This window comes from Poecilia mexicana, unplaced genomic scaffold (genome assembly GCF_051168715.1).
Source record: "Poecilia mexicana isolate PSO_F unplaced genomic scaffold, ASM5116871v1 scaffold_4, whole genome shotgun sequence".
Lineage (NCBI taxonomy): Eukaryota > Metazoa > Chordata > Actinopteri > Cyprinodontiformes > Poeciliidae > Poecilia > Poecilia mexicana.
In genome coordinates this window covers 31,973,227-32,117,405 of record NW_028263373.1, presented here as the reverse complement: position 1 = coordinate 32,117,405, position 144,179 = coordinate 31,973,227, and the positions used below count along the sequence as shown (strand labels likewise).

The 144,179-nt window shown below is 39.4% G+C and overlaps 1 protein-coding gene and 1 long non-coding RNA gene across 4 annotated transcripts; both read right to left on the bottom strand.

Annotated features, from left to right (window-relative positions):
- Positions 1–30,530: 30,530 nt before the first annotated feature.
- LOC148160054 (uncharacterized) lies at positions 30,531–42,211 on the bottom strand. The gene is made up of 2 exons (XR_015762748.1): positions 41,512–42,211; positions 30,531–33,336 (listed from the first exon to the last, which is right to left on the bottom strand). It is a non-coding gene; the product is annotated as an uncharacterized LOC148160054 (long non-coding RNA).
- Positions 42,212–95,049: 52,838 nt separating this feature from the next.
- cherp (calcium homeostasis endoplasmic reticulum protein) lies at positions 95,050–143,604 on the bottom strand. 3 transcript variants are annotated; one of them, XM_088005223.1, is made up of 20 exons: positions 143,031–143,604; positions 142,114–142,300; positions 141,312–141,485; positions 135,252–135,421; positions 125,462–125,599; positions 125,229–125,380; positions 124,958–125,069; positions 121,875–121,964; positions 121,402–121,591; positions 119,948–120,117; positions 109,472–109,726; positions 106,191–106,389; positions 105,867–106,108; positions 100,691–100,824; positions 99,879–99,965; positions 99,491–99,637; positions 96,221–96,334; positions 96,043–96,137; positions 95,709–95,894; positions 95,050–95,571 (listed from the first exon to the last, which is right to left on the bottom strand). In XM_088005223.1, exons 3-20 carry the CDS (start codon positions 141,412–141,414, stop codon positions 95,534–95,536), a joined length of 2,622 nt encoding a protein of 873 aa, XP_087861349.1. In that variant the 5' UTR covers positions 141,415–141,485; positions 142,114–142,300; positions 143,031–143,604; the 3' UTR covers positions 95,050–95,533. The 3 variants fall into 3 exon arrangements, with proteins under 3 accessions (XP_087861349.1, XP_087861347.1, XP_087861348.1); XM_088005221.1 differs by lacking the exon at positions 142,114–142,300; XM_088005222.1 differs by lacking the exon at positions 142,114–142,300 and having other exon boundaries at positions 99,491–99,634.
- Positions 143,605–144,179: the final 575 nt, after the last annotated feature.

Here is a 144,179-nt window from a genome sequence, read left to right as displayed (position 1 = left end):
TGTCCAACAACCAAAAAGGCTGAAAATTGAATGTACAGCTGCAAATTCACAGATAGTCCATTTTTGACTTCTTTCGCTGAGATAAAGTGTTTTTGGCTTCTGGCTTTCTGATCATTTGGAACATAAGCAGAGAAACTAATTTCAAATTAATTCAGCCAGATCTAGTGCTGCTCAGCATTTCGGAGCTGTCCAACAACCAACAAGGCTGAAAATTGAATGTACAGCTGCAAATTCACAGATAGTCCATTTTTGACTTCTTTCGCTGAGATAAAGTGTTTTTGGCTTCTGGCTTTCTGATCATTTGGAACATAAGCAGAGAAACTAATTTCAAATTAATTCAGCCAGATCTAGTGCTGCTCAGCATTTCGGAGCTGTCCAACAACCAACAAGGCTGAAAATTGAATGTACAGCTACAAATTCACAGATAGTCCATTTTTGACTTCTTTCGCTGAGATAAATCGTTTTTGGCTTCTGGCTTTCTGATCATTTGTAACTTAAGCAGATCAACTAATTTCAGCTTATTACAGCCAGATCTAGTGCTGCTCAGTATTTCGGAGCTCTCCAACAACTAACAAGACTGAAAATTGAATGTAAAGCTGCAAATTCACAGATAGTCCATTTTTGACTTCTTTCGCTGAGATAAAGCGTTTTTGGCTTCTGGCTTTCTGATCATTTGTAACTTAAGCAGATCAACTAATTTCAGCTTATTACACCCAGATCTAGTGCTGCTCAGCATTTCGGAGCTTTCCAACAACTAACAAGGCTGAAAATTGAATGTAAAGCTGCAAATTCACAGATAGTCCATTTTTGACTTCTTTCGCTGAGATAAAGCGTTTTTGGCTTCTGGCTTTCTGATCATTTGTAACTTAAGCAGATCAACTAATTTCAGCTTATTACAGCTAGATCTAGTGCTGCTCAGCATTTCGGAGCTGTCCAACAACTAACAAGGCTGAAAATTGAGTGTAACGCTGCAAATTCACAGATAGTCCATTTTTGACTTCTTTCGCTGAGATAAAGCGTTTTTGGCTTCTAGCTTTCTGATCATTTGTAACTTAAGCAGATCAACTAATTTCAGCTTATTACAGCCAGATCTAGTGCAGCTCAGCATTTCGGAGCTGTCCAACAACTAACAAGGCTGAAAATTGAATGTAAAGCTGCAAATTCACAGATAGTCCATTTTTGACTTCTTTCGCTGAGATAAAGCGTTTTTGGCTTCTGGCTTTCTGATCATTTGGAACATAAGCAGAGAAACTAATTTCAGGTTAATTCAGCCAGATCTAGTGCTGCTCAGCATTTCGGAGCTGTCCAACAACCAACAAGGCTGAAAATTGAATGTAGTGCTGCAAATTCACAGATAGTCCATTTTTGACTTCTTTCGCTGAGATAAAGCGTTTTTGGCTTCTGGCTTTCTGATCATTTGGAACATAAGCAGATCAACTAATTTCAGGTTAATTCAGCCAGATCTAGTGCTGCTCAGCATTTCGGAGCTGTCCAACAACCAACAAGGCTGAAAATTTAATGTAGTGCTGCAAATTCACAGATAGTCCATTTTTGACTTCTTTCGCTGAGATAAAGCGTTTTTGGCTTCTGGCTTTCTGATCATTTGTAACTTAAGCAGATCAACTAATTTCAGGTTAATTCAGCCAGATCTAGTGCTGCTCAGCATTTCGGAGCTGTCCAACAACCAACAAGGCTGAAAATTTAATGTAGTGCTGCAAATTCACAGATAGTCCATTTTTGACTTCTTTCGCTGAGATAAAGCGTTTTTGGCTTCTGGCTTTCTGATCATTTGTAACTTAAGCAGATCAACTAATTTCAGGTTAATTCAGCCAGATCTAGTGCTGCTCAGCATTTCGGAGCTGTCCAACAACCAACAAGGCTGAAAATTGAATGTACAGCTGCAAATTCACAGATAGTCCATTTTTGACTTCTTTCGCTGAGATAAAGCGTTTTTGGCTTCTGGCTTTCTGATCATTTGGAACATAAGCAGAGAAACTAATTTCAGGTTAATTCAGCCAGATCTAGTGCTGCTCAGCATTTCGGAGCTGTCCAACAACCAACAAGGCTGAAAACTGAATGTACAGCTGCAAATTCACAGATAGTCCATTTTTGACTTCTTTCGCTGAGATAAAGCGTTTTTGGCTTCTGGCTTTCTGATCATTTGTAACTTAAGCAGATCAACTAATTTCAGCTTATTACACCCAGATCTAGTGCTGCTCAGCATTTCGGAGCTGTCCAACAACTAACAAGGCTGAAAATTGAATGTAAAGCTCCAAATTCACAGATAGTCCATTTTTGACTTCTTTCGCTGAGATAAAGCGTTTTTGGCTTCTGGCTTTCTGATCATTTGTAACTTAAGCAGATCAACTAATTTCAGCTTATTACAGCCAGATCTAGTGCTGCTCAGCATTTCGGAGCTGTCCAACAACTAACAAGGCTGAAAATTGAGTGTAACGCTGCAAATTCACAGATAGTCCATTTTTGACTTCTTTCGCTGAGATAAAGCGTTTTTGGCTTCTAGCTTTCTGATCATTTGTAACTTAAGCAGATCAACTAATTTCAGCTTATTACAGCCAGATCTAGTGCAGCTCAGCATTTCGGAGCTGTCCAACAACTAACAAGGCTGAAAATTGAATGTAAAGCTGCAAATTCACAGATAGTCCATTTTTGACTTCTTTCGCTGAGATAAAGCGTTTTTGGCTTCTGGCTTTCTGATCATTTGGAACATAAGCAGAGAAACTAATTTCAGGTTAATTCAGCCAGATCTAGTGCTGCTCAACATTTCGGAGCTGTCCAACAACCAACAAGGCTGAAAATTTAATGTAGTGCTGCAAATTCACAGATAGTCCATTTTTGACTTCTTTCGCTGAGATAAAGCGTTATTGGCTTCTGGCTTTCTGATCATTTGTAACTTAAGCAGATCAACTAATTTCAGGTTAATTCAGCCAGATCTAGTGCTGCTCAGCATTTCGGAGCTGTCCAACAACCAACAAGGCTGAAAATTTAATGTAGTGCTGCAAATTCACAGATAGTCCATTTTTGACTTCTTTCGCTGAGATAAAGCGTTTTTGGCTTCTGGCTTTCTGATCATTTGTAACTTTAGCAGATCAACTAATTTCAGGTTAATTCAGCCAGATCTAGTGCTGCTCAGCATTTCGGAGCTGTCCAACAACCAACAAGGCTGAAAATTGAATGTACAGCTGCAAATTCACAGATAGTCCATTTTTGACTTCTTTCGCTGAGATAAAGCGTTTTTGGCTTCTGGCTTTCTGATCATTTGGAACATAAGCAGAGAAACTAATTTCAGGTTAATTCAGCTAGATCTAGTGCTGCTCAGCATTTCGGAGCTGTCCAACAACTAACAAGACTGAAAATTGAATGTAAAGCTGCAAATTCACAGATAGTCCATTTTTGACTTCTTTCGCTGAGATAAAGCGTTTTTGGCTTCTAGCTTTCTGATCATTTGTAACTTAAGCAGATCAACTAATTTCAGCTTATTACAGCCAGATCTAGTGCAGCTCAGCATTGCGGAGCTGTCCAACAACTAACAAGGCTGAAAATTGAATGTAAAGCTGCAAATTCACAGATAGTCCATTTTTGACTTCTTTCGCTGAGATAAAGCGTTTTTGGCTTCTGGCTTTCTGATCATTTGGAACATAAGCAGAGAAACTAATTTCAGGTTAATTCAGCCAGATCTAGTGCTGCTCAGCATTTCGGAGCTGTCCAACAACCAACAAGGCTGAAAATTGAATGTAGTGCTGCAAATTCACAGATAGTCCATTTTTGACTTCTTTCGCTGAGATAAAGCGTTTTTGGCTTCTGGCTTTCTGATCATTTGGAACATAAGCAGAGAAACTAATTTCAGGTTAATTCAGCCAGATCTAGTGCTGCTCAGCATTTCGGAGCTGTCCAACAACCAACAAGGCTGAAAATTTAATGTAGTGCTGCAAATTCACAGATAGTCCATTTTTGACTTCTTTCGCTGAGATAAAGCGTTTTTGGCTTCTGGCTTTCTGATCATTTGTAACTTAAGCAGATCAACTAATTTCAGGTTAATTCAGCCAGATCTAGTGCTGCTCAGCATTTCGGAGCTGTCCAACAACCAACAAGGCTGAAAATTTAATGTAGTGCTGCAAATTCACAGATAGTCCATTTTTGACTTCTTTCGCTGAGATAAAGCGTTTTTGGCTTCTGGCTTTCTGATCATTTGTAACTTAAGCAGATCAACTAATTTCAGGTTAATTCAGCCAGATCTAGTGCTGCTCAGCATTTCGGAGCTGTCCAACAACCAACAAGGCTGAAAATTGAATGTACAGCTGCAAATTCACAGATAGTCCATTTTTGACTTCTTTCGCTGAGATAAAGCGTTTTTGGCTTCTGGCTTTCTGATCATTTGGAACATAAGCAGAGAAACTAATTTCAGGTTAATTCAGCCAGATCTAGTGCTGCTCAGCATTTCGGAGCTGTCCAACAACCAACAAGGCTGAAAACTGAATGTACAGCTGCAAATTCACAGATAGTCCATTTTTGACTTCTTTCGCTGAGATAAAGCGTTTTTGGCTTCTAGCTTTCTGATCATTTGTAACTTAAGCAGATCAACTAATTTCAGCTTATTACAGCCAGATCTAGTGCAGCTCAGCATTTCGGAGCTGTCCAACAACTAACAAGGCTGAAAATTGAATGTAAAGCTGCAAATTCACAGATAGTCCATTTTTGACTTCTTTCGCTGAGATAAAGCGTTTTTGGCTTCTGGCTTTCTGATCATTTGTAACTTAAGCAGATCAACTAATTTCAGCTTATTACAGCCAGATCTAGTGCAGCTCAGCATTTCGGAGCTGTCCAACAACCAAAAAGGCTGAAAATTGAATGTACAGCTGCAAATTCACAGATAGTCCATTTTTGACTTCTTTCGCTGAGATAAAGTGTTTTTGGCTTCTGGCTTTCTGATCATTTGGAACATAAGCAGAGAAACTAATTTCAAATTAATTCAGCCAGATCTAGTGCTGCTCAGCATTTCGGAGCTGTCCAACAACCAACAAGGCTGAAAATTGAATGTACAGCTGCAAATTCACAGATAGTCCATTTTTGACTTCTTTCGCTGAGATAAAGCGTTTTTGGCTTCTTGCTTTCTGATCATTTGGAACATAAGCAGAGAAACTAATTTCAGGTTAATTCAGCCAGATCTAGTGCTGCTCAGCATTTCGGAGCTGTCCAACAACCAACAAGGCTGAAAATTGAATGTAGTGCTGCAAATTCACAGATAGTCCATTTTTGACTTCTTTCGCTGAGATAAAGCGTTTTTGGCTTCTGGCTTTCTGATCATTTGTAACTTAAGCAGATCAACTATTTTCAGGTTAATTCAGCCAGATCTAGTGCTGCTCAGCATTTCGGAGCTGTCCAACAACCAACAAGGCTGAAAATTGAATGTACAGCTGCAAATTCACAGATAGTCCATTTTTGACTTCTTTCGCTGAGATAAAGCGTTATTGGCTTCTGGCTTTCTGATCATTTGGAACATAAGCAGAGAAACTAATGTCAGGTTAATTCAGCCAGATCTAGTGCTGCTCAGCATTTCGGAGCTGTCCAACAACCAACAAGGCTGAAAACTGAATGTACAGCTGCAAATTCACAGATAGTCCATTTTTGACTTCTTTCGCTGAGATAAAGCGTTTTTGGCTTCTGGCTTTCTGATCATTTGGAACATAAGCAGAGAAACTAATTTCAGGTTAATTCAGCTAGATCTAGTGCTGCTCAGCATTTCGGAGCTGTCCAACAACTAACAAGGCTGAAAATTGAATGTAAAGCTGCAAATTCACAGATAGTCCATTTTTGACTTCTTTCGCTGAGATAAAGCGTTTTTGGCTTCTGGCTTTCTGATCATTTGTAACTTAAGCAGATCAACTAATTTCAGGTTAATTCAGCCAGATCTAGTGCTGCTCAGCATTTCGGAGCTGTCCAACAACCAACAAGGCTGAAAATTGAATGTACAGCTGCAAATTCACAGATAGTCCATTTTTGACTTCTTTCGCTGAGATAAAGCGTTTTTGGCTTCTGGCTTTCTGATCATTTGGAACATAAGCAGAGAAACTAATTTCAGGTTAATTCAGCCAGATCTAGTGCTGCTCAGCATTTCGGAGCTGTCCAACAACCAACAAGGCTGAAAACTGAATGTACAGCTGCAAATTCACAGATAGTCCATTTTTGACTTCTTTCGCTGAGATAAAGCGTTTTTGGCTTCTGGCTTTCTGATCATTTGTAACTTAAGCAGATCAACTAATTTCAGCTTATTACACCCAGATCTAGTGCTGCTCAGCATTTCGGAGCTGTCCAACAACTAACAAGGCTGAAAATTGAATGTAAAGCTGCAAATTCACAGATAGTCCATTTTTGACTTCTTTCGCTGAGATAAAGCGTTTTTGGCTTCTGGCTTTCTGATCATTTGTAACTTAAGCAGATCAACTAATTTCAGCTTATTACAGCCAGATCTAGTGCAGCTCAGCATTTCGGAGCTGTCCAACAACTAACAAGGCTGAAAATTGAATGTAAAGCTGCAAATTCACAGATAGTCCATTTTTGACTTCTTTCGCTGAGATAAAGCGTTTTTGGCTTCTGGCTTTCTGATCATTTGGAACATAAGCAGAGAAACTAATTTCAGGTTAATTCAGCCAGATCTAGTGCTGCTCAACATTTCGGAGCTGTCCAACAACCAACAAGGCTGAAAATTTAATGTAGTGCTGCAAATTCACAGATAGTCCATTTTTGACTTCTTTCGCTGAGATAAAGCGTTATTGGCTTCTGGCTTTCTGATCATTTGTAACTTAAGCAGATCAACTAATTTCAGGTTAATTCAGCCAGATCTAGTGCTGCTCAGCATTTCGGAGCTGTCCAACAACCAACAAGGCTGAAAATTTAATGTAGTGCTGCAAATTCACAGATAGTCCATTTTTGACTTCTTTCGCTGAGATAAAGCGTTTTTGGCTTCTGGCTTTCTGATCATTTGTAACTTTAGCAGATCAACTAATTTCAGGTTAATTCAGCCAGATCTAGTGCTGCTCAGCATTTCGGAGCTGTCCAACAACCAACAAGGCTGAAAATTGAATGTACAGCTGCAAATTCACAGATAGTCCATTTTTGACTTCTTTCGCTGAGATAAAGCGTTTTTGGCTTCTGGCTTTCTGATCATTTGGAACATAAGCAGAGAAACTAATTTCAGGTTAATTCAGCTAGATCTAGTGCTGCTCAGCATTTCGGAGCTGTCCAACAACTAACAAGACTGAAAATTGAATGTAAAGCTGCAAATTCACAGATAGTCCATTTTTGACTTCTTTCGCTGAAATAAAGCGTTTTTGGCTTCTAGCTTTCTGATCATTTGTAACTTAAGCAGATCAACTAATTTCAGCTTATTACAGCCAGATCTAGTGCAGCTCAGCATTGCGGAGCTGTCCAACAACTAACAAGGCTGAAAATTGAATGTAAAGCTGCAAATTCACAGATAGTCCATTTTTGACTTCTTTCGCTGAGATAAAGCGTTTTTGGCTTCTGGCTTTCTGATCATTTGGAACATAAGCAGAGAAACTAATTTCAGGTTAATTCAGCCAGATCTAGTGCTGCTCAGCATTTCGGAGCTGTCCAACAACCAACAAGGCTGAAAATTGAATGTAGTGCTGCAAATTCACAGATAGTCCATTTTTGACTTCTTTCGCTGAGATAAAGCGTTTTTGGCTTCTGGCTTTCTGATCATTTGGAACATAAGCAGAGAAACTAATTTCAGGTTAATTCAGCCAGATCTAGTGCTGCTCAGCATTTCGGAGCTGTCCAACAACCAACAAGGCTGAAAATTTAATGTAGTGCTGCAAATTCACAGATAGTCCATTTTTGACTTCTTTCGCTGAGATAAAGCGTTTTTGGCTTCTGGCTTTCTGATCATTTGTAACTTAAGCAGATCAACTAATTTCAGGTTAATTCAGCCAGATCTAGTGCTGCTCAGCATTTCGGAGCTGTCCAACAACCAACAAGGCTGAAAATTTAATGTAGTGCTGCAAATTCACAGATAGTCCATTTTTGACTTCTTTCGCTGAGATAAAGCGTTTTTGGCTTCTGGCTTTCTGATCATTTGTAACTTAAGCAGATCAACTAATTTCAGGTTAATTCAGCCAGATCTAGTGCTGCTCAGCATTTCGGAGCTGTCCAACAACCAACAAGGCTGAAAATTGAATGTACAGCTGCAAATTCACAGATAGTCCATTTTTGACTTCTTTCGCTGAGATAAAGCGTTTTTGGCTTCTGGCTTTCTGATCATTTGGAACATAAGCAGAGAAACTAATTTCAGGTTAATTCAGCCAGATCTAGTGCTGCTCAGCATTTCGGAGCTGTCCAACAACCAACAAGGCTGAAAACTGAATGTACAGCTGCAAATTCACAGATAGTCCATTTTTGACTTCTTTCGCTGAGATAAAGCGTTTTTGGCTTCTGGCTTTCTGATCATTTGTAACTTAAGCAGATCAACTAATTTCAGCTTATTACAGCTAGATCTAGTGCTGCTCAGCATTTCGGAGCTGTCCAACAACTAACAAGGCTGAAAATTGAGTGTAACGCTGCAAATTCACAGATAGTCCATTTTTGACTTCTTTCGCTGAGATAAAGCGTTTTTGGCTTCTAGCTTTCTGATCATTTGTAACTTAAGCAGATCAACTAATTTCAGCTTATTACAGCCAGATCTAGTGCAGCTCAGCATTTCGGAGCTGTCCAACAACTAACAAGGCTGAAAATTGAATGTAAAGCTGCAAATTCACAGATAGTCCATTTTTGACTTCTTTCGCTGAGATAAATCGTTTTTGGCTTCTGGCTTTCTGATCATTTGGAACATAAGCAGAGAAACTAATTTCAGGTTAATTCAGCCAGATCTAGTGCTGCTCAGCATTTCGGAGCTGTCCAACAACCAACAAGGCTGAAAATTTAATGTAGTGCTGCAAATTCACAGATAGTCCATTTTTGACTTCTTTCGCTGAGATAAAGCGTTTTTGGCTTCTGGCTTTCTGATCATTTGTAACTTAAGCAGATCAACTAATTTCAGGTTAATTCAGCCAGATCTAGTGCTGCTCAGCATTTCGGAGCTGTCCAACAACCAACAAGGCTGAAAATTTAATATAGTGCTGCAAATTCACAGATAGTCCATTTTTGACTTCTTTCGCTGAGATAAAGCGTTTTTGGCTTCTGGCTTTCTGATCATTTGTAACTTAAGCAGATCAACAAATTTCAGGTTAATTCAGCCAGATCTAGTGCTGCTCAGCATTTCGGAGCTGTCCAACAACCAACAAGGCTGAAAATTTAATGTAGTGCTGCAAATTCACAGATAGTCCATTTTTGACTTCTTTCGCTGAGATAAAGCGTTTTTGGCTTCTGGCTTTCTGATCATTTGTAACTTAAGCAGATCAACTAATTTCAGGTTAATTCAGCCAGATCTAGTGCTGCTCAGCATTTCGGAGCTGTCCAACAACCAACAAGGCTGAAAATTGAATGTACAGCTGCAAATTCACAGATAGTCCATTTTTGACTTCTTTCGCTGAGATAAAGCGTTTTTGGCTTCTGGCTTTCTGATCATTTGGAACATAAGCAGAGAAACTAATTTCAGGTTAATTCAGCCAGATCTAGTGCTGCTCAGCATTTCGGAGCTGTCCAACAACCAACAAGGCTGAAAACTGAATGTACAGCTGCAAATTCACAGATAGTCCATTTTTGACTTCTTTCGCTGAGATAAAGCGTTTTTGGCTTCTGGCTTTCTGATCATTTGTAACTTAAGCAGATCAACTAATTTCAGCTTATTACAGCTAGATCTAGTGCTGCTCAGCATTTCGGAGCTGTCCAACAACTAACAAGGCTGAAAATTGAGTGTAACGCTGCAAATTCACAGATAGTCCATTTTTGACTTCTTTCGCTGAGATAAAGCGTTTTTGGCTTCTGGCTTTCTGATCATTTGTAACTTAAGCAGATCAACTAATTTCAGCTTATTACAGCTAGATCTAGTGCTGCTCAGCATTTCGGAGCTGTCCAACAACTAACAAGGCTGAAAATTGAGTGTAACGCTGCAAATTCACAGATAGTCCATTTTTGACTTCTTTCGCTGAGATAAAGCGTTTTTGGCTTCTAGCTTTCTGATCATTTGTAACTTAAGCAGATCAACTAATTTCAGCTTATTACAGCCAGATCTAGTGCAGCTCAGCATTTCGGAGCTGTCCAACAACTAACAAGGCTGAAAATTGAATGTAAAGCTGCAAATTCACAGATAGTCCATTTTTGACTTCTTTCGCTGAGATAAAGCGTTTTTGGCTTCTGGCTTTCTGATCATTTGGAACATAAGCAGAGAAACTAATTTCAGGTTAATTCAGCCAGATCTAGTGCTGCTCAGCATTTCGGAGCTGTCGAACAACCAACAAGGCTGAAAATTTAATGTAGTGCTGCAAATTCACAGATAGTCCATTTTTGACTTCTTTCGCTGAGATAAAGCGTTTTTGGCTTCTGGCTTTCTGATCATTTGTAACTTAAGCAGATCAACTAATTTCAGGTTAATTCAGCCAGATCTAGTGCTGCTCAGCATTTCGGAGCTGTCCAACAACCAACAAGGCTGAAAATTTAATATAGTGCTGCATATTCACAGATAGTCCATTTTTGACTTCTTTCGCTGAGATAAAGCGTTTTTGGCTTCTGGCTTTCTGATCAGTTGTAACTTAAGCAGATCAACTAATTTCAGGTTAATTCAGCCAGATCTAGTGCTGCTCAGCATTTCGGAGCTGTCCAACAACCAACAAGGCTGAAAATTGAATGTACAGCTGCAAATTCACAGATAGTCCATTTTTGACTTCTTTCGCTGAGATAAAGCGTTTTTGGCTTCTGGCTTTCTGATCATTTGGAACATAAGCAGAGAAACTAATTTCAGGTTAATTCAGCTAGATCTAGTGCTGCTCAGCATTTCGGAGCTGTCCAACAACTAACAAGACTGAAAATTGAATGTAAAGCTGCAAATTCACAGATAGTCCATTTTTGACTTCTTTCGCTGAGTTAAAGCGTTTTTGGCTTCTGGCTTTCTGATCATTTGTAACTTAAGCAGATCAACTAATTTCAGCTTATTACAGCTAGATCTAGTGCTGCTCAGCATTTCGGAGCTGTCCAACAACTAACAAGGCTGAAAATTGAGTGTAACGCTGCAAATTCACAGATAGTCCATTTTTGACTTCTTTCGCTGAGATAAAGCGTTTTTGGCTTCTAGCTTTCTGATCATTTGTAACTTAAGCAGATCAACTAATTTCAGCTTATTACAGCCAGATCTAGTGCAGCTCAGCATTTCGGAGCTGTCCAACAACTAACAAGGCTGAAAATTGAATGTAAAGCTGCAAATTCACAGATAGTCCATTTTTGACTTCTTTCGCTGAGATAAAGCGTTTTTGGCTTCTGGCTTTCTGATCATTTGTAACTTAAGCAGATCAACTAATTTCAGCTTATTACAGCCAGATCTAGTGCAGCTCAGCATTTCGGAGCTGTCCAACAACCAAAAAGGCTGAAAATTGAATGTACAGCTGCAAATTCACAGATAGTCCATTTTTGACTTCTTTCGCTGAGATAAAGTGTTTTTGGCTTCTGGCTTTCTGATCATTTGGAACATAAGCAGAGAAACTAATTTCAAATTAATTCAGCCAGATCTAGTGCTGCTCAGCATTTCGGAGCTGTCCAACAACCAACAAGGCTGAAAATTGAATGTACAGCTGCAAATTCACAGATAGTCCATTTTTGACTTCTTTCGCTGAGATAAAGCGTTTTTGGCTTCTGGCTTTCTGATCATTTGGAACATAAGCAGAGAAACTAATTTCAGGTTAATTCAGCCAGATCTAGTGCTGCTCAGCATTTCGGAGCTGTCCAACAACCAACAAGGCTGAAAATTGAATGTAGTGCTGCAAATTCACAGATAGTCCATTTTTGACTTCTTTCGCTGAGATAAAGCGTTTTTGGCTTCTGGCTTTCTGATCATTTGTAACTTAAGCAGATCAACTATTTTCAGGTTAATTCAGCCAGATCTAGTGCTGCTCAGCATTTCGGAGCTGTCCAACAACCAACAAGGCTGAAAATTGAATGTACAGCTGCAAATTCACAGATAGTCCATTTTTGACTTCTTTCGCTGAGATAAAGCGTTATTGGCTTCTGGCTTTCTGATCATTTGGAACATAAGCAGAGAAACTAATGTCAGGTTAATTCAGCCAGATCTAGTGCTGCTCAGCATTTCGGAGCTGTCCAACAACCAACAAGGCTGAAAACTGAATGTACAGCTGCAAATTCACAGATAGTCCATTATTGACTTCTTTCGCTGAGATAAAGCGTTTTTGGCTTCTGGCTTTCTGATCATTTGGAACATAAGCAGAGAAACTAATTTCAGGTTAATTCAGCTAGATCTAGTGCTGCTCAGCATTTCGGAGCTGTCCAACAACTAACAAGGCTGAAAATTGAATGTAAAGCTGCAAATTCACAGATAGTCCATTTTTGACTTCTTTCGCTGAGATAAAGCGTTTTTGGCTTCTGGCTTTCTGATCATTTGGAACATAAGCAGAGAAACTAATTTCAGGTTAATTCAGCCAGATCTAGTGCTGCTCAGCATTTCGGAGCTGTCCAACAACCAACAAGGCTGAAAATTGAATGTACAGCTGCAAATTCACAGATAGTCCATTTTTGACTTCTTTCGCTGAGATAAAGCGTTTTTGGCTTCTGGCTTTCTGATCATTTGTAACTTAAGCAGATCAACTAATTTCAGCTTATTACAGCCAGATCTAGTGCAGCTCAGCATTTCGGAGCTGTCCAACAACCAAAAAGGCTGAAAATTGAATGTACAGCTGCAAATTCACAGATAGTCCATTTTTGACTTCTTTCGCTGAGATAAAGTGTTTTTGGCTTCTGGCTTTCTGATCATTTGGAACATAAGCAGAGAAACTAATTTCAGGTTAATTCAGCCAGATCTAGTGCTGCTCAGCATTTCGGAGCTGTCCAACAACCAAAAAGGCTGAAAATTGAATGTACAGCTGCAAATTCACAGATAGTCCATTTTTGACTTCTTTCGCTGAGATAAAGTGTTTTTGGCTTCTGGCTTTCTGATCATTTGTAACTTAAGCAGATCAACTAATTTCAGGTTAATTCAGCCAGATCTAGTGCTGCTCAGCATTTCGGAGCTGTCCAACAACCAACAAGGCTGAAAATTTAATATAGTGCTGCAAATTCACAGATAGTCCATTTTTGACTTCTTTCGCTGAGATAAAGCGTTTTTGGCTTCTGGCTTTCTGATCATTTGTAACTTAAGCAGATCAACAAATTTCAGGTTAATTCAGCCAGATCTAGTGCTGCTCAGCATTTCGGAGCTGTCCAACAACCAACAAGGCTGAAAATTTAATGTAGTGCTGCAAATTCACAGATAGTCCATTTTTGACTTCTTTCGCTGAGATAAAGCGTTTTTGGCTTCTGGCTTTCTGATCATTTGTAACTTAAGCAGATCAACTAATTTCAGGTTAATTCAGCCAGATCTAGTGCTGCTCAGCATTTCGGAGCTGTCCAACAACCAACAAGGCTGAAAATTTAATATAGTGCTGCAAATTCACAGATAGTCCATTTTTGACTTCTTTCGCTGAGATAAAGCGTTTTTGGCTTCTGGCTTTCTGATCATTTGTAACTTAAGCAGATCAACAAATTTCAGGTTAATTCAGCCAGATCTAGTGCTGCTCAGCATTTCGGAGCTGTCCAACAACCAACAAGGCTGAAAATTTAATGTAGTGCTGCAAATTCACAGATAGTCCATTTTTGACTTCTTTCGCTGAGATAAAGCGTTTTTGGCTTCTGGCTTTCTGATCATTTGTAACTTAAGCAGATCAACTAATTTCAGGTTAATTCAGCCAGATCTAGTGCTGCTCAGCATTTCGGAGCTGTCCAACAACCAACAAGGCTGAAAATTGAATGTACAGCTGCAAATTCACAGATAGTCCATTTTTGACTTCTTTCGCTGAGATAAAGCGTTTTTGGCTTCTGGCTTTCTGATCATTTGGAACATAAGCAGAGAAACTAATTTCAGGTTAATTCAGCCAGATCTAGTGCTGCTCAGCATTTCGGAGCTGTCCAACAACCAACAAGGCTGAAAACTGAATGTACAGCTGCAAATTCACAGATAGTCCATTTTTGACTTCTTTCGCTGAGATAAAGCGTTTTTGGCTTCTGGCTTTCTGATCATTTGTAACTTAAGCAGATCAACTAATTTCAGCTTATTACAGCTAGATCTAGTGCTGCTCAGCATTTCGGAGCTGTCCAACAACTAACAAGGCTGAAAATTGAGTGTAACGCTGCAAATTCACAGATAGTCCATTTTTGACTTCTTTCGCTGAGATAAAGCGTTTTTGGCTTCTGGCTTTCTGATCATTTGTAACTTAAGCAGATCAACTAATTTCAGCTTATTACAGCTAGATCTAGTGCTGCTCAGCATTTCGGAGCTGTCCAACAACTAACAAGGCTGAAAATTGAGTGTAACGCTGCAAATTCACAGATAGTCCATTTTTGACTTCTTTCGCTGAGATAAAGCGTTTTTGGCTTCTAGCTTTCTGATCATTTGTAACTTAAGCAGATCAACTAATTTCAGCTTATTACAGCCAGATCTAGTGCAGCTCAGCATTTCGGAGCTGTCCAACAACTAACAAGGCTGAAAATTGAATGTAAAGCTGCAAATTCACAGATAGTCCATTTTTGACTTCTTTCGCTGAGATAAAGCGTTTTTGGCTTCTGGCTTTCTGATCATTTGGAACATAAGCAGAGAAACTAATTTCAGGTTAATTCAGCCAGATCTAGTGCTGCTCAGCATTTCGGAGCTGTCGAACAACCAACAAGGCTGAAAATTTAATGTAGTGCTGCAAATTCACAGATAGTCCATTTTTGACTTCTTTCGCTGAGATAAAGCGTTTTTGGCTTCTGGCTTTCTGATCATTTGTAACTTAAGCAGATCAACTAATTTCAGGTTAATTCAGCCAGATCTAGTGCTGCTCAGCATTTCGGAGCTGTCCAACAACCAACAAGGCTGAAAATTTAATATAGTGCTGCATATTCACAGATAGTCCATTTTTGACTTCTTTCGCTGAGATAAAGCGTTTTTGGCTTCTGGCTTTCTGATCAGTTGTAACTTAAGCAGATCAACTAATTTCAGGTTAATTCAGCCAGATCTAGTGCTGCTCAGCATTTCGGAGCTGTCCAACAACCAACAAGGCTGAAAATTGAATGTACAGCTGCAAATTCACAGATAGTCCATTTTTGACTTCTTTCGCTGAGATAAAGCGTTTTTGGCTTCTGGCTTTCTGATCATTTGGAACATAAGCAGAGAAACTAATTTCAGGTTAATTCAGCTAGATCTAGTGCTGCTCAGCATTTCGGAGCTGTCCAACAACTAACAAGACTGAAAATTGAATGTAAAGCTGCAAATTCACAGATAGTCCATTTTTGACTTCTTTCGCTGAGTTAAAGCGTTTTTGGCTTCTGGCTTTCTGATCATTTGTAACTTAAGCAGATCAACTAATTTCAGCTTATTACAGCTAGATCTAGTGCTGCTCAGCATTTCGGAGCTGTCCAACAACTAACAAGGCTGAAAATTGAGTGTAACGCTGCAAATTCACAGATAGTCCATTTTTGACTTCTTTCGCTGAGATAAAGCGTTTTTGGCTTCTAGCTTTCTGATCATTTGTAACTTAAGCAGATCAACTAATTTCAGCTTATTACAGCCAGATCTAGTGCAGCTCAGCATTTCGGAGCTGTCCAACAACTAACAAGGCTGAAAATTGAATGTAAAGCTGCAAATTCACAGATAGTCCATTTTTGACTTCTTTCGCTGAGATAAAGCGTTTTTGGCTTCTGGCTTTCTGATCATTTGTAACTTAAGCAGATCAACTAATTTCAGCTTATTACAGCCAGATCTAGTGCAGCTCAGCATTTCGGAGCTGTCCAACAACCAAAAAGGCTGAAAATTGAATGTACAGCTGCAAATTCACAGATAGTCCATTTTTGACTTCTTTCGCTGAGATAAAGTGTTTTTGGCTTCTGGCTTTCTGATCATTTGGAACATAAGCAGAGAAACTAATTTCAAATTAATTCAGCCAGATCTAGTGCTGCTCAGCATTTCGGAGCTGTCCAACAACCAACAAGGCTGAAAATTGAATGTACAGCTGCAAATTCACAGATAGTCCATTTTTGACTTCTTTCGCTGAGATAAAGCGTTTTTGGCTTCTGGCTTTCTGATCATTTGGAACATAAGCAGAGAAACTAATTTCAGGTTAATTCAGCCAGATCTAGTGCTGCTCAGCATTTCGGAGCTGTCCAACAACCAACAAGGCTGAAAATTGAATGTAGTGCTGCAAATTCACAGATAGTCCATTTTTGACTTCTTTCGCTGAGATAAAGCGTTTTTGGCTTCTGGCTTTCTGATCATTTGTAACTTAAGCAGATCAACTATTTTCAGGTTAATTCAGCCAGATCTAGTGCTGCTCAGCATTTCGGAGCTGTCCAACAACCAACAAGGCTGAAAATTGAATGTACAGCTGCAAATTCACAGATAGTCCATTTTTGACTTCTTTCGCTGAGATAAAGCGTTATTGGCTTCTGGCTTTCTGATCATTTGGAACATAAGCAGAGAAACTAATGTCAGGTTAATTCAGCCAGATCTAGTGCTGCTCAGCATTTCGGAGCTGTCCAACAACCAACAAGGCTGAAAACTGAATGTACAGCTGCAAATTCACAGATAGTCCATTATTGACTTCTTTCGCTGAGATAAAGCGTTTTTGGCTTCTGGCTTTCTGATCATTTGGAACATAAGCAGAGAAACTAATTTCAGGTTAATTCAGCTAGATCTAGTGCTGCTCAGCATTTCGGAGCTGTCCAACAACTAACAAGGCTGAAAATTGAATGTAAAGCTGCAAATTCACAGATAGTCCATTTTTGACTTCTTTCGCTGAGATAAAGCGTTTTTGGCTTCTGGCTTTCTGATCATTTGGAACATAAGCAGAGAAACTAATTTCAGGTTAATTCAGCCAGATCTAGTGCTGCTCAGCATTTCGGAGCTGTCCAACAACCAACAAGGCTGAAAATTGAATGTACAGCTGCAAATTCACAGATAGTCCATTTTTGACTTCTTTCGCTGAGATAAAGCGTTTTTGGCTTCTGGCTTTCTGATCATTTGTAACTTAAGCAGATCAACTAATTTCAGGTTAATTCAGCCAGATCTAGTGCTGCTCAGCATTTCGGAGCTGTCCAACAACTAACAAGGCTGAAAATTGAATGTAAAGCTGCAAATTCACAGATAGTCCATTTTTGACTTCTTTCGCTGAGATAAAGCGTTTTTGGCTTCTGGCTTTCTGATCATTTGTAACTTAAGCAGATCAACTAATTTCAGCTTATTACAGCCAGATCTAGTGCTGCTCAGCATTTCGGAGCTGTCCAACAACTAACAAGGCTGAAAATTGAATGTAAAGCTGCAAATTCACAGATAGTCCATTTTTGACTTCTTTCGCTGAGATAAAGCGTTTTTGGCTTCTGGCTTTCTGATCATTTGTAACTTAAGCAGATCAACTAATTTCAGCTTATTACAGCCAGATCTAGTGCAGCTCAGCATTTCGGAGCTGTCCAACAACCAAAAAGGCTGAAAATTGAATGTACAGCTGCAAATTCACAGATAGTCCATTTTTGACTTCTTTCGCTGAGATAAAGCGTTTTTGGCTTCTGGCTTTCTGATCATTTGGAACATAAGCAGAGAAACTAATTTCAAATTAATTCAGCCAGATCTAGTGCTGCTCAGCATTTCGGAGCTGTCCAACAACCAACAAGGCTGAAAATTGAATGTACAACTGCAAATTCACAGATAGTCCATTTTTGACTTCTTTCGCTGAGATAAAGCGTTTTTGGCTTCTGGCTTTCTGATCATTTGGAACATAAGCAGAGAAACTAATTTCAGGTTAATTCAGCCAGATCTAGTGCTGCTCAGCATTTCGGAGCTGTCCAACAACCAACAAGGCTGAAAATTGAATGTACAGCTGCAAATTCACAGATAGTCCATTTTTGACTTCTTTCGCTGAGATAAAGCGTTTTTGGCTTCTAGCTTTCTGATCATTTGTAACTTAAGCAGATCAACTAATTTCAGCTTATTACAGCCAGATCTAGTGCAGCTCAGCATTTCGGAGCTGTCCAACAACTAACAAGGCTGAAAATTGAATGTAAAGCTGCAAATTCACAGATAGTCCATTTTTGACTTCTTTCGCTGAGATAAAGCGTTTTTGGCTACTGGCTTTCTGATCATTTGTAACTTAAGCAGATCAACTAATTTCAGCTTATTACAGCTAGATCTAGTGCTGCTCAGCATTTCGGAGCTGTCCAACAACTAACAAGGCTGAAAATTGAGTGTAACGCTGCAAATTCACAGATAGTCCATTGTTGACTTCTTTCGCTGAGATAAAGCGTTTTTGGCTTCTAGCTTTCTGATCATTTGTAACTTAAGCAGATCAACTAATTTCAGCTTATTACAGCCAGATCTAGTGCAGCTCAGCATTTCGGAGCTGTCCAACAACTAACAAGGCTGAAAATTGAATGTAAAGCTGCAAATTCACAGATAGTCCATTTTTGACTTCTTTCGCTGAGATAAAGCGTTTTTGGCTTCTGGCTTTCTGATCATTTGTAACTTAAGCAGATCAACTAATTTCAGGTTAATTCAGCCAGATCTAGTGCTGCTCAGCATGTCGGAGCTGTCCAACAACCAACAAGGCTGAAAATTGAATGTACAGCTGCAAATTCACAGATAGTCCATTTTTGACTTCTTTCGCTGAGATAAAGCGTTTTTGGCTTCTGGCTTTCTGATCATTTGGAACATAAGCAGAGAAACTAATTTCAGGTTAATTCAGCCAGATCTAGTGCTGCTCAGCATTTCGGAGCTGTCCAACAACCAACAAGGCTGAAAACTGAATGTACAGCTGCAAATTCACAGATAGTCCATTTTTGACTTCTTTCGCTGAGATAAAGCGTTTTTGGCTTCTGGCTTTCTGATCATTTGGAACATAAGCAGAGAAACTAATTTCAGGTTAATTCAGCTAGATCTAGTGCTGCTCAGCATTTCGGAGCTGTCCAACAACTAACAAGGCTGAAAATTGAATGTAAAGCTGCAAATTCACAGATAGTCCATTTTTGACTTCTTTCGCTGAGATAAAGCGTTTTTGGCTTCTGGCTTTCTGATCATTTGTAACTTAAGCAGATCAACTAATTTCAGCTTATTACAGCTAGATCTAGTGCTGCTCAGCATTTCGGAGCTGTCCAACAACTAACAAGGCTGAAAATTGAGTGTAACGCTGCAAATTCACAGATAGTCCATTTCTGACTTCTTTCGCTGAGATAAAGCGTTTTTGGCTTCTAGCTTTCTGATCATTTGTAACTTAAGCAGATCAACTAATTTCAGCTTATTACAGCCAGATCTAGTGCAGCTCAGCATTTCGGAGCTGTCCAACAACTAACAAGGCAGAAAATTGAATGTAAAGCTGCAAATTCACAGATAGTCCATTTTTGACTTCTTTCGCTGAGATAAAGCGTTTTTGGCTTCTGGCTTTCTGATCATTTGTAACTTAAGCAGATCAACTAATTTCAGCTTATTACAGCCAGATCTAGTGCAGCTCAGCATTTCGGAGCTGTCCAACAACCAAAAAGGCTGAAAATTGAATGTACAGCTGCAAATTCACAGATAGTCCATTTTTGACTTCTTTCGCTGAGATAAAGTGTTTTTGGCTTCTGGCTTTCTGATCATTTGGAACATAAGCAGAGAAACTAATTTCAAATTAATTCAGCCAGATCTAGTGCTGCTCAGCATTTCGGAGCTGTCCAACAACCAACAAGGCTGAAAATTGAATGTACAGCTGCAAATTCACAGATAGTCCATTTTTGACTTCTTTCGCTGAGATAAAGCGTTTTTGGCTTCTGGCTTTCTGATCATTTGTAACTTAAGCAGATCAACTAATTTCAGGTTAATTCAGCCAGATCTAGTGCTGCTCAGCATTTCGGAGCTGTCCAACAACCAACAAGGCTGAAAATTGAATGTACAGCTGCAAATTCACAGATAGTCCATTTTTGACTTCTTTCGCTGAGATAAAGCGTTTTTGGCTTCTGGCTTTCTGATCATTTGTAACATAAGCAGATCAACTAATTTCAGCTTATTACAGCCAGATCTAGTGCTGCTCAGCATTTCGGAGCTGTCCAACAACTAACAAGGCTGAAAATTGAATGTAAAGCTGCAAATTCACAGATAGTCCATTTTTGACTTCTTTCGCTGAGATAAAGCGTTTTTGGCTTCTGGCTTTCTGATCATTTGGAACATAAGCAGAGAAACTAATTTCAGGTTAATTCAGCCAGATCTAGTGCTGCTCAGCATTTCGGAGCTGTCCAACAACCAACAAGGCTGAAAATTGAATGTACAGCTGCAAATTCACAGATAGTCCATTTTTGACTTCTTTCGCTGAGATAAAGCGTTTTTGGCTTCTGGCTTTCTGATCATTTGTAACTTAAGCAGATCAACTAATTTCAGGTTAATTCAGCCAGATCTAGTGCTGCTCAGCATTTCGGAGCTGTCCAACAACTAACAAGGCTGAAAATTGAATGTAAAGCTGCAAATTCACAGATAGTCCATTTTTGACTTCTTTCGCTGAGATAAAGCGTTTTTGGCTTCTGGCTTTCTGATCATTTGTAACTTAAGCAGATCAACTAATTTCAGCTTATTACAGCCAGATCTAGTGCAGCTCAGCATTTCGGAGCTGTCCAACAACCAAAAAGGCTGAAAATTGAATGTACAGCTGCAAATTCACAGATAGTCCATTTTTGACTTCTTTCGCTGAGATAAAGCGTTTTTGGCTTCTGGCTTTCTGATCATTTGGAACATAAGCAGAGAAACTAATTTCAAATTAATTCAGCCAGATCTAGTGCTGCTCAGCATTTCGGAGCTGTCCAACAACCAACAAGGCTGAAAATTGAATGTACAGCTGCAAATTCACAGATAGTCCATTTTTGACTTCTTTCGCTGAGATAAAGCGTTTTTGGCTTCTGGCTTTCTGATCATTTGGAACATAAGCAGAGAAACTAATTTCAGGTTAATTCAGCCAGATCTAGTGCTGCTCAGCATTTCGGAGCTGTCCAACAACCAACAAGGCTGAAAATTGAATGTAGTGCTGCAAATTCACAGATAGTCCATTTTTGACTTCTTTCGCTGAGATAAAGCGTTTTTGGCTTCTGGCTTTCTGATCATTTGTAACTTAAGCAGATCAACTAATTTCAGGTTAATTCAGCCAGATCTAGTGCTGCTCAGCATTTCGGAGCTGTCCAACAACCAACAAGGCTGAAAATTGAATGTACAGCTGCAAATTCACAGATAGTCCATTTTTGACTTCTTTCGCTGAGATAAAGCGTTTTTGGCTTCTGGCTTTCTGATCATTTGGAACATAAGCAGAGAAACTAATTTCAGGTTAATTCAGCTAGATCTAGTGCTGCTCAGCATTTCGGAGCTGTCCAACAACTAACAAGGCTGAAAATTGAATGTAAAGCTGCAAATTCACAGATAGTCCATTTTTGACTTCTTTCGCTGAGATAAAGCGTTTTTGGCTTCTGGCTTTCTGATCATTTGTAACATAAGCAGATCAACTAATTTCAGCTTATTACAGCCAGATCTAGTGCTGCTCAGCATTTCGGAGCTGTCCAACAACTAACAAGGCTGAAAATTGAATGTAAAGCTGCAAATTCACAGATAGTCCATTTTTGACTTCTTTCGCTGAGATAAAGCGTTTTTGGCTTCTGGCTTTCTGATCATTTGGAACATAAGCAGAGAAACTAATTTCAGGTTAATTCAGCCAGATCTAGTGCTGCTCAGCATTTCGGAGCTGTCCAACAACCAACAAGGCTGAAAATTGAATGTACAGCTGCAAATTCACAGATAGTCCATTTTTGACTTCTTTCGCTGAGATAAAGCGTTTTTGGCTTCTGGCTTTCTGATCATTTGTAACTTAAGCAGATCAACTAATTTCAGGTTAATTCAGCCAGATCTAGTGCTGCTCAGCATTTCGGAGCTGTCCAACAACTAACAAGGCTGAAAATTGAATGTAAAGCTGCAAATTCACAGATAGTCCATTTTTGACTTCTTTCGCTGAGATAAAGCGTTTTTGGCTTCTGGCTTTCTGATCATTTGTAACTTAAGCAGATCAACTAATTTCAGCTTATTACAGCCAGATCTAGTGCTGCTCAGCATTTCGGAGTTGTCCAACAACTAACAAGGCTGAAAATTGAATGTAAAGCTGCAAATTCACAGATAGTCCATTTTTGACTTCTTTCGCTGAGATAAAGCGTTTTTGGCTTCTGGCTTTCTGATCATTTGTAACTTAAGCAGATCAACTAATTTCAGCTTATTACAGCCAGATCTAGTGCAGCTCAGCATTTCGGAGCTGTCCAACAACCAAAAAGGCTGAAAATTGAATGTACAGCTGCAAATTCACAGATAGTCCATTTTTGACTTCTTTCGCTGAGATAAAGCGTTTTTGGCTTCTGGCTTTCTGATCATTTGGAACATAAGCAGAGAAACTAATTTCAAATTAATTCAGCCAGATCTAGTGCTGCTCAGCATTTCGGAGCTGTCCAACAACCAACAAGGCTGAAAATTGAATGTAGTGCTGCAAATTCACAGATAGTCCATTTTTGACTTCTTTCGCTGAGATAAAGCGTTTTTGGCTTCTGGCTTTCTGATCATTTGTAACTTAAGCAGATCAACTAATTTCAGGTTAATTCAGCCAGATCTAGTGCTGCTCAGCATTTCGGAGCTGTCCAACAACCAACAAGGCTGAAAATTGAATGTACAGCTGCAAATTCACAGATAGTCCATTTTTGACTTCTTTCGCTGAGATAAAGCGTTTTTGGCTTCTGGCTTTCTGATCATTTGGAACATAAGCAGAGAAACTAATTTCAGGTTAATTCAGCTAGATCTAGTGCTGCTCAGCATTTCGGAGCTGTCCAACAACTAACAAGGCTGAAAATTGAATGTACAGCTGCAAATTCACAGATAGTCCATTTTTGACTTCTTTCGCTGAGATAAAGCGTTTTTGGCTTCTGGCTTTCTGATCATTTGTAACTTAAGCAGATCAACTAATTTCAGCTTATTACAGCCAGATCTAGTGCAGCTCAGCATTTCGGAGCTGTCCAACAACCAAAAAGGCTGAAAATTGAATGTACAGCTGCAAATTCACAGATAGTCCATTTTTGACTTCTTTCGCTGAGATAAAGCGTTTTTGGCTTCTGGCTTTCTGATCATTTGGAACATAAGCAGAGAAACTAATTTCAAATTAATTCAGCCAGATCTAGTGCTGCTCAGCATTTCGGAGCTGTCCAACAACCAACAAGGCTGAAAATTGAATGTACAGCTGCAAATTCACAGATAGTCCATTTTTGACTTCTTTCGCTGAGATAAAGCGTTTTTGGCTTCTGGCTTTCTGATCATTTGTAACTTAAGCAGATCAACTAATTTCAGGTTAATTCAGCCAGATCTAGTGCTGCTCAGCATTTCGGAGCTGTCCAACAACCAACAAGGCTGAAAATTGAATGTACAGCTGCAAATTCACAGATAGTCCATTTTTGACTTCTTTCGCTGAGATAAAGCGTTTTTGGCTTCTGGCTTTCTGATCATTTGGAACATAAGCAGAGAAACTAATTTCAGGTTAATTCAGCTAGATCTAGTGCTGCTCAGCATTTCGGAGCTGTCCAACAACTAACAAGGCTGAAAATTGAATGTAAAGCTGCAAATTCACAGATAGTCCATTTTTGACTTCTTTCGCTGAGATAAAGCGTTTTTGGCTTCTGGCTTTCTGATCATTTGTAACATAAGCAGATCAACTAATTTCAGCTTATTACAGCCAGATCTAGTGCTGCTCAGCATTTCGGAGCTGTCCAACAACTAACAAGGCTGAAAATTGAATGTAAAGCTGCAAATTCACAGATAGTCCATTTTTGACTTCTTTCGCTGAGATAAAGCGTTTTTGGCTTCTGGCTTTCTGATCATTTGGAACATAAGCAGAGAAACTAATTTCAGGTTAATTCAGCCAGATCTAGTGCTGCTCAGCATTTCGGAGCTGTCCAACAACCAACAAGGCTGAAAATTGAATGTACAGCTGCAAATTCACAGATAGTCCATTTTTGACTTCTTTCGCTGAGATAAAGCGTTTTTGGCTTCTGGCTTTCTGATCATTTGTAACTTAAGCAGATCAACTAATTTCAGGTTAATTCAGCCAGATCTAGTGCTGCTCAGCATTTCGGAGCTGTCCAACAACTAACAAGGCTGAAAATTGAATGTAAAGCTGCAAATTCACAGATAGTCCATTTTTGACTTCTTTCGCTGAGATAAAGCGTTTTTGGCTTCTGGCTTTCTGATCATTTGTAACTTAAGCAGATCAACTAATTTCAGCTTATTACAGCCAGATCTAGTGCTGCTCAGCATTTCGGAGTTGTCCAACAACTAACAAGGCTGAAAATTGAATGTAAAGCTGCAAATTCACAGATAGTCCATTTTTGACTTCTTTCGCTGAGATAAAGCGTTTTTGGCTTCTGGCTTTCTGATCATTTGTAACTTAAGCAGATCAACTAATTTCAGCTTATTACAGCCAGATCTAGTGCAGCTCAGCATTTCGGAGCTGTCCAACAACCAAAAAGGCTGAAAATTGAATGTACAGCTGCAAATTCACAGATAGTCCATTTTTGACTTCTTTCGCTGAGATAAAGCGTTTTTGGCTTCTGGCTTTCTGATCATTTGGAACATAAGCAGAGAAACTAATTTCAAATTAATTCAGCCAGATCTAGTGCTGCTCAGCATTTCGGAGCTGTCCAACAACCAACAAGGCTGAAAATTGAATGTAGTGCTGCAAATTCACAGATAGTCCATTTTTGACTTCTTTCGCTGAGATAAAGCGTTTTTGGCTTCTGGCTTTCTGATCATTTGTAACTTAAGCAGATCAACTAATTTCAGGTTAATTCAGCCAGATCTAGTGCTGCTCAGCATTTCGGAGCTGTCCAACAACCAACAAGGCTGAAAATTGAATGTACAGCTGCAAATTCACAGATAGTCCATTTTTGACTTCTTTCGCTGAGATAAAGCGTTTTTGGCTTCTGGCTTTCTGATCATTTGGAACATAAGCAGAGAAACTAATTTCAGGTTAATTCAGCTAGATCTAGTGCTGCTCAGCATTTCGGAGCTGTCCAACAACTAACAAGGCTGAAAATTGAATGTACAGCTGCAAATTCACAGATAGTCCATTTTTGACTTCTTTCGCTGAGATAAAGCGTTTTTGGCTTCTGGCTTTCTGATCATTTGTAACATAAGCAGATCAACTAATTTCAGCTTATTACAGCCAGATCTAGTGCTGCTCAGCATTTCGGAGCTGTCCAACAACTAACAAGGCTGAAAATTGAATGTAAAGCTGCAAATTCACAGATAGTCCATTTTTGACTTCTTTCGCTGAGATAAAGCGTTTTTGGCTTCTGGCTTTCTGATCATTTGTAACTTAAGCAGATCAACTAATTTCAGCTTATTACAGCCAGATCTAGTGCTGCTCAGCATTTCGGAGCTGTCCAACAACTAACAAGGCTGAAAATTGAATGTAAAGCTGCAAATTCACAGATAGTCCATTTTTGACTTCTTTCGCTGAGATAAAGCGTTTTTGGCTTCTGGCTTTCTGATCATTTGTAACTTAAGCAGATCAACTAATTTCAGCTTATTACAGCCAGATCTAGTGCAGCTCAGCATTTCGGAGCTGTCCAACAACCAAAAAGGCTGAAAATTGAATGTACAGCTGCAAATTCACAGATAGTCCATTTTTGACTTCTTTCGCTGAGATAAAGCGTTTTTGGCTTCTGGCTTTCTGATCATTTGGAACATAAGCAGAGAAACTAATTTCAAATTAATTCAGCCAGATCTAGTGCTGCTCAGCATTTCGGAGCTGTCCAACAACCAACAAGGCTGAAAATTGAATGTACAGCTGCAAATTCACAGATAGTCCATTTTTGACTTCTTTCGCTGAGATAAAGCGTTTTTGGCTTCTGGCTTTCTGATCATTTGTAACTTAAGCAGATCAACTAATTTCAGGTTAATTCAGCCAGATCTAGTGCTGCTCAGCATTTCGGAGCTGTCCAACAACCAACAAGGCTGAAAATTGAATGTACAGCTGCAAATTCACAGATAGTCCATTTTTGACTTCTTTCGCTGAGATAAAGCGTTTTTGGCTTCTGGCTTTCTGATCATTTGTAACATAAGCAGATCAACTAATTTCAGCTTATTACAGCCAGATCTAGTGCTGCTCAGCATTTCGGAGCTGTCCAACAACTAACAAGGCTGAAAATTGAATGTAAAGCTGCAAATTCACAGATAGTCCATTTTTGACTTCTTTCGCTGAGATAAAGCGTTTTTGGCTTCTGGCTTTCTGATCATTTGGAACATAAGCAGAGAAACTAATTTCAGGTTAATTCAGCCAGATCTAGTGCAGCTCAGCATTTCGGAGCTGTCCAACAACCAAAAAGGCTGAAAATTGAATGTACAGCTGCAAATTCACAGATAGTCCATTTTTGACTTCTTTCGCTGAGATAAAGCGTTTTTGGCTTCTGGCTTTCTGATCATTTGGAACATAAGCAGAGAAACTAATTTCAAATTAATTCAGCCAGATCTAGTGCTGCTCAGCATTTCGGAGCTGTCCAACAACCAACAAGGCTGAAAATTGAATGTACAGCTGCAAATTCACAGATAGTCCATTTTTGACTTCTTTCGCTGAGATAAAGCGTTTTTGGCTTCTGGCTTTCTGATCATTTGTAACTTAAGCAGATCAACTAATTTCAGGTTAATTCAGCCAGATCTAGTGCTGCTCAGCATTTCGGAGCTGTCCAACAACCAACAAGGCTGAAAATTGAATGTACAGCTGCAAATTCACAGATAGTCCATTTTTGACTTCTTTCGCTGAGATAAAGCGTTTTTGGCTTCTGGCTTTCTGATCATTTGTAACATAAGCAGATCAACTAATTTCAGCTTATTACAGCCAGATCTAGTGCTGCTCAGCATTTCGGAGCTGTCCAACAACTAACAAGGCTGAAAATTGAATGTAAAGCTGCAAATTCACAGATAGTCCATTTTTGACTTCTTTCGCTGAGATAAAGCGTTTTTGGCTTCTGGCTTTCTGATCATTTGGAACATAAGCAGAGAAACTAATTTCAGGTTAATTCAGCCAGATCTAGTGCTGCTCAGCATTTCGGAGCTGTCCAACAACCAACAAGGCTGAAAATTGAAAGTACAGCTGCAAATTCACAGATAGTCCATTTTTGACTTCTTTCGCTGAGATAAAGCGTTTTTGGCTTCTGGCTTTCTGATCATTTGTAACTTAAGCAGATCAACTAATTTCAGGTTAATTCAGTCAGATCTAGTGCTGCTCAGCATTTCGGAGCTGTCCAACAACTAACAAGGCTGAAAATTGAATGTAAAGCTGCAGATTCACAGATAGTCCATTTTTGACTTCTTTCGCTGAGATAAAGCGTTTTTGGCTTCTGGCTTTCTGATCATTTGTAACTTAAGCAGATCAACTAATTTTTGCTTATTACAGCCAGATCTAGTGCAGCTCAGCATTTCGGAGCTCTCCAACAACCAAAAAGGCTGAAAATTGAATGTACAGCTGCAAATTCACAGATAGTCCATTTTTGACTTCTTTCGCTGAGATAAAGCGTTTTTGGCTTCTGGCTTTCTGATCATTTGGAACATAAGCAGAGAAACTAATTTCAAATTAATTCAGCCAGATCTAGTGCTGCTCAGCATTTCGGAGCTGTCCAACAACCAACAAGGCTGAAAATTGAATGTACAGCTGCAAATTCACAGATAGTCCATTTTTGACTTCTTTCGCTGAGATAAAGCGTTTTTGGCTTCTGGCTTTCTGATCATTTGGAACATAAGCAGAGAAACTAATTTCAGGTTAATTCAGCCAGATCTAGTGCTGCTCAGCATTTCGGAGCTGTCCAACAACCAACAAGGCTGAAAATTGAATGTAGTGCTGCAAATTCACAGATAGTCCATTTTTGACTTCTTTCGCTGAGATAAAGCGTTTTTGGCTTCTGGCTTTCTGATCATTTGTAACTTAAGCAGATCAACTAATTTCAGGTTAATTCAGCCAGATCTAGTGCTGCTCAGCATTTCGGAGCTGTCCAACAACCAACAAGGCTGAAAATTGAATGTACAGCTGCAAATTCACAGATAGTCCATTTTTGACTTCTTTCGCTGAGATAAAGCGTTTTTGGCTTCTGGCTTTCTGATCATTTGGAACATAAGCAGAGAAACTAATTTCAGGTTAATTCAGCTAGATCTAGTGCTGCTCAGCATTTCGGAGCTGTCCAACAACTAACAAGGCTGAAAATTGAATGTAAAGCTGCAAATTCACAGATAGTCCATTTTTGACTTCTTTCGCTGAGATAAAGCGTTTTTGGCTTCTGGCTTTCTGATCATTTGTAACATAAGCAGATCAACTAATTTCAGCTTATTACAGCCAGATCTAGTGCTGCTCAGCATTTCGGAGCTGTCCAACAACCAACAAGGCTGAAAATTGAATGTACAGCTGAAAATTCACAGATAGTCCATTTTTGACTTCTTTCGCTGAGATAAAGCGTTTTTGGCTTCTGGCTTTCTGATCATTTGTAACTTAAGCAGATCAACTAATTTCAGGTTAATTCAGCCAGATCTAGTGCTGCTCAGCATTTCGGAGCTGTCCAACAACTAACAAGGCTGAAAATTGAATGTAAAGCTGCAAATTCACAGATAGTCCATTTTTGACTTCTTTCGCTGAGATAAAGCGTTTTTGGCTTCTGGCTTTCTGATCATTTGTAACTTAAGCAGATCAACTAATTTCAGCTTATTACAGCCAGATGTTGTGACTTTTTTACACTTATGTTGTTCAGTATATTTGCATGATAAGTGACTGATTACAATTATATGTTAAGCATAATTTACATGATGATTATTATTAATTGTATTGAACATGATTGTATATAATTACAAAGGCGAAGTGAAATATATTTCAGTGTAAGACATGATTTATTTGAATAGAGGAAGTCTTTTATTTTGAAGAATGCTTAAGGATCTGTTACTGTTTAGTCACTATCTTGCTTTGTTGATTTTATTGCTTGGTTACGAGCAGTTGTTGTTGCTGTTGTTCTGTTTTTATCGGCTGAAGCCCTTTTTTTCCTCTTCAATAAATACTGAACAAAAGGGTTCAGTAAAGGAAATACGAGCCTCCGTCTTGTTTGAGAAGAAGCTTTACTCCGCTACACCAGATCTAGTGCTGCTCAGCATTTCGGAGCTGTCCAACAACTAACAAGGCTGAAAATTGAATGTAAAGCTGCAAATTCACAGATAGTCCATTTTTGACTTCTTTCGCTGAGATAAAGCGTTTTTGGCTTCTGGCTTTCTGATCATTTGTAACTTAAGCAGATCAACTAATTTCAGCTTATTACAGCCAGATCTAGTGCAGCTCAGCATTTCGGAGCTGTCCAACAACCAAAAAGGCTGAAAATTGAATGTACAGCTGCAAATTCACAGATAGTCCATTTTTGACTTCTTTCGCTGAGATAAAGCGTTTTTGGCTTCTGGCTTTCTGATCATTTGGAACATAAGCAGAGAAACTAATTTCAAATTAATTCAGCCAGATCTAGTGCTGCTCAGCATTTCGGAGCTGTCCAACAACCAACAAGGCTGAAAATTGAATGTACAGCTGCAAATTCACAGATAGTCCATTTTTGACTTCTTTCGCTGAGATAAAGCGTTTTTGGCTTCTGGCTTTCTGATCATTTGTAACTTAAGCAGATCAACTAATTTCAGGTTAATTCAGCCAGATCTAGTGCTGCTCAGCATTTCGGAGCTGTCCAACAACCAACAAGGCTGAAAATTGAATGTACAGCTGCAAATTCACAGATAGTCCATTTTTGACTTCTTTCGCTGAGATAAAGCGTTTTTGGCTTCTGGCTTTCTGATCTTTTGGAACATAAGCAGAGAAACTAATTTCAGGTTAATTCAGCCAGATCTAGTGTTGCTCAGCATTTCTTAGCTGTCCAACAACCAACAAGGCTGAAAATTGAATGTACAGCTGCAAATTCACAGATAGTCCATTTTTGACTTCTTTCGCTGAGATAAAGCGTTTTTGGCTTCTGGCTTTCTGATCTTTTGGAACATAAGCAGAGAAACTAATTTCAGGTTAATTCAGCCAGATCTAGTGTTGCTCAGCATTTCTTAGCTGTCCAACAACCAACAAGGCTGAAAATTGAATGTACAGCTGCAAATTCACAGATAGTCCATTTTTGACTTCTTTCGCTGAGATAAAGCGTTTTTGGCTTCTGGCTTTTATTGAGGATTGGAAAGGTGGCTATACTCTGAAATATCTAAGTAAAAGAAATAACGCACAGAGACGTAGTTCTTGCTGCTGGGCCATAGACGAGCCGGAGATTTATTACACTACCACGGATTCCTCGTTACAGTTTCTTCAGTTCAATACAATATCTTCATCATCATCATCTTGTCACAAAAAATCTCCTCGAAGTCTTAATCCCGACCTGTTTTATACTTTTCCATCTTCATCATTGTGTGTTGGAAAGTTTCAACCAATGGCGTGCTACTGTTGTTTTGCAGAAAGATTCTGGCACGCTTTATACTGAGTGTGTATTGGACGACCTTTAAAATATTTTGGACCTCACGAACTCAACATCTGCTCCATTTCAGAATTGCTGAATAGGACAATTTATCTCAAGTTGTTGATTTTATCTTGCACAAACAGACATCCTTTCCAGTAAATTCTGGCTCCATTTGCGCTTTGCACGCAAATGGAAGGAAAGAATTTGGTCAGGTTGACCTAGTGCGAAGCCAAAGTCTTCGCCGAGGCGCCAGTGTCATTTTTCCGCCAAACAACTCCTTAGATAGTATTTCCGCTCTTACATAATCCCCCCTATTCCGCTTTCAAGTGGAATCCTAATTAACCTTAGCAGTTGTTTGGTTAATTGCTATACTAAGTTTACATATCTACCTGTGAGTACCACTCTGTATATAAACCTTAGAAATATATATAGGTCACTTAAAAGTGAAATAAAATGAATAGTGGGGGTAAACTTTGTTTCATGAGTTACTGTAACTAATACAACAATTCCAATACATTGATTTGTTAATCAATGTATTGGAATTGTTGTATTAGCTTGGTCATTGCTTCCATGATTGTTCTTCCATCTGTATAAGGTCGAAAAACCCTGTTGGCCTTTTGTTGCTTTTCAGGGAAAAAATTACCTTATGGCCCCCGCTCGCCATGGGCGACCACCAGTATTCCATAATCTGGCACAAATGTAACACAATCATGGATCCACAGTGACCAAAATCATAGATATACATGGTAACAATAATACTTCAACATTGATACATAATCTTGATGACAATTATGAAGAAGTGTCCATGACGCACATATAATCAGAGTGATTGTGTGAATTAAATGCTAATCATAATGATCAAAGTATTGGTCGCTTAATGCTTGTGCTCATCCACGCTCTCTTACATTATCATTCATACTCACATTCTTGTTCATACTGTCTCACACATTCATTCTCATTCACACGTGTTCCTAGTGTGTTAACTATGTGTGGGCCACCCGTGTTATATTGTATATAAAGTGTATAAACTATGTAATAAGTATGTGTAATGGTGTATGCAACCAGTGTCTTTTCCATGAGTCCGTTTATTCCAACCCAAGTTTGACTTCATTTCCCTTGAACCTTTTAGATCTTTCAACATTCCATAAGCCATTTTAATTCAGGCATCAATTGTCCTTGAGCTCAGCAGTCCTTCGAATCGGTCATAGGTTCACTGGTCCGGGCGGCCTTGTGCTTAGTCCGTCTGATGTTTACCGTCCTTGGTCATCCATCTGTATACAGTCCCCACAATCCATTTCCTCATGATAGGGATCACACAACACACAAGCAGAAAAATAACAATTAGTTTTACTACCAGAGTTATTCCTATTTTAACTACAAAGGCTCCCCATTCACCTAAAATTTCCTCCAGACTTTTCCATGACCAGGTGTTCTTTCCTGCATTTTCTTTGAATTCCGATTTCAGTTTCTTCAACTTAGTCATTACTGCTCTAAATGTACCTTTTGGCGAGGTATTCATAGGGATATAAGTACAGCATTCATTAGCAAACATATGGCAAACTCCTCCCATATTGGCTAAGATCCAATCTAATGCTTGTCTGTTTTGTTTTGCCATTCTACTTGTTTCATGGAGTTGTTCTCCTAGGGCCATAAATCCTTCAACGGTAAAGTTGATCATTCTCTGTTGATTGTAATAAACATAGTTAATCCATTCAACATTTTTGTTAATTGTGATCCAAGGTAAGATAGATTCAAAACCTGCGCGAAGTTCATGTTGCGCTTTGAATTCATCTGGAATTCCTCTTGGTTGACCTATAAGATTCAAATATACTCCTTAATCCCCCAGGCTTCTACGAAGCCTTGTTTTATTGTTGTGCATTCCTACTAAGTCTTTAACTCCTTCATACACTAGGGTTACTGGTAATTTCATTGTCTGAATTAGTTTGAAATTCGGTATCTGTTAAACTTGCTGTCCATTTCCATTGTAAGTGCACATATCTAGTTTTACGAATCAATGTTGTGGGAACATTTAAATTGACATTTGCTGGAAAGAACACTGGTATGTACTTGTCTGGATTTCTATAAGTTGTGTGATACTTATCTTTGTCATTGGAGATGGATCTTGTGTCGTGAACAGTCGTCGTTGAGTCACCGTTTGTCCCCCCTGGAGGCTGTCTTTGAGTCCATTCTCTGTCACTTTGGTTCGTCGTGGTTGGTTTGTCCCTTGGTGTCGGCTGCAGGTTGTGTAAGTTCGTTTCTGCCGTCACTGCTGCTCAGTTCACCACCTCTGTCAACATCCACAGTTGGACAGTTATCAGTATCAGTCTCATCGCTGTGAGGCTTCTGCTCATTTTCTTTGTGAAACTCAAGTCTCAGTTTGTCTTTATTTTGAACTTTAGTGCAATGAGTCAAATGATGCCAAGTGGTACTTCCTTCTACTTGGACAGCCGTTGGGGTTGCTCTCTTGACTTCATAAGGTCCTTCCCATCGGGCCTCATGCCATCTCCGTCTGTACACCTTGATGTACACCAAATCTCCAGGTTTCACCGGTGGTTCCCACACCGTCGACTCTGGACTTCTGGATTTTTCCTGCAAATAGATAGCTCTATGGATAGCAGTTAGTTGTTCAACATAGTCTTTCAACTCAGTTTGCAACTGCTCAAGGGGAGGTCCCTTGAAAGGTAACCTCCATTGTGGCACAGGCATAGGTCTGCCAGTCAACATTTCATGCGGTGTTAAATGCGTGCTTCTGTGCATTTGCATGCGATAGCTCATTAGTGCTAGTGGCAAAGCATCTACCCAGTTTAGTTTAGTTGATGCACAAATTTTCCGAAGCTTTGCTTTCAACGTGGCGTTGATGCGTTCCACTATTCCCTGGCTCTGAGGGTGGTAGACTGCGCCAAAACGTTGTTTGATCTGTAGCTTTTGCAAAATGCCTTTAACAACTTTTTGTACAAAAGCCGAACCATTGTCTGAACTGATTTCAGATGGAATTCCAAATCTTGGAATTACTTCTCTTGTCAAAAATTTGATAACTGTGTCTGCTCCTAAGGTTTTTGATGGTACTGCTTCGACCCATCGACTGAAACGATCAATTATCACCAACATGTACCTTTTACCTTGAACTGGTTTGAGCATGTCTACATAATCTATCACCAGGTGTTTGAAAGGTCCGTCTGGAACTGGAATGTGTCCAATACCTGGCTTTATGCCTTTCCGAGCATTGTTTTCGGCACATATTTCACACTGGCTTAGAATTTCATCCACCATGTCTTGCATGTATGGAGACCAGAAACCTTGTTTTTTCAATTTGTCCATGACTTTTCCCCGGGCACAGTGGTCTAAGCCATGGGCTTCTGAGACCAATAGTGTTAATAATGCTACTGGTGCTATTAGTAGGCCTTGGTGTGACCTCCATAAGCCATTTTCACTCATCGTAGCACCTCTTCGTGCCCAAAGATCACGTTCACTGTTACTTGCTTGTTGTTGCATCAAAATGACATCTTCCGGTGTTACAGCTGGTTCTAAAGCTATCACAGGTGCCAAGATAGCCATTTGGCTCCTGGACGCCATTTTTGCCAATTCATCTGCCATGTTGTTACCTCTCACAACGATGTCATTGCCTTTGCGATGTGCTTGACACTTGATCACTGCCAGCTTCGAAGGAAGCATCATGGCAGCAATTAATTCTTTTAGTTGTGCTTCGTGCTGCACTGGGGTTCCGTCTGCCCTTTTGAAACCTCTTTGTTTCCAAATTGCGGCAAATAAAAAACATACACCGTGGGCATAGGCTGAATCAGTGAACACATTTGCGACTTTTGACCTAGCCATTTTACAGGCTTCAGTTAATGCTTTAAGTTCCGCAAGTTGTGCAGAACATGGTTGGTCACATCTTTCAGCTTTGATGGTTATAAAATTTTCACCTATTTGTTGTACCACTGCAAAACCTGCGTGGTTTCCTAGGTGGTCTCTGAAACATGACCCGTCAACAAAGTATGTGACTTCTGCGTCAGGCAATGGAGTGGATTCCAAATCAGGTCTGAGTCTTGTGTATTTCATTGTTTCTGCTACACACTCATGTGGTTCTCCGTCACAATCCAAAGGAATCACATTTGCTGGATTGTTGGTGATACATCTTTGAATAGTTATGTCAGGGTATGTCAGAAGTAGCATATACTGCAAACTTCTTGCTTGTGTTACGACAAACTTTCCTAGATTTATTAACTCTGCGATTTTGTGGTGAGTTAATATTGTAACTGGATAACCCATTGTTATGGTTGAAGCTTTTTCATAAGCATGGTAGACTGCTGCTAGCCCCTGATAACATGGTGGCCAGCCTTGTGCTACATTGTCCAACTTTGTGCTGTAATAAGCAATTGGTTGTTTTCTTCGACCTGTACATGTTTCTTGCATCAAAACTGCTGTGACATACATGTCTTTTTTGTTCGCAACATATAGGTAGAATGGTTTGTCATAGTTTGGAACTGCTAGTGCAGGTGCACTCTGCATTTCACATTTTAGAGATTCAAATGCTACTTTTGCTTCTAAAGTCCAATTTATCAGATTCTTTTGGTTTTGATGACCTGGTTCTTTCATGAGTTCTCTGAGTGGTGCTGTTTTTTCTGCATAACTTTCTATCCAATCAGCATTGAAACCTGTCATACCGAGAAATGTCATCATTTCTCCAACTGTTCGTGGACATGGAGCTTTGCTGACACCCTCTAGTTGAGAAGGTGATATGCCAATGCTCCCTTCTGAGAGTTGTCTACCCAGGTATTCTACCTGTGTCTGACAATACCGTAATTTGTCATTGGAGGCTTTGTAACCTCCTTCAGCCAGTCTTTCAAGGACTTTTATCGAATCCTGATGGCAATCATCCAATGTAGGTGACGCAATTAGAATGTCATCAACAAATTGTAGCAATGTGCTATTTATTTCCAATCCTTCTAAGTCCTGTCTGAGTGCTTGATTGAACAAATGAGGGCTGTGTTTGAAACCTTGGGGTAATCGGGTGTAGCTGTACTTCTTACCTCTGTAGGTAAATGCGAACAGGTATTGAGATTGTTCCGCTAAGGGAATGGTGAAAAATGCTGAACAAAGATCAATTACTGTGAAAAATTTTGCTTCAGCAGGGATTGCGGTTAAAAGTGTGTGTGGGTTGGGCATTTCTGCCGATGATCTGTCTTCTACTACATCGTTTATTGTGCGAAGGTCATGTACCAGGCGATACTTTGACTTATCTGCTTTCAGAACTGGAAAAATTGGCGTATTGCATGGACTTTCAATTTCCACCAACACTCCTGCTGTTAACAATCCTTCAATGGTTTTGCTGATTCCTTCTTCTGCTTCTGGTTTTAATGGATATTGAGGACGAAATGGAAGTTTAGCATTTGGTTTCAGTTCAACTTTAAATGGGTTAGCTGATTTCACTAATCCCACATCTGTTTCATGTTTTGACCATACTGATTCAGGAACTAGCTTTAACATGTCCTGCATTAATGGGTTTTCAACTGACTCATCTTTTTCTTCTGTTTGTTTTGTGTCATTAATCGGTACTGTTACCACCTGTGGTTTTGCTGTCATAGTAGTTTCACTTATTATTTTAATCATTGTTGCATCTTCTGATTGGAAAATTAATGGGCTTTCTGTCTGTTCCCATTTAATCTGTGTTGCAATTTTCATCATTGGTCCAAGATCTTTGGCATGAAAGTTTTTATTTACAAACAAGGTTATGTGGGGTACAGATTCTGCAACGTTGTACCATTGTGAAATGAAATCATTAATTTCTACATTTAGCGCTGCTCCTTGTTTCCCAACAATGATATATTGGGACTCAAGGTTCACCGCTTCACCTTGTGTTTCTTTGTCCCATTGTTCTTCAAACTCTGTACTTTTTGAAATGTCATAGTACATTGTGCAATGATAGTCTAGAAATGGTTTCTTAGCTTCTGGAATTTGAATTTGAATGTACTGTCCCCATTTGGAAATTACCTCTTCAATAGAGTTATTAATGTCTCCAAGCCAATAAACTTTGGCTTCATGTTGTTGCATGAACATTTGAAGATCCACACCTTCTTTTTCAACATACACACCTTGAGGAGAACACCAGATTTTTATTTTTAATTTACATAGAGCGTCTCTTCCCAACAGGTTTATTGGGGTTTGATCAGATACCAAAATTGGTATTTTTATTTCATTGTCATTTGTTGTAATTCGAACAGGAGCTGTCATTTGGATTAATTGTCTTGTTCCCGAGAACCCTACTGTTGATACAAATTTATCAGACATGGGGAGATGCGTTGCATAGTTTGGACTTACACAAGTGTAAGCTGCTCCTGTATCGACCAACATTGGAGTTTCTCTGTTTTCAATTTGAATTTTCAATATTGGTTCATCGTCAGCACCTGTAGTTAGAATTGGGTACTGACTCTCTCCCCTAGGGTCCTCTGGGCATCCCTAGTATCCAAAATTTGGTGGATTGTATTGAGCTGGTGAATTTTGTTGAACTGGTGAGTCGTATGGGACTCCTTGAGGATCGTATGGAGTTCCCTGTTGATTATATGGAACTGCTTGGTGATTGTATGGGGCTGTCGGTGGACCTGGTCTGGCTCTGCCACGCGGCCGTCTTTGGAATGAATTGTCACCATTTCGGCACTGGTCAGCACGATGTCCGAAACAACCACATGTCCAGCATGCTCCGGGTGCTCTGGGCAGACCACCTCGTCCCCTGTTAGGCCATGAAGGGCTTCTTTGCTGTCTTCCTCGAGGCACAAATGGACGAGAGTGCCATGGTTGTGAATAAATATTCACCACTGGTTGAGAAGGCTGAGTCATTTGCAAAGTTGGAGTATACATCTGTGGCGCTGAATTCACAGAGTTAGGAAGGTTGGCTACATTTGGGGCAGGATGCTGGTCCCCCCTTACCACTGCAGCTTGGGTCTTAGTCTTGTTTTTTTCTTGAAGTTCTCCAAGCTGTAATTGAGCCAATTTCCTTTGAATGTTTTTGTCTTGGTCAGTGCGTTTTTGTTCATCTTTTCGGTATTTTTCTATTGCGTGTACCACATGATCACGAAATTCTTTGTGTGGCATAGACATCAGAGCCACCACCTCTTCGAGTTTGGTGCGCACTGGCTCAGGCATTACATCCACCAATGACTTTCGAAACACACCTGCAATCATTGGGTACTCGTCAACATCAAACTCCATTATTTCGTTCCACCTTCTCAACTGCCTGGCAACGTAGGATGCTGGATTCTCCGAGTCACCAATTGGTTCCGCTTTCATGTTCTTAGGGTCCACTTTGTTTGGAAATTCTGCCCTCAAGGCTGCCCAGATCATTGTCCGGCATGCATTTAGTTCAATCCCGTCTGCTCTTTCTTGTAGCATCCAGGGATGATCCTTCAAAATGTTCTGCATGGTGGGAATTCCAACAACTTTTGCTAGAATGGCTTTGATGTCTCCAAGTGCCAACATTTTGCCAACTGTCTCTTCTTCAAGTGCTCTTATCCATCTTCCTGCACCATTATGAATGTCTGGCAACCGCGAGACTAACCCTACCAGATCCATCGAGGCAAATGGCAAATATTGAGCAATATCTCCTTTTAATATGATTGGTAATTGTTTTGAGGGGTCATAACGATCAGGTTTGCGTATGTCAGGTCTGGATCTCAAATCGTATTCTTTTTGGTTTGGGGCTTTTTGTTCTTTGACCGGAGTGCTTGTACTTGGACCAGCCATTGCTCCGTCTTCACCATTATCACATCTTGACTCTGTTTCAGCTAATCATACAAGGCCAATTTCTTCCTCTATTTCCTGTATCTGTGTTTGGTTTGCTTTATGTTCTATATTAAAGACTTCTGGACCTAACTTTAACCAATAAGCATCTCCGCTTCTGCGTCTTTTCAGATGACCCGCGTAGCCATCAAAAAATTTATTATTATTACTTCCAGCATAGCAGTCAAGAATTTTAATATTTCCAACTGTCCGTGTTGTGGAACATCCGGCACCAGAGGTTTGACTTCTGGTTTGGATTGGCGGTAATGATGTGTCATATCTGCCAGCTGGCTTATAGCCATCTGCATTTGCATATGACGTCGGTAGTTCCATGCTTTTTGAGTGCTTATTATTTGTGCTACTGTCTGAAGCACCTGTGCTCGTCTGTGGTGCACCTCTGGGTGGAGCTGGTGTTTGAACCACTGTTGATCGTGGTGTGTGCCCTGTAGAGAGTCTATCTAATTGAGTTTCCATCTCATTGTTTTTACCTTGTTTAATTTCCCTACTTTGATCATCATTCCTGTATCCAAAATCACCTGTGATATTCAGAACTCCTGTCAGGGCTGGATACAACCCAGCAGGGTTCATTTGATCATCATCTGGTTTTTCATAATTATTTTTCAGCTCAATTACCTGCTGTTTTAAGTTTTTCCGGTATTTTTCACCTTCTTCCTTGAATAGTTGTAAAATGTTTAATTCTAGTTCTCTTTTGGCTTGTCTTTTCTTTCCTTTGTTTTTTGCTTTGTAGTCTGCAATCCGAGTTTCCATTTGTTCACAAAGGGATAAGTCAAAGCTCCCATTTTCTGGCCATGGGCACAGAAGTCCTTGCGTTCTCTTTTGCCACTTCTTAGAAATTTTTGGAATTTGAGAAGCATATTCTGGGTTTTTTGAACCAATAATGACAATAGGTATGTTGCTCATCTTGCTTATTTAGCAGTTGTCTCACTATTAGAATTCTGTCTTTTGCAGTTTTGTTGTCCTTTAACTTTTTAATTTTTCCAATTTAGTAAAAAATAAGTTGATTTTTAGTTAGTTATTCTTATAATATTTGTTCCTTGTAGTCTTATTGCTTATAGTTGCTAAATATTAAGTGTGTTAAGTATTCTTCAATAAGTGTAACTGTTAACCAAGTTTTTTTTTTTTTACAGTTATTCAACTCTATTTACAGTAAAATATACATTTGAAAAATGTTTAACATAGTTCAGTGTCACAGAAACAATGATTATTTGGATAAAAGTCTGTATTATGTGAGTCAACTCAAGGTTTTAGGCTTAGACCTGTTCACCGTTGTAAGCAGAGGAGAGAAAAAAAAGAAAAACTAAACTTCAGTCTGCTTCAGTCCGAAATGAGCAAAGGTGGGGGCCAACCTTGCGTAATAGGAAGTGGGCCGTCTTAAATACTATGGACTACAAATGGGTGTTAACAAAGAATGGTCTCGAATCACGACAGATCTGGGACCGAATGACGTGTTGTGGACAGAAAGAGAGAGAATAAGAGAGAGAGAGAGAGAGAGAGAGAGAGAGAGAGAGAGAGAGGGGCAGGATAGGGGCAGGCAAGAGAGAAAAAGTGAGAGAGGAAAGAGAGTGAGGAGGGAGGAAGGGAGGTCAAGGGATAGGGAGAGAAGGGGTGGGAGGGAAAGTTCATGTGTGTGTATTTCTGGGGATTCAGCCAAGAAACTCTTTTCTTTCTCCCAACTTTTCTGAAATATAGCAGCGAGATATGGATATTTCCTATCTATATTGCACAGCATAAAATTAGACGTTACAACAGCGTTAACAATTGCAGTCAAAATGAAGACCAAATTTCAACTTTAATACAGAGCACGGCGGCTTCTAATGCTCAACATTACTTTGAAAGCAGTCAGTTATTTAATAAGCCAAAAAGCCAAAAACATGCACATTTCAGATTTTTACAATATATACAGGCATGCCAATCAAATACTTACACAATAGACAACATACATTCCCAATTATTCAGCATTCATCTCAGCAACATTCATTCCATTTGCATTTCTACTCCTTATTTTTTCCTTACTCCTTCTCCTCCCCGGGGATTCTAGTTAGTGTAATTATATTTATTAATATATTTATTATAAATATATAAAATTTAGTTGGCTGTTTAGCCGCTGTCCAATTTTAATGTGTGCACACAATTAATTATATTAGGACTTCAGTTATTTTAGCCAAGGCTGACAGAAACACTTAAACTCCTCACCAAAACTCAGACAAAGAAATTAAAGAACATTTACTGCAGTTTAACTCACAAAGTAATCTGTAAAACTCTATTTTCTTCACTTGAACTTCTTTATTCACTTTTTACTCATTTTCAACTCAATTTCAGGCCACACATCATCTCATGGAGGACTTTGGTTTCTCCCACCAGACGACCTTTTTGCTCTCTTCGTGGATGGGATATGCCGTGGTCACTCCTTGGAGAAAAACATGTTCCTCCGCTAAGGAAACTCCGTTGTCTCTCTCATGGAGACATTCGGTGGTCTCACAGAAAAAAGAAGAACTGTCCTCTCCTGGCCTCTTCTTATTCTTATTCTTTATTTTTATAGCGCTTTTCACAGAGATCCCAATCTCTCTTCGTGGCTCAGCTGGTTTGATGTTAAAGTTAAGGTTCTTGGCCTCCTGCCAAATTTAACAAATCGTGATATGTTATTTATTAGTCAGCTCAATGAAAGTGCCTGTTCAGAAGAACTACACCAGATTGGCTGATATATGGTAACTTATAATAGAAGAGAATTCCTTGTTACCGTCACCAAAACGGGTGAGACCAGACTGAAAAAGTGCTTATTTTCCAAGCTGCATGTTTCCAGAATGTATGAGATACCTATGAGTCTCAGATTTTTGGCAGCTCGTTCTTTGCGCAAAGAAATTACTCGCCTATGGTAAGCAGAAAGAACTTAATCACTCTTTTTAGCACTTCAGACCGCCAGCAGACAGGAAACCGTTCTGTTTTTAACAAGTAAAAGAGATAAAAGCTTACCTCTTTCCTGTGATTGGGCCCAGACGGCTCCCGTCCGCAGTCAGGCTGAAGCGAGTCACCTTCCTTCTCCTGGTTGTTCAATTATTCATTCAAACGTCGGGTGTCACCACTTTTATTGAGGATTGGAAAGGTGGCTATACTCTTAAATATCTAAGTAAAAGAAATAACGCACAGAGACGTAGTTCTTGCTGCTGGGCCATAGACGAGCCGGAGATTTATTACACTACCACGGATTCCTCGTTACAGTTTCTTCAGTTCAATACAAAATCTTCATCATCATCATCTTGTCACAAAAAATCTCCTCGAAGTCTTAATCCCGACCTGTTTTATACTTTTCCATCTTCATCAGTGTGTGTTGGAAAGTTTCAACCAATGGCGTGCTACTGTTGTTTTGCAGAAAGATTCTGGCACGCTTTATACTGAGTGTGTATTGGACGACCTTTAAAATATTTTGGACCTCACGAACTCAACATCTGCTCCATTTCAGAATTGCTGAATAGGACAATTTATCTCAAGTTCTTGATTTTATCTTGCACAAACAGACATCCTTTCCAGTAAATTCTGGCTCCATTTGCGCTTTGCACGCAAATGGAAGGAAAGAATTTGGTCAGGTTGACCTAGTGCGAAGCCAAAGTCTTCGCCGAGGCGCCAGTGTCATTTTTCCGCCAAACAACTCCTTAGATAGTATTTCCGCTCTTACACTTTCTGATCATTTGGAACATAAGCAGAGAAACTAATTTCAGGTTAATTCAGCCAGATCTAGTGCTGCTCAGCACTTCGGAACTGTCCAACAACCAACAAGGCTGAAAATTGAATGTAGTGCTGCAAATTCACAGATAGTCCATTTTGACTTCTTTCGCTGAGATAAAGCGTTTTTGGCTTCTGGCTTTCTGATCATTTGGAACATAAGCAGAGAAACTAATTTCAGGTTAATTCAGCCAGATCTAGTGTTGCTCAGCATTTCTTAGCTGTCCAATAACCAACAAGGCTGAAAATTGAATGTACAGCTGCAAATTCACAGATAGTCCATTTTTGACTTCTTTCGCTGAGATAAAGCGTTTTTGGCTTCTGGCTTTCTGATCATTTGGAACATAAGCAGAGAAACTAATTTCAGGTTAATTCAGCCAGATCTAGTGCTGCTCAGCATTTCGGAACTGTCCAATAACCAACAAGGCTGAAAATTGAATGTACAGCTGCAAATTCACAGATAGTCCATTTTTGACTTCTTTCGCTGAGATAAAGCGTTTTTGGCTTCTGGCTTGCTGATCATTTGGAACATAAGCAGAGAAACTAATTTCAAGTTAATTCAGCCAGATCTAGTGCTGCTCAGTATTTCGGAGCTGTCCAACAACCAACAAGGCTGAAAATTGAATGTAGTGCTGCAAATTCACAGATAGTCCATTTTTGACTTCTTTCGCTGAGATAAAGCGTTTTTGGCTTCTGGCTTTCTGATCTTTTGGAACATAAGCAGAGAAACTAATTTCAGGTTAATTCAGCCAGATCTAGTGTTGCTCAGCATTTCTTAGCTGTCCAACAACCAACAAGGCTGAAAATTGAATGTACAGCTGCAAATTCACAGATAGTCCATTTTTGACTTCTTTCGCTGAGATAAAGCGTATTTGGCTTCTGGCTTGCTGATTATTTGGAACATAAGCAGAGAAACTAATTTCACATTAATTCAGCCAGATCAAGTGTTGCTCAGCATTTCGGAGGTGTCCAACAACCAACAAGGCTGAAAATTGAATGTAGTGCTACAAATTTACAGATAGTCCATTTTTGACTTCTTCCGCTGAGATAAAGCGTTTTTGGCTTCTGGCTTGCTGATCATTTGGAACATAAGCAGATGAACTAATTTCAGGTTAATTCAGCCAGATCTCGTTTTCCTCAGCATTTCGGAGCTGTCCAACAACCAACAAGGATGAAAATTGAATGTAGTGCTGCAAATTCACAGATAGTCCATTTTTGACTTCTTTCGCTGAGATAAAGCGTTTTAGGCTTCTGGCTTGCTGATCATTTGGAACATAAGCAGAGAAACTAATTTCAAGTTAATTCAGCCAGATCTAGTGCTGCTCAGTATTTCGGAGCTGTCCAACAACCAACAAGGCTGAAAATTGAATGTAGTGCTGCAAATTCACAGATAGTCCATTTTTGACTTCTTTCGCTGAGATAAAGCGTTTTTGGCTTCTGGCTTTCTGATCTTTTGGAACATAAGCAGAGAAACTAATTTCAGGTTAATTCAGCCAGATCTAGTGTTGCTCAGCATTTCTTAGCTGTCCAACAACCAACAAGGCTGAAAATTGAATGTTGTGCTGCAAATTCACAGATAGTCCATTTTTGACTTCTTTCGCTGAGATAAAGCGTTTTTGGCTTCTGGCTTTCTGATCATTTGGAACATAAGCAGAGAAACTAATTTCAGGTTAATTCAGCCAGATCTAGTGTTGCTCAGCATTTCTTAGCTGTCCAACAACCAACAAGGCTGAAAATTGAATGTACAGCTGCAAATTCACAGATAGTCCATTTTTGACTTCTTTCGCTGAGATAAAGCGTATTTGGCTTCTGGCTTGCTGATTATTTGGAACATAAGCAGATGAACTAATTTCAGGTTAATTCAGCCAAATCTCGTTTTCCTCAGCATTTCGGAGCTGTCCAACAACCAACAAGGCTGAAAATTGAATGTAGTGCTGCAAATTCACAGGTAGTCCATTTTTGACTTCTTTCGCTGAGATAAAGCGTTTTAGGCTTCTGGCTTTCTGATCATTTGGAACATAAGCAAAGAAACTAATTTCAGGTTAATTCAGCCAGATCTAGTGCTGCTCAGCATTTCGGAACTGTCCAATAACCAACAAGGCTGAAAATTGAATGTACAGCTGCAAATTAACAGATAGTCCATTTTTGACTTCTTTCGCTGAGATAAAGCGTTTTTGGCTTCTGGCTTGCTGATCATTTGGAACATAAGCAGAGAAACTAATTTCAAGTTAATTCAGCCAGATCTAGTGTTGCTCAGCATTTCTTAGCTGTCCAACAACCAACAAGGCTGAAAATTGAATGTACAGCTGCAAATTCACAGATAGTCCATTTTTGACTTCTTTCGCTGAGATAAAGCGTTTTTGGCTTCTGGCTTTCTGATCATTTGGAACATAAGCAGAGAAACTAATTTCAAATTAATTCAGCCAGATCTAGTGCTACTCAGCATTTCGGAACTGTCCAATAACCAACAAGGCTGAAAATTGAATGTACAGCTGCAAATTCACAGATAGTCCATTTTTGACTTCTTTCGCTGAGATAAAGCGTTTTTGGCTTCTGGCTTTCTGATCATTTGGAACATAAGCAGAGAAACTAATTTCAGGCTAATTCAGCCAGATCTAGTGCTGCTCACTATTTCGGAGCTGTCCAACAATCAACAAGGCTGACAATTGAATGTTGTGCTGCAAATTCACAGATAGTCCATTCTTGACTTCTTTCGCTGAGATAAAGCGTTTTTGGCTTCTGGCTTTCTGATCATTTGGAACATAAGTAGAGAAACTAATTTCAGGTTAATTCAGCCAGATCTAGTGTTGCTCAGCATTTCTTAGCTGTCCAACAACCAACAAGGCTGAAAATTGAATGTACAGCTGCAAATTAACAGATAGTCCATTTTTGACTTCTTTCGCTGAGATAAAGCGTTTTTGGCTTCTGGCTTGCTGATCATTTGGAACATAAGCAGAGAAACTAATTTCAAGTTAATTCAGCCAGATCTAGTGTTGCTCAGCATTTCTTAGCTGTCCAACAACCAACAAGGCTGAAAATTGAATGTACAGCTGCAAATTCACAGATAGTCCATTTTTGACTTCTTTCGCTGAGATAAAGCGTTTTTGGCTTCTGGCTTTCTGATCATTTGGAACATAAGCAGAGAAACTAATTTCAAATTAATTCAGCCAGATCTAGTGCTACTCAGCATTTCGGAACTGTCCAATAACCAACAAGGCTGAAAATTGAATGTACAGCTGCAAATTCACAGATAGTCCATTTTTGACTTCTTTCGCTGAGATAAAGCGTTTTTGGCTTCTGGCTTTCTGATCATTTGGAACATAAGCAGAGAAACTAATTTCAGGCTAATTCAGCCAGATCTAGTGCTGCTCACTATTTCGGAGCTGTCCAACAATCAACAAGGCTGAAAATTGAATGTTGTGCTGCAAATTCACAGATAGTCCATTTTTGACTTCTTTCGCTGAGATAAAGCGTTTTTGGCTTCTGGCTTTCTGATCATTTGGAACATAAGCAGAGAAACTAATTTCAGGTTAATTCAGCCAGATCTAGTGTTGCTCAGCATTTCTTAGCTGTCCAACAACCAACAAGGCTGAAAATTGAATGTACAGCTGCAAATTCACAGATAGTCCATTTTTGACTTCTTTCGCTGAGATAAAGCGTTTGTGGCTTCTGGCTTTCTGATCTTTTGGAACATAAGCAGAGAAACTAATTTCAGGTTAATTCAGCCAGATCTAGTGTTGCTCAGCATTTCTTAGCTGTCCAACAACCAACAAGGCTGACAATTGAATGTACAGCTGCAAATTCACAGATAGTCCATTTTTGACTTCTTTCGCTGAGATAAAGCGTATTTGGCTTCTGGCTTGCTGATTATTTGGAACATAAGCAGATGAACTAATTTCAGGTTAATTCAGCCAAATCTCGTTTTCCTCAGCATTTCGGAGCTGTCCAACAACCAACAAGGCTGAAAATTGAATGTAGTGCTGCAAATTCACAGGTAGTCCATTTTTGACTTCTTTCGCTGAGATAAAGCGTTTTAGGCTTCTGGCTTTCTGATCATTTGGAACATAAGCAGAGAAACTAATTTCAAGTTAATTCAGCCAGATCTAGTGCTGCTCAGTATTTCGGAGCTGTCCAACAACCAACAAGGCTGAAAATTGAATGTAGTGCTGCAAATTCACAGATAGTCCATTTTTGACTTCTTTCGCTGAGATAAAGCGTTTTTGGCTTCTGGCTTTCTGATCTTTTGAAACATAAGCAGAGAAACTAATTTCAGGTTAATTCAGCCAGATCTAGTGTTGCTCAGCATTTCTTAGCTGTCCAACAACCAACAAGGCTGAAAATTGAATGTACAGCTGCAAATTCACAGATAGTCCATTTTTGACTTCTTTCGCTGAGATAAAGCGTTTTTGGCTTCTGGCTTTCTGATCATTTGGAAAATAAGCAGAGAAACTAATTTCAAATTGATTCAGCCAGATCTAGTGCTGCTCAGTATTTCGGAGCTGTCCAACAACCAACAAGGCTGAAAATTGAATGTAGTGCTGCAAATTCACAGATAGTCCATTTTTGACTTTATTCGCTGAGATAAAGCGTTGTTGGCTTCTGGCTTTCTGATCATTTGGAACATAAGCAAAGAAACTAATTTCAGGTTAATTCAGCCAGATCTAGTGCTGCTCAGCATTTCGGAACTGTCCAATAACCAACAAGGCTGAAAATTGAATGTACAGCTGCAAATTAACAGATAGTCCATTTTTGACTTCTTTCGCTGAGATAAAGCGTTTTTGGCTTCTGGCTTGCTGATCATTTGGAACATAAGCAGAGAAACTAATTTCAAGTTAATTCAGCCAGATCTAGTGTTGCTCAGCATTTCTTAGCTGTCCAACAACCAACAAGGCTGAAAATTGAATGTACAGCTGCAAATTCACAGATAGTCCATTTTTGACTTCTTTCGCTGAGATAAAGCGTTTTTGGCTTCTGGCTTTCTGATCATTTGGAACATAAGCAGAGAAACTAATTTCAAATTAATTCAGCCAGATCTAGTGCTACTCAGCATTTCGGAACTGTCCAATAACCAACAAGGCTGAAAATTGAATGTACAGCTGCAAATTCACAGATAGTCCATTTTTGACTTCTTTCGCTGAGATAAAGCGTTTTTGGCTTCTGGCTTTCTGATCATTTGGAACATAAGCAGAGAAACTAATTTCAGGCTAATTCAGCCAGATCTAGTGCTGCTCACTATTTCGGAGCTGTCCAACAATCAACAAGGCTGAAAATTGAATGTTGTGCTGCAAATTCACAGATAGTCCATTTTTGACTTCTTTCGCTGAGATAAAGCGTTTTTGGCTTCTGGCTTTCTGATCATTTGGAACATAAGCAGAGAAACTAATTTCAGGTTAATTCAGCCAGATCTAGTGTTGCTCAGCATTTCTTAGCTGTCCAACAACCAACAAGGCTGAAAATTGAATGTACAGCTGCAAATTCACAGATAGTCCATTTTTGACTTCTTTCGCTGAGATAAAGCGTTTGTGGCTTCTGGCTTTCTGATCTTTTGGAACATAAGCAGAGAAACTAATTTCAGGTTAATTCAGCCAGATCTAGTGTTGCTCAGCATTTCTTAGCTGTCCAACAACCAACAAGGCTGAAAATTGAATGTACAGCTGCAAATTCACAGATAGTCCATTTTTGACTTCTTTCGCTGAGATAAAGCGTATTTGGCTTCTGGCTTGCTGATTATTTGGAACATAAGCAGATGAACTAATTTCAGGTTAATTCAGCCAAATCTCGTTTTCCTCAGCATTTCGGAGCTGTCCAACAACCAACAAGGCTGAAAATTGAATGTAGTGCTGCAAATTCACAGGTAGTCCATTTTTGACTTCTTTCGCTGAGATAAAGCGTTTTAGGCTTCTGGCTTTCTGATCATTTGGAACATAAGCAGAGAAACTAATTTCAAGTTAATTCAGCCAGATCTAGTGCTGCTCAGTATTTCTTAGCTGTCCAACAACCAACAAGGCTGAAAATTGAATGTAGTGCTGCAAATTCACAGATAGTCCATTTTTGACTTTATTCGCTGAGATAAAGCGTTGTTGGCTTCTGGCTTTCTGATCATTTGGAACATAAGCAAAGAAACTAATTTCAGGTTAATTCAGCCAGATCTAGTGCTGCTCAGCATTTCGGAACTGTCCAATAACCAACAAGGCTGAAAATTGAATGTACAGCTGCAAATTAACAGATAGTCCATTTTTGACTTCTTTCGCTGAGATAAAGCGTTTTTGGCTTCTGGCTTGCTGATCATTTGGAACATAAGCAGAGAAACTAATTTCAAGTTAATTCAGCCAGATCTAGTGTTGCTCAGCATTTCTTAGCTGTCCAACAACCAACAAGGCTGAAAATTGAATGTACAGCTGCAAATTCACAGATAGTCCATTTTTGACTTCTTTCGCTGAGATGAAGCGTTTTTGGCTTCTGGCTTTCTGATCATTTGGAACATAAGCAGAGAAACTAATTTCAAGTTAATTCAGCCAGATCTAGTGCTGCTCAGTATTTCGGAGCTGTCCAACAACCAACAAGGCTGAAAATTGAATGTAGTGCTGCAAATTCACAGATAGTCCATTTTTGACTTTATTCGCTGAGATAAAGCGTTTTTGGCTTCTGGCTTGCTGATCATTTGGAACATAAGCAGAGAAACTAATTTCAAGTTAATTCAGCCAGATCTAGTGTTGCTCAGCATTTCTTAGCTGTCCAACAACCAACAAGGCTGAAAATTGAATGTACAGCTGCAAATTCACAGATAGTCCATTTTTGACTTCTTTCGCTGAGATAAAGCGTTTTTGGCTTCTGGCTTTCTGATCATTTGGAACATAAGCAGAGAAACTAATTTCAAATTAATTCAGCCAGATCTAGTGCTACTCAGCATTTCGGAACTGTCCAATAACCAACAAGGCTGAAAATTGAATGTACAGCTGCAAATTCACAGATAGTCCATTTTTGACTTCTTTCGCTGAGATAAAGCGTTTTTGGCTTCTGGCTTTCTGATCATTTGGAACATAAGCAGAGAAACTAATTTCAGGCTAATTCAGCCAGATCTAGTGCTGCTCACTATTTCGGAGCTGTCCAACAATCAACAAGGCTGAAAATTGAATGTTGTGCTGCAAATTCACAGATAGTCCATTTTTGACTTCTTTCGCTGAGATAAAGCGTTTTTGGCTTCTGGCTTTCTGATCATTTGGAACATAAGCAGAGAAACTAATTTCAGGTTAATTCAGCCAGATCTAGTGTTGCTCAGCATTTCTTAGCTGTCCAACAACCAACAAGGCTGAAAATTGAATGTACAGCTGCAAATTCACAGATAGTCCATTTTTGACTTCTTTCGCTGAGATAAAGCGTTTGTGGCTTCTGGCTTTCTGATCTTTTGGAACATAAGCAGAGAAACTAATTTCAGGTTAATTCAGCCAGATCTAGTGTTGCTCAGCATTTCTTAGCTGTCCAACAACCAACAAGGCTGAAAATTGAATGTACAGCTGCAAATTCACAGATAGTCCATTTTTGACTTCTTTCGCTGAGATAAAGCGTATTTGGCTTCTGGCTTGCTGATTATTTGGAACATAAGCAGATGAACTAATTTCAGGTTAATTCAGCCAAATCTCGTTTTCCTCAGCATTTCGGAGCTGTCCAACAACCAACAAGGCTGAAAATTGAATGTAGTGCTGCAAATTCACAGGTAGTCCATTTTTGACTTCTTTCGCTGAGATAAAGCGTTTTAGGCTTCTGGCTTTCTGATCATTTGGAACATAAGCAGAGAAACTAATTTCAAGTTAATTCAGCCAGATCTAGTGCTGCTCAGTATTTCTTAGCTGTCCAACAACCAACAAGGCTGAAAATTGAATGTAGTGCTGCAAATTCACAGATAGTCCATTTTTGACTTTATTCGCTGAGATAAAGCGTTGTTGGCTTCTGGCTTTCTGATCATTTGGAACATAAGCAAAGAAACTAATTTCAGGTTAATTCAGCCAGATCTAGTGCTGCTCAGCATTTCGGAACTGTCCAATAACCAACAAGGCTGAAAATTGAATGTACAGCTGCAAATTAACAGATAGTCCATTTTTGACTTCTTTCGCTGAGATAAAGCGTTTTTGGCTTCTGGCTTGCTGATCATTTGGAACATAAGCAGAGAAACTAATTTCAAGTTAATTCAGCCAGATCTAGTGTTGCTCAGCATTTCTTAGCTGTCCAACAACCAACAAGGCTGAAAATTGAATGTACAGCTGCAAATTCACAGATAGTCCATTTTTGACTTCTTTCGCTGAGATGAAGCGTTTTTGGCTTCTGGCTTTCTGATCATTTGGAACATAAGCAGAGAAACTAATTTCAAGTTAATTCAGCCAGATCTAGTGCTGCTCAGTATTTCGGAGCTGTCCAACAACCAACAAGGCTGAAAATTGAATGTAGTGCTGCAAATTCACAGATAGTCCATTTTTGACTTTATTCGCTGAGATAAAGCGTTGTTGGCTTCTGGCTTTCTGATCATTTGGAACATAAGCAAAGAAACTAATTTCAGGTTAATTCAGCCAGATCTAGTGCTGCTCAGCATTTCGGAACTGTCCAATAACCAACAAGGCTGAAAATTGAATGTACAGCTGCAAATTAACAGATAGTCCATTTTTGACTTCTTTCGCTGAGATAAAGCGTATTTGGCTTCTGGCTTTCTGATCATTTGGAACATAAGCAGAGAAACTAATTTCAGGTTAATTCAGCCAGATCTAGTGTTGCTCAGCATTTCTTAGCTGTCCAACAACCAACAAGGCTGAAAATTGAATGTACAGCTGCAAATTCACAGATAGTCCATTTTTGACTTCTTTCGCTGAGATAAAGCGTATTTGGCTTCTGGCTTGCTGATTATTTGGAACATAAGCAGATGAACTAATTTCAGGTTAATTCAGCCAAATCTCGTTTTCCTCAGCATTTCGGAGCTGTCCAACAACCAACAAGGCTGAAAATTGAATGTAGTGCTGCAAATTCACAGGTAGTCCATTTTTGACTTCTTTCGCTGAGATAAAGCGTTTTAGGCTTCTGGCTTTCTGATCATTTGGAACATAAGCAGAGAAACTAATTTCAAGTTAATTCAGCCAGATCTAGTGCTGCTCAGTATTTCGGAGCTGTCCAACAACCAACAAGGCTGAAAATTGAATGTAGTGCTGCAAATTCACAGATAGTCCATTTTTGACTTCTTTCGCTGAGATAAAGCGTTTTTGGCTTCTGGCTTTCTGATCTTTTGAAACATAAGCAGAGAAACTAATTTCAGGTTAATTCAGCCAGATCTAGTGTTGCTCAGCATTTCTTAGCTGTCCAACAACCAACAAGGCTGAAAATTGAATGTACAGCTGCAAATTCACAGATAGTCCATTTTTGACTTCTTTCGCTGAGATAAAGCGTATTTGGCTTCTGGCTTGCTGATTATTTGGAACATAAGCAGATGAACTAATTTCAGGTTAATTCAGCCAAATCTCGTTTTCCTCAGCATTTCGGAGCTGTCCAACAACCAACAAGTCTGAAAATTGAATGTAGTGCTGCAAATTCACAGGTAGTCCATTTTTGACTTCTTTCGCTGAGATAAAGCGTTTTAGGCTTCTGGCTTTCTGATCATTTGGAACATAAGCAGAGAAACTAATTTCAAGTTAATTCAGCCAGATCTAGTGCTGCTCAGTATTTCGGAGCTGTCCAACAACCAACAAGGCTGAAAATTGAATGTAGTGCTGCAAATTCACAGATAGTCCATTTTTGACTTCTTTCGCTGAGATAAAGCGTTTTTGGCTTCTGGCTTTCTGATCTTTTGAAACATAAGCAGAGAAACTAATTTCAGGTTAATTCAGCCAGATCTAGTGTTGCTCAGCATTTCTTAGCTGTCCAACAACCAACAAGGCTGAAAATTGAATGTACAGCTGCAAATTCACAGATAGTCCATTTTTGACTTCTTTCGCTGAGATAAAGCGTTTTTGGCTTCTGGCTTTCTGATCATTTGGAAAATAAGCAGAGAAACTAATTTCAAATTGATTCAGCCAGATCTAGTGCTGCTCAGCATTTCGGAACTGTCCAATAACCAACAAGGCTGAAAATTGAATGTACAGCTGCAAATTCACAGATAGTCAATTTTTGACTTCTTTCGCTGAGATAAAGCGTTTTTGGCTTCTGGCTTGCTGATCATTTGGAACATAAGCAGAGAAACTAATTTCAAGTTAATTCAGCCAGATCTAGTGCTACTCAGTATTTCGGAGCTGTCCAACAACCAACAAGGCTGAAAATTGAATGTAGTGCTGCAAATTCACAGATAGTCCATTTTTGACTTCTTTCGCTGAGATAAACCGTTTTTGGCTTCTGGCTTTCTGATCATTTGGAACATAAGCAGAGAAACTAATTTCAGGTTAATTCAGCCAGATCTAGTGTTGCTCAGCATTTCTTAGCTGTCCAACAACCAACAAGGCTGAAAATTGAATGTACAGCTGCAAATTCACAGATAGTCCATTTTTGACTTCTTTTGCTGAGATAAAGCGTTTTTGGCTTCTGGCTTTCTGATCATTTGGAAAATAAGCAGAGAAACTAATTTCAAATTGATTCAGCCAGATCTAGTGCTGCTCAGCATTTCGGAACTGTCCAATAACCAACAAGGCTGAAAATTGAATGTACAGCTGCAAATTCACAGATAGTCAATTTTTGACTTCTTTCGCTGAGATAAAGCGTTTTTGGCTTCTGGCTTGCTGATCATTTGGAACATAAGCAGAGAAACTAATTTCAAGTTAATTCAGCCAGATCTAGTGCTACTCAGTATTTCGGAGCTGTCCAACAACCAACAAGGCTGAAAATTGAATGTACAGCTGCAAATTCACAGATAGTCCATTTTTGACTTCTTTCGCTGAGATAAAGCGTATTTGGCTTCTGGCTTGCTGATTATTTGGAACATAAGCAGATGAACTAATTTCAGGTTAATTCAGCCAAATCTCGTTTTCCTCAGCATTTCGGAGCTGTCCAACAACCAACAAGTCTGAAAATTGAATGTAGTGCTGCAAATTCACAGGTAGTCCATTTTTGACTTCTTTCGCTGAGATAAAGCGTTTTAGGCTTCTGGCTTTCTGATCATTTGGAACATAAGCAGAGAAACTAATTTCAAGTTAATTCAGCCAGATCTAGTGCTGCTCAGTATTTCGGAGCTGTCCAACAACCAACAAGGCTGAAAATTGAATGTAGTGCTGCAAATTCACAGATAGTCCATTTTTGACTTCTTTCGCTGAGATAAAGCGTTTTTGGCTTCTGGCTTTCTGATCTTTTGAAACATAAGCAGAGAAACTAATTTCAGGTTAATTCAGCCAGATCTAGTGTTGCTCAGCATTTCTTAGCTGTCCAACAACCAACAAGGCTGAAAATTGAATGTACAGCTGCAAATTCACAGATAGTCCATTTTTGACTTCTTTCGCTGAGATAAAGCGTTTTTGGCTTCTGGCTTTCTGATCATTTGGAAAATAAGCAGAGAAACTAATTTCAAATTGATTCAGCCAGATCTAGTGCTGCTCAGCATTTCGGAACTGTCCAATAACCAACAAGGCTGAAAATTGAATGTACAGCTGCAAATTCACAGATAGTCAATTTTTGACTTCTTTCGCTGAGATAAAGCGTTTTTGGCTTCTGGCTTGCTGATCATTTGGAACATAAGCAGAGAAACTAATTTCAAGTTAATTCAGCCAGATCTAGTGCTACTCAGTATTTCGGAGCTGTCCAACAACCAACAAGGCTGAAAATTGAATGTAGTGCTGCAAATTCACAGATAGTCCATTTTTGACTTCTTTCGCTGAGATAAACCGTTTTTGGCTTCTGGCTTTCTGATCATTTGGAACATAAGCAGAGAAACTAATTTCAGGTTAATTCAGCCAGATCTAGTGTTGCTCAGCATTTCTTAGCTGTCCAACAACCAACAAGGCTGAAAATTGAATGTACAGCTGCAAATTCACAGATAGTCCATTTTTGACTTCTTTTGCTGAGATAAAGCGTTTTTGGCTTCTGGCTTTCTGATCATTTGGAAAATAAGCAGAGAAACTAATTTCAAATTGATTCAGCCAGATCTAGTGCTGCTCAGCATTTCGGAACTGTCCAATAACCAACAAGGCTGAAAATTGAATGTACAGCTGCAAATTCACAGATAGTCAATTTTTGACTTCTTTCGCTGAGATAAAGCGTTTTTGGCTTCTGGCTTGCTGATCATTTGGAACATAAGCAGAGAAACTAATTTCAAGTTAATTCAGCCAGATCTAGTGCTACTCAGTATTTCGGAGCTGTCCAACAACCAACAAGGCTGAAAATTGAATGTACAGCTGCAAATTCACAGATAGTCCATTTTTGACTTCTTTCGCTGAGATAAAGCGTATTTGGCTTCTGGCTTTCTGATCATTTGGAACATAAGCAGAGAAACTAATTTCAGGTTAATTCAGCCAGATCTAGTGTTGCTCAGCATTTCTTAGCTGTCCAACAACCAACAAGGCTGAAAATTGAATGTACAGCTGCAAATTCACAGATAGTCCATTTTTGACTTCTTTCGCTGAGACAAAGCGTATTTGGCTTCTGGCTTGCTGATTATTTGGAACATAAGCAGAGAAACTAATTTCACATTAATTCAGCCAGATCAAGTGTTGCTCAGCATTTCGGAGGTGTCCAACAACCAACAAGGCTGAAAATTGAATGTACAGCTGCAAATTCACAGATAGTCCATTTTTGACTTCTTTCGCTGAGATAAAGCGTTTTTGGCTTCTGGCTTTCTGATCTTTTGGAACATAAGCAGAGAAACTAATTTCAGGTTAATTCAGCCAGATCTAGTGTTGCTCAGCATTTCTTAGCTGTCCAACAACCAACAAGGATGAAAATTGAATGTAGTGCTGCAAATTCACAGATAGTCCATTTTTGACTTCTTTCGCTGAGATAAAGCGTTTTAGGCTTCTGGCTTGCTGATCATTTGGAACATAAGCAGAGAAACTAATTTCAAGTTAATTCAGCCAGATCTAGTGCTGCACAGTATTTCGGAGCTGTCCAACAACCAACAAGGCTGAAAATTGAATGTAGTGCTGCAAATTCACAGATAGTCCATTTTTGACTTCTTTCGCTGAGATAAAGCGTTTTTGGCTTCTGGCTTTCTGATCTTTTGGAACATAAGCAGAGAAACTAATTTCAGGTTAATTCAGCCAGATCTAGTGTTGCTCAGCATTTCTTAGCTGTCCAACAACCAACAAGGCTGAAAATGGAATGTACAGCTGCAAATTCACAGATAGTCCATTTTTGACTTCTTTCGCTGAGATAAAGCGTTTTTGGCTTCTGGCTTTCTGATCATTTGGAACATAAGCTGAGAAACTAATTTCAGGTTAATTCAGCCAGATCTAGTGTTGCTCAGCATTTCTTAGCTGTCCAACAACCAACAAGGCTGAAAATTGAATGTACAGCTGCAAATTCACAGATAGTCCATTTTTGACTTCTTTCGCTGAGATAAAGCGTTTTTGGCTTCTGGCTTTCTGATCTTTTGGAACATAAGCAGAGAAACTAATTTCAGGTTAATTCAGCCAGATCTAGTGTTGCTCAGCATTTCTTAGCTGTCCAACAACCAACAAGGCTGAAAATTGAATGTACAGCTGCAAATTCACAGATAGTCCATTTTTGACTTCTTTCGCTGAGATAAAGCGTATTTGGCTTCTGGCTTGCTGATTATTTGGAACATAAGCAGATGAACTAATTTCAGGTTAATTCAGCCAGATCTAGTGCTGCTCAGCATTTCGAACCTGTCCAACAACCAACAAGGCTGAAAATTGAATGTAGTGCTGCAAATTCACAGGTAGTCCATTTTTGACTTCTTTCGCTGAGATAAAGCGTTTTAGGCTTCTGGCTTTCTGATCATTTGGAACATAAGCAGAGAAACTAATTTCAAGTTAATTCAGCCAGATCTAGTGCTGCTCAGTATTTCGGAGCTGTCCAACAACCAACAAGGCTGAAAATTGAATGTAGTGCTGCAAATTCACAGATAGTCCATTTTTGACTTCTTTCGCTGAGATAAAGCGTTTTTGGCTTCTGGCTTTCTGATCTTTTGGAACATAAGCAGAGAAACTAATTTCAGGTTAATTCAGCCAGATCTAGTGTTGCTCAGCATTTCTTAGCTGTCCAACAACCAACAAGGCTGAAAATTGAATGTACAGCTGCAAATTCACAGATAGTCCATTTTTGACTTTATTCGCTGAGATAAAGCGTTGTTGGCTTCTGGCTTTCTGATCATTTGGAACATAAGCAAAGAAACTAATTTCAGGTTAATTCAGCCAGATCTAGTGCTGCTCAGCATTTCTTAGCTGTCCAACAACCAACAAGGCTGAAAATTGAATGTACAGCTGCAAATTCACAGATAGTCCATTTTTGACTTCTTTCGCTGAGATAAAGCGTTTTTGGCTTCTGGCTTTCTGATCATTTGGAACATAAGCAGAGAAACTAATTTCAGGCTAATTCAGCCAGATCTAGTGCTGCTCACTATTTCGGAGCTGTCCAACAATCAACAAGGCTCAAAATTGAATGTTGTGCTGCAAATTCACAGATAGTCCATTTTTGACTTCTTTCGCTGAGATAAAGCGTTTTTGGCTTCTGGCTTTCTGATCATTTGGAACATAAGCTGAGAAACTAATTTCAGGTTAATTCAGCCAGATCTAGTGTTGCTCAGCATTTCTTAGCTGTCCAACAACCAACAAGGCTGAAAATTGAATGTACAGCTGCAAATTCACAGATAGTCCATTTTTGACTTCTTTCGCTGAGATAAAGCGTTTTTGGCTTCTGGCTTTCTGATCATTTGGAACATAAGCAGAGAAACTAATTTCAGGCTAATTCAGCCAGATCTAGTGCTGCTCACTATTTCGGAGCTGTCCAACAATCAACAAGGCTGAAAATTGAATGTTGTGCTGCAAATTCACAGATAGTCCATTTTTGACTTCTTTCGCTGAGATAAAGCGTTTTTGGCTTCTGGCTTTCTGATCATTTGGAACATAAGCTGAGAAACTAATTTCAGGTTAATTCAGCCAGATCTAGTGTTGCTCAGCATTTCTTAGCTGTCCAACAACCAACAAGGCTGAAAATTGAATGTACAGCTGCAAATTCACAGATAGTCCATTTTTGACTTCTTTCGCTGAGATAAAGCGTATTTGGCTTCTGGCTTGCTGATTATTTGGAACATAAGCAGATGAACTAATTTCAGGTTAATTCAGCCAGATCTAGTGCTGCTCAGCATTTCGGAACTGTCCAATAACCAACAAGGCTGAAAATTGAATGTGCAGCTGCAAATTCACAGATAGTCCATTTTTGACTTCTTTCGCTGAGATAAAGCGTTTTTGGCTTCTGGCTTGCTGATCATTTGGAACATAAGCAGAGAAACTAATTTCAAGTTAATTCAGCCAGATCTAGTGCTGCTCAGTATTTCGGAGCTGTCCAACAACCAACAAGGCTGAAAATTGAATGTAGTGCTGCAAATTCACAGATAGTCCATTTTTGACTTCTTTCGCTGAGATAAAGCGTTTTTGGCTTCTGGCTTTCTGATCTTTTGGAACATAAGCAGAGAAACTAATTTCAGGTTAATTCAGCCAGATCTAGTGTTGCTCAGCATTTCTTAGCTGTCCAACAACCAACAAGGCTGAAAATTGAATGTACAGCTGCAAATTCACAGATAGTCCATTTTTGACTTTATTCGCTGAGATAAAGCGTTGTTGGCTTCTGGCTTTCTGATCATTTGGAACATAAGCAAAGAAACTAATTTCAGGTTAATTCAGCCAGATCTAGTGCTGCTCAGCATTTCTTAGCTGTCCAACAACCAACAAGGCTGAAAATTGAATGTACAGCTGCAAATTCACAGATAGTCCATTTTTGACTTCTTTCGCTGAGATAAAGCGTTTTTGGCTTCTGGCTTTCTGATCATTTGGAACATAAGCAGAGAAACTAATTTCAGGCTAATTCAGCCAGATCTAGTGCTGCTCACTATTTCGGAGCTGTCCAACAATCAACAAGGCTCAAAATTGAATGTTGTGCTGCAAATTCACAGATAGTCCATTTTTGACTTCTTTCGCTGAGATAAAGCGTTTTTGGCTTCTGGCTTTCTGATCATTTGGAACATAAGCTGAGAAACTAATTTCAGGTTAATTCAGCCAGATCTAGTGTTGCTCAGCATTTCTTAGCTGTCCAACAACCAACAAGGCTGAAAATTGAATGTACAGCTGCAAATTCACAGATAGTCCATTTTTGACTTCTTTCGCTGAGATAAAGCGTTTTTGGCTTCTGGCTTTCTGATCATTTGGAACATAAGCAGAGAAACTAATTTCAGGCTAATTCAGTCAGATCTAGTGCTGCTCACTATTTCGGAGCTGTCCAACAATCAACAAGGCTGAAAATTGAATGTTGTGCTGCAAATTCACAGATAGTCCATTTTTGACTTCTTTCGCTGAGATAAAGCGTTTTTGGCTTCTGGCTTTCTGATCATTTGGAACATAAGCTGAGAAACTAATTTCAGGTTAATTCAGCCAGATCTAGTGTTGCTCAGCATTTCTTAGCTGTCCAACAACCAACAAGGCTGAAAATTGAATGTACAGCTGCAAATTCACAGATAGTCCATTTTTGACTTCTTTCGCTGAGATAAAGCGTATTTGGCTTCTGGCTTGCTGATTATTTGGAACATAAGCAGATGAACTAATTTCAGGTTAATTCAGCCAGATCTAGTGCTGCTCAGCATTTCGAACCTGTCCAACAACCAACAAGGCTGAAAATTGAATGTAGTGCTGCAAATTCACAGGTAGTCCATTTTTGACTTCTTTCGCTGAGATAAAGCGTTTTAGGCTTCTGGCTTTCTGATCATTTGGAACATAAGCAGAGAAACTAATTTCAAGTTAATTCAGCCAGATCTAGTGCTGCTCAGTATTTCGGAGCTGTCCAACAACCAACAAGGCTGAAAATTGAATGTACAGCTGCAAATTCACAGATAGTCCATTTTTGACTTCTTTCGCTGAGATAAAGCGTTTTTGGCTTCTGGCTTGCTGATCATTTGGAACATAAGCAGAGAAACTAATTTCAAGTTAATTCAGCCAGATCTAGTGCTACTCAGTATTTCGGAGCTGTCCAACAACCAACAAGGCTGAAAATTGAATGTAGTGCTGCAAATTCACAGATAGTCCATTTTTGACTTCTTTCGCTGAGATAAACCGTTTTTGGCTTCTGGCTTTCTGATCATTTGGAACATAAGCAGAGAAACTAATTTCAGGTTAATTCAGCCAGATCTAGTGTTGCTCAGCATTTCTTAGCTGTCCAACAACCAACAAGGCTGAAAATTGAATGTACAGCTGCAAATTCACAGATAGTCCATTTTTGACTTCTTTCGCTGAGATAAAGCGTTTTTGGCTTCTGGCTTGCTGATTATTTGGAACATAAGCAGAGAAACTAATTTCACATTAATTCAGCCAGATCAAGTGTTGCTCAGCATTTCGGAGGTGTCCAACAACCAACAAGGCTGAAAATTGAATGTAGTGCTACAAATTTACAGATAGTCCATTTTTGACTTCTTTCGCTGAGATAAAGCGTTTTTGGCTTCTGGCTTTCTGATCATTTGGAACATAAGCTGAGAAACTAATATCAGGTTAATTCAGCCAGATCTAGTGTTGCTCAGCATTTCTTAGCTGTCCAACAACCAACAAGGCTGAAAATTGAATGTACAGCTGCAAATTCACAGATAGTCCATTTTTGACTTCTTTCGCTGAGATAAAGCGTTTTTGGCTTCTGGCTTTCTGATCTTTTGGAACATAAGCAGAGAAACTAATTTCAGGTTAATTCAGCCAGATCTAGTGCAGCTCAGTATTTCGGAGCTATCCAACAACCAACAAGGCTGAAAATTGAATGTAGTGCTGCAAATTCACAGATAGTCCATTTTTGACTTCTTTCGCTGAGATAAAGCGTTTTTGGCTTCTGGCTTTCTGATCTTTTGGAACATAAGCAGAGAAACTAATTTCAGGTTAATTCAGCCAGATCTAGTGTTGCTCAGCATTTCTTAGCTGTCCAACAACCAACAAGGCTGAAAATTGAATGTACAGCTGCAAATTCACAGATAGTCCATTTTTGACTTCTTTCGCTGAGATAAAGCGTTTTTGGCTTCTGGCTTTCTGATCATTTGGAACATAAGCAGAGAAACTAATTTCAAATTGATTCAGCCAGATCTAGTGCTACTCAGCATTTCGGAACTGTCCAATAACCAACAAGGCTGAAAATTGAATGTACAGCTGCAAATTCACAGATAGTCAATTTTTGACTTCTTTCGCTGAGATAAAGCGTTTTTGGCTTCTGGCTTGCTGATCATTTGGAACATAAGCAGAGAAACTAATTTCAAGTTAATTCAGCCAGATCTAGTGCTACTCAGTATTTCGGAGCTGTCCAACAACCAACAAGGCTGAAAATTGAATGTAGTGCTGCAAATTCACAGATAGTCCATTTTTGACTTCTTTCGCTGAGATAAACCGTTTTTGGCTTCTGGCTTTCTGATCATTTGGAACATAAGCAGAGAAACTAATTTCAGGCTAATTCAGCCAGATCTAGTGCTGCTCACTATTTCGGAGCTGTCCAACAATCAACAAGGCTGAAAATTGAATGTTGTGCTGCAAATTCACAGATAGTCCATTTTTGACTTCTTTCGCTGAGATAAAGCGTTTTTGGCTTCTGGCTTTCTGATCATTTGGAACATAAGCTGAGAAACTAATATCAGGTTAATTCAGCCAGATCTAGTGTTCCTCAGCATTTCTTAGCTGTCCAACAACCAACAAGGCTGAAAATTGAATGTACAGCTGCAAATTCACAGATAGTCCATTTTTGACTTCTTTCGCTGAGATAAAGCGTTTTTGGCTTCTGGCTTTCTGATCTTTTGGAACATAAGCAGAGAAACTAATTTCAGGTTAATTCAGCCAGATCTAGTGCTGCTCAGTATTTCGGAGCTATCCAACAACCAACAAGGCTGAAAATTGAATGTAGTGCTGCAAATTCACAGATAGTCCATTTTTGACTTCTTTCGCTGAGATAAAGCGTTTTTGGCTTCTGGCTTTCTGATCTTTTGGAACATAAGCAGAGAAACTAATTTCAGGTTAATTCAGCCAGATCTAGTGTTGCTCAGCATTTCTTAGCTGTCCAACAACCAACAAGGCTGAAAATTGAATGTACAGCTGCAAATTCACAGATAGTCCATTTTTGACTTCTTTCGCTGAGATAAAGCGTTTTTGGCTTCTGGCTTTCTGATCATTTGGAACATAAGCAGAGAAACTAATTTCAAATTGATTCAGCCAGATCTAGTGCTACTCAGCATTTCGGAACTGTCCAATAACCAACAAGGCTGAAAATTGAATGTACAGCTGCAAATTCACAGATAGTCAATTTTTGACTTCTTTCGCTGAGATAAAGCGTTTTTGGCTTCTGGCTTGCTGATCATTTGGAACATAAGCAGAGAAACTAATTTCAAGTTAATTCAGCCAGATCTAGTGCTACTCAGTATTTCGGAGCTGTCCAACAACCAACAAGGCTGAAAATTGAATGTAGTGCTGCAAATTCACAGATAGTCCATTTTTGACTTCTTTCGCTGAGATAAACCGTTTTTGGCTTCTGGCTTTCTGATCATTTGGAACATAAGCAGAGAAACTAATTTCAGGCTAATTCAGCCAGATCTAGTGCTGCTCACTATTTCGGAGCTGTCCAACAATCAACAAGGCTGAAAATTGAATGTTGTGCTGCAAATTCACAGATAGTCCATTTTTGACTTCTTTCGCTGAGATAAAGCGTTTTTGGCTTCTGGCTTTCTGATCTTTTGGAACATAAGCAGAGAAACTAATTTCAGGTTAATTCAGCCAGATCTAGTGTTGCTCAGCATTTCTTAGCTGTCCAACAACCAACAAGGCTGAAAATTGAATGTACAGCTGCAAATTCACAGATAGTCCATTTTTGACTTCTTTCGCTGAGATAAAGCGTATTTGGCTTCTGGCTTGCTGATTATTTGGAACATAAGCAGATGAACTAATTTCAGGTTAATTCAGCCAGATCTAGTGCTGCTCAGCATTTCGAACCTGTCCAACAACCAACAAGGCTGAAAATTGAATGTAGTGCTGCAAATTCACAGGTAGTCCATTTTTGACTTCTTTCGCTGAGATAAAGCGTTTTAGGCTTCTGGCTTTCTGATCATTTGGAACATAAGCAGAGAAACTAATTTCAAGTTAATTCAGTCAGATCTAGTGCTACTCAGTATTTCGGAGCTGTCCAACAACCAACAAGGCTGAAAATTGAATGTAGTGCTGCAAATTCACAGATAGTCCATTTTTGACTTCTTTCGCTGAGATAAACCGTTTTTGGCTTCTGGCTTTCTGATCATTTGGAACATAAGCAGAGAAACTAATTTCAGGTTAATTCAGCCAGATCTAGTGTTGCTCAGCATTTCTTAGCTGTCCAACAACCAACAAGGCTGAAAATTGAATGTACAGCTGCAAATTCACAGATAGTCCATTTTTGACTTCTTTCGCTGAGATAAAGCGTATTTGGCTTCTGGCTTGCTGATTATTTGGAACATAAGCAGAGAAACTAATTTCACATTAATTCAGCCAGATCAAGTGTTGCTCAGCATTTCGGAGGTGTCCAACAACCAACAAGGCTGAAAATTGAATGTAGTGCTACAAATTTACAGATAGTCCATTTTTGACTTCTTTCGCTGAGATAAAGCGTTTTTGGCTTCTGGCTTTCTGATCATTTGGAACATAAGCTGAGAAACTAATTTCAACTTAATTCAGCCAGATCTAGTGTTGCTCAGCATTTCTTAGCTGTCCAACAACCAACAAGGCTGAAAATTGAATGTACAGCTGCAAATTCACAGATAGTCCATTTTTGACTTCTTTCGCTGAGATAAAGCGTTTTTGGCTTCTGGCTTTCTGATCTTTTGGAACATAAGCAGAGAAACTAATTTCAGGTTAATTCAGCCAGATCTAGTGCTGCTCAGTATTTCGGAGCTATCCAACAACCAACAAGGCTGAAAATTGAATGTAGTGCTGCAAATTCACAGATAGTCCATTTTTGACTTCTTTCGCTGAGATAAAGCGTTTTTGGCTTCTGGCTTTCTGATCTTTTGGAACATAAGCAGAGAAACTAATTTCAGGTTAATTCAGCCAGATCTAGTGTTGCTCAGCATTTCTTAGCTGTCCAACAACCAACAAGGCTGAAAATTGAATGTACATCTGCAAATTCACAGATAGTCCATTTTTGACTTCTTTCGCTGAGATAAAGCGTTTTTGGCTTCTGGCTTTCTGATCTTTTGGAACATAAGCAGAGAAACTAATTTCAAGTTAATTCAGCCAGATCTAGTGCTACTCAGTATTTCGGAGCTGTCCAACAACCAACAAGGCTGAAAATTGAATGTAGTGCTGCAAATTCACAGATAGTCCATTTTTGACTTCTTTCGCTGAGATAAACCGTTTTTGGCTTCTGGCTTTCTGATCATTTGGAACATAAGCAGAGAAACTAATTTCAGGTTAATTCAGCCAGATCTAGTGTTGCTCAGCATTTCTTAGCTGTCCAACAACCAACAAGGCTGAAAATTGAATGTACAGCTGCAAATTCACAGATAATCCATTTTTGACTTCTTTCGCTGAGATAAAGCGTATTTGGCTTCTGGCTTGCTGATTATTTGGAACATAAGCAGAGAAACTAATTTCACATTAATTCAGCCAGATCAAGTGTTGCTCAGCATTTCGGAGGTGTCCAACAACCAACAAGGCTGAAAATTGAATGTAGTGCTACAAATTTACAGATAGTCCATTTTTGACTTCTTTCGCTGAGATAAAGCGTTTTAGGCTTCTGGCTTTCTGATCATTTGGAACATAAGCAGAGAAACTAATTTCAAGTTAATTCAGCCAGATCTAGTGCTGCTCAGTATTTCGGAGCTGTCCAACAACCAACAAGGCTGAAAATTGAATGTACAGCTGCAAATTCACAGATAGTCCATTTTTGACTTCTTTCGCTGAGATAAAGCGTTTTTGGCTTCTGGCTTTCTGATCATTTGGAACATAAGCAGAGAAACTAATTTCAAATTGATTCAGCCAGATCTAGTGCTACTCAGCATTTCGGAACTGTCCAATAACCAACAAGGCTGAAAATTGAATGTACAGCTGCAAATTCACAGATAGTCAATTTTTGACTTCTTTCGCTGAGATAAACCGTTTTTGGCTTCTGGCTTTCTGATCATTTGGAACATAAGCAGAGAAACTAATTTCAGGTTAATTCAGCCAGATCTAGTGTTGCTCAGCATTTCGGAACTGTCCAATAACCAACAAGGCTGAAAATTGAATGTACAGCTGCAAATTCACAGATAGTCAATTTTTGACTTCTTTCGCTGAGATAAAGCGTTTTTGGCTTCTGGCTTGCTGATCATTTGGAACATAAGCAGAGAAACTAATTTCAAGTTAATTCAGCCAGATCTAGTGCTACTCAGTATTTCGGAGCTGTCCAACAACCAACAAGGCTGAAAATTGAATGTAGTGCTGCAAATTCACATAGTCCATTTTTGACTTCTTTCGCTGAGATAAACCGTTTTTGGCTTCTGGCTTTCTGATCATTTGGAACATAAGCAGAGAAACTAATTTCAGGTTAATTCAGCCAGATCTAGTGTTGCTCAGCATTTCGGAGGTGTCCAACAACCAACAAGGCTAAAAATTGAATGTAGTGCTACAAATTTACAGATAGTCCATTTTTGACTTCTTTCGCTGAGATAAAGCGTTTTAGGCTTCTGGCTTTCTGATCATTTGGAACATAAGCAGAGAAACTAATTTCAAGTTAATTCAGCCAGATCTAGTGCTGCTCAGTATTTCGGAGCTGTCCAACAACCAACAAGGCTGAAAATTGAATGTACAGCTGCAAATTCACAGATAGTCCATTTTTGACTTCTTTCGCTGAGATAAAGCGTATTTGGCTTCTGGCTTGCTGATTATTTGGAACATAAGCAGATGAACTAATTTCAGGTTAATTCAGCCAAATCTCGTTTTCCTCAGCATTTCGGAGCTGTCCAACAACCAACAAGGCTGAAAATTGAATGTAGTGCTGCAAATTCACAGGTAGTCCATTTTTGACTTCTTTCGCTGAGATAAAGCGTTTTAGGCTTCTGGCTTTCTGATCATTTGGAACATAAGCAGAGAAACTAATTTCAAGTTAATTCAGCCAGATCAAGTGTTGCTCAGCATTTCGGAGGTGTCCAACAACCAACAAGGCTGAAAATTGAATGTAGTGCTACAAATTTACAGATAGTCCATTTTTGACTTATTTCGCTGAGATAAAGCGTTTTAGGCTTCTGGCTTTCTGATCATTTGGAACATAAGCAGAGAAACTAATTTCAAGTTAATTCAGCCAGATCTAGTGCTGCTCAGTATTTCGGAGCTGTCCAACAACCAACAAGGCTGAAAATTGAATGTACAGCTGCAAATTCACAGATAGTCCATTTTTGACTTCTTTCGCTGAGATAAAGCGTATTTGGCTTCTGGCTTGCTGATTATTTGGAACATAAGCAGATGAACTAATTTCAGGTTAATTCAGCCAAATCTCGTTTTCCTCAGCATTTCGGAGCTGTCCAACAACGAACAAGGCTGAAAATTGAATGTACAGCTGCAAATTCACAGATAGTCCATTTTTGACTTCTTTCGCTGAGATAAAGCGTTTTTGGCTTCTGGCTTTCTGATCATTTGGAACATAAGCAGAGAAACTAATTTCAAATTGATTCAGCCAGATCTAGTGCTACTCAGCATTTCGGAACTGTCCAATAACCAACAAGGCTGAAAATTGAATGTACAGCTGCAAATTCACAGATAGTCAATTTTTGACTTCTTTCGCTGAGATAAAGCGTTTTTGACTTCTGGCTTGCTGATCATTTGGAACATAAGCAGAGAAACTAATTTCAAGTTAATTCAGCCAGATCTAGTGCTACTCAGTATTTCGGAGCTGTCCAACAACCAACAAGGCTGAAAATTGAATGTAGTGCTGCAAATTCACAGATAGTCCATTTTTGACTTCTTTCGCTGAGATAAACCGTTTTTGGCTTCTGGCTTTCTGATCATTTGGAACATAAGCAGAGAAACTAATTTCAGGTTAATTCAGCCAGATCTAGTGTTGCTCAGCATTTCGGAACTGTCCAATAACCAACAAGGCTGAAAATTGAATGTACAGCTGCAAATTCACAGATAGTCAATTTTTGACTTCTTTCGCTGAGATAAAGCGTTTTTGGCTTCTGGCTTGCTGATCATTTGGAACATAAGCAGAGAAACTAATTTCAAGTTAATTCAGCCAGATCTAGTGCTACTCAGTATTTCGGAGCTGTCCAACAACCAACAAGGCTGAAAATTGAATGTAGTGCTGCAAATTCACAGATAGTCCATTTTTGACTTCTTTCGCTGAGATAAACCGTTTTTGGCTTCTGGCTTTCTGATCTTTTGGAACATAAGCAGAGAAACTAATTTCAGGTTAATTCAGCCAGATCTAGTGTTGCTCAGCATTTCTTAGCTGTCCAACAACCAACAAGGCTGAAAATTGAATGTACAGCTGCAAATTCACAGATAGTCCATTTTTGACTTCTTTCGCTGAGATAAAGCGTTTTTGGCTTCTGGCTTTCTGATCATTTGGAACATAAGCAGAGAAACTAATTTCAAATTGATTCAGCCAGATCTAGTGCTACTCAGCATTTCGGAACTGTCCAATAACCAACAAGGCTGAAAATTGAATGTACAGCTGCAAATTCACAGATAGTCAATTTTTGACTTCTTTCGCTGAGATAAAGCGTTTTTGGCTTCTGGCTTGCTGATCATTTGGAACATAAGCAGAGAAACTAATTTCAAGTTAATTCAGCCAGATCTAGTGCTACTCAGTATTTCGGAGCTGTCCAACAACCAACAAGGCTGAAAATTGAATGTAGTGCTGCAAATTCACAGATAGTCCATTTTTGACTTCTTTCGCTGAGATAAACCGTTTTTGGCTTCTGGCTTTCTGATCATTTGGAACATAAGCAGAGAAACTAATTTCAGGTTAATTCAGCCAGATCTAGTGTTGCTCAGCATTTCTTAGCTGTCCAACAACCAACAAGGCTGAAAATTGAATGTACAGCTGCAAATTCACAGATAATCCATTTTTGACTTCTTTCGCTGAGATAAAGCGTATTTGGCTTCTGGCTTGCTGATTATTTGGAACATAAGCAGAGAAACTAATTTCACATTAATTCAGCCAGATCAAGTGTTGCTCAGCATTTCGGAGGTGTCCAACAACCAACAAGGCTGAAAATTGAATGTAGTGCTACAAATTTACAGATAGTCCATTTTTGACTTCTTTCGCTGAGATAAAGCGTTTTAGGCTTCTGGCTTTCTGATCATTTGGAACATAAGCAGAGAAACTAATTTCAAGTTAATTCAGCCAGATCTAGTGCTGCTCAGTATTTCGGAGCTGTCCAACAACCAACAAGGCTGAAAATTGAATGTACAGCTGCAAATTCACAGATAGTCCATTTTTGACTTCTTTCGCTGAGATAAAGCGTTTTTGGCTTCTGGCTTTCTGATCATTTGGAACATAAGCAGAGAAACTAATTTCAAATTGATTCAGCCAGATCTAGTGCTACTCAGCATTTCGGAACTGTCCAATAACCAACAAGGCTGAAAATTGAATGTACAGCTGCAAATTCACAGATAGTCAATTTTTGACTTCTTTCGCTGAGATAAACCGTTTTTGGCTTCTGGCTTTCTGATCATTTGGAACATAAGCAGAGAAACTAATTTCAGGTTAATTCAGCCAGATCTAGTGTTGCTCAGCATTTCGGAACTGTCCAATAACCAACAAGGCTGAAAATTGAATGTACAGCTGCAAATTCACAGATAGTCAATTTTTGACTTCTTTCGCTGAGATAAAGCGTTTTTGGCTTCTGGCTTGCTGATCATTTGGAACATAAGCAGAGAAACTAATTTCAAGTTAATTCAGCCAGATCTAGTGCTACTCAGTATTTCGGAGCTGTCCAACAACCAACAAGGCTAAAAATTGAATGTAGTGCTGCAAATTCACAGATAGTCCATTTTTGACTTCTTTCGCTGAGATAAACCGTTTTTGGCTTCTGGCTTTCTGATCATTTGGAACATAAGCAGAGAAACTAATTTCAGGTTAATTCAGCCAGATCTAGTGTTGCTCAGCATTTCGGAGGTGTCCAACAACCAACAAGGCTAAAAATTGAATGTAGTGCTACAAATTTACAGATAGTCCATTTTTGACTTCTTTCGCTGAGATAAAGCGTTTTAGGCTTCTGGCTTTCTGATCATTTGGAACATAAGCAGAGAAACTAATTTCAAGTTAATTCAGCCAGATCTAGTGCTGCTCAGTATTTCGGAGCTGTCCAACAACCAACAAGGCTGAAAATTGAATGTACAGCTGCAAATTCACAGATAGTCCATTTTTGACTTCTTTCGCTGAGATAAAGCGTATTTGGCTTCTGGCTTGCTGATTATTTGGAACATAAGCAGATGAACTAATTTCAGGTTAATTCAGCCAAATCTCGTTTTCCTCAGCATTTCGGAGCTGTCCAACAACCAACAAGGCTGAAAATTGAATGTAGTGCTGCAAATTCACAGGTAGTCCATTTTTGACTTCTTTCGCTGAGATAAAGCGTTTTAGGCTTCTGGCTTTCTGATCATTTGGAACATAAGCAGAGAAACTAATTTCAAGTTAATTCAGCCAGATCAAGTGTTGCTCAGCATTTCGGAGGTGTCCAACAACCAACAAGGCTGAAAATTGAATGTAGTGCTACAAATTTACAGATAGTCCATTTTTGACTTCTTTCGCTGAGATAAAGCGTTTTAGGCTTCTGGCTTTCTGATCATTTGGAACATAAGCAGAGAAACTAATTTCAAGTTAATTCAGCCAGATCTAGTGCTGCTCAGTATTTCGGAGCTGTCCAACAACCAACAAGGCTGAAAATTGAATGTACAGCTGCAAATTCACAGATAGTCCATTTTTGACTTCTTTCGCTGAGATAAAGCGTATTTGGCTTCTGGCTTGCTGATTATTTGGAACATAAGCAGATGAACTAATTTCAGGTTAATTCAGCCAAATCTCGTTTTCCTCAGCATTTCGGAGCTGTCCAACAACGAACAAGGCTGAAAATTGAATGTACAGCTGCAAATTCACAGATAGTCCATTTTTGACTTCTTTCGCTGAGATAAAGCGTTTTTGGCTTCTGGCTTTCTGATCATTTGGAACATAAGCAGAGAAACTAATTTCAAATTGATTCAGCCAGATCTAGTGCTACTCAGCATTTCGGAACTGTCCAATAACCAACAAGGCTGAAAATTGAATGTACAGCTGCAAATTCACAGATAGTCAATTTTTGACTTCTTTCGCTGAGATAAAGCGTTTTTGACTTCTGGCTTGCTGATCATTTGGAACATAAGCAGAGAAACTAATTTCAAGTTAATTCAGCCAGATCTAGTGCTACTCAGTATTTCGGAGCTGTCCAACAACCAACAAGGCTGAAAATTGAATGTAGTGCTGCAAATTCACAGATAGTCCATTTTTGACTTCTTTCGCTGAGATAAACCGTTTTTGGCTTCTGGCTTTCTGATCATTTGGAACATAAGCAGAGAAACTAATTTCAGGTTAATTCAGCCAGATCTAGTGTTGCTCAGCATTTCGGAACTGTCCAATAACCAACAAGGCTGAAAATTGAATGTACAGCTGCAAATTCACAGATAGTCAATTTTTGACTTCTTTCGCTGAGATAAAGCGTTTTTGGCTTCTGGCTTGCTGATCATTTGGAACATAAGCAGAGAAACTAATTTCAAGTTAATTCAGCCAGATCTAGTGCTACTCAGTATTTCGGAGCTGTCCAACAACCAACAAGGCTGAAAATTGAATGTAGTGCTGCAAATTCACAGATAGTCCATTTTTGACTTCTTTCGCTGAGATAAACCGTTTTTGGCTTCTGGCTTTCTGATCGTTTGGAACATAAGCAGAGAAACTAATTTCAGGTTAATTCAGCCAGATCTAGTGTTGCTCAGCATTTCTTAGCTGTCCAACAACCAACAAGGCTGAAAATTGAATGTACAGCTGCAAATTCACAGATAATCCATTTTTGACTTCTTTCGCTGAGATAAAGCGTATTTGGCTTCTGGCTTGCTGATTATTTGGAACATAAGCAGAGAAACTAATTTCACATTAATTCAGCTAGATCAAGTGTTGCTCAGCATTTCGGAGGTGTCCAACAACCAACAAGGCTGAAAATTGAATGTAGTGCTACAAATTTACAGATAGTCCATTTTTGACTTCTTTCGCTGAGATAAAGCGTTTTAGGCTTCTGGCTCTCTGATCATTTGGAACATAAGCAGAGAAACTAATTTCAAGTTAATTCAGCCAGATCTAGTGCTGCTCAGTATTTCGGAGCTGTCCAACAACCAACAAGGCTGAAAATTGAATGTACAGCTGCAAATTCACAGATAGTCCATTTTTGACTTCTTTCGCTGAGATAAAGCGTATTTGGCTTCTGGCTTGCTGATTATTTGGAACATAAGCAGATGAACTAATTTCAGGTTAATTCAGCCAGATCTAGTGTTGCTCAGCATTTCTTAGCTGTCCAACAACCAACAAGGCTGAAAATTGAATGTAGTGCTGCAAATTCACAGGTAGTCCATTTTTGACTTCTTTCGCTGAGATAAAGCGTTTTAGGCTTCTGGCTTTCTGATCATTTGGAACATAAGCAGAGAAACTAATTTCAAGTTAATTCAGCCAGATCTAGTGCTGCTCAGTATTTCGGAGCTGTCCAACAACCAACAAGGCTGAAAATTGAATGTAGTGCTGCAAATTCACAGATAGTCCATTTTTGACTTCTTTCGCTGAGATAAACCGTTTTTGGCTTCTGGCTTTCTGATCATTTGGAACATAAGCAGAGAAACTAATTTCAGGTTAATTCAGCCAGATCTAGTGTTGCTCAGCATTTCTTAGCTGTCCAACAACCAACAAGGCTGAAAATTGAATGTACAGCTGCAAATTCACAAATAGTCCATTTTTGACTTCTTTCGCTGAGATAAAGCGTTTTTGGCTTCTGGCTTTCTGATCTTTTGGAACATAAGCAGAGAAACTAATTTCAGGTTAATTCAGCCAGATCTAGTGTTGCTCAGCATTTCGGAGCTGTCCAACAACCAACAAAGCTGAAAATTGAATGTAGTGCTGCAAATTCACAGATAGTCCATTTTTGACTTCTTTCGCTGAGATAAAGCGTTTTTGGCTTCTGGCTTTCTGATCATTTGGAACATAAGCAGAGAAACTAATTTCAGGTTAATTCAGCCAGATCTAGTGTTGCTCAGCATTTCTTAGCTGTCCAACAACCAACAAGGCTGAAAATTGAATGTACAGCTGCAAATTCACAGATAGTCCATTTTTGACTTCTTTCGCTGAGATAAAGCGTTTTTGGCTTCTGGCTTTCTGATCATTTGGAACATAAGCAGAGAAACTAATTTCAGATTGATTCAGCCAGATCTAGTGCTACTCAGCATTTCGGAACTGTCCAATAACCAACAAGGCTGAAAATTGAATGTACAGCTGCAAATTCACAGATAGTCCATTTTTGACGTCTTTCGCTGAGATAAAGCGTTTTTGGCTTCTGGCTTGCTGATCATTTGGAACATAAGCAGAGAAACTAATTTCAGGTTAATTCAGCCAGATCTAGTGTTGCTCAGCATTTCTTAGCTGTCCAACAACCAACAAGGCTGAAAATTGAATGTACAGCTGCAAATTCACAGATAGTCCATTTTTGACTTCTTTCGCTGAGATAAAGCGTATTTGGCTTCTGGCTTGCTGATTATTTGGAACATAAGCAGAGAAACTAATTTCACATTAATTCAGCCAGATCAAGTGTTGCTCAGCATTTCTTAGCTGTCCAACAACCAACAAGGCTGAAAATTGAATGTAGTGCTGCAAATTCACAGATAGTCCATTTTTGACTTCTTTCGCTGAGATAAACCGTTTTTGGCTTCTGGCTTTCTGATCATTTGGAACATAAGCAGAGAAACTAATTTCAGGTTAATTCAGCCAGATCTAGTGTTGCTCAGCATTTCGGAACTGTCCAATAACCAACAAGACTGAAAATTGAATGTACAGCTGCAAATTCACAGATAGTCAATTTTTGACTTCTTTCGCTGAGATAAAGCGTTTTTGGCTTCTGGCTTGCTGATCATTTGGAACATAAGCAGAGAAACTAATTTCAAGTTAATTCAGCCAGATCTAGTGCTACTCAGTATTTCGGAGCTGTCCAACAACCAACAAGGCTGAAAATTGAATGTAGTGCTGCAAATTCACAGATAGTCCATTTTTGACTTCTTTCGCTGAGATAAACCGTTTTTGGCTTCTGGCTTTCTGATCGTTTGGAACATAAGCAGAGAAACTAATTTCAGGTTAATTCAGCCAGATCTAGTGTTGCTCAGCATTTCTTAGCTGTCCAACAACCAACAAGGCTGAAAATTGAATGTACAGCTGCAAATTCACAGATAATCCATTTTTGACTTCTTTCGCTGAGATAAAGCGTATTTGGCTTCTGGCTTGCTGATTATTTGGAACATAAGCAGAGAAACTAATTTCACATTAATTCAGCTAGATCAAGTGTTGCTCAGCATTTCGGAGGTGTCCAACAACCAACAAGGCTGAAAATTGAATGTAGTGCTACAAATTTACAGATAGTCCATTTTTGACTTCTTTCGCTGAGATAAAGCGTTTTAGGCTTCTGGCTTTCTGATCATTTGGAACATAAGCAGAGAAACTAATTTCAAGTTAATTCAGCCAGATCTAGTGCTGCTCAGTATTTCGGAGCTGTCCAACAACCAACAAGGCTGAAAATTGAATGTACAGCTGCAAATTCACAGATAGTCCATTTTTGACTTCTTTCGCTGAGATAAAGCGTATTTGGCTTCTGGCTTGCTGATTATTTGGAACATAAGCAGATGAACTAATTTCAGGTTAATTCAGCCAAATCTCGTTTTCCTCAGCATTTCGGAGCTGTCCAACAACCAACAAGGCTGAAAATTGAATGTAGTGCTGCAAATTCACAGGTAGTCCATTTTTGACTTCTTTCGCTGAGATAAAGCGTTTTAGGCTTCTGGCTTTCTGATCATTTGGAACATAAGCAGAGAAACTAATTTCAAGTTAATTCAGCCAGATCTAGTGCTGCTCAGTATTTCGGAGCTGTCCAACAACCAACAAGGCTGAAAATTGAATGTAGTGCTGCAAATTCACAGATAGTCCATTTTTGACTTCTTTCGCTGAGATAAAGCGTTTTTGGCTTCTGGCTTTCTGATCTTTTGGAACATAAGCAGAGAAACTAATTTCAGGTTAATTCAGCCAGATCTAGTGTTGCTCAGCATTTCTTAGCTGTCCAACAACCAACAAGGCTGAAAATTGAATGTACAGCTGCAAATTCACAGATAGTCCATTATTGACTTCTTTCGCTGAGATAAAGCGTTTTTGGCTTCTGGCTTTCTGATCATTTGGAACATAAGCACAGAAACTAATTTCAAGTTAATTCAGCCAGATCTAGTGCTGCTCAGTATTTCGGAGCTGTCCAACAACCAACAAGGCTGAAAATTGAATGTAGTGCTGCAAATTCACAGATAGTCCATTTTTGACTTTATTCGCTGAGATAAAGCGTTGTTGGCTTCTGGCTTTCTGATCATTTGGAACATAAGCAGAGAAACTAATTTCAGGTTAATTCAGCCAGATCTAGTGCTGCTCAGCATTTCGGAACTGTCCAATAACCAACAAGGCTGAAAATTGAATGTACAGCTGCAAATTAACAGATAGTCCATTTTTGACTTCTTTCGCTGAGATAAAGCGTTTTTGGCTTCTGGCTTGCTGATCATTTGGAACATAAGCAGAGAAACTAATTTCAAGTTAATTCAGCCAGATCTAGTGCTGCTCAGTATTTCGGAGCTGTCCAACAACCAACAAGGCTGAAAATTGAATGTAGTGCTGCAAATTCACAGATAGTCCATTTTTGATTTCTTTCGCTGAGATAAAGCGTTTTTGGCTTCTGGCTTTCTGATCTTTTGGAACATAAGCAGAGAAACTAATTTCAGGTTAATTCAGCCAGATCTAGTGTTGCTCAGCATTTCTTAGCTGTCCAACAACCAACAAGGCTGAAAATTGAATGTACAGCTGCAAATTCACAGATAGTCCATTTTTGACTTCTTTCGCTGAGATAAAGCGTTTTTGGCTTCTGGCTTTCTGATCTTTTGGAACATAAGCAGAGAAACTAATTTCAGGTTAATTCAGCCAGATCTAGTGTTGCTCAGCATTTCTTAGCTGTCCAACAACCAACAAGGCTGAAAATTGAATGTACAGCTGCAAATTCACAGATAGTCCATTTTTGACTTCTTTCGCTGAGATAAAGCGTTTTTGGCTTCTGGCTTTCTGATCATTTGGAACATAAGCAGAGAAACTAATTTCAGGTTAATTCAGCCAGATCTAGTGTTGCTCAGCATTTCTTAGCTGTCCAACAACCAACAAGGCTGAAAATTGAATGTACAGCTGCAAATTCACAGATAGTCCATTTTTGACTTCTTTCGCTGAGATAAAGCGTTTTTGGCTTCTGGCTTTCTGATCATTTGGAACATAAGCAGAGAAACTAATTTCAGATTGATTCAGCCAGATCTAGTGCTACTCAGCATTTCGGAACTGTCCAATAACCAACAAGGCTGAAAATTGAATGTACAGCTGCAAATTCACAGATAGTCCATTTTTGACTTCTTTCGCTGAGATAAAGCGTTTTTGGCTTCTGGCTTGCTGATCATTTGGAACATAAGCAGAGAAACTAATTTCAGGTTAATTCAGCCAGATCTAGTGTTGCTCAGCATTTCTTAGCTGTCCAACAACCAACAAGGCTGAAAATTGAATGTACAGCTGCAAATTCACAGATAGTCCATTTTTGACTTCTTTCGCTGAGATAAAGCGTATTTGGCTTCTGGCTTGCTGATTATTTGGAACATAAGCAGAGAAACTAATTTCACATTAATTCAGCCAGATCAAGTGTTGCTCAGCATTTCTTAGCTGTCCAACAACCAACAAGGCTGAAAATTGAATGTAGTGCTACAAATTTACAGATAGTCCATTTTTGACTTCTTTCGCTGAGATAAAGCGTTTTAGGCTTCTGGCTTTCTGATCATTTGGAACATAAGCAGATAAACTAATTTCAAGTTAATTCAGCCAGATCTAGTGCTGCTCAGTATTTCGGAGCTGTCCAACAACCAACAAGGCTGAAAATTGAATGTAGTGCTGCAAATTCACAGATAGTCCATTTTTGACTTCTTTCGCTGAGATAAAGCGTTTTAGGCTTCTGGCTTTCTGATCTTTTGGAACATAAGCAGAGAAACTAATTTCAGGTTAATTCAGCCAGATCTAGTGTTGCTCAGCATTTCTTAGCTGTCCAACAACCAACAAGGCTGAAAATTGAATGTACAGCTGCAAATTCACAGATAGTCCATTTTTGACTTCTTTCGCTGAGATAAAGCGTTTTTGGCTTCTGGCTTGCTGATCATTTGGAACATAAGCAGAGAAACTAATTTCAAGTTAATTCAGCCAGATCTAGTGCTGCTCAGTATTTCGGAGCTGTCCAACAACCAACAAGGCTGAAAATTGAATGTAGTGCTGCAAATTCACAGATAGTCCATTTTTGACTTCTTTCGCTGAGATAAAGCGTTTTTGGCTTCTGGCTTTCTGATCTTTTGGAACATAAGCAGAGAAACTAATTTCAGGTTAATTCAGCCAGATCTAGTGTTGCTCAGCATTTCTTAGCTGTCCAACAACCAACAAGGCTGAAAATTGAATGTAGTGCTGCAAATTCACAGATAGTCCATTTTTGACTTCTTTCGCTGAGATAAAGCGTTGTTGGCTTCTGGCTTTCTGATCATTTGGAACATAAGCAGAGAAACTAATTTCAGGTTAATTCAGCCAGATCTAGTGCTGCTCAGTATTTCGGAGCTGTCCAACAACCAACAAGGCTGAAAATTGAATGTAGTGCTGCAAATTCACAGATAGTCCATTTTTGACTTCTTTCGCTGAGATAAAGCGTTTTTGGCTTCTGGCTTTCTGATCTTTTGGAACATAAGCAGAGAAACTAATTTCAGGTTAATTCAGCCAGATCTAGTGTTGCTCAGCATTTCTTAGCTGTCCAACAACCAACAAGGCTGAAAATTGAATGTACAGCTGCAAATTCACAGATAGTCCATTTTTGACTTCTTTCGCTGAGATAAAGCGTTTTTGGCTTCTGGCTTTCTGATCATTTGGAACATAAGCAGAGAAACTAATTTCAAGTTAATTCAGCCAGATCTAGTGTTGCTCAGCATTTCTTAGCTGTCCAACAACCAACAAGGCTGAAAATTGAATGTAGTGCTACAAATTTACAGATAGTCCATTTTTGACTTCTTCCGCTGAGATAAAGCGTATTTGGCTTCTGGCTTGCTGATTATTTGGAACATAAGCAGAGAAACTAATTTCACATTAATTCAGCCAGATCAAGTGTTGCTCAGCATTTCGGAGGTGTCCAACAACCAACAAGGCTGAAAATTGAATGTAGTGCTACAAATTTACAGATAGTCCATTTTTGACTTCTTCCGCTGAGATAAAGCGTTTTTGGCTTCTGGCTTGCTGATCATTTGGAACATAAGCAGATGAACTAATTTCAGGTTAATTCAGCCAGATCTCGTTTTCCTCAGCATTTCGGAGCTGTCCAACAACCAACAAGGCTGAAAATTGAATGTACAGCTGCAAATTCACAGATAGTCCATTTTTGACTTCTTTCGCTGAGATAAAGCGTATTTGGCTTCTGGCTTGCTGATTATTTGGAACATAAGCAGAGAAACTAATTTCAGGTTAATTCAGCCAGATCTAGTGCTGCTCAGTATTTCGGAGCTGTCCAACAACCAACAAGGCTGAAAATTGAATGTAGTGCTGCAAATTCACAGATAGTCCATTTTTGACTTCTTTCGCTGAGATAAAGCGTTTTTGGCTTCTGGCTTTCTGATCATTTGGAACATAAGCAGAGAAACTAATTTCAGGTTAATTCAGCCAGATCTAGTGCTGCTCAGTATTTCGGAGCTGTCCAACAACCAACAAGGCTGAAAATTGAATGTAGTGCTGCAAATTCACAGATAGTCCATTTTTGACTTCTTTCGCTGAGATAAAGCGTATTTGGCTTCTGGCTTGCTGATTATTTGGAACATAAGCAGAGAAACTAATTTCAGGTTAATTCAGCCAGATCTAGTGTTGCTCAGCATTTCTTAGCTGTCCAACAACCAACAAGGCTGAAAATTGAATGTACAGCTGCAAATTCACAGATAGTCCATTTTTGACTTCTTTCGCTGAGATAAAGCGTTTTTGGCTTCTGGCTTTCTGATCATTTGGAACATAAGCAGAGAAACTAATTTCAAGTTAATTCAGCCAGATCTAGTGTTGCTCAGCATTTCTTAGCTGTCCAACAACCAACAAGGCTGAAAATTGAATGTAGTGCTGCAAATTCACAGATAGTCCATTTTTGACTTCTTTCGCTGAGATAAAGCGTTTTAGGCTTCTGGCTTTCTGATCATTTGGAACATAAGCAGAGAAACTAATTTCACATTAATTCAGCCAGATCTAGTGTTGCTCAGCATTTCGGAGGTGTCCAACAACCAACAAGGCTGAAAATTGAATGTAGTGCTACAAATTTACAGATAGTCCATTTTTGACTTCTTCCGCTGAGATAAAGCGTTTTTGGCTTCTGGCTTGCTGATCATTTGGAACATAAGCAGATGAACTAATTTCAGGTTAATTCAGCCAGATCTCGTTTTCCTCAGCATTTCGGAGCTGTCCAACAACCAACAAGGCTGAAAATTGAATGTAGTGCTGCAAATTCACAGATAGTCCATTTTTGACTTCTTTCGCTGAGATAAAGCGTTTTTGGCTTCTGGCTTGCTGATCATTTGGAACATAAGCAGAGAAACTAATTTCAAATTGATTCAGCCAGATCTAGTGCTACTCAGCATTTCGGAACTGTCCAATAACCAACAAGGCTGAAAATTGAATGTACAGCTGCAAATTAACAGATAGTCCATTTTTGACTTCTTTCGCTGAGATAAAGCGTTTTTGGCTTCTGGCTTGCTGATCATTTGGAACATAAGCAGAGAAACTAATTTCAAGTTAATTCAGCCAGATCTAGTGTTGCTCAGCATTTCTTAGCTGTCCAACAACCAACAAGGCTGAAAATTGAATGTACAGCTGCAAATTCACAGATAGTCCATTTTTGACTTCTTTCGCTGAGATAAAGCGTTTTTGGCTTCTGGATTTCTGATCATTTGGAACATAAGCAGATGAACTAATTTCAGGTTAATTCAGCCAAATCTCGTTTTCCTCAGCATTTCGGAGCTGTCCAACAACCAACAAGGCTGAAAATTGAATGTAGTGCTGCAAATTCACAGATAGTCCATTTTTGACTTCTTTCGCTGAGATAAAGCGTTTTAGGCTTCTGGCTTTCTGATCATTTGGAACATAAGCAGAGAAACTAATTTCAAGTTAATTCAGCCAGATCTAGTGCTGCTCAGTATTTCGGAGCTGTCCAACAACCAACAAGGCTGAAAATTGAATGTACAGCTGCAAATTCACAGATAGTCCATTTTTGACTTCTTTCGCTGAGATAAAGCGTTTTTGGCTTCTGGCTTTCTGATCATTTGGAACATAAGCAGAGAAACTAATTTCAGGTTAATTCAGCCAGATCTAGTGCTGCTCAGCATTTCGGAACTGTCCAATAACCAACAAGGCTGAAAATTGAATGTGCAGCTGCAAATTCACAGATAGTCCATTTTTGACTTCTTTCGCTGAGATAAAGCGTTTTTGGCTTCTGGCTTTCTGATCTTTTGGAACATAAGCAGAGAAACTAATTTCAGGTTAATTCAGCCAGATCTAGTGTTGCTCAGCATTTCTTAGCTGTCCAACAACCAACAAGGCTGAAAATTGAATGTACAGCTGCAAATTCACAGATAGTCCATTTTTGACTTCTTTCGCTGAGATAAAGCGTTTTTGGCTTCTGGCTTTCTGATCATTTGGAACATAAGCAGAGAAACTAATTTCAAGTTAATTCAGCCAGATCTAGTGTTGCTCAGCATTTCTTAGCTGTCCAACAACCAACAAGGCTGAAAATTGAATGTAGTGCTGCAAATTCACAGATAGTCCATTTTTGACTTCTTTCGCTGAGATAAAGCGTTGTTGGCTTCTGGCTTTCTGATCATTTGGAACATAAGCAGAGAAACTAATTTCAGGTTAATTCAGCCAGATCTAGTGCTGCTCAGTATTTCGGAGCTGTCCAACAACCAACAAGGCTGAAAATTGAATGTAGTGCTGCAAATTCACAGATAGTCCATTTTTGACTTCTTTCGCTGAGATAAAGCGTTTTTGGCTTCTGGCTTTCTGATCTTTTGGAACATAAGCAGAGAAACTAATTTCAGGTTAATTCAGCCAGATCTAGTGTTGCTCAGCATTTCTTAGCTGTCCAACAACCAACAAGGCTGAAAATTGAATGTACAGCTGCAAATTCACAGATAGTCCATTTTTGACTTCTTTCGCTGAGATAAAGCGTTTTTGGCTTCTGGCTTTCTGATCATTTGGAACATAAGCAGAGAAACTAATTTCAAGTTAATTCAGCCAGATCTAGTGTTGCTCAGCATTTCTTAGCTGTCCAACAACCAACAAGGCTGAAAATTGAATGTAGTGCTGCAAATTCACAGATAGTCCATTTTTGACTTCTTTCGCTGAGATAAAGCGTTTTAGGCTTCTGGCTTTCTGATCATTTGGAACATAAGCAGAGAAACTAATTTCACATTAATTCAGCCAGATCAAGTGTTGCTCAGTATTTCGGAGGTGTCCAACAACCAACAAGGCTGAAAATTGAATGTAGTGCTACAAATTTACAGATAGTCCATTTTTGACTTCTTCCGCTGAGATAAAGCGTATTTGGCTTCTGGCTTGCTGATTATTTGGAACATAAGCAGAGAAACTAATTTCACATTAATTCAGCCAGATCAAGTGTTGCTCAGCATTTCGGAGGTGTCCAACAACCAACAAGGCTGAAAATTGAATGTAGTGCTACAAATTTACAGATAGTCCATTTTTGACTTCTTCCGCTGAGATAAAGCGTTTTTGGCTTCTGGCTTGCTGATCATTTGGAACATAAGCAGATGAACTAATTTCAGGTTAATTCAGCCAGATCTCGTTTTCCTCAGCATTTCGGAGCTGTCCAACAACCAACAAGGCTGAAAATTGAATGTAGTGCTGCAAATTCACAGATAGTCCATTTTTGACTTCTTTCGCTGAGATAAAGCGTTTTTGGCTTCTGGCTTGCTGATCATTTGGAACATAAGCAGAGAAACTAATTTCAAATTGATTCAGCCAGATCTAGTGCTACTCAGCATTTCGGAACTGTCCAATAACCAACAAGGCTGAAAATTGAATGTACAGCTGCAAATTAACAGATAGTCCATTTTTGACTTCTTTCGCTGAGATAAAGCGTTTTTGGCTTCTGGCTTGCTGATCATTTGGAACATAACCAGAGAAACTAATTTCAAGTTAATTCAGCCAGATCTAGTGTTGCTCAGCATTTCTTAGCTGTCCAACAACCAACAAGGCTGAAAATTGAATGTAGTGCTGCAAATTCACAGATAGTCCATTTTTGACTTCTTTCGCTGAGATAAAGCGTTTTAGGCTTCTGGCTTTCTGATCATTTGGAACATAAGCAGAGAAACTAATTTCACATTAATTCAGCCAGATCAAGTGTTGCTCAGTATTTCGGAGGTGTCCAACAACCAACAAGGCTGAAAATTGAATGTAGTGCTACAAATTTACAGATAGTCCATTTTTGACTTCTTCCGCTGAGATAAAGCGTATTTGGCTTCTGGCTTGCTGATTATTTGGAACATAAGCAGAGAAACTAATTTCACATTAATTCAGCCAGATCAAGTGTTGCTCAGCATTTCGGAGGTGTCCAACAACCAACAAGGCTGAAAATTGAATGTAGTGCTACAAATTTACAGATAGTCCATTTTTGACTTCTTCCGCTGAGATAAAGCGTTTTTGGCTTCTGGCTTTCTGATCATTTGGAACATAAGCAGAGAAACTAATTTCACATTAATTCAGCCAGATCAAGTGTTGCTCAGCATTTCGGAGGTGTCCAACAACCAACAAGGCTGAAAATTGAATGTAGTGCTACAAATTTACAGATAGTCCATTTTTGACTTCTTCCGCTGAGATAAAGCGTTTTTGGCTTCTGGCTTGCTGATCATTTGGAACATAAGCAGATGAACTAATTTCAGGTTAATTCAGCCAGATCTCGTTTTCCTCAGCATTTCGGAGCTGTCCAACAACCAACAAGGCTGAAAATTGAATGTAGTGCTGCAAATTCACAGATAGTCCATTTTTGACTTCTTTCGCTGAGATAAAGCGTTTTTGGCTTCTGGCTTGCTGATCATTTGGAACATAAGCAGAGAAACTAATTTCAAGTTAATTCAGCCAGATCTAGTGTTGCTCAGCATTTCTTAGCTGTCCAACAACCAACAAGGCTGAAAATTGAATGTAGTGCTGCAAATTCACAGATAGTCCATTTTTGACTTCTTTCGCTGAGATAAAGCGTTTTAGGCTTCTGGCTTTCTGATCATTTGGAACATAAGCAGAGAAACTAATTTCACATTAATTCAGCCAGATCAAGTGTTGCTCAGTATTTCGGAGGTGTCCAACAACCAACAAGGCTGAAAATTGAATGTAGTGCTACAAATTTACAGATAGTCCATTTTTGACTTCTTCCGCTGAGATAAAGCGTATTTGGCTTCTGGCTTGCTGATTATTTGGAACATAAGCAGAGAAACTAATTTCACATTAATTCAGCCAGATCAAGTGTTGCTCAGCATTTCGGAGGTGTCCAACAACCAACAAGGCTGAAAATTGAATGTAGTGCTACAAATTTACAGATAGTCCATTTTTGACTTCTTCCGCTGAGATAAAGCGTTTTTGGCTTCTGGCTTGCTGATCATTTGGAACATAAGCAGATGAACTAATTTCAGGTTAATTCAGCCAGATCTCGTTTTCCTCAGCATTTCGGAGCTGTCCAACAACCAACAAGGCTGAAAATTGAATGTACAGCTGCAAATTCACAGATAGTCCATTTTTGACTTCTTTCGCTGAGATAAAGCGTATTTGGCTTCTGGCTTGCTGATTATTTGGAACATAAGCAGAGAAACTAATTTCAGGTTAATTCAGCCAGATCTAGTGCTGCTCAGTATTTCGGAGCTGTCCAACAACCAACAAGGCTGAAAATTGAATGTAGTGCTGCAAATTCACAGATAGTCCATTTTTGACTTCTTTCGCTGAGATAAAGCGTTTTTGGCTTCTGGCTTTCTGATCATTTGGAACATAAGCAGAGAAACTAATTTCAGGTTAATTCAGCCAGATCTAGTGCTGCTCAGTATTTCGGAGCTGTCCAACAACCAACAAGGCTGAAAATTGAATGTAGTGCTGCAAATTCACAGATAGTCCATTTTTGACTTCTTTCGCTGAGATAAAGCGTATTTGGCTTCTGGCTTGCTGATTATTTGGAACATAAGCAGAGAAACTAATTTCAGGTTAATTCAGCCAGATCTAGTGTTACTCAGCATTTCTTAGCTGTCCAACAACCAACAAGGCTGAAAATTGAATGTACAGCTGCAAATTCACAGATAGTCCATTTTTGACTTCTTTCGCTGAGATAAAGCGTTTTAGGCTTCTGGCTTTCTGATCATTTGGAACATAAGCAGAGAAACTAATTTCACATTAATTCAGCCAGATCAAGTGTTGCTCAGCATTTCGGAGGTGTCCAACAACCAACAAGGCTGAAAATTGAATGTAGTGCTACAAATTTACAGATAGTCCATTTTTGACTTCTTCCGCTGAGATAAAGCGTTTTTGGCTTCTGGCTTGCTGATCATTTGGAACATAAGCAGATGAACTAATTTCAGGTTAATTCAGCCAGATCTCGTTTTCCTCAGCATTTCGGAGCTGTCCAACAACCAACAAGGCTGAAAATTGAATGTAGTGCTGCAAATTCACAGATAGTCCATTTTTGACTTCTTTCGCTGAGATAAAGCGTTTTTGGCTTCTGGCTTGCTGATCATTTGGAACATAAGCAGAGAAACTAATTTCAAATTGATTCAGCCAGATCTAGTGCTACTCAGCATTTCGGAACTGTCCAATAACCAACAAGGCTGAAAATTGAATGTACAGCTGCAAATTAACAGATAGTCCATTTTTGACTTCTTTCGCTGAGATAAAGCGTTTTTGGCTTCTGGCTTGCTGATCATTTGGAACATAAGCAGAGAAACTAATTTCAAGTTAATTCAGCCAGATCTAGTGTTGCTCAGCATTTCTTAGCTGTCCAACAACCAACAAGGCTGAAAATTGAATGTACAGCTGCAAATTCACAGATAGTCCATTTTTGACTTCTTTCGCTGAGATAAAGCGTTTTTGGCTTCTGGATTTCTGATCATTTGGAACATAAGCAGATGAACTAATTTCAGGTTAATTCAGCCAAATCTCGTTTTCCTCAGCATTTCGGAGCTGTCCAACAACCAACAAGGCTGAAAATTGAATGTAGTGCTGCAAATTCACAGATAGTCCATTTTTGACTTCTTTCGCTGAGATAAAGCGTTTTAGGCTTCTGGCTTTCTGATCATTTGGAACATAAGCAGAGAAACTAATTTCAAGTTAATTCAGCCAGATCTAGTGCTGCTCAGTATTTCGGAGCTGTCCAACAACCAACAAGGCTGAAAATTGAATGTACAGCTGCAAATTCACAGATAGTCCATTTTTGACTTCTTTCGCTGAGATAAAGCGTTTTTGGCTTCTGGCTTTCTGATCATTTGGAACATAAGCAGAGAAACTAATTTCAGGTTAATTCAGCCAGATCTAGTGCTGCTCAGCATTTCGGAACTGTCCAATAACCAACAAGGCTGAAAATTGAATGTGCAGCTGCAAATTCACAGATAGTCCATTTTTGACTTCTTTCGCTGAGATAAAGCGTTTTTGGCTTCTGGCTTGCTGATCATTTGGAACATAAGCAGAGAAACTAATTTCAAGTTAATTCAGCCAGATCTAGTGCTGCTCAGTATTTCGGAGCTGTCCAACAACCAACAAGGCTGAAAATTGAATGTAGTGCTGCAAATTCACAGATAGTCCATTTTTGACTTCTTTCGCTGAGATAAAGCGTTTTTGGCTTCTGGCTTTCTGATCTTTTGGAACATAAGCAGAGAAACTAATTTCAGGTTAATTCAGCCAGATCTAGTGTTGCTCAGCATTTCTTAGCTGTCCAACAACCAACAAGGCTGAAAATTGAATGTACAGCTGCAAATTCACAGATAGTCCATTTTTGACTTCTTTCGCTGAGATAAAGCGTTTTTGGCTTCTGGCTTTCTGATCATTTGGAACATAAGCAGAGAAACTAATTTCAAGTTAATTCAGCCAGATCTAGTGTTGCTCAGCATTTCTTAGCTGTCCAACAACCAACAAGGCTGAAAATTGAATGTAGTGCTGCAAATTCACAGATAGTCCATTTTTGACTTCTTTCGCTGAGATAAAGCGTTTTAGGCTTCTGGCTTTCTGATCATTTGGAACATAAGCAGAGAAACTAATTTCACATTAATTCAGCCAGATCAAGTGTTGCTCAGCATTTCGGAGGTGTCCAACAACCAACAAGGCTGAAAATTGAATGTAGTGCTACAAATTTACAGATAGTCCATTTTTGACTTCTTCCGCTGAGATAAAGCGTATTTGGCTTCTGGCTTGCTGATTATTTGGAACATAAGCAGAGAAACTAATTTCACATTAATTCAGCCAGATCAAGTGTTGCTCAGCATTTCGGAGGTGTCCAACAACCAACAAGGCTGAAAATTGAATGTAGTGCTACAAATTTACAGATAGTCCATTTTTGACTTCTTCCGCTGAGATAAAGCGTTTTTGGCTTCTGGCTTGCTGATCATTTGGAACATAAGCAGATGAACTAATTTCAGGTTAATTCAGCCAGATCTCGTTTTCCTCAGCATTTCGGAGCTGTCCAACAACCAACAAGGCTGAAAATTGAATGTACAGCTGCAAATTAACAGATAGTCCATTTTTGACTTCTTTCGCTGAGATAAAGCGTTTTTGGCTTCTGGCTTGCTGATCATTTGGAACATAAGCAGAGAAACTAATTTCAAGTTAATTCAGCCAGATCTAGTGTTGCTCAGCATTTCTTAGCTGTCCAACAACCAACAAGGCTGAAAATTGAATGTACAGCTGCAAATTCACAGATAGTCCATTTTTGACTTCTTTCGCTGAGATAAAGCGTTTTTGGCTTCTGGATTTCTGATCATTTGGAACATAAGCAGATGAACTAATTTCAGGTTAATTCAGCCAAATCTCGTTTTCCTCAGCATTTCGGAGCTGTCCAACAACCAACAAGGCTGAAAATTGAATGTAGTGCTGCAAATTCACAGATAGTCCATTTTTGACTTCTTTCGCTGAGATAAAGCGTTTTAGGCTTCTGGCTTTCTGATCATTTGGAACATAAGCAGAGAAACTAATTTCAAGTTAATTCAGCCAGATCTAGTGCTGCTCAGTATTTCGGAGCTGTCCAACAACCAACAAGGCTGAAAATTGAATGTACAGCTGCAAATTCACAGATAGTCCATTTTTGACTTCTTTCGCTGAGATAAAGCGTTTTTGGCTTCTGGCTTTCTGATCATTTGGAACATAAGCAGAGAAACTAATTTCAGGTTAATTCAGCCAGATCTAGTGCTGCTCAGCATTTCGGAACTGTCCAATAACCAACAAGGCTGAAAATTGAATGTGCAGCTGCAAATTCACAGATAGTCCATTTTTGACTTCTTTCGCTGAGATAAAGCGTTTTTGGCTTCTGGCTTGCTGATCATTTGGAACATAAGCAGAGAAACTAATTTCAAGTTAATTCAGCCAGATCTAGTGCTGCTCAGTATTTCGGAGCTGTCCAACAACCAACAAGGCTGAAAATTGAATGTAGTGCTGCAAATTCACAGATAGTCCATTTTTGACTTCTTTCGCTGAGATAAAGCGTTTTTGGCTTCTGGCTTTCTGATCTTTTGGAACATAAGCAGAGAAACTAATTTCAGGTTAATTCAGCCAGATCTAGTGTTGCTCAGCATTTCTTAGCTGTCCAACAACCAACAAGGCTGAAAATTGAATGTACAGCTGCAAATTCACAGATAGTCCATTTTTGACTTCTTTCGCTGAGATAAAGCGTTTTTGGCTTCTGGCTTTCTGATCATTTGGAACATAAGCAGAGAAACTAATTTCAAGTTAATTCAGCCAGATCTAGTGTTGCTCAGCATTTCTTAGCTGTCCAACAACCAACAAGGCTGAAAATTGAATGTAGTGCTGCAAATTCACAGATAGTCCATTTTTGACTTCTTTCGCTGAGATAAAGCGTTTTAGGCTTCTGGCTTTCTGATCATTTGGAACATAAGCAGAGAAACTAATTTCACATTAATTCAGCCAGATCAAGTGTTGCTCAGCATTTCGGAGGTGTCCAACAACCAACAAGGCTGAAAATTGAATGTAGTGCTACAAATTTACAGATAGTCCATTTTTGACTTCTTCCGCTGAGATAAAGCGTATTTGGCTTCTGGCTTGCTGATTATTTGGAACATAAGCAGAGAAACTAATTTCACATTAATTCAGCCAGATCAAGTGTTGCTCAGCATTTCGGAGGTGTCCAACAACCAACAAGGCTGAAAATTGAATGTAGTGCTACAAATTTACAGATAGTCCATTTTTGACTTCTTCCGCTGAGATAAAGCGTTTTTGGCTTCTGGCTTGCTGATCATTTGGAACATAAGCAGATGAACTAATTTCAGGTTAATTCAGCCAGATCTCGTTTTCCTCAGCATTTCGGAGCTGTCCAACAACCAACAAGGCTGAAAATTGAATGTACAGCTGCAAATTCACAGATAGTCCATTTTTGACTTCTTTCGCTGAGATAAAGCGTATTTGGCTTCTGGCTTGCTGATTATTTGGAACATAAGCAGAGAAACTAATTTCAGGTTAATTCAGCCAGATCTAGTGCTGCTCAGTATTTCGGAGCTGTCCAACAACCAACAAGGCTGAAAATTGAATGTAGTGCTGCAAATTCACAGATAGTCCATTTTTGACTTCTTTCGCTGAGATAAAGCGTTTTTGGCTTCTGGCTTTCTGATCTTTTGGAACATAAGCAGAGAAACTAATTTCAGGTTAATTCAGCCAGATCTAGTGTTGCTCAGCATTTCTTAGCTGTCCAACAACCAACAAGGCTGAAAATTGAATGTACAGCTGCAAATTCACAGATAGTCCATTTTTGACTTCTTTCGCTGAGATAAAGCGTTTTTGGCTTCTGGCTTTCTGATCATTTGGAACATAAGCAGAGAAACTAATTTCAAGTTAATTCAGCCAGATCTAGTGTTGCTCAGCATTTCTTAGCTGTCCAACAACCAACAAGGCTGAAAATTGAATGTAGTGCTGCAAATTCACAGATAGTCCATTTTTGACTTCTTTCGCTGAGATAAAGCGTTTTAGGCTTCTGGCTTTCTGATCATTTGGAACATAAGCAGAGAAACTAATTTCACATTAATTCAGCCAGATCAAGTGTTGCTCAGCATTTCGGAGGTGTCCAACAACCAACAAGGCTGAAAATTGAATGTAGTGCTACAAATTTACAGATAGTCCATTTTTGACTTCTTCCGCTGAGATAAAGCGTTTTTGGCTTCTGGCTTGCTGATCATTTGGAACATAAGCAGATGAACTAATTTCAGGTTAATTCAGCCAGATCTCGTTTTCCTCAGCATTTCGGAGCTGTCCAACAACCAACAAGGCTGAAAATTGAATGTAGTGCTGCAAATTCACAGATAGTCCATTTTTGACTTCTTTCGCTGAGATAAAGCGTTTTTGGCTTCTGGCTTGCTGATCATTTGGAACATAAGCAGAGAAACTAATTTCAAATTGATTCAGCCAGATCTAGTGCTACTCAGCATTTCGGAACTGTCCAATAACCAACAAGGCTGAAAATTGAATGTACAGCTGCAAATTAACAGATAGTCCATTTTTGACTTCTTTCGCTGAGATAAAGCGTTTTTGGCTTCTGGCTTGCTGATCATTTGGAACATAAGCAGAGAAACTAATTTCAAGTTAATTCAGCCAGATCTAGTGTTGCTCAGCATTTCTTAGCTGTCCAACAACCAACAAGGCTGAAAATTGAATGTACAGCTGCAAATTCACAGATAGTCCATTTTTGACTTCTTTCGCTGAGATAAAGCGTTTTTGGCTTCTGGCTTTCTGATCATTTGGAACATAAGCAGATGAACTAATTTCAGGTTAATTCAGCCAAATCTCGTTTTCCTCAGCATTTCGGAGCTGTCCAACAACCAACAAGGCTGAAAATTGAATGTAGTGCTGCAAATTCACAGATAGTCCATTTTTGACTTCTTTCGCTGAGATAAAGCGTTTTAGGCTTCTGGCTTTCTGATCATTTGGAACATAAGCAGAGAAACTAATTTCAAGTTAATTCAGCCAGATCTAGTGCTGCTCAGTATTTCGGAGCTGTCCAACAACCAACAAGGCTGAAAATTGAATGTACAGCTGCAAATTCACAGATAGTCCATTTTTGACTTCTTTCGCTGAGATAAAGCGTTTTTGGCTTCTGGCTTTCTGATCATTTGGAACATAAGCAGAGAAACTAATATCAGGTTAATTCAGCCAGATCTAGTGTTGCTCAGCATTTCTTAGCTGTCCAACAACCAACAAGGCTGAAAATTGAATGTACAGCTGCAAATTCACAGATAGTCCATTTTTGACTTCTTTCGCTGAGATAAAGCGTTTTTGGCTTCTGGCTTTCTGATCATTTGGAACATAAGCAGAGAAACTAATTTCAGGTTAATTCAGCCAGATCTAGTGCTGCTCAGCATTTCGGAACTGTCCAATAACCAACAAGGCTGAAAATTGAATGTGCAGCTGCAAATTCACAGATAGTCCATTTTTGACTTCTTTCGCTGAGATAAAGCGTTTTTGGCTTCTGGCTTGCTGATCATTTGGAACATAAGCAGAGAAACTAATTTCAAGTTAATTCAGCCAGATCTAGTGCTGCTCAGTATTTCGGAGCTGTCCAACAACCAACAAGGCTGAAAATTGAATGTAGTGCTGCAAATTCACAGATAGTCCATTTTTGACTTCTTTCGCTGAGATAAAGCGTTTTTGGCTTCTGGCTTTCTGATCATTTGGAACATAAGCAGAGAAACTAATTTCAGGTTAATTCAGCCAGATCTAGTGTTGCTCAGCATTTCTTAGCTGTCCAACAACCAACAAGGCTGAAAATTGAATGTACAGCTGCAAATTCACAGATAGTCCATTTTTGACTTCTTTCGCTGAGATAAAGCGTTTTTGGCTTCTGGCTTTCTGATCATTTGGAACATAAGCAGAGAAACTAATTTCAGGTTAATTCAGCCAGATCTAGTGCTGCTCAGCATTTCGGAACTGTCCAATAACCAACAAGGCTGAAAATTGAATGTGCAGCTGCAAATTCACAGATAGTCCATTTTTGACTTCTTTCGCTGAGATAAAGCGTTTTAGGCTTCTGGCTTTCTGATCATTTGGAACATAAGCAGAGAAACTAATTTCAGGTTAATTCAGCCAGATCTAGTGTTGCTCAGCATTTCTTAGCTGTCCAACAACCAACAAGGCTGAAAATTGAATGTAGTGCTACAAATTTACAGATAGTCCATTTTTGACTTCTTCCGCTGAGATAAAGCGTTTTTGGCTTCTGGCTTGCTGATCATTTGGAACATAAGCAGATGAACTAATTTCAGGTTAATTCAGCCAGATCTCGTTTTCCTCAGCATTTCGGAGCTGTCCAACAACCAACAAGGCTGAAAATTGAATGTAGTGCTGCAAATTCACAGATAGTCCATTTTTGACTTCTTTCGCTGAGATAAAGCGTTTTAGGCTTCTGGCTTTCTGATCATTTGGAACATAAGCAGAGAAACTAATTTCAAGTTAATTCAGCCAGATCTAGTGCTGCTCAGTATTTCGGAGCTGTCCAACAACCAGCAAGGCTGAAAATTGAATGTAGTGCTGCAAATTCACAGATAGTCCATTTTTGACTTCTTTCGCTGAGATAAAGCGTTGTTGGCTTCTGGCTTTCTGATCATTTGGAACATAAGCAGAGAAACTAATTTCAAGTTAATTCAGCCAGATCTAGTGCTGCTCAGTATTTCGGAGCTGTCCAACAACCAACAAGGCTGAAAATTGAATGTAAAGCTGCAAATTCACAGATAGTCCATTTTTGACTTCTTTCGCTGAGATAAAGCGTATTTGGCTTTTGGCTTGCTGATTATTTGGAACATAAGCAGAGAAACTAATTTCACATTAATTCAGCCAGATCAAGTGTTGCTCAGCATTTCGGAGGTGTCCAACAACCAACAAGGCTGAAAATTGAATGTAGTGCTGCAAATTCACAGATAGTCCATTTTTGACTTCTTTCGCTGAGATAAAGCGTTTTTGGCTTCTGGCTTTCTGATCATTTGGAACATAAGCAGAGAAACTAATTTCAGGTTAATTCAGCCAGATCTAGTGTTGCTCAGCATTTCTTAGCTGTCCAACAACCAACAAGGCTGAAAATTGAATGTACAGCTGCAAATTCACAGATAGTCCATTTTTGACTTCTTTCGCTGAGATAAAGCGTTTTTGGCTTCTGGCTTTCTGATCATTTGGAACATAAGCAGAGAAACTAATTTCAGGTTAATTCAGCCAGATCTAGTGCTGCTCAGCATTTCGGAACTGTCCAATAACCAACAAGGCTGAAAATTGAATGTGCAGCTGCAAATTCACAGATAGTCCATTTTTGACTTCTTTCGCTGAGATAAAGCGTTTTAGGCTTCTGGCTTTCTGATCATTTGGAACATAAGCAGAGAAACTAATTTCAGGTTAATTCAGCCAGATCTAGTGTTGCTCAGCATTTCTTAGCTGTCCAACAACCAACAAGGCTGAAAATTGAATGTAGTGCTACAAATTTACAGATAGTCCATTTTTGACTTCTTCCGCTGAGATAAAGCGTTTTTGGCTTCTGGCTTGCTGATCATTTGGAACATAAGCAGATGAACTAATTTCAGGTTAATTCAGCCAGATCTCGTTTTCCTCAGCATTTCGGAGCTGTCCAACAACCAACAAGGCTGAAAATTGAATGTAGTGCTGCAAATTCACAGATAGTCCATTTTTGACTTCTTTCGCTGAGATAAAGCGTTTTAGGCTTCTGGCTTTCTGATCATTTGGAACATAAGCAGAGAAACTAATTTCAAGTTAATTCAGCCAGATCTAGTGCTGCTCAGTATTTCGGAGCTGTCCAACAACCAGCAAGGCTGAAAATTGAATGTAGTGCTGCAAATTCACAGATAGTCCATTTTTGACTTCTTTCGCTGAGATAAAGCGTTTTTGGCTTCTGGCTTTCTGATCATTTGGAACATAAGCAGAGAAACTAATTTCAAGTTAATTCAGCTAGATCTAGTGTTGCTCAGCATTTCTTAGCTGTCCAACAACCAACAAGGCTGAAAATTGAATGTACAGCTGCAAATTCACAGATAGTCCATTTTTGACTTCTTTCGCTGAGATAAAGCGTTGTTGGCTTCTGGCTTTCTGATCATTTGGAACATAAGCAGAGAAACTAATTTCACATTAATTCAGCCAGATCAAGTGTTGCTCAGCATTTCGGAGGTGTCCAACAACCAACAAGGCTGAAAATTGAATGTAGTGCTACAAATTTACAGATAGTCCATTTTTGACTTTTCCGCTGAGATAAAGCGTTTTTGGCTTCTGGCTTTCTGATCATTTGGAACATAAGCAGAGAAACTAATTTCAAGTTAATTCAGCCAGATCTAGTGCTGCTCAGTATTTCGGAGCTGTCCAACAACCAACAAGGCTGAAAATTGAATGTACAGCTGCAAATTCACAGATAGTCCATTTTTGACTTCTTTCGCTGAGATAAAGCGTTTTTGGCTTCTGGCTTTCTGATCTTTTGGAACATAAGCAGAGAAACTAATTTCAGGTTAATTCAGCCAGATCTAGTGTTGCTCAGCATTTCTTAGCTGTCCAACAACCAACAAGGCTGAAAATTGAATGTACAGCTGCAAATTCACAGATAGTCCATTTTTTGACTTCTTTCGCTGAGATAAAGCGTTTTTGGCTTCTGGCTTGCTGATCATTTGGAACATAAGCAGATAAACTATTTTCAGGTTAATTCAGCCAGATCTAGTGCTGCTCAGCATTTCGGAGCTGTCCAAAAACTAACAAGGCTGAAAATTGAATTTAAAGCTGCAAATTCACAGATAGTCCATTTTTGACTTCATTCGCTGAGATAAAGCGTTTTTGGCTTCTGGCTTGCTGATCACTTGAAACTTAAGCATTAGACCAGGGGTCCTCAAACTTTTTTCTGCGAGGGCCACATAACTTTTTCCGTCTCTGGTTGGGGGCCGGAGTCAGTTTGTAACAGAAAAAGTGTGACGATTGCAGGAGTGCCTAAATGTAAAAATTTATTGTTTTCCAGAAAGCACAATCAAATAACCCTCTCTGGGTTCTTCACAGAAAAAAATCCAGGAAGGATTATAGTCCGTATTTTCCGAACTATGAGCCACAACCCCAAAGTTTTTTTTTTTTTTTTTTTAAACCAGTAAACATACACACATAAGCCTCAGATATCTCTGCCACTTCTAGGTTTTCCACAACGATGCAGCAGCAGCAGAGGGGGGCAGACACCCAAAATTTGAGTCATAACAGGTCAATTTAATATCACATTTATTACGGTTGAAAAAGAAAAAGTAGCCAAGATTAGATTTAACAGAACTTATTACGGTAGTTTCCGAACGGTAACTGTAACAGTAAAAGTGCTGATCCTTCGTGTCTGCTATAGCATGTGCTAAATCAGTGGTCCCCAACCTTTTTATTACCGCGGACCGGTCAAGACATTGGCGGGGAGGGTGTAAAGTCAGATAAGGCTTCTGCATGTTTGTGTTCCCACTAAATCCTGAATATGCCCAATTTGGGTTGTCTGGGCCCTTTTATCGCAGCCTGTGGGGTTTTCCCTGACTGGGAACGAAAATACGACCTGTTGAATGTGACAGGTAGCCAATCAGAAAGCGGCGACGTAAGAACAGAGGGGAATCCCAAACAGCTGATTTCGCTCAACTTAGAGTCCGGTGGATATCGGAGATGATATGTGGAAATGTTTATTATTAAATCTAAAGGTCATTGTTATGTTTATTCAGTTAAAAATGTTAACTATGAAAAAACACAGTCACCTCAATATCATAGTGCAGCAAACAGAGCGGCTGCTCCCATCGTCTTTTATCCACCGCCTTTTCTTTTTGTTTGTTTTATCTCTTAAAATGACTCCACAAACTGTCACTTCTCGTCATCCGTGTTTGGTTATTCTAAATTCTCGCTATGTTGGGGAATTTAGAATCCCGATTATCCTCTGGAATCGGGATGTTCGTGACTGGAATCAGTTCCTGCCGTGTGGCTGTACACTAACCGATCGTACTTTTATCAGCTCTGTGGTCACAGAGGTTTGGAGAATCGGCCGACAATTCTTAATTTTTTCCGTCTAAACCAGACTTAAGACTTTCAAGCTCTATTCATCTCCTCTTGACCACTGCCCAAACGCTCTGACTCTGGTCGCTATGGTAACGTTTATATATCCCTTCAAAATAAGAAGCGCCACAAAAACGAACATTTTACTTTCCTGACAATTTTAACTCACGATAATGAGTAACTGGAGTCCTGAGCTTGTTTCTCTGCAACGAGTCGGTTCCATCTGAAAGTGATGAGAGACAATGACACCCGAGCTGTGTTGCTTGAGCACAGCATGCTTGGTCTCTATGTGGCAAAGCAGTTTGAAGCTTCGTTGCCTCATTAGCAGCCGGTCGCCGCATGTTACGCAGAGCGGCTTGTAAAGTGGGACTCACCTACCGGTCCGGGATAAATCCATTCTTCTGTCTCTTCTCTGGGCCTTTTCCCCTGCAAAGAAACTTTCCAAAGACATCGGATCTGTTTCTTACTCATTTTGCTGCTTGTGTCTCAATGTTGGTGCACAAGTAACAGAGACTTCCAATGATTCACTTCCTGCTAAAGAGCCTCCTGGTGGTTGAAGAAAAATCCACATATATCCGGCTTATAGTCCGGAAAATACGGTAAATGAAAAAAACTCTGAATGCTCTCTGGTATTGTTCAGGGGGCCGGACCAAACGTGGAGGCGGGCCGTAGTTTGGGGACCACTGCTTAAGAGTGTGACCCCCCTGTAATTGGAGCGCACTCTCCGGTCCCCCTTTTTGAACAGGGGGATCACCACCCCAGTCTGCCAATCCAGGGGAATTGCCCCCAATGTCCATGCGATATTGCAGTTGCGTCAGCCAACACAACCCTACAGCATCCAGAGCCTTAAGAAACTCTAGGCGGATCTCATCTACCCCCGGGGCCCTGCCACCATTTTAACCATCTCGGTGACCAGAGATTGGAGAGCCCAACCCAGAGTCCCCAGGCTCAGCTTCCTCAATGGAAGGCATGTTGGTGGGATTGAGGAGGTCTTCGAAGTATTCTAAATGACTGAAAAAGTAGATTCAGAGGCTGTCATTTATTTTATTAATATTTATTGTTGAAAGAGTGGAATGGCTTTGTGCCTTTCCACCATTAGAACCCTGCTGCTGATAGAAATTGATTTCTGAAACACAAAATATGGATTTATTGATTTGTGTCATCATGCAACTTTTGCAAATTTAAATGAAACAGCTACTAAAGGACACATAGAGAACACATTTTAGACAAGCTTCTGTGGAACTAAGACAAAGGTTTTGATGATCTGGTTTATTACACCTGGGATTTTTGTATTAAGAGAAAACTTGAACATGCAATCATTGTTACTTTAGAGTTAACCTTTCTGTCTAACACACCAGAAAAGAACAAGAAAGAAGTTCATGCAGATACATTAACACTAAAATAGAACAACTGTGATGTCTGTCACTCTTTCTAGTCAATGAGAAATCTTTACAAGAGGTGAAAGCATCCTGGACAATAAAGCTCAGCCTTCAGATCCAAGTGAAACAGAATTCCAAGGGCCTCAGTCAGTAGATGGAGGCTCCTGAGCTTCCCGATTGACTGACACAGGGAAGAAAAACAAAAGGCATTGTTAAGTATTTATTTCAAATCTAGCTATGTTAGAATGTAGTTAAGAATGTAGGCGTAGGAATACAAAGTCATCTGTTACAGTTCTGTAACAAATAACAGTCTATTACCTTCCTCTCTAGCTTTCATCCGGGCAACAAAGTTGTAGCTTTTATTTCTTCTGTAGTTCTCATATGGATCATCTAAAGACACTCCAACGCCTTTGTACTGGTCCCACTTATCCCTAACATCTCCCCCTTTGATAGGGTCCTGGATACCTTGTTCTTTGGCCCCAAGGCCACCAGAACCGCTCCAACCTGGGGCCAAAATACCACAAAACAAAATCTGTTAGAGGTTCCAGGAGAGCAAAGCTGCCTGCTGTAAGCTGTACTGGTAGAAAAATGTAAATATTTTTTTGTACAAACAGAACTGTCTTTTGTAGTAAACAGAAATTAATAAGCATACCCATCTTTAATAACAACTGGTGGCCCTTATTCTCTTCTCCTAGTCTGGTGTCTGCAGACATTTTAGATGATGAGCTGCCCAGCCCTGCAGTGGACCTGCAGTGAGAAGCAGAGACTGGTATCTGTATCATTCTGTAGCGCATACTGTGAAGAGAAGTGATGACAGCCAGGGAACTCACGAAGGAGAAGTGCTCCGGGATTTTGGACCACGACGGCGCTTTGTAGGAGAATTTGAGTGGGATCTGGATCTGGAGCCAGAGTGACTCCGAGAAGACCTGGATCGGCTCCTGGACCTGCACACAGTCATATGTACACTAGGGATGTGCCGATCAGGTTTTTTCCTCCCGATACCGATACCGATCACCCATGAGGGCCGATACACCGATACCGATCACATAATTATTATTATCATAAACACTACTGGTTACATTATGTGGAAAAAGGAACCATGAATTCAAATTAATTTAGACAAAAACTTGTTTTTAATAACTTTTTCCAAGAAGAAAACTAAACAAAGCAGGCATTGTGCAAATTGTACTGCTATTGATAATACTATCTTTAACAGACTGAAAACATATGAAGGCTCTGAAGAGGCTAAATAAAGCAAAGAGCCAAAATAAAACCTCTCAACATTGCCAAGAAGTTCAAGTATAAAACCTGACATTCAAAGGCAAAAACAGGATCCATTACAATAAACAATCCAGAGTTACTGAATGAAAACTTCCTGATAGCATGGCAAGCTGATTACTGCTAGCTCTGATTGGCTGTTTCTGACTGAGCGGAGTAATTATGCAGAACAGGGAGGAGATTGATTATTTTTTCAGAGATTATCTGTCTCATGTTAGGACAGCGAAAGTTTTAATACGTATGTAAAATGTATTTTTTTAAGTTGTATGCTGCAGCTTTAAGCAGGTTCGGTGTGAGAGTCACTACCAGGTGGAGCAGAAGCGAAGCTCCGTCTGTCAAATATTACTACCTGTAGCAGCGGTTCAACACCGAGAGCAGAACCAGCGTCTTACATCGCAGCTCGAAGACTTAAATAATTTTGCGGGTTATTTGTTTAGCTTTCTGACCGTCATGCTAATCCGGGTGAGTGTTTGTAGCTGTGCGCTGCTTTACCTGCTATCTGATCGTCCGTATGTCTTTTTTACTGCAGTGAGCCTCGATGTAGCCAAACTCCGTCAAGTATGGCATTGTTTTTATGTCGTATTAGCTTCGTTGTGTTGATGCATTTTGACGTGCTTCAATTTTCCGCCGCAACACGCAAACTTCCCCATTCACTCAGTGCGTTATAGTTCCACATCGCTTAGGATTTGTTGCTGCGCGTTTGCACAGTGTGAAGGAAAGAGGAGACCAGCTGCACAGGCAGGCTGCGAAATGAGAAGCAGGTGATCGGTATCGGTAAAAGAGACAATGATCGCCGATCACCGATCATGCACTTTTTCACGAAAATCGGCCCGATTGTGATCGGTGACCGATCGATCGGCACACCTCTAATGTACACACATAAATATGTGTATGTACCTACAGATAGGTAGTTACATTGAAAAAGTAACTTTCATCAGATTACTGATCACTCCTTGAAAAAATAACTTAGATTACTGATTACTTGATTTGGAAAGTAACTTTCAGCAGCTTTTGACAACTCTCCGCCACCTTATATATAAAAATTATATTGAGCTTTGCCAATACTTATTTAATTCCAAGTTATTTTATCATGGTAACATCAACAATGTGTCTCCACTTATACGGTTGAACTGAAGGGGAGATTGCTTAATCTTACAAAAGTAAAAAAAAACAAAAAAAAAACCTTCAGTAATTTGTGTGTTCCACTATTGTCTGTCCACCTGGTTACAGGTTCTGTTACGGCCCTACAATTGCTGTCAGCACAGCACTCCACCTGTGGTTCCACCACTCAGATGGCCCACGGCACATATTTCACGTTTATTGTACTGTTCATATTAATCCCGATGTTCGCAGTTTTCTGGAGCATAACACGAAGCTTGATGTCATTCACAGGTATTATAAATATATTTATTACTTTGACATATATTATTAACAAAATAATATATATTATTTATTAACAAAGACACAGCGGGACAGATCATCTGGTAAATGATGAACAGGGAGAGCCTGGCTAAAACTACCTGGTTGTTAGATAAAATCTGGGGCTTATAATGCATCTCTGCTGTTTTCCAAGCTCAAATGAGCAACTTCACATTCAAAAACCAGCTCAAAAACCATAACCCGCGACTCATTAAATTTGCAAACAACTTTAGAAATAACAAGCCCAGCCTGCTTATAATAATCGGACTTGGCGACAGAAACTCAAAACAGTTCCTGTTTTTCCAGCAACAAAATGAGCATCTCCCTCATCATCCCTCCATTGTTTACGTTTGTGTCAGCTGCTGCTGTCGCATAGAAAGGGTGGTCACTCCCCAAGATGCATAGAGAAAATAAAATTACATTACTAAAGAAAATAGCAACACAGTGATTTGAATAAGTAACTTTGATCTTATTACTGGATTTCAAATAGCAATGCGTTAGATTATTTGCTACTGAAGAAAGTGGTCCTACCCACTTTTTTAGAGTACCGCGTTACTGACATCACTGCCTATGTAGGTACCCACCCACACAGACAGACATTTCACTGCCATCTACACTGAATATCACAAACTTTATAGATTTTGAATTCAAACGTATTGATTAAATACTACAACCTTCAGTTTTTTACAACCTTGGTAACTTTCTCATCAGGCCTTTTTCCTAAAGAGGTTTTACGTTAAAATATCTAAGAGTTTATGTTCCGAAATGTCGATTTAAGTGATCACAGCTGCCCAGGATTGTTGAATAATCACAGATTTTGTCTGAATGAAGCATAAGCGCTAGATTAGAAGAACTCTTTTTTTCCCCCCTCCAATCTCAAGAGTCAGAATTGGTCCAGAGTCCAATTTAATTAAACTCTACAGAGGCAAGATTATTAAGAAATTAATTTGAAACCACTATACGCATCATTTGTGGTGATTTAAAAATTTTTTTTTTTATCATAAATCAAGCATTTGTGGACGGAATGTGATCAGGATCAAAAACTAATGCTGTTAACACTGACACACTTCAATCCATCCATGGTCTCAATATTGATGGTGATCAGTTTCTAGACATGTTCTTGAGTGTATCAGGCGTATGCGTGCATGTACTATGTATATGATGCATTGTGGGGACTATTTTCCTGACATATATTGTGGGGATCCATTGCTCCTTATCCCCACAAGGGGAAATGCTGTTTTTGGGTCAGGGGTTAGTTTTTGGACTATAGTGTGAATTGAGTTTAGGTTAGGGTTAGGTATATAATGGTTAGAATTTTGATGTAGAAGTCAATGGAAAGTCCCCACAAAGACAGCATGACAAACATCCGTGTGTCTATGTGTGTGACATGCGAATGTTCAGACCTGGATCGTGAGTAGGAGCGGGATCGGCTGCGAGAGTGAGATGAACCAGAACGTGACCTGGAGGACTTTGAGGAGTGAGAGCTTGAGCGAGAAGATGATCTCCTCCTGCTGCGAGAGCGACTCCTTGAGCGACTTCCTCCATGACTGCTAAAAGGGAAAAAAAATAAATTAATAAACAAATTTAAAAAAAAAAATCACCAAGACAGCAGTTTGACAGCAGGAGCAAAAATACCATTTAAGACAAACAAGATGGTTAAAATTTGTCCAATCCTTATTTAATTTTAGAAAAAAACAATTCCATTGTTGCATTAGTTCAACTTTAGTTTAAGGTTTCATTGTGTAAGAACTGAATAGGTAGAACAGAGATTCTAATCCAGAAGAGACCCACCTGTTTCTTTTCTCCTGTTCCTTTTTTCTTCTAGCTCTCATCTTGGCTCTGAAGAACTCATACAGGCCATTCTGCTCCCAACCTTCACTGGAAGAAAAACATACTAAACTCACTGAAAGGTTTACTTCAAGGAAAGTCATGCTTATTTTTAGAACACCATTCATACATAAAGGGTAATTGAGAATGCTTTACTTCACTGCATTTACTTAAAACAACCTGAATACATTTAAGACCCTTTCAGCTGATCAGAAGGAAGCTGAAAGGGGCTGAAAAGGTTCCAGCGGTAAGAGAAAAAGTCAACTTTGCTGGGTCCAAGAAGTCAGTAAAGTTGGGAGAAGCTCCATTTCACTGTAATGTCCACTTGTGTCTCTGAGTTGGCCGATAGATTCATCTTTTAAAAGAGGCAGATGGATGCATCAGGAGGGAAAACTGAGAACTGTGGGACCAAGATGATAAGTTGGTCATCTGTTGTACCAGGGGATGGGTGTAGGGGGTGACAGCATTGAGTGCAGTATTGTGAATGGAAACCAACAGAGGTCTGCTTGTAACTCAATAAGGACAGATGTTAAGAAGTACCAACTTTTATTTTTCTGCTGAAGGACTGTAAGTAAGGTATGTTGCATTACTTCCTGTTTTTGCTGTTGCACATGGTGGATCTTTTTTGGTCTTTTAAAATGATCTAAAGTTTCTGACATTTCTGAGTTATTCTAACAGATAAGTACAGTAAAGCACCTACTTTGTCTACTTTATGTTTGGAGACCCTTCATGGTTTACTTGAAGTCCTCTTAAAATCAAAGCTAAGACATGCATACCTGTTTCGAGGTCGATCATGTGAAGGAGGGCTGTAGAAAGCCTCCACAGCAGCTAGTAGCCGATCACTGGGCGGCATAGGAGGGGGTAACCTAATGTCCTTAGGGTCCAACGGTTTATAGTCACAGTCTTCCAGCTGTGTAAAGACAGCACAAGGATTGTGAGTTATACAGCCTTCAATGGAGCAAAACTGATGGCAGAACAGACTGCACTCTCCACAACAGATCTACAGAAAATCTTACTACTGGTGTCCCAGTACATATCGCAGTATTGGCCCGATACCAGCATCAAGGACTCATACTCGTACTTATAAAAACAAGCCAATACTCCAAATCAATAGCACTGTTCTGCTGGATTTTCTCCTGTGCTGCGGTTCAACTCAAGGGCTAAACCACTGTTTATGCCTGGTGGTGGTAACACACCACTAAATTATTAACTGATTCTCCAAAAAAAGAAAACATTTCACTCCTGCTAGATAGTCAGCAGTTAAAAATCAACAAAACTTTAATAAAATGCAAAAGATATCTTTTGAAGATCAGACAGAAAAAAATCCATACAAACTGATTTATTCACATCTGGTATATACCGTATTCTGATTTCCTGCAGTTACCATATATAGATTTAAGCCACACTTTAAGCTGCAAAACAAACTGCTTCTGGAATATTATCGCACCACTTGCTTGCATAGCTCATGTTACTTTCAACGGTTTTGGTTTTATGAATCATATTTTCTAACAAGGAGTTGTTATTTCCAAGATTCTGCAGTTTCAGGTGCAAAACCTGGAGCTGCAGAGTCTCTGGTTTGGTTAGTCTGACCAGGGCAGGAATGTATGCAGAACATTCACACAAGCAGCAGAACTGTGCCATGTTATTATTATAGCAGATCATACTAATGTAAGCTTCAATACCTGCTGATTAGCATATTGTAATAAAAGAAAAAAATATAATCCCACACTGAAAAGTTATGTCATCAAATTGAACACATTTACTTTTTTTTTTCTCTGATTAAGTTTTTGAAATCAAATTCAAATTAAAAAATACTTTATTGACCCAAAAGGGAAACTAAATGCTGTGGTAAATCATGTTAAATCAAATCTCTGATACACCGACAACTGCAGAGTCATCTGAGAATTTCTGGAGATGACAGAAGTCTGAAGCGTACAGAGTGAAAAGGAATGGTAAGAGCATAGTGCACTGTGGTGCTCCTGTGGTACTGACCACCTGGTTAGACACACTAACTTCAGTCTCACTAACTGGTCTGTTAGTCAAGTAGATATAGATCCAGGTAATTGTTGAGGCCTTCACTGTTTTGTCAGAAATTGTTAAAATGCAATGTTAAATACACTGGAGAAATCAAAGAACATGATCCTCACAGTGCTGCCTACTTTGTCCAGATGATAGTGGATATTTGAAGCAGGTGTATTGATGGCATCTTCTACTCCAACACCATGGCGATAAGCAAACTGCAGGTGGTAATATTTCAGAAGTGATATTATTATAGCAGATCATAACATCAGGATCTGCTATAACAGCATTTCTCAATGGGGGCGGTTCAGAAGACGGCAAGGGGCGCTGGCAGAAATTTTTACAAAAGGGGGGCGCTGGGATTCCTTTGGGGGGCGTTTGCTTGAAGATAAACATTACACCTTAAATACACAACAATACCAGTTTAGACTTTGAGCAACTTGCTGAAACTGTATTGTGTAACATTAAAACATGCTTGGCTGCAATTGTATTCATGGCATGACAGCTCTTCTTCTCTTCAGTGTTTCTGTTAGCTTCTTGGCACAGCTCCGCGCTCCTGCTACTAGTAGCTTCACCACATCAGGTCAGCATTACACCGTCTGATGACATTGCTGTGATTCACTTGTCTGGTGTCTGATTTTAAAATATTTTATGTTTTATTGAGGATTTTTGTACATATGTTTTATCTGTACTATGATCATGTCAAAGCAGTAACTTATATTAAGTGTTTTAATGTTCGTCTGAATGCTGCACATTTTCATGGAAGGACAACGGAATATCACTCTGATAAACATGTAATGACTAAAATCATGATACTCTCACTATGTATCCCTCTGAAAAATGAGCCCATTTAAATAATAATAATAAACAAGAGGCCTTCGCAGCACTTAGCTGGTCGGGCCTAAAAATCCTTCCATGGGTGGATACCACGATAGACAGCGTTCATTTTATACAGTTAATATCAGCGCTGTAAGTGGTTTGGTATGAAACGGTAGTATCACAGCACTTTTGAATTTCAATCATCAGATATATCGGGATTTTTTCAGTTGTTTTAAAAAGCTTACGTGAATCTGCTTTTTTCCATCGATACGCTTCCCAACCGCTCTGAAACCGGAGGGGGGTAAAAAAAAAAAAAAGAAGAAAAAAAGATGCGCACATTGTGCAAAACTCAGAAACAGGAGAACCGGGACATAGAACGGAGCGACAAACTAGACGTGAATCAGGGCATAAAAACAGACGCTTAACAGTGAAAAATCAATATGAGTGTCAAATAAGGTGAAACACATGATGATTAAGCGGCACAGCAGGTGATGAGTGAAGATTACAGGTTGTGAGCGTCAGTAAAAACAAAATTAAACTAGCAACAGGAAAGAAACTAAAGAGAACAACAATAAACCAAGAGAGGACAATACTAATCAAAGAAAACTGAATGAAAATGCATGAAGAACAAAATGTAAGAATAAACTAAGAAACTAAATTAAATACAGAGGAATAAACTGGTATGGCAAGACTTTTCGAGCAATAATTAATACAGAGGACTGGCAAGAACAGACTTTGTTTTCAGACAAAAGGTAAAATAATATAAAGATATATATTATATTGGAATATGTTTTCCACTCTGACTGGCTGCTGTTAGGCCTACCGATTTTAAGTTGAATGTCCATTACATTTTTTGTAGACACCTCTAAAAATAATTTCTATTCACATGGCTTTTTTGTTCTCTGGGAAATTATTTTTAATGATAAATACAGAAACAACCATAAAAATCAAAACATCAACAATAGTGATAGCAATATTAACAATAAAATAATATTCTGTGCAAAGTAGAATTAAATTTCTTATATGGGGGTCGGTAAGGGATCTGGATAACGAATAGGGGGGCGCTGGCCCAAAAAGGGTTAAGAAACACTGTGCTATAATAGAAGACACTCTGAATGCAAACACTCCATTCAGTGCACTGTTGCCCTACCATCCAAAGAATTGAACTATTGCGAATCTGATATTTAATCATATTTTCTGTACAAACCAGTGGCTCCAGCTAATGCTGGAGCCACTGGTTTGTACATATGACCTGATTATCAAAAACAGATCTTTTATTGGTCTGAATCTGAAAACAATTACCAAGTTCAGTAATCAAGACTACTAAGTCTGAAAGAGAAAATGTGTAAGTGTTTCACTGGGATGAGTGTTTTTAGACTTAACACAGTAAAATATTTTTTTAAAGTTTTACTTTTCAATTGGGTACTAGTCAGCTTCTTCAGCTTAGCGTTTTTCACAAGGTGTTCAGTTTTTTTACTTTTATTGTGAAAAATTTGCAGCAATACTGCTTATATTTCACATGATATATGAGCAGTCATGAGATGAAAAGTGCATAACATTTTGCATTAACAGTAAAAATATAATCTATTTCCTGGTCTTTTTCTGTGAGGTACAGCTATCTGCTTTATGATAGAGTAAGTTTTTTGGTTTGTGTTTTTAATATGAGTAAAGTTGTATGAGAATAAAGTCGTAATTTTCTGATGACTGTTCACCACACTGCACTAAAATGAAGAATAATGAGAGTCTGGGAAAGTTATAATTGCTATAAGGAAATACTTAATCTTTTAACACATCAGAATCAAATTATCACCTGCAGGACTTTGAAATGACTGTTTAAAGAACTTTTTATTTCAACGAAATAAAAAGAGCTGGTCACACCACAAATCATTCTAATGAAGCTTTTTTTTCTTCTTAAAATTACTTTTTGCTCATAATTTAACGACTTTCTTCTGGCAATATTGAGTCTTTATTCTGTTGATATTAAAACTATTCTGCTAATATGACTTAGTTCTCATAATATTATGACTTTATTCTTGTATTTGAAAAAAATCTCTTAGCCTGGTCATAAAACTCCATCACACTTGCTTTACTGACCTCTGTCGCCTTTTTCTTTTCACTATAAAACTTCTCCATCTCTCTATATGACAATAGATATATTTCAAAACATCTGCGATTGTATCCCCAGCTCTGCTCACAACAGTGCTGCATAGGCTATTTCTACTTGCTTGAACAGGCAGTTTGTTGATTGATTTGAACACAGCGGCCACCTAGTAGCAGGAGGCTTGCAGGAGGTTAAGCAATGAATAAAGACAATTATTAAATCCTGCTTCTCCGAACCCCTAACCACGCCCCCATGGGGGGCGCGATCCACTATTTAAGAAGTACTGCTGTAGTGGATCAGAAGCGCTAGACGTGCTCCAAAGCCTCTGGTCCATAATTCCTCAACACGCCGCTATTTGCTCTCAGATAGCATACAGATCAGAGATGATACTCTGATAAGTGGAGCGGTGGAGCTGATGTGCATTTATTGTTAATGAATAAATTAACATTAAATGCAGTTGTCCGCACTGCTTTTGTTACAGACACCTGAACCTCAACAGGGTAAGCTACCTACTCCTCTATTTAAACTATAATAAGTAGATTAATACAAGTTGACTGTGCATTCTCTGTGTATGTATTGCAGGCTAATTAAATGTGCCACTGAAGCCTGACCCGAACATCAGGCCAAACAATTTGGGTCGGACTGAATTTCGGATCAGGTTACACATCTAAGTTTTAGCAAAAAAGTTGTCTTTTTATGAGTAATTTTACACAGTGATTGAATGAATGAACTTTATTAGTCCCTCAGGGAATTTGAAAGCTAAATTATATGTATTGCTCTATTTTTTTGTTAAAACAGTCAAAGGGACTGTAGTCTTAAAAACAAGAGTCACCATGTTTTAAATAAAATTATTTTGTTTTCAAAAGTTATTGTATCGATATATTGGTGTCGATATCGGTATCGATATTGGCATCTTAAACTGAAGTACTTGTACTCTGTCCAGAAAAATATGGCATCGAAACTCCCCTACTACTACCCTACCACTGTCCCAAATTCAGAATCAACTAACGTACCTTGACCAATGGAGCCATTAGACCTGCTGGCAGGTCAAAATAGGGTACGTTTGGAACCAGACTTGGGTCATCTTGAACGGGATGCTGTCGATGGCGCATGTGAGGGGAGTGGCCATTGAACCCATGTTGAGGTGGGCCAAAGTCTGGGTGTTGGCCTGTACCCCACGGAGGATGATCGGCTCCTATAGCTGGTGGAGGCATTCGTTGGTTGGGGTGGTGGTGAAGTGGAGGACCTGGCATATCTGCCGAACAGAGTTTATTTTGAAATTAATCAACATAATTATAAAGATATAGAACAAGAGAGGTAGAATTACTGTCACTGACCTCCAGGATATTCTCCACCCTGAGGATAGTCAAAGCGATGTGAGGTGTAAGGCGGTCTGTCATAGTGATGTCTGGGAGTAAAGTCTTCCTGCACAAAGCGAGGTGGGAATCTTCCAAAATTGTGAGGGGGTGGTGGGAGCTGGTTAAATGGGGGAGGCTGCTGGTGTGGAGCAAAAGGTCCTCTGAAATGGGGAGGTCTCTAAGAATTACAACATGGAAAACGGTTATTTAAAAAAAACAAAAAAAAAAACAGCAGAGATATAATATCAAGGCTGACAGAATTCTGCTATTAAAGTCTTTAATAACAATTTGTGCCATTAGCATGTGAAAATAAAACCTATTACATGAACGTCAAAAGTGCCCAAAAAAAAAAAAAAAAACAAAGCTTAAAAGGTCAAAGGCTGTCAGTGAAAAGTAAAACTTTTCTCTGTAACTCTGCTAGAATGCCTTGATAGTCTGCCTAAAAGGTTTCTCCATTCAGGCAGACTCCAGGAGCCTCATGTATAAAAGAGTGAGCAGTTTTCACACTAAAACTTAGCGTATGGACAAATTTAGAAAAGTGCGGCGCACAAAAAAATTCAGATGTATAAAGCTGTATGTACGCACATACTTGCTCACTGTTTCTTTAAAAATCTTAATTTGCGGGAAATGGAGCGCAGCTGCTGGTCCACTCTGTCACCACCCATAAATACATATTAGTATAAATACCCGGAAGGTTGCCACCATTTGAAGCAATAATCATGGCAACGGTACTTGTTTGCAGCAGTACAAGTACTTATTGTAATAATAATTATATATTTATTTAAAAGGTATTTTCAGGGCACATAAGTTCACCTCATAAAAAATCAAAATAATAAATTTTTAAGAAAAAAAATTCCCAGTAGAAAAAAAGGAAAATAAATTTATTGACATTGTTTTTATGTCATATTAGCTTCGTTGTGTTGATGCATTTTGACGTGCTTCAATTTTCCGCCGCAACACGCAAACTTCCCCATTCACTCAGTGCGTTATAGTTACACATCGCTTAGGATTTGTTGCTGCGCGTTTGCACAGTGTGAAGGAAAGAGGAGACCGGCTGCACAGGCAGGCTGCGAAATGAGATGATCGGTATCGGCAACAAGAGCCAATGATCGCCGATCATGCACTTTTTCACGAAAATCGGCCCGATTATGATCGGTGACCGATCGATCGGCCCACCTCTACCGGATATATGTGGATTTTTCTTCAACCACCAGGGGGCTCTTTAGCAGGAAGTGAATCATTGGAAGTCTCCGTTACTTGCGCGCCAACATTGAGGCACAAGCAGCAAAATGAGTAAGAAACAGATCCGATGTCTTTGGAAAGTTTCTTTGCAGGGGAAAAGGCCCAGAGAAGAGACAGAAGAATGGATTTATCCCGGACCGGTAGGTGAGTCCCACTTTACAAGCCGCTCTGCGTAACATGCGGCGACCGGCTGCTAATGAGGCAATGAAGCTTCAAACTGCTTTGCCACATAGAGACCAAGCATGCTGTGCTCAAGCAACACAGCTCGGGTGTCATTGTCTCTCATCACTTTCAGATGGAACCGACTCGTTGCAGAGAAACAAGCTCAGGACTCCAGTTACTCATTATCGTGAGTTAAAATTGTCAGGAAAGTAAAATGTTCGTTTTTGTGGCGCTTCTTATTTTGAAGGGATATATAAACGTTACCATAGCGACCAGAGTCAGAGCGTTTGGGCAGTGGTCAAGAGGAGATGAATAGAGCTTGAAAGTCTTAAGTCTGGTTTAGACGGAAAAAATTAAGAATTGTCGGCCGATTCTCCAAACCTCTGTGACCACAGAGCTGATAAAAGTACGATCGGTTAGTGTACAGCCACACGGCAGGAACTGATTCCAGTCACGAACATCCCGATTCCAGAGGATAATCGGGATTCTAAATTCCCCAACATAGCGAGAATTTAGAATAACCAAACACGGATGACGAGAAGTGACAGTTTGTGGAGTCATTTTAAGAGATAAAACAAACAAAAAGAAAAGGCGGTGGATAAAAGACGATGGGAGCAGCCGCTCTGTTTGCTGCACTATGATATTGAGGTGACTGTGTTTTTCATAGTTAACATTTTTAACTGAATAAACATAACAATGACCTTTAGATTTAATAATAAACATTTCCACATATCATCTCCGATATCCACCGGACTCTCAGTTGCGCGAAATCAGCTGTTTGGGATTCCCCTCTGTTCTTACGTCGCCGCTTTCTGATTGGCTACCTGTCACATTCAACAGGTCGTATTTTCGTTCCCAGTCAGGGAAAACCCCACAGGCTGCGATAAAAGGGCCCAGACAACCCAAATTGGGCATATTCAGGATTTAGTGGGAACACAAACATGCAGAAGCCTTATCTGACTTTACACCCCCCCCCGCCAATGTCTTGACCGGTCCGCGGTAATAAAAGGTTGGGGACCACTGATTTAGCACATGCTATAGCAGACACGAAGGATCAGCACTTTTACTGTTACAGTTACCGTTCGGAAACTACCGTAATAAGTTCTGTTAAATCTAATCTTGGCTACTTTTTCTTTTTCAACCGTAATAAATGTGATATTCAATTGACCTGTTATGACTCAAATTTTGGGTGTCTGCCCCCCTCTGCTGCTGCTGCATCGTTGTGGAAAACCTAGAAGTGGCAGAGATATCTGAGGCTTATGTGTGTATGTTTACTGGTTTAAAAAAAAAAAAAAAAACTTTGGGGTTGTGGCTCATAGTTCGGAAAATACGGACTATAATCCTTCCTGGATTTTTTTCTGTGAAGAACCCAGAGAGGGTTATTTGATTGTGCTTTCTGGAAAACAATAAATTTTTACATTTAGGCACTCCTGCAATCGTCACACTTTTTCTGTTACAAACTGTCTCCGGCCCCCCACCAGAGAAAGGAAAAGTTATGTGGCCCTCGCAGAAAAAAGTTTGGGGACCCCTGGTCTACATGAATAAATGAAGTCACGTATCAGTGTAGTTAGGTCAATTTTGGCGCTTTGTAGTTTGTTATTGTCCACAAAAAAAGTTTGCGTGGCTGCTGCACATTTTCATGTCAAATAAAAGGTTTGCGTACAGTTACGCAAACTTTCACGCCACGTTCATTTTTATACACGCTGTCTTGTGCATAAAATATGGTGGCGCACATTTTTTGTGCGTACGCATGCTTTATACATGAGGCCCCAAACTCACTGACTAAATAGCATACATTCAACAATGTTTACACTGTGACTTAAAGGAAATGGAACCAAAATAAAGCCAATACATACCTGCATTCGTGGTGGAAATGAGGGCTCTCTTTGGCCCCATGGAGGCTGATCAGTCTGGTTCCCCCAGGGGAGCTGCTGATCAAATGAATTCCAAGACGGGGGACCCGGCTCAGAACCTCCTGGCCCGCTCCAGGGGCCTCCATCTCTCGGAGGACCTCCACTCCAGTTTCCTGGGTCTCTCTGCTCGTTCCACATTCCCTCATGACTGTTCCATGGAGGACAGGGAGGTGGGGGCTGGTTCATGTCAAAGGGAGGCTGGGGAAACAGGCAGTTTTCTGATGAGTTGCATTACTTCTATGCTGATGCTTATTTACAATATGATTATTTTAATCTGCATAATAGGCTTTGGTTGAAGCTTTGTGTTGTCAGATTTCTAGACCATATATATGGCCTAGAAAAGCCTGTGAATGACTGTGAAGACTCCTTTCTTGCGTTTATATGACCTCAAAGCAAGAAGTTAAAGTTGACTCAACTTTCATCATGTTGACTTTGACTTTAAAAAAATATGCAGTCATGCAACCCCTAACATGCACTAGGGATGTGCAATATGGCATAATATTCATATCACAACAAAGTTTATGCAAGAATTCTAGACTTGAATTCACTACCTTTTATCATCTATATTTACTACCTCTACAATATTTTTACTACCCACACAAAATCTCGCAGCATTGTCTTTTAGGGGAGCAGTGAATTCTCGGGGTGCACCGATTTATCGGCCAGTTGATTTATCAGCACCGATTTCTTCCATTTTGGAAGATCGGTGATTGACCAATACTTACATGTGAAGCCAATCTTATCCCCCTATCTCATCTACCTCAGCAGAGGTTTGAAAATCAGCCACTGTTCTCTTCTGCTCTGCTGAGAGGTTTGACTGATAAGACTCCCCCAACAGGTCATGTCTACCTGGTTGCAGTTAACAACAGTCTCCCCACTGTTGTCAAAGTGGGGACGAATCGTGTACAGGTAAAATTTTACTACTTTTCCTAAAACAGCATTAGAATTTCAATTTTGACTCATGTTCCCTCTGCCATCTGTTTGTGTTGCAGTTGGTGATGTTATTTAGCTTACATTAGTAGCAGTGGTGTTCAGGCACCAGAGAAGCTCAGCTCTGACGTTAATGGTGTCAGTAAGGTCTGCTGCCTGTCTGCGCCACCCGTCAGCTTTCTGCTGAGGTGTGACGGCAATACTTATGGTCATAGCTGAGCTTAATGTTGCACCAAAAAATTAAATAGGGATCTGCTCCCCTGCGCAGGAATCCACTGCTAATGAACGGTAGATGCTACGCTCGGTTTGATCACAGTCATGCCGTTCCAGATCAGATTTATATTTTTTCCTGCATACTTTACAAAGTGCTTCTCTGTCACCTGGTCATCAAGCCAAAGTCGTGAAAACTTATATTTTCTCATGGCAAGGCGCAAAATGACTCACTAGTTTCAACATGTTAGGCGCTTCTAACACTAAGCATGTGCACAACAGATCGAACAGCGGAACCAATCAAGTCTATCAACATCAGCTCAGGTCCTGGGAGTAGTTATGGAAGCTTAAAAGCATAAATTCAAGCTGGGAAGACTCCAATCAACTCGTCGGCCGCTTCTATTACCACGCCCTCGCTTCGATCAACAAGCACCGGCACGCAGCCACTCCAGCCAATCACCTCAGAAGAGGTCCTTCAAAAGCACCAACAAAGCCGGGCTCTTCAGCTTTTCAGCCGCGCTTCGAGCTTACTTGCGCTTTTCTTACCTCTCTGACATTCAGCCAGCTAGTTCATCTGGCTCCCCTCCTTCAGTGGTCCCTCACACGCAAGGGCAACACGTTCTTCGCGCACGTGCCAGGCCTTTTTCGTCACTTTATCTAGCAGCCATCATTAACTCTGGTTTTTCAGCAGGTCATTCTGACATCCAATCAATGTTATTTCTCAAATCCCCCACCTTTGCATCCCGCACCTTAACAAAATTTTGTGCAGCTCAGAACCTTCAGAGTTCCAACCCTCACATGGTTCAATCATCTCTACCTTCAACTCCCTGACTCTTCAACGGCATCTTTCCCTATAATTTTAGGAACCACGGTCTTCTTTTGGGGAAATCAATGTCTTATTTAGGACTTTACTTTAGCCTTTCTCTACCACTTTGATTTACCTCGTTGTCAGAAACGTGCTACATAAATATAAAATCTCCTCTCTTCAATGAATGATGGGCAAAAAAAATCAGCAATTAAATTTATCACCTAATACAGATCATCTCAGCAGCTGTCCATTTACCAACCTATCCTACTAAATTAGTTCCAGAATGCTCATAAGAGTCCTTTCAGTCAATGTTTTTGCAAGTAATTTAGAACATGCAACATTACCAACTAAATGAATAAGTTACACAAAGCTGACTTAAGGACTTAATGTTTGTTTGTTTTTTAATCATAAACATAGTCCTGTAAGAGATTCAAACCATTTCTTTTTGAATTTTTAACAGAGACACTTTTGGTTGGATTTGGAAAAGAGAAATCTTTAATCGCTGCTACTTTGGAGGCTGAGGGTGTAGAAAGGACAGTTCTTGTTGACCCAGTAGTTTTGGTTGGCTAGAGAAAATGGGTGGTCCAAGAACAGTTTCTGAAGATGAGTGAAGGATACTAGTTGTTCCAGATGATGCTCTAATGTGACCATGGGGCCAGGCTGGAGCAGCAGAGGGGGCTAAGAGTCTATTTGCCAAGAACATAGTTTTAACAGATCTAGAAGTTGTTTTGGTTGACTTTGATGGTTGACTTTGATGAGCATGGTGGCTAAGTGCCCTGGATGAAGTTTGAGCTGCTGTAGAAGCAGCTGTGGCTGCAGACGAGGAGGAGGCTGTGGCTGCAGACAAGGAAGAGGCTGTGGTTGCAGACGAGGAGGCAGCTTAAACATTACAAGGTTTCTTTTTCTCAAACAGCTGTATCTTCAAAAAATATCACATCAAACTGACTACAAATATCAGTTTTATGTGATAGTTCATATACCATAGTTCATATTACCTGTATTTGTGGTGTTTGTTAGGTGGCAGCACGTGGTAGTAACAGAGCACCAAAACATCCATCAGTTCATCCACTCTGGTGCACACGTCCAGCATCTGTAAGAATCTGCTGCTTATTGGTCGTACCAGACTCTTTGGGGGCAAATGCAGTAAACTCTGAAATTCAGCAAAAATCTCCTTTTGTTTTTGGAGATCAATCAATGTCATAGTAAATGTCTGAGCAGAAATCCTGTATTTCTGTGCCAAATTGATTAAAAGGGCCGTTGCAGTGTTGGACATCATGTGCACGGTGTCTCCAGAAATATTCAACAAGAAGGGGTTTTCTTTACAAGCATGCGTTTCAAGTCCTCCTTTTGTACCTCTCATGACATTACAATTGTCCATAAGAATGCTGACGACTTGCCTCCATTTAAGATTGTTTGAAGCGAGAATGTCTCTTAGTGTGTCCAAAAGAATATTTGCTGTTGTAATGTTTACTTTTTTGCTGACTAAATGCTGAGTAATAACTTTTTTATGGTCTTCATCAAAATGGCATACAAGCACATTCAGAATTCTGTCCATGTTGCAGTTGGTTGACTCATCAATATTCAAAGAAAACATTGCATCTTTCAGTTTTTCCGACAGAACTTTTTTAAGTTGAGGGGCCAGGCCATGTGTACTTAAATAGCTAACATGTCGATTTGACATTGAGAGTTTAGCTAATGCAGTTTTGTCCTCAGCTAACTTTTTGCACAGGTTAACTAATGGTTGTGAAATTGTGAAAGACAAGTCATGTTCTGCTGTGAACGCACACAAACTTATTTTTGCTCACAGACACAATCAGTGAAGGATGCCGGAGTGTTTGCCGTCGATGTAACTCCAGGTAACGTGCAGGTGTAGAGTAGCGCTTGGACAGTAGCTTTGTGGGGTTTGTCTAAATCATGTCGCAGGAGAGCCTTCTTGCCGCTCGTAGCATACAGCAGCTTTTTATGGCACACGACACAAAAACAAGCTCCAGGCATTGCGAGTTTGTGACACCAACTGCTCAGCGGCTTCCCGTCTTGAACCCTTTCCTCTAGCCATGCCCAGCGCCAATTGGTTTTTAATTCCTTTCTCAAGGAAACGTGTTTCTTTACCGGGTGAGACAAACTCCATATTCTTTCATATCGCATTTGATTTAACCGCCGAACCGAATGCATGCGCTTCTTTTCTTTTACAGTCATTGGTCAAGAACACGGGAGCTAGAATTCTGATTGGCAGACATCTTTGTCTATTATCTACAGTATAATTAAGGCGGGCCGTTTGGTCCAATGCTTGCTTGCTTTAAAAGCCGGAAGTCTGGCCCCCAGACGGAGCTCTTTAAGCCCTGAGACTACAGTTTGGTTGAGGTGGACCGTTTGGTCAAAAGCTGGAAATCCGGTCCCCGGCCGGAGCCCTTTAAGCCCTGCTCTTCCATACAGCTTCTCCTTGTGCAAAGTACGCTGAATTGTTGAACGATGCACAGTGACACCATCTGCAGCAAGATGATGCTGCAGGTCTTTGGAAGTGGTCTGAGGGATGTCCTTGACAGTTCACCATTCTTCTTCTCTGCTTCTCTGATAATTTTCTTTCCCTGCCACTTCTGGGCTTAACAAAAACTGTCCCTGTGGTCTTCCATTTCCTTACTATGCTCCTCACAGTGGAAACTGACAGGTTAAATCTCAGACAACTTTTTGTATCTTTCCCCTAAACAACTGTGTTGAGCAATCTTTGTTTTCAGATCATTTGAGAGGTGTTATGAGGTGCCCATGACACCACTCTTCAGAGGAGATTCAAATAGGAGAACATCTTGCAATAGGCCACCTTACATACCTTTTCTCATGATTGGCTACACCTGGCTATGAAGTTCAAAGCTTAATGAGGTTACCAAACCAGTTTTGTATTTAAGTAAGTCAGTGAAAAGTAGTTAAGGGTACTCAATCAATAAAATGATAAGGATACCCACATTTTTGCACCAGTCAAATTTTGTGTTAATGTGTACTGCACATTTTCTGTTAGTCCATTAAACCTCATTTCAACACTGAAATATTACTGTGTCCATCAGTTTTTAGATATATCAAACTGAAGTAGCTGTTGCAAACATCCAAATATTTAGAGATAAAATAATTAAGATTAATAGGGGTGCCCAAACTTTTTCATATGACTGTAAAAAAGAGAGACACTTGTGCTTTCTGTGATTGCGCAACAATGACATTTCCAAAGATATTGTGGAGTATAGGATGAGAGTCCATGTCTTTGGAAATAGCCCATCACTAGCAATGGCAATATATGGCTTGCATCAGTCTGTTCTACGCAGCGATTCAGACAGTGATTCAGAGATGACTTCTACGTCGACAACGGACTCAAATCTCTTCCCACCATTGAAATGGCTGTGTCCCTACTCCAAAGAACCCGTGACACACTTGCAAAATCAAATCTCAGACTGCATAAAATAGCAGCCAACGGAAAGGAAGTATTAGAGGCATTTCCTACCCAAGATCATGTTAAAGATGTAAAAAAAACAGACTTTGAAGCCGATTCAGTCCTCATGCAACGCAGTCTAGGTCTCCTTTGGGACCTTAGTAGAGACTGCTTCACCTTTCAAGTACCAGATGAGACAAAGCCCTTTACAAGAAGAGGTGTTTTATCTACCATTAACAGCCTTTATGATCCATGAGGGTTTGTAGCACCAGTCACTATACAAGGAAAGTCTATTCTGCGTGAACTTACAGTTGAAAATGGAGACTGGGATGCTCCATTACCTCCAGAGATGGAAGAGTCCTGGACACACTGGAAGGAATCACTCAAAGAACTAACTGACCTGACTATTCCCAGAGCATACACAGACATTTCTCCCTCAACAGCTACGAAAAGAGAGTTGTGTGTGTTTCCGGACGCGCCTACAAAAGCCATAGCTGCAGTAGCTTATCTAAAAGTGACGGATGCAGAAGAAAACTGTCAAGTGGGATTTATTATGGGCAAGCCAAAGCTTGCACCACGCCCAGATCAGACCATACCAAGATTGGAGCTTAGTGTTGCTGTGTTGGCAGTGGAGCTTGCAGATCTCGTCGCAGATTAACTTGATTTTAAACTAGACTACACCACATTCTACACAGACAGTCAAGTAGTCCTAGGTTGTATCTATAATGAAACTAGGAGATTTTACATTTATGTCGGTAACCGTGTAACCAGGATCCACAGATCTTCTCAACCAAGTCATTGGCATCATCTGGCTAGCACTCAGAACCCCGTGGATCACGCCACTCGTTCTGTTCCTGCATACAAGCAACCCCTTAGTAATTGGTTCACTGGTCCCAATTTTTTGCTCTAAAGTTAAAGATTCCCAAACAACTCTTATGATCTTGTTGACCCCAACATGGACTCAGATGTTAGACCACAAGTAATGACTCTCAAAACTACAATCTCAACCAGGGAACTTGGCTCTGACAGATTCAATAAGTTTTCCATCAGGAAATCTCTCACACGTGCTCTTTCTAGACTACTGCATGTCATCCACAACTTCAAATTTCCACCAAACACAATCACTGCTGTGATTGGCATGACTGTGAGATAGGACTCACTGTGGATGAGTTTAAACAAGATCAGACCGTTGTGATTTGAGCAGTACAACAGGCTGTGTATTCTGAAGAGATCAAGTGTGTACAAAAACATAAGAACTTACCCAAAACCACCTGTAAAAACTATTTGTTCTGATCGGGGTACCAATTTGTCAGTGCATGTAAGGAACAGAAAATCCCCTCAAACTTGGACAAGGCAGTTCTACAGACCTACTTAAAAGAAAATGGATGTACTTGGACCTTTAACCCGCCACATGCTTTCCATTTTGGTGGGTCATGGGAAAGAATGATAGGCCTGGCCCAGAGAATATTGGACTCTGTTTTTCATTCTCAAGACCACAAATGAAGTTCTCATCACCTTTATGGCAGAGGTGGCAGCTATTATAAATGCTAGACTAGGCCTGTCACGATAAATTTTGCTGAGTGATTGTCTAAAAAATTATTGCGATAAACGATAATATTGTTTCAAGACCTTTTGACACTCATTTCATGGAAATAACGAATAATGCATGCGATTTCCTGCGATAGGTAGATACACTTTATTTTCAAAAGAACACATAACACTGGAACTAATAAACTAAAACAAAACAACCAAAAACAAAAAGGATTCTCAGTCTCCATTAACAAAAAACGTACTTGAATAAAAATTAAACAACATAAAGCGAAAGTGGAAATAAATACTGCATTCAACCAAAAGAGTGCAGATTATGAAGTCTGTATACTATATTGCTCTTCTGTAATTACTGAAGGGCTATATAGTATATAGCTTAAATAGAGAAGCTGGGCACATCCGACTACCTAATGCAATAGCTCACACTACACAATTTTTTTGCCCCTATTTTCCCCTTACGATAATCTTAGAACGTTGGCTGATCTCAGATTCTTGCTGGTGATTTCGTAACTGATCATACTGCAGTGTGTAGTGTGTTACGGTAGATCGTCGTGGCCGCTCCGATTTAAATCAGGAGGTTTCCCCGACTGGAGGCATTAACGCTGAATGTGAGAGGTAGCCAATCAGAAAGCGAGGATGCTCCTCTGTGCTTTCTGAGGGGAAATTACGGAGGAGAATCCCAAACAGCTGACACGCTGCAACCCGAAGTCCAGCGGACATCGGAGATGATATGTGGAAACAACATTAATGTTAATTCAATATTTCGTGCAAAGAATATAGAAATGACAAGGAGAGGAGTTGGAGCCAAATTGCTACTGCAGTTCATAAACCCGGTAAGTTTTCAGCTGTTCTTCGTTAACGTGACATAAATAGGTTATAATGATTTTCATTCAGTCAGGACTTTATGCTGACTCTAGCCACATGCATCACAGGTAGATTCTATTAAAGCATTGAATAATGCCTGGTTTTAAAATGAATTAACTGGACTTGTAGCCATTATTTTGTGCCCAGGTGGCTGGACACCACACGGCACAATCAAACCTGATCGAACCGTTATGCCTAGGATTTCTGTCGCCTAATGTGTGGTCTCAGGTTTTGAAAATGGGCCGACAATCGGCCAAAAAATCGTGTAGTGTGTGCTAGACATTACACTAAGGAAATGAGGAAGGGAGGGTCAGTGGAGAGCACCGTAGTTGAGCCTTTTTTCATTCAGTGTCATCAACAGAAAGAAAAAAAGGCAGGAAGAGACGATAAAGCCGATAATTAAAATGAGGTCGATAGGTTTAATTTATCGTGCAATTAATTGATTTATCGTTTATCACAACAGGCCTATGATAGACCTCTTGTCCCAGTTTCTTCGGACTCAACTGACCCTTTCATCTTGACCCCAGTTGCTCTTCTAACCCAGAAGATCATCCCTCTTCAGGCTCCAGCTGGTAACTTCACAGCGTCAGACATTTACAGATACCAGTGGCGTCAGGTGCAGCACCTGTCAAACAAGTGGAAGAAAGAGTTCCTTCCTACCCTCCAGTTACATCGCAAGTGGCAATCCAGCCAACCGAATGTGAGTTTAGGAAGTGTTGTTGTACTCAAAGGCAGTCAAGTACCAGGAAACAAATGGCCTCTTGGACTCATAACTCAGGTATTTCCAAGTAAAAATGATAGAGTACGTAAAGTAGAAGTTAAGCTAGCCAAAGCAGTCGGTTCAAAGTTGTTTGCAAGACCTATCTCTTACAAACTACTTCAAGAGACAGTAGTTTTGGTTCCTTCATAAGATATTTTGTTTTTGCTAAAACCCCAGTTTGTGGTGTTTATTCACGCCAGACAGGGAGTGTTCTGTTTTGAAGTTATAAATGCTATGTTTTCAGAATGTATATGAGAAAAAAGGGGAAAACCTGCCCTCATGTGTTCTTTTCAGGAATTGCAACCCTAGCAATCTTTTGTTGTTTTTGAAATAAACAATATTGAACAGCGGTTTTGCTCTAAGACACAGTCCGTGTACACTTCGTGAGGTCCGGTCAAGTGATTCTGCAAACATCTTTTCTTTATGGTCGCATTGCCGGTACGTATTGTGAAAATATTTATTATGTAGGATTGTTTCTGTGCTATATGTAGCTTCCTAATGTGCTATTTTGACTGCAAATAAGTTTATTTTTATTATTATTATTATTTTATTTATAAATTTTTTTGCTGTTGTATAATTGACCGCAAGTTGGGAAGTTACCGTATCGGTTGCCTAGATACACTTATAGATGTTCGGCAGAAACTCGGTGTAAAGTGTAATTTACGTGGCGTATATTTGTCTTGGTCTTGTTTTCAGTTTAACCCTTTTAATTGTCAATAAATCTGCTGACAACGGCCTTCGGTCTTCAGAGTCGTGACATGAGAAAGGTGTTAGATAGCCTTTGCATCAGTATGCATCAGTAACGGCACAAGCCCAACTAAGAATTAAGTGCTGTACATTTCGAAATATCCTTTTTTTGCATTGGTCTTAATATTCCAATTTTATGAAAAACTTAATTTGAGTTTTTCATTACTTGTCAGTAATAATCATCAATATTAAACAAAATAAACATTTGAAAAATATCAGTCTGTGTGTAATTAACAAATATAATATACAAGTGTCACTTCTTTCAATGGAATTACTGACTTAAATCAACTTTTTCATAATATTCTAATTTTATGGCCAGCACCTGTAATCTCTTTATAGAAACAAATTAACTTTGAACAAATTGCATTGAACCAGCTTTTTCTTTTAGTGTTTTCCCAGTGTTGTGACTGGAACTTATAGTTAGATGGTATTCAAGCACATGCATCTTTTTAAGAAGGCAAAACAAAATGCCACCTCACCTTTGCCACCTCTGCACTGTCCAGCGGGGTTGCACTGTGTGATTTTACAAAGTTTTTTTTGTGTGGATTTGTAAGGATCACCATCCTTCCCCACAGCGCTTCCTCACTGTCTGACCGCGACATTTGCCGAGCTCCTGAGCATTGCGCAAAGACCCCGGGAACTGGGAAGGTTAAGAAACGGGGTCCAATGGACCCAGCGAACTTTACCCTGTGCGCATCCCGGCAAGGTTGGACTGACTTTGTTTGCGCTTTTACCCCTTGATTCCCCGCTCTCTGACCGTGACATCTACTGTGCTCCTCTTGAGCGTCGCACCAAGACTGCTGGAGGTTAAACCCGAACATCATGCGATGAGGAAGAGCATGATGAGGAAGAGCAGGGTTGCAGCTGAGCTCAGGTTTGCAGCTGAGCAACCCTGAGCTCAACCCTGCAGCTGCTCAGGGTTGGCTCTGTATCAAAACAGAGCCAGCTCAGATGGCTCTGTTTTGATACCAGCTGATTACATCAACTAGCAGATCTCTATCGAGGCCTCTATCATTTCTACCATATACTGGATATATTGCACATTCCTAAGTCGCACATATGCGGAGATGATCTAAAAACATCTGAAACCATGAAGAAGGTTGTTACTTTTCACAAATACAGAGACACGTGGACGTTTACCGGCTGGTTGGGGTTCCAGGGTCCGACATGCTGAGGCTCAAACCACGTAGGCTTGTTGGGTGGCATATCAGATGGCCCACTGGAGTTTTTAGGGTCCTGTGATCTGGGTGCAACTCCATCAAAGTCTCCTGGAGGAGGGCCAATCACAGGAGGCTTCACATCTCCTGCACCTAAAAAGATGAAATTAGAGCTATAGGAGACAGGCTTGGTATGGCCACCTGAATACTTTCATTTGGGTTAACATTGGGAGTGTGTCACTACTTAGTTTTTATTCTTTATTCAAAATTCCACTAATATACTTTTGTTTTTGCTTTTTTGTCACTCAAATCTTTCAGATTATGAAATATTTTTATGTATGGGACAAAGATAACCTGATTAAATACAAAAAGCAGTTTTGTTTTAACCTGATTTTTCCAATAAGGGAGAAATGGTCCACCCCACTTGGCAATCTGGGGAATAGTAATTGCCTCACTTGTTAAATTTAATTAACTGTGATTAAAGAGTAACTCACCCAAAATCAACTTATTTTCTGATAAACTGTCTAAATAGGTTACTTAGGGTTCTATTTTTACGTTTTTGTGTGAATTTTGACATTTTTATGTAAATGTATTAATTTAGCATTATTTTGTCAAAAATTATTTTTGTCCTGGCCTCCTTTGGTCAAACAGTGCTTAGCCAGTTGGATTCTCCTACTGGTTTAAAACAGATCACCTTTACTCACTCAGCCCCATGTTTGGGTGTAAAACCGTTGCACTCAGACACATGCCCCGCCTGGTAGTGAGTGAGAAGTTGGAATAGTGAGCGTTGCCATGGCGAGCGCTGATTTGTAAAGCTGAGTAGCATTACTCAGCTTTACAAATGTGCGATTTATTTCCAATATGGACACAGAGTGGAATTGGTCTTTTCTGATCTGACTACTGGCGACAGTATACTGCAGGACTATTGATTGTCAGGCTGACTGCAGCGCTTAGGAAGCAGGGAGTGCAGCTCAGGACTTCTAAACTTTGTCTTTACAAAGTTTAGAAGTAAGCAACAGCTCTTCTTTCATCCTGACCACAACCCGTGACCCTTTTCGCTCATCCTCACACTCGACCCCTCAGTGTTACTTAACTCGCCCACTTTGCAGGAATTTTTCAAAATTTGTTTGGCGTGGGGTTATACTTTGAATAACCTTTTTAGAAAGCTGAGCTCAATTTTACAAACATTATCATCATTGATGAACATGTGTAGTAAGTAAATTAAATAAACCAAAAAGTATCTTGAAGGCCCATGTGACCATAGCAACAGAAATAGTAAGTAGGGGAACAGAGCCACATTAGATCTGAAAAGATTAATCTTGAAAAATGCATAAAATTACCAAGGATTTGAAAGTAAATATTGGACTGACTAAATTCCTTTTTATAACATTAAAACTAAACAAACGCTCAGATCGTTTGTTGGACTGATTCTCTTACCGGCTTGGGTTGTAATAGGCGGGGCTTTTTCAGCTTCAGCAGGGGGGGCTGCTGTTCCTGCAGGGCAAGTCTGCTGCTGCTTCAAACTAGTAACAAACTTCTCATGTTGGGTCTTTAAAGCCTGAATCTGCTGCTGAAAGGCCAGCTGGATGGGCTGCACCACAGCAGCATACTCTGTTATAAGGGAAGCCTGAAAAATCAAGAGCAAAATCATAAACAGTTCCAGACTGACTACACCTAACTACCAAGGTTTTACTTCTCAGAATCATTCACAACTATGCACAGCAAACATATTTTAATATTTGAACAAAATTATCAAAATATAAACGAACACAGCTCAACCAATGTGAAAGTAAACAGAGTGAATCGTTAGTCAGGCCAGTAAAATGAAAGACTGATGATTGGCTCTTTAAAATGAGTCACTGATGAAAAGCTCCATAGATACTGTGAGACTGAATGACTTTTACACAGACCTGGTACTGTCCAATGCCAAGTGCTGGGTTCTGCAGCTGCTGGATGGTCTCATCATCAAAATACCCGTTCTTCTCCCAAAGCTGCAGCAACTGCAGAGATACAAGGAACCATGGGTTGTAATCAAAAATACAATGAAAATACATTAACTTTGGGCCTTTTTGCAAAGCAGGGCCCGGGCCTGGGTTTAGCCTGGGATTACAGAATCTACATTGTGCCATCACACACCAAGCAGATTGATATATTAAACTTAATATTATTAAACCAACAAGTGTGGCCCCAGTAACTACATATAAACAATTAAATGGTTGCCCTTAAATTATGAGCACCAGCTTGTGCTTAATCAAATGTTTTAAGGTTTTAATGTTGATCTGGGTGCTGAATCTGAGCTCTGTGCTCCACTGGAGACTGGAAATACAAGCACCATTCTAGCCAAAGTTTTGAAATCAGGGAACATTTCTCCATTTTTTTGATCAGAAGTTGGTAAGACTCTGTGATGAAGAGTTTTCTGGTCAGGAGGAAAAGAAGCTCAGAGATGAAACTGATGATTTTTTTAATGCAATACAGAAAGAGCAGGAGAGGACAATGAGGAATGAAAAAGTGTTCCACCAGACCAATGCAAACACAACCAGGACCAGAATATAACAGGACTGGGCCAGGGCAGGACCTGCAGTGCAAAAATACCTGTTTTCAAGATATTTACATTTTTTGTAATCTACTACCAGTGATGTCAGTAACGCGTTACTGACGTCAGACCACTTTTTTCAGTAACAAGCAATCTAATGCGTTGCTATTTCAAATCCAGTAGTCAGACTACAGTTATTTATCAAAATCATTTTGCGTTACTATTTTCTTTTGTAATTTAATTTTATTTCCTCTACACGTCTTGGGGAGTAACCGTTATTTCTATGCAACAGTATCAGCAGCGACGGAAACAAACAATGGAGGGAAGAGGGAGATGCACATTTTGTTGCTGATAAAACAGGATCTATTTTGAGTATGATTATTATAAGCAGCTTTGGGCTTGTTTTTCTTTTCCTAAAGTTGCTTGCAGATTTAATGAGTCACGTGTTGCGGTTTTTGGCCTTGCAAATAAGCAGACATAAACCCCAGAATTTGTCTGACATCCACTTAGTTTTGGTCAGACTCTCCCTGTCCATCATTCCCGGATGATCCGTCCCACTGTGTCTTTGCTAATTTCAAGTTAATACAGGTCCTTCTCAAAAAATTAGCATATTGTGATAAAGTTTATTATTTTACATAATGCAATGATAAAAATTAAACTGTCATATATTTTAGATTCATTGCACACCAACTGAAATATTTCTGGTCTTTTATTGTTTTAATACTGATGATTTTGGCAAACAGCTCATGAAAACCCAAAATCCCTGTCTCAAAAAATTAGCATATCATGAAAAGGTTCTTTGAACGAGCACTTAACCTCATCATCTGAATCAACAAAGTAACTCTAAACACCTGCAAAAGATTCCTGAGGCTTTTAAAAACTCCCAGCCTGGTTCATTACTCAAAACCGCAATCATGGGTCAGACTGCTGACCTGACTGCTGTCCAGAAGGCCATCACTGACATCCTCAAGCAAGAGGGTGAGAAACAGAAAGAAATTTCTGAACGAATAGGCTGTTCCCAGAGTGCTGTATCAAGGCACCTCAGTGGGAAGTCGGTGGGAAGGAAAAAGTGTGGCAGAAAACGCTGCACAACGAGAAGAGGTGACCGGACCCTGAGGAAGATTGTGGAGAAGGGCCAATTCCAGACCTTGGGGGACCTGCGGAAGAAACATCCATAGCCACTGTGCACAGGCATGTGCAGGAAATGGACTACAGGTGCCGCATTCCCCAGGTCAAGCCACTTTTGAACCAGAAACAGCGGCAGAAGCGCCTCACCTGGGCTACAGAGAAGCAGCACTTTGGACCACTGTTGCTCAGTGGTCCAAAGTACTTTTTTTCAGAATAAAGAAAATTTTGCATGTCATTCGGAAATCAAGGTACCAGAGTCTGGAGGAAGACTGGGGAGAAGGAAATGCCAAAATGCCAGAAGTCCAATGTCAAGTACCCATAGTCAGTGATGGTCTAGGGAGCCATGTCAGCTGCTGGTGTTGGTCCACTGTGTTTTATCAAGGGCAGGGTCAATGCAGCAGCTATCAGGAGATTTTGGAGCACTTCATGCTTCCATCTGCTGGAAAGCTTTATGGAGATGAAGATTTCATTTTTCAGCACAACTTGGCACCTGCTCACAGTGCCAAAACCACTGGTATTACTGTGCTCAATTGACCTGCCAACTCTCCTGACCTGAACCGCATAGAGAATCCGTGGGATATTGTGAAGAGAAAGTTGAGAGATGCAAGACCCAACACTCTGGATGAGCTTAAAGCTGCTATCGGAGCATCCTGGGCCTCCATAACACCTCAGCAGTGCCACAGGCTGATTGCCTCCATGCCACGCCGCATTGAAGGCTGCAAAAAGGATTTCTGACCAAGTATTGAATGCATAACTTAACATAATTATTTGAAGGTTAACTGTTTTGGTATTAAAATACATTTCTTTTATTGGTTGGATGAAATATGCTAATTTTTTGAGACAGGGATTTTGGGTTTCAAAAATCCTATTTATAATTTTCCAGACAATACTGGAACACACAAAAACACGCACAAATTACTAAAGTTTTTTTTTTTTTGTACTGTTGTAACCATTAAACAATCTCCCCTTCAGTTGAACCATATAAGTGGAGACACTTTGTTGATGTTACCATTATAAAATAACTTGCAATTAAGTTTTGGCAAAGATCAATGTTATTTTAAAAGGTGGTGGAGCATTGTTGTCAGCAGCTGCTGAAAGTAACTAAATAGTTATTTTTAATGTAACTTAGTTACTTTCTAAATCAAGTAATCAATAATCTAACCAAGTTACTTTTTCAAGGAGTAATCAAGTAATCCGATTAAAGTTACTTTTTCAAAGTAACGATGCCATCACTGTCTACTGCATAAAGTAATGCACAAAACTGAACATTTGAGTTTCATTTCACGTTTCTGATACCATGAAATGTGACTAGAGATTAGTAGAAGGATTTACCCGGGTAATCTTCTGCTGCTTCTCTTCCTCTACTGCTAGAAAACTAGTGCAGTAGATGGGAACAACAACCTTCTGCAACGCCGCCAACAAATCCTTCTGCTGCTTCCGCTGGCTGGGATAAAAAATAAAATAAAAAAACACTAATATGCTGCAATACACAAAAAACATTCAAAGTTTCTAAATCAACAATACTGCTTCTTTTTAAATTCAATCTGAATATAGCATTCATGACAAATTTCTCGCTTGCATAATAACAATACAAATTATATACCAGTGATGAAGAACGTCATTAGTTAAATAGATGAGGTGTAGGCGGAGCTCAAAATGTGCGCTGTCAACAGTGATGCGATTACGAAGATGTGATGCCATCAGTTCACAGTGCTGTGGCCCCTTAGCATTGTTGAACATCCAGTTTTTACCAGCCTGAAAGGAAGACCACTTTAATCGTCACATAGAAAACTTTGTTTTAGATATCTGAATAGCTTTTGATCACATCGTGTTTACAGAGATGGCATCTTTAGTGCATGTGTCGATAATGGGCTGCAGCAGGTTGTCGAACTCCGTGATGTCCAACTGAGTTTCTACCAGAAGCTTCTGGATCTGCTGCTCCATTGCCAGGGTGATGGCAGCCGTCACTTGCTCCTACATGAAAAACAAAACAATATTTTGTATAATTCAACTGAAATGTATTGAGCCGTAACAATATCAAACTCAAGATTGAGTTTACAGGAACAAGTTGGGATTTTAATATTACATTTAACAAAATTTCATAGATCAAATTTATGCTGCAAAGACACCTTTATTCTAGATTTGTATTGATTTTGCAACAAACTCAATAAACTGACATCTTTTTTCTGATTTCTTTTTATCTCTTCAGACCAGTGACTGTTTTACTGTCTGTCATTTTGACTCGAGGCATAAAAAAAACCTCTGTTGTATCCTATTTTTCAATTATTTTTAAATAATATTGACATAGGCTATTGAGTTGCATTTAATATTTATCCAGTTTAATATTTAAGTTAAACAAAGAATCTGGATCCCATCCAGAGGTCGCGTTAACGTAATATTTCCCGTATTTCACTAGTTATTTTTGTAAACGACAGGAAAATTTAAAGCCCATCGGTCATTTGACAGGTTATAATTAACACCCTTGACTGGCGCACATGCGAGGACTTTACACAAAGAGTTAATCACAGAGGCAACTAAAATCAATCAATAAAAGAATCCTTTCTGAATATCATCTCATGACCACTGAATTAAATGCGTCTTTCTGACTGGGAGCTGAAAGGTGTTGAAGAGTTATAGACCGGACGCTTTGGAGCGTTAGGAAGCCCATTCAAAAACTTTGGTAGAAATGGCGCGTTTAATTTCAGTCTCCATTACATACAGAACAGAGAAAACTAAAGAGAATACAATGTTGAATCCATTTATAGTCTAAACCAGTGGTTTCCAAACCATTTCTGGGACCCCCCTATGGCTTACAAATAGCTTTCTGGTTGAACAATGTGTGTGAGCGAAGGGGGTGGGGGGTGGATTCTTAGAGACTCCCAATTATACTCAGCCCCGGCTCTAGACGAACCGGGAGGGGGTCCGGGGGGTCAACTTTTTTGGGGGCAAAATGAATCGTAGCTGAACATAGACAACAACAATTGGTTGTGCACTGCGGCTGCACAACCAATGAGGACGCGGCTCTGCTGCTACGAAGAATTAAACTTAACATCCTGCGGTTTTAGCAAATGGAGTTTAAGACGTTACCTCCCGTACCCAGAAGAGCAGCAGCGCTCAGAAATGCGGCAGACGCAATAATTGTATGTTTCGAGGAAGTGAAACCATGCAAAAAATAATTTAAAAAAAAAATCCCTGTAAAAGCGCCACACAGGATAAAAAAATTTAAAAAAAAAAGTTCAATGGATCAGTTTGGTTCAGGCAGATCCAACTGCCTGATGAACTAGCACAGTTTCTCTGCAGATGCGAACCAGGAGGAATTTGTGAAGCTGTGTGTTCAGACCCCAGCAGGTGAAGTGCTGGTAATTTAAGTGGAGTGGTTTGGTTTAATTTAATTTATTATAAGTTAACCATAGTCATTGGTTTTTGTCACTATGGAGAAAAAGTTAGATGCATATATCTGCTTTATTTGTGATGGGATCTGGATTCATGGTTCAACTGGATGAATATTAACTAAACCGCATAAAAACGCGGCTAAATAGCCGATGTTATTAGGCCCGAGCAGCTAAGCGCTGCGAAGGCCTATTGTAATCGCGCTGGGCCCGAGCAGCTGAGCGCTGCGAGAGCCTATTGAAACTGTACTGTTTATTATTAGGCCTTCGCAGCGCTTAGCTGCTCGGGCCTATTGTTTTTCTATTGTTTATTAGGCCCGAGCAGCTAAGCGCTGTGAAGGCCTATTGTTTTTCTATTGTTTATTATTTTTAGGCCCGAGCAGCTAAGCGCTGCGAGAGCCTATTGAAACCTTGCTGTTTCTTATTATTATAGTTCTTCAGCCAAATGAATTGGCTTTTTGGGGGCTTTATCATATTCAAAAACTCACCAAACTTGGCGGGGGCATAGAGCCCGTGTAAAATTTACGTATTTTAAGGTCCTCAGAAAAATCGCAACAGAAACGGCTCAAGGGCGCCACCTAGCAAATTTCAAAAGACCCTTTCCTATTCACTTACTTTATCGTAGAGACTTGAAACTTGGTACACTTGTAGAGCTCCCCAAGACACTCAGAATTTACAATTAATGTCATAGTGCAAGTGTCACAGAATGTCGGCCATTTTGGATTGAAGTTCCGATTTTGACCCGATTGTGGCCGTTCACAGGGTTCGCATTTTTTCGAACTTGTCCTAGGGATTTCGATCGATCGGCTTCAAACTCGGTCAGATCGTTCATAAGGCATGGCCGATCCAAAGTTATCAAAGGTTTGCGTTTTCGACCTTCCTGAAGGGGGGTTACCTGGGGTCAAAGTTCATGGATTCGCCATGAAACACAAAACGGTTATAACTTTTACAAAAAAACTCACAGAGGCACCAAACTATCAGTAATTGATCACCATCCAGTCCCCTACAATACCCAATGGTCAAATGATGACATCACTTAGGCCACGCCCCCTGAGACCAGGAAGTGTCATGTTTTACTGTGAACGGTCGCTATCTGACCCCTTTGAGCTAATCAACATGAAACTGTGTCCACAGACAGAAAACATGTTGGTGTGTCATGGATTCCACCCCTGCTTGGTTTTGATGGAGCAGGTGGGCGTGGCGGCGTGGCGAAATGACCTGTAACGCCGTCGCCATACGTTTGGCTGTAGATTCCACAATTTGGAGCCCAGCTGCACCAAACTTGACATGAGTGATCCTGGTGGGATGCCTGACGATCCTATGTGGTCATAGTCTGACGTCATCTAAGCCCCGCCCCCTCAGAACAGGAAGTGACTTTTTTTGACCTGTACAGCTCCATCTCTGGCTCTCTCGACCTAATCAAGATGATTCTATGTTGGATGACAGATAGTATGTTGGTCTCACTTGCTTTAAAGCGCCAAGAGTTTTCAGTAGAGGGCGTGGCCGTGGCAGCGCGGCGAAGCAGAGGGAACGCCGCCGCCATACGTTTGGCTCTAGATTCCACATCGTTCAGCCCAGCTGCACCAAACTCACTAGGATGCATCCTTATTCATCCCCGAACAGGAATCCATAACAGTCGTTGATGGGCGTGGCCTAATTTCTCTACAGCGCCCCCTAGAATTTTTTAAATAAGCAGCCCCAAGCCATTCCTTAACCTAGAACTATGAAACTTGGTACACATGTGTATAATGTCAGGACCTACAAAAAAGTCTCTTGGAGCCATGGTGCAAACACACCAGGAAGTCGGCCATTTTGGATCAAAATCCGCCATTTACTGTTTTTCAAAGACGTCGGATCTGATCTATCTCCTCCTACAGCTTTCAAGATACAGACTTCAAACTCAGTCAGCAGAGAGTTGAGACATTAAAGGTCAGAAGTTATCACAGGAATTTTTGTGTGTCAAAGCATGTGGGCGCGGCTAAGTCACAAACTTTGACTATTCTCCATTAATCATCAAAGTGACATAACATGCACATACAAGGTCACAGCTGCATCAGACTTTCTATGTCTCATTATAGACCAGACCTCATCACAGTTATGTGGTCGATTGATGACATCACCTTAGCCCCGCCCACTTCCGACAGGAAGTCACCTGTTTTTTCTACTGTATGTATGACTTTTACTCTCTAATTCATATGGGTTTCAGCCTTTGCAGACTGACATAAAATGACATGAAGATGAACTCTGTCAATGCCTACTGACCAGTGGGGGCATGGAAAAATGGCTGTCCCTCGCCATATGCATACGATCGTCTCTTGTTCACAAACGCATCATCCGATTTGCACCAGACTTTTTATGAGTGACACTTGTGAACCTCTAAGGAGCCCAATAGAGTTTTATTGTAATTTGACTCCACTGCGCCCCCTAGGTTAATCAAACAGCTGTATCTCCTTGCCACATGGCCCAATCTGCTCCAGATTTTGGGTGCATCGCCAGGAAACGCTGCCGAAGGCATCAAAGCGGATCGCATGGAGGACGGTGCGCGAGTATCGGCGGCGGCTGGCGGGAGGCGGTGCTGGAACATCCGCAGTGGCTATAGGCCTGAGCGGCGCTTGGCTGCGAGGGCCGCTTGAGGCTCCGCAGAGCTTTAATTGTAATTATAATTTGACGGGTAAAAATAGAACATGACCGATTTTTTTTAATCCTGTCAGTCAAAATGACGGAGAACAAAAAAAGTCTAGCACGGCCTCTGATCCCATCACACATCAAGCAATTTTTTGGATCACACCAGTTTTATCTTTTTTGACTGTTTATAAATGCACTAAGAACAGCATTTATAAATGCTAATACAACTACTATTTTTGTTGTACAGTTTACTGTACAATGACAATAAATCAGATCTGTCTAATCTATATAACACATGTAAGTTTTTCTAGACTTGGCGTGGCCACCGACAACATCTCTGTTAACTGCAGAGCAGAAAGTAAAATACTGACCAGAATGCCCAGCACTGCCAGCTTTTTGCTTTTGGAGCGGTCTTTGATCCACATGCATTCATACTACTTTCCAACTGCATTAGAGTTCACTTTAGCCAGACCAAGACCTAGGTTTTCAGGTGGATCAGTGTTCACTTTTTAGTCCATTTGGAATTCATATTTGCATTCACACTCCCCAAACGAATTGAACTTTCCACCTTTTTTGGGCCAGCGCCCCCCCTATCCATTATCCAGGTCCCTTACCGCTCCCCATATAAGAAACTGAATTCTACTTTGCACTAAATATTAGAGGTGTGCCGATCGATCGGTCACCGATCATAATCGGGCCGATTTTCGTGAAAAAGTGCATGATCGGTGATCGGCGATCATTGGCTCTTGTTGTCGATACCGATCATCTCATTTCGCAGCCTGCCTGTGCAGCTGGTCTCCTCTTTCCTTCACTCTGCGCAAACGCGCAGCAACAAATCCTAAGCGATGTGGAACTATAACGCACTGAGTGAATGGGGAAGTTTGCGTGTTGCGGCGGAAAATTGAAGCAGTCAAAATGCATCAACACAACGAAGCTAATACGACATAAAAACAATGCCATACTTGACGGGGTTTGGCTACATCGAGGCTCACTGCAGTAAAAAAGACATACGGAGCGATCAGATAGCAGGTAAAGCAGCGCACAGCTACAAACACTCACCGGGATTAGCATGACGGTCAGAAAGCTAAACAAATAACCCGCAAAATTATTTAAGTCTTCGAGCTGCGATGTAAGACGCTGATTCTGCTCTCGCTGTTGAACCGCTGCTACGCTACAGGTAATAATATTTCACAGACGGAGCGCCGCTTCTGCTCCACCTGGTAGTGACTCTCACACCGAACCTCTGATTAAAGCTGCAGCATCTAACTTAAAAAATACATTTTACATACGTATTAAAACTTTCGCTGTCCTAACATGAGACAGATAATCTCTGAAAAAATAATCGATCTCCTCCCTGATCTGCATAATTACTCCGCTCAGTCAGAAACAGCCAATCAGAGCTAGCAGTAATCAGCTAGCCGCCATGCTATCAGGAAGTTTTCATTCAGTAACTCTGTATTGTTTATTGTAATGGAACCAGTTTTTGCCTTTGAATGTTAAGTTTTATACTTGAATTTTTTTTGGCAATGTTGAGAGGTTTTATTTTGGCTCTTTGCATTATTTAGCCTCTTCAGAGCCTTCATATGTTATCAGTCTGTTAAAGATAGTATTATCAATAGCAGTACAATTTGCACAATGCCTGTTTTGTTTAGTTTTCTTCTTGAAAAAAGTTATTAAAAACAAGTTTTTGTCTAAATTAAGGTGAATTCATGGTTCCTTTTTCCACATAATGTAACCGGTAGTGTTTATGATAAAAAAAAAAAAATAATAATAATAATTATGTGATCGGTATCGGTGATCGGTATATCGGCCCTCATGGGTGATTGGTATTGGTATCGGCAGGAAAAAACCTGATCGGCACATCCCTACTGAATATTATTTTATTGTTAATATTGCTATCACTATTGTTGATGTTTTGATGTTTATGGTTGTTTCTGTATTTATCATTGAAAATAATTTCCCAGAGAACAAAGAAGCCATGTGAATAGAAATTATTTTTACAGGTGTCTACAAAAAATGGAATGGACATTTAACTTTAAATTGGTAGGGTTAACAGCAGCCAATCAGAGTGGAAAAAAATATTCCAATATATAATATGCCTTTATATTATTTTACCTTTTATCTGAAAACAGCGTGTTTGTTCTTGCCATACAGTCCTCTGTATTAATTACTGCTCGAAAGGTCTTGCCAAACCAGTTTATTCCTCTGTATTTAATTTAGTTTCTTAGTTTATTCTTGCATTTTGTTCTTCGTGCATTTTCATTCAGTTTTCTTTGATTAGTATTGTCCTCTCTTGGTTTATTGTTGTTCTCTTTAGTTTATTTCCTGTTGCTAGTTTAATTTTGTTTTTACTGACGCTCACAACCTGTAATCTTCACTCATCACCTGCTGCGCCACTTAATCATCATGTGTTTCACCTTATTTGACACACATATTGATTTTTCACTGTTAAGCGTCTGTTTTTATGCCCTGATTCACATCTAGTTTGTCGCTCCGTTCTATGTCCCGGTTCTCCTGTTTCTGAGTTTTGCACAAAGTGCGCGTCTTTTGTTTTTTTTTTGTTTTTTTACCCCCCTGCGGTGCAGAGCGGTTGGGAAGCGTATCGATGGAAAAAAGCAGATTCACGTAAGCTTTTTAAAACAACTGAAAAAATCCGATATATTCTGATTAAAATTCAAAAGTGTTGTGATACTACCGTTTCATACCAAACCACTTACAGCGCCGATATTAACTGTATAAAATTAAAGCTGTCTATCGTGGTATCCACCCATGGAAGGATTTATTATTATTATTATTATTATTATTATTATTTAAATGGGCTCATTTTTCAGAGGGATACATAGTGAGGGTATCATGATTTTAGTCATTACATGTTTATCAGAGTGATATTCCGTTGTCCTTCCATGAAAATGTGCAGCATTCAGATGAACATTAAAACACTTTTCAATATAAGTTACTGCTTTGAAACGATCACAGCACTGACAAAACATGTGTACAAAAATCCTCAATAAAACATAAAATATTTTAAAATCAGACACCAGACAAGTGAATCACAGCAACATCATCAGCCGGTGTAACGCTGAACTGATGCGGTGAAGCTACTATTAGCAGGAGTGCAGAGAGAAGAAGCTACAAACACTGAAGAGAAGGAGAGCTGTCATCGATACAGTTGTAGACAAGCATGTTTTAATGTTACACAATAAAGCTTTAGCAAGTTGCTCAAAGTCTAAACTGGTATTGTTATTCATTTAAGGTGTAAAGTTTACCCTCGAGCAAACACCCCCCCAAAGGAATCCCAGCGCCCCCTTTTGTAAAAATTTCCGCCAGCCCCCCTGCCACCCTCTGAACGCCCACCCCCCCGCTGTATTATAGGCTTGATAAATGCATCACTTCAGTTTTGAATGTGCTATTCAACCAGATGCGCTCCAAAGCGACCTATTACTCTTTCACACACAGTCAGCTCCCAGTCAGCAAAATGCATTTAGTTCATTGTACATGTCAGATGATATTTTGAAATGATTTTTTTTTTTTTTAGTGATTGATTTAGCTGCCTACATAATGTACTACATGAGTAAAGTTGAAATCGTCTGTGCATGGGCTTCAGATTTTTCTGTGATTAAAAAATTATTCAATTACAGAAAGTATTCCCTAAATGCAATCCCTTCTTCAGAATTAAGGACAGTGCTTCAACTATGCCTGGTCTGTTATTGGGATGTAGCTCAATAACATACCTCCAGACATTTAGCCACTGGTTGTTATAGCAATACTTTGTTGCCTCCCTCAGTATCTGAACAAATTGCAGTTGTTACATATGCAATGTCAGGCATTTAGGTTTAACTTGCCCAGTGAGAGTCCAACTGGAGGTGGAAACACTCTCCTGAATATGCCAGACCATGAAACAGCATACCGCTCGGTGGAAATGAGGCAAAAAGAGGCCAAGTGTGCCAAGAAAATACTCCTCATAAAATCAAGACACTACCATTAGAGTCAACCATTGCTACCATAAGGGATGGATCAATACTTTGATGTTTTCACTCCAAATTCTCATCCTGCCATCTAAATGTTGAAGCTTAAATCAGGACCTGTTGGACAAGCCGACATTTGTCCAGTCCATCATTGGTCAGTTTTGTTGAGCTGTGGGAATTGTAGTTTCAGCTTCAAAATGTTGGCTGAATCAAAAGGAAACGGTCTTTACAAACCCTAATGATGGCTGTGCAAGAAACCCAATAGATCAACAGCTTCTGAAATGCTGAGAACAATCTGAAGTCAGAAACTAAAAACTGGGCCACATTCAAAATTGCTTGAATTCCACTTTTTTTTTTTTACCTTAGCCTAATACATGGTTTAAACAACACATCATCTTCAGCATGAACAAAAGTCTAAAAATGTTTTATATAAAAACTTGAACAGGTATTAAGAAAGTGAGCTTTAAGTGTACTCATAGTACCTAGTAGACATTATTGGGGCATGCCATAGCAATGCATAGGGAGAGCAGTGACTGACCTGCGAAGCAGGTCAGTCACTGCCTCCATGCATTGCATGGCAGGCACCTATTGTTCTTCACCTAATAGAATGTCTCTTTATTATTATTATAGATTATTTATTTTTCTTCCATCACCGTTAATGCGACTCGTACCGCTGCGTGTACCCCCACAAAAGTGGTATCAAATCGTGCGGCTCGATGCCGAGAAGGGAGCTATTATTTTTATTGGGATTCTGTGTAAAAATCACGACATAATTTAAAAAAAACGAGAAAAGTTTAGGCTGAATGTCTCACAGAATCACTAAGATTTCTCTCTGAAACACACACACAGGACAGTGGAGGTCTGACTCAAAAACTCTTTAACTCTCCCTCACAGGCACAAAAAGTGGCCTATTGATCTCAAAGTTGGTCATGACATAGATACACATGCCTGCTCCCGTAAAATGTTTTCAAAATTTTCCTAGGGCTTATGGTTTTTTGTCAAGGCCCTGAGAACGACGCTGGGTGTCTCACAAGTATAGAAACAAGGGAGAGAGCCAGCCCAGGTGCAGATAATTAATTACCATAGCAACGGGTCCTAGACAGAGGCAGTGAGTAATCTCACAGCGCTGAATCAGATCTCACAATGCATTGTGGGAAGAATACATATTTCCTGTGACTTTTCATGTTTTGCTTACATAAAATTATTATTTGTCTGAATTTTTGAGTGTAAATTAAAATCTTTACTATGAAAATTGAAATTGTTTTTAGAAATTAACTATTACCAACTTTCTTCATGTTTTTTATTTTGGACCATGAGTGAGAACCACATGTGTGAAGCTTATAGTCGTCGGTCTCCCTTTTCAATGGTGACACATATATCATAATATTACCTGACAATATTCACAGCTACTCTGTGCTGGTGTATGTCAGACCTGCTTATATCTATTTTTCATGACAAATTTGAAATGCTCGGTTTAAAGGGATGGGCACAGGTGGCAGGCCCCTTAAAATTTCTTCTGGAATTTTCTAGTTAACATATTAACATTTCTGCACCCGCTAATCTTTGGTGACATTTTGCCTTTGGGTATGGTGATGTAGATAGTCTTGCTCTATGGCTTCAATTATTGTTTCTTCTTTATTCTATTACCTGTCTGAGAGCGTGCAGGTGCTGCTCTTGTTGCTGCAGGTTCCACTGGCTCTGTTGAATGAGCTCATCTATCGAGGGCGCAGCTGACAGAGCAACTGGAGGTGGAGGAACCAGCTGCATTGATGGATGGGGAATGTCAACCACATCTTTGTTTCCTGGGTTGAAAAGATCTACAAAAATAGAATAACATTCACCTATTATTAAAAAGGCTCCAGAAAATAATCAACTCTTTGAAACACTACTGAAATGCTACAACTGCAATGATCCACAGTCCGTGTATTTTCAGGGAGTTCGTTTTTCCGTTTGAAATGAAAAAACGAAAATGGACTTGTTTTTTCGTTTTTTGTTTATTAAACCAAAATCGGAACTCAGATAACGGCTCAGCTCGGCTCGTTATCCGATTACCCATTTAGTGCACAAAACGGAAATGGAAAAAACGGATAACGAACGCTTAATTTCGATTTTCATAATTTCATTTTTGACTAGTGGTCTGATCTGGAAGTTCTCTCTTCCCTGCATACTTTGTACACTCGTCCAAAGCGGCAATTAATAGTATAATTAATTTCATCATAATACCTTCACAGAGCTTATATTCTAGCTTTGTTTTGTATTCAAAGCTAATGTTGGCTTCTGAATATAGATTCTGATTCAGTAAATGGTTAAAGGGCTAGTCCACCCAATTTTTTTTCCAATATTGAGTCTTTAATCTGCTCTGTGCTCTGGTTTAAAAACTACAATTCAAGATGCTCAAACCGCGACATTCTGCCAGTCATTCAAACCCTACAGTTGTTTAAAGTTTTTTCCTTTATGAATAGCATTAGCATAGCAGTTGTAAGAGCCATATGAATTGAAGTGAATGAATTGAGTAATTATGTACAGTCCTGGTCACCATTATTGGCACCCATGATGTCTAAGTACATATAATGGAATATATGCTGAAGGAAATTCATCAAGTGAAACATTTTACTGTCGATAGCTTGTGCTTGATGCAAAACAGCAAATGATAAAAAAAAAAACATTTAAAAACATAAACATTATGAGAAAAAGAAAAATATCATGTTTACCATGTCAATGGCATTGGCACCCTTTGCTGCAAGTCAGTACGGAAACCCAATTTGGCTCACCTGATGCAAATCACAAATAAGGATCACTTGTGATGAACTGCCTCCACACATGACATGAATTAACCAATGAATGTTCATGTTGGTGCTTTAAAAGTCATCTGTTAGTCCATCTTCATATGTGACAATGGCAAAGAAAAAGGAGCTGTCTGAAGACACCACAAATACTATTATTTGCAAGCACAAGACCTCCAAAGAGTATAAAGCCATCTCCAAAGACTTTGGTGTCCCTGTTTCAACAGTGCATAATGTTAAGAAGTTTTCCAGGCATGGAATGGTCAAGAACCTCCCTGGATGTGGGGGGAAGAGAAGAATTGATGACAGAAGTCTTCAACAGTTGGTGCGAATGGTGGAAAAAACACCACGTCAAACATCTAAAGACCTGAAGACCAACCTGGAGCAGTCTGGTGTGATTGTTTAACAAGTACCACATGCCGCACACTAAACAAAGTGTGGATTTGTTTAGTGGGGCTTTATAGGCGGAGGCCAATGAAGACCCCATTGCTGAAGAAAAGACATAAAAAAGAACGCTTGACCTTCGCAAAAGAGAACCTGGACAAACCTCAAGCCTTCTGGGACAATGTTTTATGGACAGATGAAACTAAAGTGGAGCTTTTCGGTAATTCACACAAACAGTATGTTTACAGACGGCACAATGAAGTCTTTAAAGAAAAAAAACACTATGCCAACAGTCAAGCATAGTGAAGGATCCGTAATACTGTGGGGCTGCTTTGCAGCATCTGGTACTAGAGGCCTTGACCGTATCACAGGCATCATGAAATCAGAAGATCATCATGCAATTCTAGAGCGAAATGTCTTGCCCAATATAAGGAAACTTGGTTTGAGGTGAAGATCCTGGGTCCTCCAGCAAGATAACGACTCAAAGCACACCTCCAAAAGCACATAGGCATGGTTGAAAGGGAAAATTTTTTACTATTTTAAAATGGCCAGCTATGAGTCTTGATCTCAATCCAATTGAAAATCTTTGGGTGGAGCTGAAATCTGCCATTGGAGAAAGGAACCCTGCAAATGTACAAGAGCTTGAGCATATTGTAAAAGAAGTGTGGGAGAAAATGCCACCAGAGAAGTGCAAGAAGTTTATATGAATATAATAAACGTTTGGAGGATTGTCATTGCTGCCAAAGGCTGTGCAACCAAATATTAAGGAGAAGTGTCAATATTAGTCCACATACTGGTTTTCTGTTTTCTCCTTTGGAATTAGAATATTTATGTTGAAATGGCAATTGTCTTTGTTAGGGTGCTGGGTGTGTCGAGGTGGGCGTGACCGTCACCAGGTATGACTGGCACTGTTACTGACGCGCTGGCTTTATGTGTTGGAAGTTGGGTGTGCAGAGTTGTCATGATTTCCGTTGACTTATGTTGCCTTATCGAATTATGTTAGCTCTTATGCATTATTGACCTTGTCAGTCTGTGTCTCAGTCCTCCTCTCAACGTTCAAAGGAAGAAAATCTAAAACGGAATAAACCAATCATTGATTGAACAAAGTGACCTGGAATTGGTTTAAAACTCGCATCAGACAACATTCCCCGAGTTGAACCCAATGTGGCCCTCTACCACCACTAGTTTTTGTCGCACATTTACCGATTATAAAATATTATGTGATAAACACACAGAGTATGACTGTCCAAAAGATACAATGAAAATGTAGCTATTTCCAATATCTAACAAGTAGGAAATGTTTGAAATAATGCACCAATTTTATGAAAATATAAAAGCTTAACTAAATAAATAATTATCTAGGAAGAATATGAGGGCCACAGAAAAAAGTTAGAATTCCAATTTTAATCTCAAAATTCTGATTTTTTTTAATCAGAATTCTGACTTTCTAAAGAAATAATAATGCTAGTGTTAGCTAAATGTTAAGGGGCCCTAATCCTCTTCCGTGGTTTATTACCTCATGATACTTTTTCACACTTTTATAAGTATCACTGTCCAACAAAATATGAAAACCTTTGTCCCCTTCACAAGATTTGCTTATAAATTGGTCTCAACTGATTAAACATAATGAACAACTTTTGAGTTGATTCTCTCCACTATTCCTTTGCTCTGGATAACTAAAAAAACAAAAGAATTATTTCATATTAAAATTTTACCAACCTCTATCCAGTCAGTTGGTGCTTTATAACTGGATGATTTATTTACAATACTTACTAGACACTTACCAAACTTATTTTCTTATCATCAAACTCATATCTTATAAAATAATCAGGAATAAAATGTATTCATAAAAATCTATTTATTAAAACAACATTGTTTTCAAGGAATCATAAAAAAATATTCCTATAATTTGTGTATATAAAAGATGAGGAGACAGTGAAGAAGACCATGTCAGGAGGAGGAAGAGAATCACTGGGAGATTCTGGGAAGCTCCATCCTAAACCTGGAGCTGAGGCCTCTGCTGAAGAGATGCCTGTCAGGAACAATAAAAAATTATTTTAAAAAAGTTCATACTGCACGTAAGAAGCCAATCGAAAGCAAGAATATATTTCACACACACACAAAGAATTTTCAAAGGGAAGGAGATATTAGCAACTGGAATTGGAAGAAAACACTGTGGCAAAGTTTAGAAGAATATATCTTCAGAAGTATTGAACTCTCTAGAGAAGAATATTATATTTTGGTACATGAATCAAACAGCACATATAGCCCACAAAGACATCAAACTCTTCATATCACACTTTGAGACGCTATGAACAGATAACAAGCAGCAGAAAACGACAGGGTAACTTGCCGAGATCAGGCCACGGTTAGCGGGAAAAACACACTCCACCCACCCGCTGAGCCTGGTGCCGCCTGGCCCCGTTAGCGGAGCTATGCTGCTCCAAAAACTCCAGAGAACATTTCTAAGAAGCCTAATTTTGGATGAACTAAGTGCATAGAAGAAACTACGAGGTCTACTTTCTAGCCTAAAAACATCTTTAAACAACTTGTGTCTAATTAATACTATACTTACCGCCGCTGCTGGTGGTGCAGTGCAATGGAGGCCATCTTGCTGGTCCGGAGACGAGGGAGGTATGGCTGCAAGCTGGTGTGGGAAATCAAGCCACTGCGCTCTGGCTTTTCAAAATAAAAACTCAGGCTAACCATTTTTTCGGTGACCAGATGCCCGGTATTATGTTTCTTACAGGAGCATTACTTAAAACTGACTTGCAGTTGGCAGAAAATACTACAGCATGAAATGAAAAAACTTGTCTGTCTGCAGCCTGTATAATGTCTATGTGTGATACGGTCCCCGTGTGTAAACCGGACAGAGAGAACCTCTGGGTCAGACCTCTTGTCAAAAATGAAATCATGAAAATCGAAACCGAGCGCTCGTAACCCTTTTTTTTCCCCATTTCTGTATTTCTGTTTTGTGCACTAAATGGTAAATTGGATAACGAACCGAGCTGAGATGTCCGATTTCAGTTTAATAAACGAAAAACAAAAAAATTAGTCTATTTTTGTTTTTTCATTTCAAACAAAAAAAACAAACTGCCTGTACACGGACCATCCATACACATGGGTTTATCTAGGTTTAGAGTGGTTAAAACCATACTTTGACTGTAAAAATAGTTTTGTTATTTAAAAAATCATATTTGAAAACTTATACAGGTGTCTAATTTTTTTTTCTAAAGGACAAATTTGTCATATTCATAACCTGGTGAGGAATTCCACCTATTATAAGATAATAGAGTAGTTTCCAAACTTTTCAGCCTGTGACCTTTACTACCAAAACAACAGGAATTTTTTACTCCAAAAATCCCCTCATTCAGAGTTTTGCCGACTTCAGAGACTGACAACCCTCTAAAAAAATTATTTTCCTCCATTTATTAAAAAATAAAACTTATGGAGTCAAATCAATCCAAGTACTTTTAAATTAATTTAAGTTTCTAAAAATTATTTTAAAGCTATACAATACTGTAGATTATTTAATCGTACATTTGTTTATTTCATGATATATTTATTTACTTTATACCGTCTCTTTTGGCCATACATACACTTCGGGGTCACATCACTATGATTCTGAAAATCATTTCATGACCCCCACTTCAGGCCTTTTTGCACTGCAGGCCCTTACCTGGCCTGGCCCCTTTCGGCCCAGCCCTATTGTATTATATCCTGGTTGTTTTGCATTGAGTAACTTTGAAGGAGGGCTGCAACCCTCATGGCAGTCAAATTCCTGCTAAAGCTGCCAAGGTGATCTCCCCAGAGACAGAGGAACAGTTTTGTTCTCGGTTGTCCCGTGGAGCTCCTTCTGTACACGCTCGTCACTGAGAAGCTGGGGAAACCAGCTTCTCAGTGATCAGCTTTACCTTTTAAAAACACTTTCATCAGAGTGTTCTCTCTGAGCTGGACTTGTGTTTAGTGCTGCTGAGCTACAACTGAGGCTTGTAGTATTTCCCCCGCTGGAGTGAAATGAGATGCAGAAATCCCCTCATCCAGAGTTTTGCCGACTTCTAATCGGTTCAATGGTAGAAATGTTATTTACATTAACCACTAAAATCTTTGGCTGAAGTGGCACTTGTCAATGAGGTAACATAACTTGGCTTCACATCATATTCTCACTTAAAATTTAACAAGCATGTCAACAACGTGAACAGAGTAGTAAACGCAAACATGGATACTTTGAGTCTGACTAGACACCATCTACCATTTTGTATTCAGCTCAATCATTTTACTTCATTAACAAGCCAACTGGCACTACTGATTCCTGTGCTGTACGAAGGCTCCAATTCTTGCCCACTCTCCCACAGACATAAATGATCACTGTTAGACTCTTCTATTTCCAGTCAGCTCCTCTGAGATGCATTAATCCTGGGCCTAATAAAATGCTCATTTAGGGACATCAGTGATTTTGCTTTCACAATGTCACTGCAAAAGTCAGAACTGAATGGTGCCGCTACGTTACATTAACTGCTTTGTGTCTTTAACTACATACGTTGCTGTTGCTCCATAGCAAGCTTGCACTTATAGTAGCTGAAATATTCTCCCCCAAATAGGAAGGAGAATTTTGGGTTGTCCTTCTGCTTCTCCATGGTCATCTTTTCAAACTCAGGCCCATTCCGAGCCACGAACTGGGCCAGTTTGTCAATCACATTCCTCAGCTCTTGATCTGAAAAAGGAAAGGATAAGGAGAATCAGATGAATTTGCAACCAAAAATTAATAAAAATGTATGTAACTTAACATTCTTTAACATTTCCTGGACTTTTAGAAACAGCTGGTTAGACACGAAGCTGAAGTTGGCTTCGGATTGCAGCTTCCAGTCAAGAAATGGCTAAAGGACCATTCAGCCTAATTTTTCAAGACCTTGGCAATCTTTAATCTGTTTTAGTTTGAATGTTTTTACTAATTGAATCTACGTCTACTTTAACTTTGACATCCCAAGGACCAAGGTGTGTTTCACTCTTTGAGTTAGTGTTTAATGTTCTTTTTTGTTGTTGTTGTTCATAAATACAGTCATAAGAAAAACAAAAACACCCTAAAAAATATAGGCCCAAAAGTTTAAACTGGAAAAGGCTGTCTTGTCTTAAATAATTTCTTCTCATTTCTGACGCACGATTAATTTGACAAGCATTTTCTTTTATTAACTGGTATTTTAGCTGCTTTTGATTTAAAGAGCATTTTTCATTTTCTTAATTGAGTGAAACTCATATTTACTTATACACAGTAAACCTGAAATATATTATTTTATTCAAGTTACATTTAGCAAGAAAAGTTGATTAAATCAATAGAAATTTACCAGTATTTGTCGCTGCGACTGTTTAAATAGCATTCTGAGAAATATTCAACCAACAATTCAGTGTAAAGCAATGGAGAATATCAGATTCCATCTACAGTAAGCTGCTTTACAAGGTCACTGGGTCCCGTCAGCACACAGATGTTAGAGGAGAAGATCTAGAAGAAGCTTTTCTTCTCAATTTTTCTTCCTGCAACAAGGGGAAAACACTACTCTTGACAGAGATTGTGCTCAGACAGGAAGGAGGTTAGAGAACAAGTGACTGAAAAAAAGAAGAGATTATCATGTAAAGGAAAACCAACACCAATCTGTACTTTCCGAGCTGAACCAGTTCTGAGATGGCCCAGATGCAAAAGTAAAAAAAATAAACACACACGTATCAATATTTTTTTTTTATAAATCAAAAAAGGTTTCACTAATAATAAACTGCGTTTGAAAAAATTTGCAAATGTAGAATAATCTAGTCGGAGCTTGAAGAGCGTACATTTAGTTCCTAAACAAGAGCAGGTTCAAGATTAACTAAACGGTGAAAAAATAAAGTGGAATGGCCCTGAAGCCTATTAAAACTTCATCGTTTAAATTTGACTTTTAACTGATGGTCACCTCATAACTTTGTTTTTTTTTTTCTTTGTTGTTGTTGTTGTTTTTTGTTGTTGTTTGTTCTACTTTTATTTCTATTTTTATTCATTTATTTTCACTGTTTACGCTACTGATTAATTTTACACGTGCAGCGCTTTAGTCGACTATTGTTTTAAATGTCCTGAAATATGAGGCAGCAATAGCTAAATGCCTCCGTTACACATAATAACTCAACATTTAAAGCAAAGAATGCGCCGCTGGAACCGCACCTTTATCCACCGAGTTAGCTAGAGCGGCTAACATCGTGGCTATTAGCTGCGCTGCAGCAGAGCTCTGCTCACCTTCAGGAGGGTTCGGGACGTCCATGTTGGTTCTGTGTCACAGTCAAACGTTGTAGCTCAGGGTATAAAGCGGCTATTATAGCTGAAATATTCTATTTTTCATCCAACGACCCTCACAAAAATAATGAGCAAAAACATAATTCCGTTGTTGTCCACCGGAAGAACTTAACAGAAGCAGCGCGAAGAGGGGAGGAGTTACTAGTCCACATACCCCAGCGATACCATTAGATACTGCCACCTGCTGACAGAAACCCTTTTTAAATAAACAATTAAACAAACAAACAAACAAACAAACAAATTAATACAATAAAGAAGAACCTCTCTAAGAAAATCAATGTTGGTAACCAAGGCAATGTCTCTTGTCCTGCTGTCACTCACTGCATTAGCTCTCTAGACCTAGCTACCATACTACTATGGCCTCGTAGGTCGCAAAAAAAATAAAATAAAAAATAAAAAACTGTTGTACAACAGAAACTCTTGCTCTGAACCCTTATGAGTTAAATGGTTTAGAGTTCCATACTTTAAATAATCCATACAAGATCAATTTTGCCAGGTGATCAGAAATCGTACCTCCGTGGAATAATAAACCTGTTAGGTCCAAAATGCTGGGTGGCAAACATTCTTGTTTGTAATTTTATATTGATAAAATCCCGATGAACAGGTCTGCATTTTTTTTTATCTTTTATTTATATAAAAAAAATCAAAATAAAATAATTAATTTCACTGCCAGACTTTTTTTTGTCATGGAATCAGGGACATTTTGAGTAATCTCTCTTTTCTGGGAAATGAGTTTGATAATACAATATTGGTAAATCAATTATTGAACCCGGATGGTATGCTGTCCCCCTTTTGAAGAATTTAACAATTTGGATTCTCAATTGTCCTAGTTGTTCTTAGTTGTTCTTTTTTTTTTGTATATGTAAATGATGTTCAGTGCACTGTTCTGTCTAAAAAGCTTTTAAAAATACAATTTAGAGAAGAAACTCAACTTCTATCCGCAACCATTTCACATGTCTTTTCACATTTATCTGTCCTAGAATTTGTTCTCTGTAATAAGTTTCCAAAATTACCCACTAATTTTTCCAACTCCCTCTAAGTTAGTTTGATCTCTCACTCTCATTATCACTTTTCTCCACGTTTTTTTTTTCT

What these genes read in the sequence shown, in the direction of transcription:
- cherp (XM_088005221.1), bottom strand. Translation starts at nt 143,055, where the DNA reads ATGGACGTCCCGAACCCTCCTGAAG. An exon ending in GCCTATTACAACCCAAGCCG is followed by an intron (nt 120,118 to 121,401) that starts GTAAGAGAATCA and finishes TCATCTTTTTAG; the next exon opens with GTGCAGGAGATGTGAAGCCT. An exon ending in TCCCGGAGCACTTCTCCTTC is followed by an intron (nt 96,138 to 96,220) that starts GTGAGTTCCCTG and finishes TTCTCACTGCAG; the next exon opens with GTCCACTGCAGGGCTGGGCA.